This window comes from Pelobates fuscus, chromosome 3, assembly GCF_036172605.1.
Source record: "Pelobates fuscus isolate aPelFus1 chromosome 3, aPelFus1.pri, whole genome shotgun sequence".
Classification (NCBI taxonomy): Eukaryota; Metazoa; Chordata; class Amphibia; order Anura; family Pelobatidae; genus Pelobates; species Pelobates fuscus.
The window spans coordinates 283,391,666-283,535,844 of NC_086319.1; the positions used below are offsets into that span (position 1 = coordinate 283,391,666).

At 42.3% G+C, this 144,179-nt stretch overlaps 2 protein-coding genes across 8 annotated transcripts in view; both read right to left on the reverse strand.

Moving 5' to 3' along the window:
* The window catches only part of NFU1 (NFU1 iron-sulfur cluster scaffold), a 66,137-nt gene extending 56,530 nt beyond the window's left edge, over positions 1-9,607 (reverse strand). Inside the window, exons 1-2 of the mRNA XM_063445581.1 lie at positions 9,505-9,607; positions 8,441-8,553 (exon numbers count right to left, since the gene is read on the reverse strand). Coding sequence (XP_063301651.1) covers positions 8,441-8,553; positions 9,505-9,557 — 166 coding nt within the window. The 5' untranslated portion in view covers positions 9,558-9,607. The remainder of the gene's footprint in view (positions 1-8,440; positions 8,554-9,504) is intronic.
* A 5,998-nt stretch (positions 9,608-15,605) lies between these two features.
* Positions 15,606-117,485, reverse strand: AAK1 (AP2 associated kinase 1). 7 transcript variants are annotated; one of them, XM_063448651.1, is made up of 21 exons: positions 116,626-117,450; positions 91,504-91,622; positions 88,310-88,418; positions 86,855-86,997; positions 78,123-78,244; positions 77,450-77,531; positions 74,443-74,575; positions 74,111-74,214; positions 73,923-74,002; positions 73,277-73,431; positions 72,663-72,943; positions 71,830-72,000; positions 70,539-70,768; positions 68,789-68,946; positions 66,621-66,737; positions 64,942-65,040; positions 63,819-63,920; positions 59,486-59,587; positions 58,438-58,548; positions 31,395-31,499; positions 15,606-19,411 (listed from the first exon to the last, which is right to left on the reverse strand). In XM_063448651.1, the coding sequence occupies exons 1-21, from the start codon at positions 116,774-116,776 to the stop codon at positions 18,345-18,347; spliced, it is 3,741 nt and encodes a 1,246-aa protein (XP_063304721.1). In that variant the 5' UTR covers positions 116,777-117,450; the 3' UTR covers positions 15,606-18,344. The 7 variants fall into 7 exon arrangements, with proteins under 7 accessions (XP_063304721.1, XP_063304715.1, XP_063304716.1 ...); XM_063448649.1 differs by lacking the exon at positions 15,606-19,411 and adding an exon at positions 28,926-30,388; XM_063448645.1 differs by lacking the exons at positions 31,395-31,499; positions 58,438-58,548; positions 59,486-59,587 and adding an exon at positions 117,459-117,485 and having other exon boundaries at positions 116,626-116,876.
* Between the last annotated feature and the right edge of the window lie 26,694 nt (positions 117,486-144,179).

Here is a 144,179-nt window from a genome sequence, read left to right on the forward strand (position 1 = left end):
CTATCTTTAGTATATTACAGGATCCTCCAACCGTATACATGAACTTTAGGTGAGACGATGTTTGAAGATCATGGAGAATGTCAATTTTCAAACAATTTTCTGAGCCAAGATGCATATTTCTGACTGAAGGGATCCGGTCATATACTACTATAAGGTAGGCATGTGTTGCTTTTTCTAAAAAAAAAATTTACATTTACATAATTAAAAAGCTAACTTAGTTTAAAAGCTTAATGAAAGGATTATTATATAAAAACGTTATTTGGAGGAGACAGTTGTCCTTTGAGTTTACAGGTGGACAATAAATGTAATATTGTGGGGAGGTAGTCAAATATCTTCCTCAAGTGGGCATTAGGAATCAATAGTTTGAGTGTAACTTTCTATACACCTTATTTATGAAAAATGAGCTTGAACAACCGAATGGATACTCTGAGTTTTTCAAATTTAAGGTATTTATTCACTAAACCGAGAACTGACCAAAATATAAAAATTGGAAAATTCTCCCATTCAGCCGAGTTCCAAATTTTGTTTCAACAAAATTGTTAGCAAATGTATAGTTGAAGAAGGAAGTGCCACAATCAAATTAAATGTAATGCCAGATGTCTAATGACATCACAGCACATACACAAGGCATGTAAATATAATAAGGGGTCATTTCCACATAGCAGCTAGCTCTCTCCCTATGCATTTCAACAAATTCAGTTCTTCAAACATAAGTTTGCTTACAGTTCATTCAACTAGAATGTATCCCAATTGAAACCAGCTGCCTGGCACGGTCATCCCAATAGAGTAAAAAAGGGCCCCTATACAGCAGTCATATCCATACAATCCTTTCTAAATTAAAAAGTAAGCAACATTCTGTAATTATTCCACTAGATACCTCAGAGCACACTGGAATATGTCATATCCGTCATACTCTACTTCACTCAATACACAGAGCCCCACAATGATAAAGTCAATGGTTCTTAGCTATAACAATAGAGATGATGTATAAAAAAAAAAAAAAAAAGACTATATTGAGACATTTATTCTCGCAGAACAGTTGCAAACATGCAATAGAAGCAGAGCTCTATCACACTAGACCTAACCAGACATTGTGGTGGTAGATAAGGTGTGGTGCTACATGTGAAACAATGCCAGCTTGCCAACGTCAAGGCAGACCCCCTAGGTGGGTCCTAAGCTGATCTTTCACCTTGCTTCCTTGAGCTTCTGGCAAAGATATCTCTAATGAGACAGAGAGGGATATTTTTTTCTATACACCCCTATATACTTATTAACCCTTAATAGGGAACACTCGGGATGGGCGGCTGCATTGTAACAAAGCTGTGTGATACAAAAAGTGAATACAAATACATAAAGATAAGTCCTGTGCTCACTCCCATCACTCCTGGGCGGCAGCAACAACCACAGTACACATCATTCTGATCTGAGGAACTCTCTGACCTGTACAACCTATAAAAAAAATTACTGGGCCCCCACCTTAGCTGATAGCTTGTTTAATGTGCATGCACGAACTACAGGGCTCACAAATGCCTTTGGAGGGCCTCCGGAGGCTTAATTAAACCTATGTAGACCCTCAGGACTGCACAAGAGGATCCATGACTGGATGCTGGATGGAGGTGAATAGTGAGCTAGATGGCTACAAAGTTGCCAAAAGCACACGCCAAAAATACAAAAAAGATCAGAGCTTTCCTTAAATGCTTTAGATTTTTAAATGCCAACCCCCATTTCAGCACATAAAGGGTTTAAATCAATTAAACTCACTTTTATTCCAGTGATGGATCCCCCTCCTATTAGTGAGTAATCATCATTACTTATAACCTGTATCCAAAACACTTCTCATAGAAGCACTGTGAAAAATCCAACAATGTTTCTACAGAGAAACCCCTTTGAACTATAGTTCAAAGTGAATGAGGCAGGAAATCCTTCTGCCCATTTGCTTTATAAAACAGTATTTTTCTTCTTCATAAAATTAAATTTTATGGTGCAGAGCCTAGCAGTGAACCTGGATGGTTGCATGTTCTCTGTGCTCCGCACAACGCTACCCAATAAAGGCTGAAATTGGGGAGAAAGCTGCTTTATTAACTAGCTGAAAACAGCCCCCTGACTGCAGGATCAAATATGGTCCGTAAAAACTAAAAACCCAAGCCAGACAAGAGCCCACTGAGCCGAGATGTTGGCAACCTATTCTGGAGCTCACAAAGGCCGCATGGAACAATATGGCGCTTGTGGACGAGGGCTCTTCATAATCCTTGGATGACATGGCTATTGCCCCGATGGAAAGAGCCGCGCTCACCACGAAGCAGGGTCATGCCCCACTGGAAGCGGCGGCGGGCCCAACTTAAAGCGATGTTGGCTGAACTCCGTGCGAACATAGCGGGAGACTTAGCCCCCTTCAAGAAGGCCGTTGAAAGTATGACCAATAAAATGGCCAAACTCAAAACCACCCAGAGCGCTCATGACAGCCGGCTTACAGTGGTGGAGAAAGGCCTGGCTGCCCTGGATCAGCACCAACTAAAGATCGACCGCAGGATCGATGCCCTGGAAGATCAGAGGCGAAGATATAATTTGAAACTCAGGGGGGTGCCGGAAACGGTGGGACTGGCAGACTTACACCTCACTTTATCACTTTGCGGCCCACCTACCGCAGAAACACGCCAAGACCATGAAGCCAGACGGTACATTCCGCTCCCTAATCCACCCGGTGCATCGCCTTTCACCACTCCGAACCTCATCCTCCGATTCAGTTCCTTACAGGACAAGGCCCTCCTACAAGCCGCGGTGAGAGGAAAGTCACTGAATTACCTTTGAGGGTGCCTCACTACTTCTCTTTCCAGATCTTTCCAGGAACACTCCAGTGGCACCAGTCCCTGCGTCCACTGCTCCAACAGCTACGCACTAAAATGGTGCGATATCGATGGGGCTCTTCCCGCATGGTCCTAATTAAATTATTTTTTCTTCTTCAAAATTAACGAAAGTTACAATGTAACACTGATATCTGTCAGGAATCTCTGAATAACCCTTCACATGTATATATTTTTTTAAAAGAAGACAACCTAAGGTATTAAACTCTGGGTATTTTGACGCTTTTCATGGAACCATTTTACCACCAATCTATGCCAAATTTTAAAAAAATAATAATTTGTGATTTTTTGACACACATAGCAATTTAAGAATACATGTACTGAGAACCTTAAGGGTTACTGCCAAAAAACACCCCAATAAGTGTTCAGAAACATATCCTGAGTACAGTGATACCACCCATGTATAGGTGTGTTGGGTTCTCTGGGGCTAAAAGACCTTATTTGGAGGGTGCGCATTTCAGTTTTCCAACTTGGAATTTTCACAGCTGGTCAATATGCACTCGTGTCCTATTTGGAATGCAAATTATTCGAAAGGGGCCAATAAACTTAGGTGCAAACTTCATGCTAGGAACCCTGAGTTTAATATTGCGTGTGGAGGGCTATATCCTGTCATCCACCTGGTAACCAGGATTGGCAACACGCCTCTTATCAGCATGCATTTTGCAACGAGCAGCAGCTGTTTCCAAAGCCGTGTGGACCTTTGTCCAAGTCTCACGTATACATGTGAGATGGTCATCCAGAACGAGAATAGCAGTGTCAGAGAATACTGCAGGGAGGACAGTAGGATGACGACCGTTGTTAACAAAAAATGGACTATGTCCAGATGAGTCATGGGTTGCATTATGTCTGGCAAATTCGGACCATGGTAGCAAATCAGACGAGTTTTCTTGAGTGCCATTAATAAAACATCTCAAATATTGTTCCAATTGGTTGGCTCTCTCAGCCGCACCATTGGTTTGAGGATGGTATGAAGATGAAAATGATAATTCTATACCCAACTGTTTGTTACATGCTCTCCCACAGCTCTTGGGAAGAAGGTATCTTTTTGAGCGGAACAAAGTGTGCCATTTTAGAAAAGCGGTCAACAACCATTAGGATGTTATAGCCTTTAGAAATCGGGAGTTCAACAATTAAGTCCATAGACAAATGAGACCATGGAACACTGGGTATTGGAAGTGGTAGTTTATGGGGAACCTTAGAAACGGCACAAATAGTACATGGCTCCACATACTCTCTGATGTCCTTTCTTAGATATGGCCACCAAAATGATCTAAAGAAAACGGACACCATTTTATTAATGCCTGGATGTCCAGCCATCACATTGTCGTGGAACACTCTTAGTACCTCCTTTCTTTCCAGTTACGGAATAAACAACCTATGCTAGAGGTTTATCACTAGGTGCCTGAGTCTGCGCTGCCATTATAGCACAAAGAAGCAGAGAAGACAAGAAAAGAACTGTGGAGGCAATGATACATTCGGGTGGTATAATGGTAGAGGTCTCTTGACCCTAAATCAGAATAAGGGGGGGAACCTAATGTCCTCCCCCCTAGTCCCCACCCCTGAGCGGTGGGTGGGGGCCCTAAATCAGAATAAGGGGGGGGGGGCTATTGTCCTCCTCCGGCCCCTACCCCTGAGCGGTGGGTGGGGGCCCTAAACAAGAATAAGGGGGGGGGACGACCTAATTTCCTCCCCCCTGGCCCCCACCCCTGAATGGCGGGTGAGGGCCCTAAATTGGAATAAGGGGGGGGGACCTAATGTCCTCCCCCCCTGAGCGGTGGGTGGGGGCCCTACAGTAAAATAAGGGGGGGGGGACTAGTGCCCTACCCCCTGGCCCCCACCCCTCAGCGGCGGGTGGGAGCCCTAAATACTAATAAGGAGGGGGACCTAAGGTCCTCCCCCCTGGCCCCCACCCTTGAGCGGCGGGTGGGAGCCCTAAATACTAATAAGGAGGGGGACCTAAGGTCCTCCCCCCTGGCCCCCACCCTTGAGCGGCGGGTGGGGGCCCTAAAAAATGTCCCCTCCCCCCCCAGGTGACTAGGGGTCCCCAAACCCCCTCCCTCCCCCAACAAAAATTATCCCCCTACCTACCCCCCCTCACCCTAAAACTTACCATTCGATGTTTTCTTTCTTCTAAAATCTTATTTTTTCAGCCCCAAAAAAGGGCAAATAAAAATCCATAATAACCGACGCAATTATAAAAAAAATAAAAACGCAACTTCACCCATGGAGGGCTCCGCGCAGACTGAAAAAAGCCTTGCCCCACCCTGCAATTAGGCTCAGAGCACTCTGATTGGTGGGTTTAAGCCATCCAATCAGAGTGCTCTGACAGGTAAATGAAGAGACTGACAGGTAAGTCTCTACATTTACCTGTCACAGCACTCTGATTGGTTGGTTTGAAATCCACCAATCAGAGTGCTCTGTGTCATTTTACACAGCGTGGGAAAGTTCTTTGGAATTTTCCCACGCTGTGTAATTTGACTCATAACTCTCTGATTGGTTACTTTCAATCCACCAATCAGAGAGTTATGAGTCAAATTACACAGCGTGGGAAAATTCCAAAGAACTTTCCCACGCTGTGTAAAATGACACAGAGCACTCTGATTGGTGGATTTCAAACCAACCAATCAGAGTGCTGTGACAGGTAAATGTAGAGACTTACCTGTGAGTCTCTTCATTTACCTGTCAGAGCACTCTGATTGGATGGCTTAAACCCACCAATCAGAGTGCTCTGAGCCTAATTGCAGGGCGGGGCAAGGCTTTATATTAGGTTCCCCCCCCTTATTAGTATTTAGGGCCCCCACCCGCCGCTGAGGGGTGGGGGCCAGGGGGGAGGACACTAGGTCCCCCCCCTTATTCTTGTTTAGGGCCCCCACCCACCGCTCAGGGGTGGGGGCCAGGGGGGAGGACACTAGGTCCCCCCCTTATTACAATTTAGGGCCCCCACCCGCCGCTGAGGGGTGGGAGCCAGGGGGGAGGACACTAGGCCCAACCCCTTATTCTAGTTTAGGGCCCCCACCCATCCCTCAGGGTTGGGGGCCAGGGGGGAGGACATTAGGTCCCCCCCTTATTAGTTTTTAGGGCCCCCACCCGCCGCTCAGGGGTGGAGGCCAGGGGGGTGCACTATTTTTTTTTTCTTTTTAAACAGTGAGCAGTCACAGGCTGCTGTGCCTGTGGGGGTCTGGCTCTCTTGGCCAGCCCCCCTCCACTCTGCCTACTCTTCTTTCCCGCGCGCTCCTCTCTTTGTGGGAGGAAGTGATGCAGCGCCTAAGTCAATCAGGGTGATAAAACGTATCTTATCACATTAAGCTTTAAGAAGACCGTGAGTGCGGACCATCACTTGTAATTTTCGGTATGCCGATGACCTCGGTCTGGCACCCGGCGTTAATGACAACACCATAATTCAGCCTTCAAGTGCCATAAGGATCTCAGCCAATCCAATGCCTTCCCACAGAATCAATGCATCTGTATGGAGAACGTTCACCGCATCCATGCAGAGCTTGAAGATACTGGACATCAGAGCTGCACATTGTTCAGTACTGACCCAGGAGGAACCTCCAGTGGAAGCCCGAGTGACTGCCACTAGAGGTGTTCCTAGACAGTAATGTAAACACTGCTTTTCTCTGTAAGGCAATGTTTACATTAAAAAGCCTGCAAAGACAGACACTAAACACCAGAACAACTACATTAACCCGTGCTTTTTGGAGGGAAGGTGCCCGAGACAAAGAGGAACAAATGCTCCCTCAGAGCCAAAGCACACATTGCTCTAGAACAATTTGGGGCATAGGACCACGTGTGCGGCTGGTCAGAACTTTACCCTGGTGGCGTTTCCCATATACTGTATGGATCTGGATCTATATGAAACAACATGGGCGCTCAGATCAGGTCTGGGGATATAGTACATGTGGGGTTAGTGCATGTTTTTATTATGTTTTGGGGTATTTTTATGTTTGGCTCTCTGTAGCTGGGAGATACGGTAATTAACTTACTGGTATTTAACTAAATTATCTCCCAGACACCGAGATCTCTGGGAGGGGTTTGTATTGTGTTGTATGAAGATCCCCTGCTGGGGTCTGTGCATAAAAGGCAGAAATCAGTTGTACTCCCAGAACTGTGTGTCATCTAGTTACTGGGGAGGGAAAGGGTTATTCACTGCTGAGCATCTTGTTCAAGCTCGTGGAGGATTCAGCAGGGAAAGTCCTTGTAAGGACTATAGTCCCGAAGACTGTGTGTCGTCCAGTCCCGGGAAGGAAACAGAGCTATTTCTTTATCCTGTTCCAGGACAGAGAGGCTCCAGGAGGACCGAAGTCAAGCCACAGCGGCTGAGGCAGAAGAGTGTCAAATTTCCCCGGTTCCAGCTAGGAAGCAATCCTTGGTGGAGGTTCCCAGCCAGGGGGAAAAGGGAGCTCCGCTACCTTGTGTATGTAAGGAGGAGTGTATAAACTAATAATCTGAAGTATAAAAGTCAAAAACTGAAAAGATAATACACACATAGTTGCACACAGAGGAACCTGAAAGACACACACAAACACATTCTCTCTCTCATAAAAAATAATAATAATTTGTGAGTGTAAGTCCACCCAGCCTCCATACCTTTGGGAGAGCTGGAGAAGATCTTTCTGTGTGGTCCAGTGGGGCTCATTTCCCAGGGGTATAGTGTGGCTGCTGTCAAATTTGTGCTCTTCCAGCACTGTTCCCTCATGTGCTGTTTAGTGATGCCGGGGTTGAAGTGATATCATAACCTGACTTCTGGCATCACCGCAGTGTGCTTAACATCAGTGCTCCTTCGCTGCCCACCTTCATTCTACCCTCTGGACACAGCACATTCAGGCAGAGTTGGCACCTACTGTCCGTGCATGCAGGTACCTACTCTGCCTTGGCGCATGTACCCCTTGGGGTACACAAATGCACAGGTTGAGAACCTGTGCATTATACCATAGCTTTGTCACAATAAATCGTAAATCAATTATACACTTAACTACAGACTAATTCAAGAAATACATTTAACTACAGATCAGTCCCTCTCCCATTATTTACAAAAGTCCCTTACTGTGATTTAAGTTTCACTAGTAGGTGCACACATTTATTGGGAAAGAATAGTATTTTTACAGTTACATTTCAAGGTTATGGAGTATGAAATCATTTCCCCCCCCTTTAAGCAGAAAAGAAAAATAACTGCCTTTGCATCAATGGTACATATGCAATAGTGGCACCAAACTGCCTCAAATCCTGCCTAGACTGGCAGTGCCGGTATAATACCGACCAAGTACCAACCCTAATGGCACAAGGAAACTCCAGGCACTGTAACACTGATATAACATATTTATAGTGGGTTCCTATAACACTTCCTATTGCTAATAACCCTTACTGTATCCTAACTCACCCTAACCTTAGCAGCAGAGATATAATTATTTCACTCTCTCTGCATTATTTTAAAGACTAAAAAAACAATGCAAAGTGATCTGTAGTAATGCATGTTATTATGGGATAAATGTAATATCCAACATGAATTGTGTACCTAAATGACACTTTTAAAACCGAAACTAGTGCGAGGCAAACGATTGCATAGTTTACAAACTAACCTGGATTTTGAAAAATTTTGGGTGCCAGCTGAAGTTTCTTCTTTGCAGCAAACGGATAAAGTGTCTGTGTCACTGTGGAATATTTTTGTGTCCTCTGCAGATGACTGTAAAATCTTAAAAGCATAAAACAAAAACATTGTGGATCATATTAAAAAAAAATAAAAAAAATCACAGTAGAGAGTAAACAGAAAAGGGTCTATTAACTAAACCATAAACAGGTCAAAATATTTTATGGATATATTTATAGAGAACATCTGTATTTTGGCCTAGAGTTTGAGATTGACTTGTGAACTCACTGCTTGGTGAATAAGCCTCAATAAATATGCATAGTCTGTTATAGCTTCATGAGGTTCTAGCTACATTATAAAACAAAATATATTCTGAACATCTTAAAACTTTAGGAACCTGGTTATGTCTGCCAGGTGTGAGCTTGGTATATATTTTCAAGGATATACAGGGTGGCCCATTATTACTATTATTATTATCATCATCATTTATATAGCGCCAACAGATTCCGTAGCGCTTTACAATATTATGAGAGGGGGATTTAACTATAAATAGGACAATTACAAAGCCCATATGTCCCTACCCATCCAGCACACAGATAAACTGGTTACATAAGATATATGGATGGGTAGGGACTTATGGGCCACCTTGTAGTTTACATAAAAAACATTTTAGTTTAGTTTTTTTGGAAGGGGGAGGCGGCATTTCCCTGTTATATTAGTTCCAAGAGATGTCTTCAGCATGTGACCTCTTTATAACATACCACCTTGAATTGCCCTTCTTTACACATGTCCTAATCAGATCCTCCTCTAGAACAGACTGACCAGTTCTGGAACCCCACTGTTGTGAATACCATTTCCCATCAATAACAGGAACTAAAACAGCAGTCCACAGCAACATTAGAGCCCAGAGTGATGAAATACAGCACACTCACATGTTTGTATCTTGCTTTACCACGAACTTAAAGGTTTTAGTGGGTTAGGGTCTGGTTCCAATTACCAACGTCATGCGGTTTAATTAGCCAGCGCTTCATATCACAATAATAATTACAAACCCACCTTCCACCTATGCCAGCTACGCAGCCTAGCCACCTGCTCATGGGAGCCGCCATGACTGTTGTGGATTTGCGAGGACCCCGAAACGTCACTGGGAGAGGCTGTCCTCAGTCTGCCGGTCTTGACAGTAAAACTGAGGGAGGGCACTCTCTACCAGTCATTTAACTTTCAGAGCAATTGACTCTTCATTTCTAAACCACTAAACTCTCAGCCCTTTGTGTGTGTATGAATTAATTGAATATGTATAAGTTATTAGACTATAAGGTGTAGATATAATGCTAGAGAGGCTTACCAGACTTTTCATATATTACTGAAACAGAAATAATTATTCTTTAAACTGTACATTATTATAATTATTATTATTAGGTCAATATAGCTGAATTGGAATAATCCCCCAAGTCAGGTATATTTTAACAGGTATCTATCTGTCATGGGGCACACACTTTATTTAACCCCTTAAAGGGACACTTTAGGCACCCAGACCACTTCAAGTGAAATGGTCTGGGTGCAATGTCCCACGTCCCTTAACCCTGAGCATGTAATTATTGAAGTTTCTGGAAAAACTGCAGTAATTACCTCTCAGGGTTAACTCCACATCTAGTGGCTGTCTACTTATGGTCGCTTAAATGCGTCACCGGAATACCCATAGGAAAGCATTGATTAATGCACATTAGCATGAAGTGGTCATGGTGATAGGAGTTTGTATGTGCAGCGTTTCAGCTTTAAACACTGCACATCCAGAGATATAATCACTTTTGTGCTGAGGGCTAGTTATGCCTCTGGCACACTTGACGTGGTTCCGGGCTGCCTAAGGTCAATTATGTGCAAAAATGACATGTGTTGTCAGTGCACTGGCGATATATAATATATGTAGTCCCTTGTGGAACGTGCACCTGCAACATGCAGCTTTCTCTCCCCTCCCTCCGTAGATAAAATCGCTGTTAAAAAAGAAAATCACCTCTCTCCCCTCGTCAGCTCAGAGCACATGCAACAATATGTTTTAAAAAGGCACACCAGCCGGGGGGGGGGGGGTGTTAGAGTGACCCAGCAGGAGGGAAGCGCACAGCATTCCCTCCTACCAGTCACTCAGGGTAGCATGGCCGAGTGGAGTGCACCGTGGTACAGGAGCTTGTTTCCTATACCTGGCCGGACTGACAGAAAGAGCTCATGGAGAGAGTACTTCCTGTTAGTCTGGCCAGGTACAGGAAATTGTAGCCCCTGTACTGCGCTCCACTCCGCCACGCTACAAAAGAGGTAGGAAGCATACCAGGTTAGGGAGGGGAACGGGCCACTAAGGGAAGGAGAGAGAGAAACACTAAGGGACAGGGGGCACTAAAGGATAGGGAAGGGAAAAGGAAGATTAAGGGACAGGGGGAGAGGACCACTAAAAGAAATGGAAGGTAGGGGAGAGGAACACTAAAAGGGATTGGTGGGCACTATGAGATTGGTAAGGGGGGGAGGAACACTAAGGGACCGAGGAGGGAAGGATAAAGGAACACTAAGGGGGAGGGGAACCGCCAAAGAGAGGGAAGGGAGGGGAGAAGAACACTAAGGAGGGGGGGAGAAACACTAAGGGGGGTGGAGAGGCACTAAAAGACAGGTAAGGGGGGAGAGGAAAACTAAGGGACATGGAGGGGAGAGGAACACTAAGGGACAAAGAAGAGGACCACTAATGGACAGGAAGGGGAAAGAAGCGGACCACTAAGGGACAGGAAGGGAAGAGAGGAACACTATGGAAAAGGGAGGGGACCACTAAGGGACAGGAAGGGGAGAGGACCACTAAAGGACATGGAGGGGAGGGGAACACTGAAGGACGTGGAGGGGAGTGTGGCACACAGGGGGCTCCAATGGGGGGAAAGACACACAGAGGCTTTGGGGGGGGGGGGGGGAGAAAGACACACAGATGGGCCTGGGGATGAAAGAGACACACAGAAGGGCCTGCATTCTGTATTGAGATATATTGACAGCGATCTCTTAAAGCAAGCATGTCAAACTCGCGGGCAGCATGCGGCCCACAATGAATATCTTTGCGGCTGTCGTGGATAAATCAAACATATAAAAGGGTGATTTATCCACGACACGGCCCAGCGAGCCGCGAGTACATGTGTGTGTGTATGAGTGTATGCGCGTCTGTGAGTGTTTGTGTCTGTCAGTGAGTGTGTCAGTCAGTGTTGCGATTGCTGCGGCTGGACAGTGGAGGACCTGGAGGTGCACGGGGGCACACAACGCTACGTCACATTCTGATGTCGACGTGCTCCACCTTCACAGGGTTTTAAGGAATAGAGGGAGGATCCACTTTGGCACAGGGTGCGGACGGCGCAATCGGGGATATTCCAGAGGCCGGACTCCTGAGTTGCATACTGGCAGCGGCAATGTGAGTGGATTTTACTTGTTGGTGAATGTTGTTTTTTTTTTTTAAACAGGGGCAGGGGTTTAGTAGAGGAGCATGCTGGGGTTTAATATATGGGGGATGGACCGGGATTTAGAAGAGGGGGGGGCTGGGTTTTGTCAGTGTTCAGGCAAAGTTTGTTAATTGATGTTCCGGGATGAACCCGACCTAAACTGGGTGGATTAGCTTTCGTTGCATGTTTTTTTTTTTTGCGAATTTCTTGGCGTACGTGTTAATTAGCGAGATCAGCCTAAAACTACCTACATCTAGGGATCTTTCTCATCCTTTGGTAGGACCACGATGCTGGCCATCATCATCTCCTGGGACAAGGGCTCCCCCGCTATCGCTGCATTGAACAAGGTGACTAATCTGGACACTAGTACTTCGCCGAATGTCTTGTAATACGCTCCGTATAAGCCTCCGGGGCCTAGAGTCTTCTGACCCGGGAGGGCCACAATTGCATCAGACACTTCCTCCAGAGTGATATCACGGCTGAGTGACAATTTTTCGTGATCAGCAAGGGCGGGCAAAGACACCGACTGCAGAAGTTGCTGTAATTTACCCTCATAGTCTGCGTTCTCTGCTGTATGGGCAGGTGGGTGATTATATAATGAGCCGTAAAAACTTGTGAAGAGGGATGCTATCTCCCCTGGAGTGGTGACCAAACCCTTCTCTGGGTGCAGACCGTAATCGGTCTCGAGCGCAACCTGGGTCTCAATGTCCTGGCTAGGTAAGTGTCCATATGGTTAGCATTTTCAAAATAAAATTGGCCAATTTGCCAAGTCCACCTAGTCGGAGTTAAAAATCCTCTCAGAGATAGATGTATATCTGCATGGTCCGACCAAGAGCACCTCTTAAGAGGTAAATTTCATAGTTATGTTGGCATAGATAGGGAAACATGTTCATAACTAACACATGTAATAAAAAAAGAGCAAAAAGAAAGAAGTAAGGCAGGAAATTAAGTGAGAAGAGAGGGAAAAAGAAAAGGGAATGGGAAAAAGGAGAAGAAAAAATAGGAGATACTCGGAATCTTATGTAGATAGAGCTTTTTATTTCTGAGTCGGTCCTTTTTGTTAAGTATGCTGTACATAAGTAGATCTGGGCTCTGATAGAAAATGCTGTGTTATGGTCCCTACCCTTAATTAATTTTTTTTTATTTATTTTTTTTAAATAAAAAAACTTTTTTTTTTTTAGTTTTGTCTGTTTATGGTTTCTTTTAGGTTCTGTTTTTTTTCTTCTTTTTTTTGTGTAAACAACACTTTATGGTGTCATATGACACCTGACTTTTACATCTCCTGAAATGGCTCAAAGCATTTTCTTTAAGATGATATGATGTTCATGTAGAACAAGCATGTCAAACAAAGTGTGGCACGGGCCACATAAACAAGGTTTAAGTTTATGTGGGCCGCACGCATCTCCCTTGGGTCATATTCCGGCGCCTGGCTTCACTTCAGTCTGCGCTCCCGAGGGAGCAGTGATGAGCTCCCTCGCGGCCCTCCTCCCCGGCTGGGTAGATATTGGCAGAGTAGGCACCTGCAATATGGGGAAAGCAGGTGCCTACTCTGCTATAACACTCTGGCCGGGCCGCAAGGACGGTCCTTGTGGGCCGCATGCGGCACCGCAGCCCGCGAGTTTAACACATATTGTGCTGTAAATATAGGCTCACTTCAGGATTGTACTATTACAATGTAATATTAGCAAATTGCATTACCATATTGTGTAACGTACTGTTTTTTGTGTAAAAAACAAAAAAAGGAAAAAAATCAAATAAATATGATATATTGAGGAAAAAAAAAAGACGACAATTTTGCATGTGATTAAAAGTAGCCAGCAAGAAACTTTTTTTGAAAGCAAGATGAGTCCCCTGTGACACTGTCAGAGGTTGAGTTTCCCTGGAGAGGTTAATCTTTGTTGTGTGCGCTTCAAAGCAAACCCCCTGCACATACAGACTCCAGGCACCATCACCTCTACCAATCAGTGAAGTAACACTTTACATTTTTATATTTCAGATATGTACCCTAACATTGTAGCGCTATTAAAACTATTACAAAGTGTACGTAACTTAAAGGTCTCTCTATCGTCATTAATACAATATTTCTTCTTTCATATCTCCCTATTTCCTCTCACCCCCTTCCCATCCCTATCCTAATTATCACTATCATAACCCTATTAAACTCACTTATCTAATGTACCTTATGTTTATTTGTAGAGGGAGAGAGAGCCCTTTACTGTCCTCAACTATTTTGTTAAGTTTTATTATAAACCTGATTAACCTATATACCTTATTTATATAACCTTATTTCCAACACATTACATATCACATTCATCTTATCTATTTCCCAGTTCCATTCAATTTCTCTATTTGAGAGGCCCTTTATGGTGTTAAGAAAAATTCTAATTTATCTATCCAGTTGTCCCAATATTCTATTTGCGTGTAGCGGGTTTTTTACGATCACCAAAATGCCTCTTTCCATTTTTGCTTGCCAAATTACTTGTATTATGACTTCTCGTATAGATGGGGTTAGTACTTTTTTCCACTTCCGTGCTATCAGCAATTTAGCTGCTGTAATAATGATATGTAAAATGAACATTGAATCCTTTGTCTTCAGTTCTGACTTATTTAAATTTAATAGAATTATTCCTGGCTACAGTTTATTTCCTGTCATAAGGTTAATTAGTGTAATTATAGCTTTTCAGTAAATATATATGGGTTGGCAGTCAGGGACATTTTAGCTGCGAGGCAAACAAGGCCTTTGCAGCTAACTGACAAACCAGGCGGCGGTCGGCGCTGGCGAGGGAGCACTTTCCCCTGAGCGCTCTGCTCAGCTCCCTCGCACGCGGCAGAGTGATGCCGGGAGCCGGAATATGACATTATACAGCAGCCCCACTAGACCCCCCCCCCAGCATTCCCAAAGGTATGGAGGCTAGGGGGGATGAATTTAAAAAAAAAAGTGAGTGTGGTAATGTTAGTGTGTGAGTATGTCTGTTAGTGAGTGAGTATGTGTCTGTTAGTGAGTGTGTGTGTGTCTGTTAGTGAGTGTGTGTGTGTCTATTAGTGCGTGTTTGTGTCTGTTAGGGAGTGTGTGTTTCTGTTAGCTAGTGTACGCGTATCTGTCAGTGAATGTGTGTGTGAGTATTTAGAAGGCGGGAGGGGGGGAGGGTTGGGTGGGGGTGGCGCGGGGGGGGGGGACGCCTAAGTTTTGTCCTGCCTAGGGCAGCACAAAACCAGGATACAGTAACAATAGAGTTTACATTTATTTTTAGACACTTTTGATAGTAGGGTGGGAAGAACATGTTCATGTTCTGCATGGTATTATATATATATATATATATATATATATATTATATAAATACAATTATTCTGGTGGTGTGGTTTGTAATTCCATGTGATCTGCGATAGTCCAATGTAAAGAGGTATAAACAAACTCCTGGATATTTGAATTCAAAAGTTATAGGTCATAACTGTAAGCACTGATGTGAGAATTCCTTTATTAAACAGTTTAACCCCTAAGGACCAAACTTGTGGAATAAAAGGGAATCATGACATGTCACACGTCATGTGTCCTTAAGGGGTTAAATGAGAACCCGTTTTACCTTCTGCACATTTTATTGTTTGCTATTAGGTTCCTACACGTTACTGGATTGAGCAGTGTTAATCCACTGTTTATAATTTACTCAACTAAATTAATGCTAAAAGCATAAAAGAAGCAGAGACTTTAATTCAGTGACTGAAATTTTATTATGTTTTAACCAACATGTTTCTTCAAGTTCCTCTCAGATGGAAGAAGCAGCAGTCCACAACCTAAGGGCAAAATAAGAAGGTGCCACAGCTCCGAGTATATTGACAGGGCATTCCACAGTTTACCTCACCAAAACAGAGCAAAGCCACACTAGATTACAAATGTCCAATAAATAATAGGTTTGGAATTTACAGGATAGCAATGCCACACCAATAGTGATTCATTTGTCTTCTATTTTATAACACATTTAACTTATTCTTTGTTACACGATGAGGTGAAGCAGAACTGATTTTGATTTGATTAATGTTCAAATAATTTTTAACACCAAAAATATGCACAAAGTCTTGTTTTACAGGTTTGTTTTTGTTTCTGTCTTGTGAAACAGGCGGCTAATTTGGTCAGTATGATCCTACTCTACAGAACAATGTAACCAGCTGTTGAATGGCAACGCATCATCCAAGATGGGGGATGGCCAGGCTAATTTTTTTTTCTTTAAAGTAGAGGACTTAAGGGGTTTCTAAAATATATGTCACGTAATTATTTACTTGACTAAAGTGCAACGTCTTTTTGTATGTGCGTGTGTATACACACACACACACACACACACACATATAATCTACACGTATTATATACATATACACACACACCCCACTAATATATGCAGAACATTCTTTATAATTCATGAATTTAGAAAGGCAGATGGATATAAGTGGTCAACAAGTATTCTGGTGTCTGTTAATGGAACTGTCATTTAAATTCTCTGCTATGCGGGAACACTGTCCAGTACCAGATAGAGGATGAGGCTGACCACTCCTGTTATAAAGGACTTACACTCAATTTAAGTGTACTCAGATTGTTAATTCCACATAAGTGTCAGTTACATAACAGTGCAAGCCTGCCAATGTTGTATGCTTTAGAAGCTTTGTATGCCCTTTAGTTACCGATCCTCTTTACACTCGCTAAACTTACACAAGAAAGGAGTCACCTCCGATTATCACACGTTTTGTTGAAGGTGAGACTTATTGTTTAATAACTTTTTGTAGGAACTTGAAGAAACTGAACCAAATGATAATCTTAGTGGGTTAAAGTAAACTGAAAGAAATGAAAAGTGTCAAGTGATATGGTACACATTCAATTAGCTAATTGATTTTCAAAGTTCAAATCTATATAGTCAACAGCAAATTTTTGCCTAATAAATTTCTGGCTCTCCGTTTTAGCAGATAGTTAAAGAAAATGTGTCCTTTTATTTCATGCATACCTTCAGATCTACTATAAACCTAGGTAAACATACTCAGATAATATAGTTTTAGAAACTAATACCCATCAGAGAGTAGCAATAACTCTATGCTTACCCGGACTGTCCTTAAAAAATATATTCCCTCTCCCCATATTAGGGGTTATACGAAAGATATGATTCTGAAAAAGATGAAGTTGCAATAGTTCTCCATAAATAGAGAAATGCATCTATGTATATGCTTCTCTGGGACGTGTCCAAAATGATGATTTGTCCATGACATACAAGTAAGATTTGATGGCAGGAGATTGCTTTCGGCTTCAGCTGTAATTTACATTACACATACAGTATATGCATGCACATGCATGTTACACATTGATCTACATAAATAAAGTCTAAGAAGCTGCTACATTGTCACTCCTTTGTTCCAACTGAAACAGGTTTTATATTGTTGGGTGCTTTGAGTGTGTAGAAGAATGGAATCCACATTGTGCTACGCAGGACTTCATTTTTCAAGTTCTATTAATACATTAAAACGTTGGCTAGAGGGAAAAAAAAGCACATATACAATGAGAATGGCAATAAAATTCTAAGGCTGAGATGAAATTAATCGTCATCACATTTTCAGGATCTCCGGCATCCCATATTTAGATCTTAACTCACTAAGCAGTGAGAACTATATACCAAGTTGCAGAATTTAGGCTAAAATAGCTTAGCTGAAAAAATGTTTTTAAACTGAGCTATTTCCGACTCTATATTGGCAGTTTGCCACTGGGTTGTCAATTTACGTTAATCCGAAAATATTAGGACAAACTGTTCCATCTCTATATATAAGGCACCTCAAAATCTAAGACCCAACCGTAACACTTATTTTGATCCACAAATAAGAAAAGGAAATAGAATGGAAAAAAAAGTGATTTAAACACTGTTCTAGCAGGGCAATATAAGCGCTTAATATACTTAAAGGAGCAGACAACACAAAAAAGGAAAGAAACGAAAACAACCAACGATCCTATAGTGCTTCATCAAAAAAATGAGAAGATCTACTGACATCCCTGCTCTATCAACATGCCAGGTAAAAGCAGGAACAGGGTAATAATGGAATATTAATATTTACAAATCGAAGCTGCTTATTTTATGGAATACTTCTCAATTAAAAACAAAATGACTAACTCAAATCCTACAAAATCGATGACGCGAGGTAACAGGTTTCAGTTTTCCTTGCACTGAGTAAAGAAAATGAATAAAAAAAGTAAGCTTTCTCCTGATTGCTGCCGTTGCCAAGAGGACAGATAGAGAAAAATGAAAACTAATACAACTTTGGGTCTTCATTTGTAAACATTAATATTCATTGAAAGTAATATACAGGAAGTGTACTGCAACACTGGCTTCCAAATAAATTGACAGGTTGGGGACCATAGCCGGAGTGGATTCTATTTGTGAATGTTTAGAACTACAGCCATCATCACCACAATTAATTTTATGGATTCTGTCTGCCAGATTTTGAAGGGAAGGGTGCAGCATCAAAAGGATCAGAGCTGGAAGTTTCTGAAGTCCTGTAAGTCATAGAGGGTATGGGAACAGATCCAGCAACAGAGACTTTTGCAGCCTGAGACACTATTTTGTAAGCAGCAATGGGTTGAGCATCCATGTTTTGTCCATCTTGAGGACTGTAGTGTCGGGAATACTTAGACAATGACTGAGGACGAAAAGGTGTTGTGACAACAGCCCCAAACACGGTTTCCGGTGAAACATCAGATCCTGGGATCCTGTGATTTTCTGCACTGGGTGGGCACTTTAAAGCATTTGTAAACAGAGAGGACTCTGTTGTATCAGCCATTCTGCTGGAATGTGCGTAGAGGTTTCCAGTGGTATAAGAGGTCTTCATCGAAGGTGTGCCCACTGCAGAGTCTACGTTTCGGAATGTAGCATTACCTACTGATGCCACATCAAGGGCTACAAGGGATGGAACAGCATGTGGTGAAATGTTTGGAGTTGCTTCATCTATGCTTATCTTCCTAGAGAAAGGAGCTCTAAGAAAAACATCAGGCTCCTCATTCTGGCCCAATGTAGAGGCTGATTTAGCAACAAAAGGAGCTTTGGTAAAAATATCAGAGTCGTCTTGGGGTACCTTTGAACCTATGAAGGGTGTAGTGGCAAAGATATTTATATCTTGTGCAGACCCTTCTGCAGATCCCAAAGTCACCACTTTTGTTAAATTGTGCACTTGGGAGTTCAGGGTAGGAATTGTCTCTTGGGAAAAATTTCCAAATACTGCATTCTTGATTTTCTTTGAGCCGTCTTCTTCATCAGACTCCATTAACAGAGGTCGTGACCCGCTGCAGTCCAACAGATCTGATTCATGATCAGTGCCTTCTTCTTCACTGCTATGAATGGAACTGCTAATGGAGGGACCCTTTGGTGGAGTATCCGTCTTTAACTCTAGAATATGGGTACTATCAACAGTCACTGGATATCCTGCAGAACCGAGGATGTTCTGATGCACATCACTTCCAAGTGGAAACGTTTGAGGCTCTCGCTGAAGACCTATAACAATGCAAAAAATAACACCTTACATTCTTTGCAATATTACCTACACAGATATACAAAGTAAGACAGTGAAACACGTTACTATAGTAAGACCATTTAACCAATTATGTATAAGAAAATGTTGATTACATTAAATTATGGTCCTTACTTAATTATCCTAGCAGGAGAAATCTAGTCACTCTACAGTTCATGAGTCTTTCTTAAATATATCAACATATATACACACACATTATATATATATATATATATATATATATATATATATATATATATATATATATATATATACACACACACACACACACACACACACACATATATATGCACATACTAACACAGATACACACACATGCCTACATGTCCATACTAAATCCATAGTAGATTTACACATACAATAAACAGTTTATGCACGTATGTACAAATAACATGGCTTACCTTGGGGAAAATATTAGCAAGCTAGTGAAATTAGTGACATCAATAAAATGATTAAAGTCAAAGTAAAAAAAATAAAAGACTGGAGGTAAAAAAAAAATAAAAAAAAAAATATCACGTATTATTAAAAACAATTTCCAAGAGATAAGAAAGACCCTAACACGTATTGTTGGAGTCTTTTCAATTACATTTACAAAATTAAGCTAAATAATAAAATAAACTTGCAAATCTGTATTCAGTCCTAAATGTATTAAAGTGTGCATGTAAGCAATGTTAGATAATGATATACCACCTCTTTGACCTGCACAATGTATAGGTTAAAGATACTATAAGCACTCAAACAACTTTAGCTTAACCCCTTAAGGACCAAACTTCTGGAATAAAAGGGAATCATGACGTGTCACACACGTCGTGTGTCCTTAAGGGGTTAATGAAGCGGTTTTGGGGTGTAAACCATCCACCTGCACTCTCTCTGATCAATTATCTGCCATTTAGGAGTTATATCACTTTGTTTATACAGTCCCACCCACACCCCACTTGCACAGCCTTCCGAAACACTTCCTGAAAAGGAACCTAGATATTCAAAGTTTAATTTACAGAACATGAGGTAAAAACTTCTAAAGCAAGTTAACATGTGATTGAAAATAAAACTTTTTTTCATACAGGTTGTGGGAGTCACTGTCAGGGGAGGTGTGGCTAGGACTGCATAAACAGAAACAAAGGTGATTTAACTTCTAAATGGCAGAGAATCAAGCAGTGAAATTGTAGGGGCCTGACCTATACACCCAAACCGCTTTGTTAAGCTTAAGTTGTTTTGATGCCTATAGTATCCCTTTAAATCATATTTCCGGAGAAGAGGATAAAAAAATAAACACCCTCCTGGTACTGATAAATCCATATGTGTATTCAATTTTAGGATTATTAGAAGCTATGGCCCATTACAGCAGGATGCACATCGAATTAAATCAAGTATATTAATAGCAAATTTAATAGGGTCTCATTATGTCCACTAAAGCAGAGGTTCCTGGCCTATTTTGGACCAAGGCACACTTTAATAAGAGAAATATTTAAGGAACAACTATATTTTAATTTTTACCTTCGTTGGCATCTTCTAAATGTTGATGGATGCCTTAAGAGAGACAACCTTATTCATTTTAATTAAAGCAGATCTGTCACTTTTTGGGGACATTGCATATTTTGCAAACACCCCCAGAAGTGACATCTCCGGCGATGGTCTGGTGTCTGCGTAGTGTAGGGGAATACAGTTGTACTTACCTGAAACGGTCTCTAGACACCTTCTCTCTGTGCATCCATTTCACATCCTGAGGCTGCGTCAGTGATGTACTCTTGTGAACGCGTGAGAGTACATCACTGAAGTCTATAGAGGATCCTGCGTGACCACTTTATCTGATGGTATCTTTAAATTGGTTTGGAAATTAAGTGAAATTTCGACGCAGTCAGAATCAGTATTTCATCATTGCATCATCAATTTACACATTGCATCTGCTTCAATAAAAATTTGCCTTTGCATTGAACCTTTGAAGTGCCCAGACGGCTTTCAATTCCATACAAAATTGTATCATTATGAAATACTGAAATGTGACTGCTTTTTTAATTGCCAGATTGGATCCAAATTCCTAGGCTGAGACCAATTTTAAAAACAAAAACAATGAAACACATTTTTAGGGTTGCATTCAACCAATCACAGCCCTGAAGTCAGAGTGTCCATGGCACACATTTAGTGGCGTGTGGCATACCAGTTTACCATGGCAAACTGTTTGAAACAAACTGCACTATAGACCTAAGAGTTTCCAGCATGGATGGGTTGCATGCTTGCAAATATCTAATTTACTCACATAGGTAACAAAAGATAGCAATAAATCAAACAGGCATCAACATGTGTTCAAATGGCAAGCTTGATATTTTATTTTCAATTAGCGCTTATCTTACTTTTTTATTTTAAGGTCAATGTTCTACATCAGGAGTTTCCAATCCGTGGTACGCATACCCCCAGGAGAACAAGAACAAAAAATATAATTTGGAAATGGCCGCGGTAATAGCCACCGCAAATGTGAAGGTCCATCGGGTGGCCCATGCACTTAGTGCCACCTGGGGCCTGGACACGCGTTGGGGCGCTTTAATAGTGTGACCAGGTCCCTTTTAACCTGCACGGAGTGCCAGAGGAGGTGAGTAAGCTGGCTTTTTCCTCCCAGCTCAAATAGAATTTGCTGCACAGGACGGGGAGCTAAGAGAGGGAGGGAGAGGAGGAGCGAGACTCTAACACCCATCAGCCCCACCCATGGAAGCCATACTCCAGCACCTACAAGTTAAGAAACTAGAGGGTGGCTAGAATTGTGTGTGTGTATCTGCATGTGCGTCAGTGTGTGTGTGTGTGTGCGCGCGCAACTGTATGTGTGTCAGTGCTTGCATCTGTGTCTTTGCAACTTGTATCATTATGAAATGATTGCATCTGTGTCTGTGCAGCTGTGTGTCAGTGTTTGCACCTGAGTGTGTATTTGCATGTATGGAAGTGTGCGTCTTTACATCTGTATGTGTATCTGTATATGCGTCAGTGTGTGCATCTGCATGTGCATCAGTGTGTGTGTCAGTGTTTGCATCTGTGTCTGTATTTGCATGTATGGAAGTGTGCGTCTATACATCTGTGTGTGCGTCAGTGTGTATGTAGCTTGGATCTGTGTGCAACTGTATATGTGTCAGTGTTTGTATCTGTGTGACTATCATTGCTTGGATCTGTGTGTCTGTACATCTGTATGTGTGTCAGTGTCTGGATCGGTTTATCTGCATGTGTATCAGTATGTATGTGCATCTGCATGCATTTCAGTATTTGGATATGCACATCTGTATGTGTGCCAGTGTGTGTATCTGTATCTGTATCTGTGTCAATATGTGTATCTTTGTCTGTACATCTGTATTTGTATCTGTGTTTCTATACATCTGTATGTGTGTCAGTGTGTGTATCAGTGTGTATGTGCAACTGTTTGCATCAATGTATCTGCATGTGTGGCAATGTGTATATGTACATCTGTATGTCAGTATGTGTAGCTGTATGTCTGTATCTGTATCAACATGTATGTCAGTGTGTGTATCAATGTTTGCATCTCTGTATCTGCATTTGTGTCAGTATGTGCATCAGTGTGCCTGTGCAACTGCATGTGTGTCAGGGTTTGTGTGTCTGTATATCTACATGTGTCATTATGCGAGTGCGTATCTGCATGCGTGTCAGTGTGCGTATCTGTGTATCTGAATGTGTGTGTTTGTCATTGTATCTGTGTGAGTGTGTCATTGTATCTGTGTGTTTTTACAACTGTATGTGTCAGTTTTTGCACCCATGTGTCTGTATCTGCTTGTATTTGTATCTGCATGTGTGTCATTTTTTGTATCTGAGTGTCTGTGTATTCCATGTGTGGCAGTGTTTGAATTTGTACATCTGTATACGTGGCAGTTGATGCATCTTTATGTAAGCCTGTGTGTCTATCTGTATGTGTGTCAGTGTTTGTAGGTGTGTCTGTATCTGTATATGTGTCAGTGTTTGTATGTGTCAGATATGTAGCAGTGTGTTTGTACAACTGTATATATGTCAGTGTTTGAATCTGTGTATGTGTATGTGTGTCGGTGTTTGTATCTGCATGTATATCAGTGTTTGTATCTGTGCACCTGCATGTTTGTCAGTATGTGAATCCGTGTGTCTGTACATCTATATGTGTGTCAATGTGTGTGTGTGTGTGTGTGTGTATCTGCATGTTTGTCAGTGTTTGTAACTATCTTTGTGTGTGTTTTTGGATCTGTTTGTCTATGTATCCTCATGTGTCAGTGTGTGTATCTGTTTGAGTGCGTTATTGCTTGGATCTGTGTGTTTGTGCATCTTTGTGTGTCTGTATCAGTGTTTGTATCTGTGTATCTGAACATGTGTTAGTTTGTGTGTCTGTTTATCTGAATTTGTGTCGGTATGTCTATCTGCACAATGAGAAGCAGGGAGAGCCAGGGGCAGAAAATCAGGGAGTCTGGGGCAGAGAAAAGCATAAAAATTGTAATAAAAAAAACAGCAACAAACATTTCACAAATATGAGGGGTACAATTTATGGAAATGGGGTGCCATGGGGTACTAAAGTGTAAAAAGGTTGGGAATCACTGTTCTACATGTATTTACTGGGATTTCAGGGATAGCAACACCACCAACCTATCAATGTACATGTGTGTAATAAATGTTGCCTTGTCAGGGTATTTATATCGGCAGACATTTTGTGCTATGATAGAAATTATAAGTGTATATTGCCTGAGTCACTCTGAACAGAGCAGACTCCATTTTGTTATTTTCTAGCTAACAAAAGACACAAGATTTATTTCCCTTCTGTAAAACTAACCACTTTGCCAGAAGCTAAGGATTGCTTAGTATATACAAACCAAATTGATAAGAAATGAGAACGGGGGATGGACAAACTGTCTAAATGCTAATGGAATATAATCAATTCTAAACCCAGACATTTGTGACAGAGAAGATTAAATAATTTAATTTTACTTTCGATATTGTATAAGATCCCATTGTGAGTTATGGGTCATACTTAGTTTACGAACTGTCATATTAGAAATTAAAGGCAGGAATTGGAGACACACTGTCTGAAGAAAATTTAAAGAAACTCTTTGTACTGACAGAAAACTTAAGTTATAGATAACCATAAAGATAAGCTAAATGACGTCAAAATAGCCAACAGGGAAAGTTAACTCTTTCCTTGATAGGAATGTTTAGTGGGACGAGACTGCCCTCTATAGACCAAATACTTAAATTGCTATCTGGAAGGTAACTACACCTCCAGTTTTCTATTGGTCTATCACCTAGTGAATTTTCCCTTTAAATGTTAAGACAAAGGGAAGAAAGAGGAATGCAAAAAGAAGCAAAGAGGTGAGCAGTCGGGGGCAATGCAGAGAAATCAATGACAGATATCCACTCCAGGACACTCAGAATTTCTTACACACCATCACACATCCATTCAGTTCCTGAGACTACCTACTCATATGATGAGAAAATCTACCTAACTGGTAATTATACTGGTTTCATTTAATTAATCTAAATTAATTAAAATTTTCTGATAGCATGATATATGACTGGATAAATCACGATCAGATTTCGATATTTAGAAATCTTAGTTACTAAAGAATATATAATTAAGTATTCTATTCTGCAGATAGAAAGGATTATATATATTAATGTGACATATCACATGTTAGCATATCGTGATATTTATCCAGGTGTATTGATTTGCTCTAAAATAAGATAAAATATCTGTTTAGGCAAGTTACAATTCTGCTTATAGAACATGGTAGATTACCCTTATTGGATGGTTCCAGGAAATGACTAATGAGCTGGTTTAAATGTTATTTTATTTAAAATTACATGAGAATAGATCTTATATGTCCAAAAAGATCTAACCAGCATTGAAAGGGTTATTCTAACGGTTAGCCAAGTTTTATGGCCTTATGCTGCAAGCTCTGTGTGTGTAAGTTTCACTTTTGTTTCTCTGTGAAGTACTATCATAAATCATTGTCAACCATTGGGGAATGTATTGCCGTTGTATTACATACCATGTTATACTAAATATTAATTGATTATTATCACGCATGTTACATATTATTATTATTTAAATTGTCACAATAAATTTTATCTATTTTTATAAAAAAAATAATTGTGATTTTATTTATATGGAATACATTTCACTTACACAATAACGATCTTTGGGATCTGAGAATTGAAATAGTGGGCAATTCTCAACTGTTTACTATTATTAACCCATAAATATCCCCACAACCTATTCTTTTGTACTGTGGGTGTTTGTGAAACGCATTCTATTTGGTACTCAAGTAGCCATCAGTTACATCTTGGATGAACATCACTAAAAGTGCAGTTTGCAGATATCTACAGTAAAGAATTTAAAGCAATTGGTTAAGATTTTCCCCTCTGCTTGCCACTGAATCATTACCTTGAGAAAAATGAACTAGAGCTCACCCTAAGATGTGTATAAGACTAGAACAAAATGTATTAATGTAATCAACAAGGCAAATTGGCCTATCAGTCAAGGGAATGGTTAACCCCTTAAGGACCAAACTTCTGGAATAAAAGGGAATCATGACGTGTCACACATGTCATGTGTCCTTAAGGGGTTAAAGGGACACACCAGACTCCTAAAGTATTTTAGCTTGCTGAAAAGCTTTGTGTGAAGAGTGTATCCTTTTTTTAATTTTAGAAATAGGACAGATTTCAATAGAAATTTTCACTTTTATAAAGTATACTTGTTTCACCTCCTGGCTTCTCAAGCAGAAAACAGGTTATGTTACTTCCTAGTTGGTTAGCTCAGTGAAGCTAAACTCCAGAGGCAGCAATTGCCCATGGCACCTGCCTTGCTAAGACGTCTCATTGAACTGCAATTTTCGAAGTCTGTGATTGGAAAGCCATAGAACATGTAGGCGGGGTTAGAAGGGGAGAGCTTGCAAAGGCAGCAGACGAGATATGCAGTTTTTTTCTAGCTGTTTTTAGATATAACTCCAATGAAAAAATGTATTATGAATTTTTATTCGGGGTGTATCTACAAAACAGTGATTTTGATTTATTTTGTAATTGGGCAGTGGAGTGTCTCTTTAAGCTACACATTTCAAATCAAAGTTCATTATCTCAGAAGCTTTGAAAATCGAGTGTGTTATGATCTGAACCTTGCACCGTTACTACTTCAGACAGCTGAAGGAGTTTGTTGCTTACAGAGACCATTTAACCAAAGAATGTGCTTTTTTCAGCAAAAAACAAAACAAAACAACTGTTGGAAGTTAGAATTATTCCCTATGGTGCCATCTATTGGCACATGGGGGCAAAACCAACAGGATTAGTGCATTATATGGAGTTAATGTCTCTACTTCTAAGTCCTAGTTGATTACACATGGCTCAACGAGGCTGCTGTTCGTAGACTCTTTGACTCAGCAGACCATGACTTTCTTGTGGACTAAGGGCACCACCTCCTCTTCAGTCTACAAAATCCACAGTTTCCTTCACTTTTGTTTTTCCTCCACTCTATTTTCCTTTCTAGAATCCCATTTGTTGTTTCATAAAGTGTGCTAAAATGTATGCATAGGACATCAACTAATCTAATTACGCCTCTTGATCATGTAATGTTTAAATGTCCACTAAATACTGTGATGCCTTTCCATAACCGTGTATGGATTGAAAAAAGTACTTTCAATATATTAAACTCCATAATCACAGTGTATTATAGTGGTTATGCTAAAGGGACTCACTGGGAACTGTCCATCTGTTTTTTTGTCAAACTGTTTTAACTCACCCCTCTTACCCACCCCGTCCAAAAAAAATAATAAAAAAAAAATAAACCCAGAACAGATGATTGCCCAGTCCCCAAAGCCTCATGTATTCAAAATATTTTTGTCCATTTTCCATTTGAGATTTTTTATTACTTAAAGACAAAGATAACATAAATAACAAAAAAATTAAATAAATATATATACATATATATATATATATATATATATATATATATATATATATATATATATATATAAATAAATCAAATTTGCCAATAAAAAATAAAATGCATGCTAGAAATTGAACAGAAATGGGGCCAAAATGGTAAATGGGTATCCGGCCAAGTTGAATCAATGTTAACCCTTCTGGCAATGTTTTACATACACTCCCAGTTATCAGATTTAGTTCACACAAGCTACTCACCCAAACAGATTGTTATATGGTGGTTTATGATTTTGTTTTAACTACAAACTGGGTTTAGGTTCAAATCATAATTTAATACAATATTCTGGACTTCACAAATTAAATTCTGTAAAAAATTTTAACAGTCTATGTCTGTAAAGTTTTGTGAAGTCACTTGCAGATGTGAAACAAAAATGCCACTATTGACACAAGTACACCAGTACAACATCATGTGGGATCAAAGTGAAATCTGAGTTCAGAAACCATTCTTTAAAATCCTTTAATTCACAGAAATAGATTCTACTATACAATTGGGAAATGTGCAGGATTCATATGCCAGTCATTTTTACATTATCATTATTTTATTTTTTTAATTATTCTGAAAACCTAAAGACAAACTGCAATAATTCTGTACTGGAGAAGGCAAATGGACTAAAATAACAGAAATATATTTATATATTTATATATACACAAGTCAAAGATCTACCAATCACTTCACTAAAGTTTGTTGTTTTTTTCTACAGCAATGATAAATGCTCTCAAGAAGAGAACAAGTTATTTGATACGATATAGAAGAAAGCAAGATTTGTGTATTGGACACAGGTAGAAACCAGGTGTATACAGGAGGTTCTTCGAACACTCAAAACCGAGAGTCCTATTTACAGACGTAAACTCCATCACATTGAAAAGGGGTAACCATTAAACATACAGATAAATTCCACCCTAACAATTTGTACACCTTGTGAATGATGTGCACAGTATACACATATATTTCAAACGCTCCCACTAACTGCTGTACAGACATAGAATATGCTTTTCTTGCAGGAGACATACACGCACCAATACAGCTTTAAACACCAATTTAAGTTTAAAAAATATATATAACAAAAGATAAAATAAAATAATAATACATAAACCAAAGGAAATAAAATACATAGTAGGGGCAGATAGGTTTCCCCATGTAAAGAAAAACAGTCAGAGGTATATGCGATTATTGGATATCAAATATACATAGTGCCAATTCTGCAGTTATTAGCACTCAGTCAGCAAAATACTGCAAGTGAATTTTATAGATTTTGCTTTACTCTTTGCAGAGCCAGTATTTTCTTCTAGAATTTCCATTTTATTTACGGTAATTTAAATCTAAGAAACACTTATAAGTGAGGATTAGTATAGCATTGCACCCAACTCTTTTTCTATATTTAAATGCCGTTTTCTAGAAGATCTTCATTGAATTCAAGGTTAAACTGATTGCACAAACGTGCTGTAGAATATACGGATATATTGATGACATTTTTGTGCTATTTTACTTTTCATTATATTTCATTCTCTAGGGCCAAAAAAAATTAGGATGGCTTAAACAGGCATTATATGTATATCTCAAAAAGGAAGATATGTGATACATTACATTTCTTTTACAGACATATGCTTTAGTTACAAATAACCAACATTGATGATATAATGGGTACCCTGTCGGCTCATCTGTGTCTCTGTACATTTAGTCATTAATACAAACCCCGCATTCACACACCTTATAAATCTGTATTTATTTTATTTTGACCCTGCTCTAACCATATCATTCCATACATTCATAGTAAGGTCATGTAACCTTTAATGTTCTATGATTTATTTCTAAATCAGCTTCAAGCTAGTATACGCTTCACATCCCGAAATCAGGAGAACTTTACAGCAGCAAACATTAACTCTTTCTTTAAACACAACAAAGGGACCACATTGTCCTCATAACTTACATTGGAATTTCTGACACATATGCAAGATGCAGTGGACATCTGTCTAGTAACATTGCAGACACACAGCAACTGTACTATGCTACAAGAAAAAAAAGAAAAGAAAAAAGGAAATAGTCCTTCAAGTACAAAATCCAAAGTCTAAGCAGTTAACTTGAAGCACCTCATGGGAATATTGTACCTACTAATTAAGGTTTCTGCCGGATATTGTAATGACTGATCCAAAACCTTTTGATTTTGGTAGTCATTCCAAGCCACAATGGCAGCTGCTATGTGATTACGGCACCACGACTGGCTCTGTTCTGGATTTTTACATCACAATAATCAAGGAGAGAATATAATTTTACAGCAAAATCTGCATCGCTTTTTATAACAGGCCACTCAGAGTTGTAAAATAACTTTCTACAGATTGATATTTTTTCCAAAAATGTTCAAACTTCCAGAATTAACGGGGAAAAGGGGTTTCCCTTGAATTTACTTGACGGAAGTTTGCCTCTGGGACGCCCCACCTCTTGCAAAATAGGTTGGTTTTAAATAAATGAGCTGCTGCTAAGTTATCTTGTTGTTACAATTCAGAATACTCTCAATTTCCATTGTTGATCTATGTTTAACATTCGACTTTGTAAGACAGAGTAACGATTTCATTGAAAAATAGCAAAGAGCATCAATATATCCTCATCTGGAGCAGAAAGGGATTCCTTTCTCACCTACCACCTTCTACCTCTTGCTCAGTCCTCCTCATATAGGTGTCTATTTCTTAAGATGGAAGCAGGTTGTACAAGACAAGAAAGGCGCAAAGATATGTATTCAGAGTCAGCCACAGGCTCCTTAATAGATCCACACTATACTGATGTACACAGAAGGATCAAATAAAAAATTAAGAGATGTACATATATATATCTATCTATATATATATATATATATGCAGGGTATTTTTTCCTCTGGAGAGAGAGGAGGATTTTGCTAGCGCTTGTGCAGTTTACAAGTCTATGAGCTGATCCACCAGTAGAAGAGACCTGGTCATGTTTGGTAGGCTGGACTCAGAGTTCCCACTGTTGTTATTAGGGTGAGGACCTAGAGAGCAGGGGGAGAGACAGTGGTTCAGTATATTGGTGAGAACAGAGACAGGGACAAAATCAGAAGAATAAGGAAATATTGAGCAACAGGATCAGCAATAAAATGCAAATAAACATCTATTGTGTGCTACAGATGAAAGTGGAGTTACAGGTTGCAATTTGCAGGCACACTCAGCCACATAAAAGTTAGAATAAATAAATCAACTGCAGGCCTTAAACAGCTACAAAATGTTCATATGGTTAAAGAAGCAGAATTTTGAGATTGCTTTCTAAAGTAAATTATTGGAGGGGGGTTCAGCATACTCTATATTTTTATTAGTATCCCATAAATGGCAGTGTAAAAATCTTGTCACAAGTCGACTCCTACCTCGCAATCACTTCTTAGACAAAGGTCTATCTCTAGATTGTAAACTTGTTTAAGCTGGGTCCTCATGAACCTATTGCTTTGTAACATTTTGTAATAGTCTTATATATTGTTACATTTTCCCCTTTATAATATTGTAAAGCGCTGCAGAATATGTTGATGCTATTTACATGCCAATAATAATAATATTAATAATAATAATGTCGACTGCATTTCAACAACTAATAGACAGGGTAGAGCAGGGGAAGCCTCTTACAGGAGTTTTTCTCCTTTACAGCACAGCAACTACAAAACGTGCTGTAGTTGCAGTGACTATACTACGGTACTAGCTGAAGTGTCAAATACAGATCCTATGGCAATCAAGCTTGTGCATCAGCTACATGTGGAAGGATCTCGCCGGTGGGGTAAAGCATTCCCAAGCCGGGATTATTGCTTGGAGGCAAACGGAAAAAGGAAGGAAGCTAGAAGTAGGTGTCACACACAAATCGCAGATCATGTTGGTGCCGGAAGAAAAGTAAGTACTGCTTTTCATTTTTAGAAACTTATAGCCTTTCAGGGTTTTTAGAAAGGGGACACCAAGTATCGTAAATTGACTATCCACCCCTCAAACATCATTTATCACTTTCCTTCTCCAGCTTACCTTGGGAGTTTTTGGATACCAAAACCGGAATAGGATCAAATTCATCATCAGCCCTTTTTTCTGTTTCGTCCGGCATATCAAAGCCCGTTAGGAAGTTAGTATCATCTGCAGCATGCGTAGGAGATAAAGAGAGAGAGAGAAGCAGCGAGCTCAGACAGCGGAAGAGAGACGCTTGTTAAAATGTCTACGTACAAGCAAAGCAAGGAAGAGAAGCAATGGGGCATTGCTGCCTTTTGGCCGTGTCAATCAGCACTGAACTAGTTCAAAGGAAACATGCTATATGATAAAAAGCATGTTGTAGGGTTAGATGATCAACTATTATATTATTCAAACAAAGACCTCTGAATGCTAGAGTGGCATAGCTTAAGGTTGGGGCAGGCAGTCTAAGGCTCTACAGATGTTGGTGAAGCATAAGAATATGCTGAAGCATGTAAGCCTTGTGACTGTCTACCCCAGGCTTAGAAAAAAAAGCAAGTTTGGAGATAACAGACTGCACAATGGATGAAAATGGGTTTTGGTTGGGGAAAAGAATACAATGAGAACTGTGAAATTTCAATCAACACTAACCCAAACCAAATCATCATCCACTCTCAACCATTCAGGGGGCAGAATAAACTCTTTGCACAAGCAAAAGCATGCAGGTTCCGATTTAAACAATTAAACGGATATCAAAGACATTTTGTCTTACTTTGTTTACATCAATATGTTTATCTAAGTTTGCACCTAGACCAAATAATATAGACTTAAGGTTGGCCAACTTATTGGATTCCTTAGACTTGTCTCACCAAACATCTGGTCCTCCAGACTTCTTGGTCTTTGACTCCTCAATTCAGTAACAAAGACTTGTTTGCAAATTAAATACATAATGGTACATTTTATCACAAACTTTGTTTTACCTAGAACATGGCAAAACATTAAAGGGTTACTACAAGCACCATGACCACTTTATTGAAGTTGTCATGATGGATCAAGACTTTATGTGCAGAGTTTCAGTTAAATGCTACCCACAGAAATGAACACCCATCTTAAAAAAAAATAAAAAATAAACATCTCTTGACCCGTCCTCCCCTTCTAACTATCGTCCCATATCCCTGCTCCCTTTTTCCTCAAGGCTTCTGTAAAGACTTGTCTTTACCCGTCTGGCTTGTTTCCTCAATTTCCCCTCTCTCCTTTACCCTCTTCAGTCTGGCTTCCGCCCCCTCCACTCTGAGACTGCTCTTATTAAAGTCACTAATGATCTAAGCACAGCTAAAGCCAAAGGGCACTGCTCCATCCTAAAGCTTCTTGACCACTCTGCTGCCTTTGACACTGTTGACCATGTTCTCCTTCTCAAAACTCTTTAATCACTCTGTCTCTGTAACACTGTCCTCTCTTGGTTTTCCTCCTATCTTTTCAAACGCTCATTCAGTGTCTCCTTTTCTAATGATATCTCCTCCCTTTGTCCTTTTTCTGTTGGAAAACCCCAAGGCTCTGTACTTGGTCCTCTTCTTTTTTTCTTTTTCTACTGCCTCTCTTGCCAAACTTATTACCTCATTTGGATTCCAATACCACCTGTACACTGACAACCAGATATACCTCTCCTCCCCAGACGTTCTGCGTGTCACTGCTTACCTTTCTTCCATCTCTGATTGGATGTCCTCTGGCTTTTTAAAACTCAAGCTCTCTAAAACCAAACTTCTTGTCCTTCTTCCTACTAATTATGATCCTCCTCTTTCACTCTCCCTTCAAGCTGGTGGTACCCACATCAGCCCATCCTTGCAAGCGTGCCGTCTTGGCGCTATATTAGATTCTGGCCCACCTTTAAGCCTCATATCCAGTTTGTTACCAAATCCTGTAGATTCCATCTTAAAAACATAGCCTGCACCCGCCCCTTTCTTAGCAAGATGCTACTAAGGAGTTTGTCCATTCTCTAGTAATCTCTTGCATGGATTATTTTAACGCTCTCCTAATAGGTCTTCCCAGAAGTCGTATTTCCCTGCTACAGTCTGTAATAAATGCTGTAGCTAGACATTTTCCTCTCATGTTGCTCCTCTCACACCTCTCTCCTCTGTCAGTCCTTACACGGACTTCCTGTATCCTATAGGAGTCAATTCAAGGTACTAATCCATACCTATAAAGCACTGAACAATTTTAGCCCCTCCTATATCTCTTCATTGATCCGCAGGTATGCCCCTTCTTAGTGTCTCCATTCTGCCCATGACTTTTTCCTGTCAGCTCCTCACACACATATGGCTAACTCACGCTTGCAGGACTTCTCGCGGGTGGCTCCTTTCCTTTGGAATAGCCTGCCTACCACTATCAGACTCTCCTTTAGTCTTCAGTCATTTAAGAAGTGCCTCAAAAACATCTCTTTAGGAAAGCTTATGGCCTCCCAGAGTAACCTCTACCTCACATACCTTTCCCTTGCTCTCTCCTAAAGGGCAGCACTCTACTCTCTCCTCCAGCTCTGCTTCACTCCCACCTTATTTGATTGCTACCTCCTGTCCTGTTGTGTTTCATACCCCACCTCCTATAGACTGTATGCTCGTTTGAGCAGGGCCTTCTTCAACCTATTGTCCCTGTAAGTTTTTGTAATTGTCCTATTTATTGTTAAATCTCCCCCTTTGATACTATTGTAAAGTGCTACGGAATATGCTGGCGCTATATAAATACCTATAATAATAATAATAATAATAATTAACATTTTTGTTTTTGAAATAAATGACACTAATTGAAACCTTGTCTTTGGCTGCTGTACAATTTTATACTTCTTTAAATCATTCAACACTCCCATAAAATCTTACGGAGGTGTCGAAAATTTGTTTTCAGTCAAAAGCTGCAGATCCTGGGATAAACATTACAGATCAAGAAAAAATTAGTCAACTCAATATTAGCTAGGCTCTTCCACATAGGAATTGAAACTACAGAAGCACAGCACATCCTAAAAATAATAATTCCAAGCTTCATAACCACTACAGCGTGCCAAGAGTGCCCTGGCGCCATCCCAATGTAAATGGTCAAATGGTTTGACAACTTACCCCGGGTCTGCTGGGCACCTGTCCTCCATGAGAGCCAGAAGCTCTCCGCACAGAGTTAAACCTGGCACTGTAGGGCTTATCCCATTGGCTGAGATCAGTTAACACTCAAAGACAATGAGCTAGATTTAACATAGGGCTGTTGAAAGATGAGTGCTTGAGCTTCCAGCTCTCATTGGGAAGACCAATAGTCACCTTCAAACTATTGTTTAATATAACAGGATTATTATTATTTTTTATTTTTTTTAATGACACATTAAAAAAAAAATTGTGAAAAAAAAAAAAACCTTATTGCTACCTTTAGTGTATGGCATGATCCTTCAGCCATATACACACACCTTGCAAGTTAAAGGATGGCAAACAGGAACCCATACATTGGACTACAATTACCACAACATTATATAATTAAGATTATATAAAGTTAGGAAAACAAGAAATCAAAACTTCACAGAAAGCAACACTTCATTGAAACCTGCAGACTTGTCTGCAATATTATTTTGCAATCTATTCCAGCACATTTTGTTTTATTCATATAATTTCTAAAAGATTGTGTTTGGTTTTTTTTTTTTTTGACCAACATGTATTTTCAGGTATGTTTTTTTTTTTTATAGTGGGTTCACATTCAGTGAAATCAGGTGAAGTTGTGAGATGGTGGGGCACCACACTCCTGCACCAGAGCTTAACTCCTCCCTTTACAGTACAGACATACTTGTACAATACATAGAGTTGAGCACAATACGAAGATGCTCTTACACTAAAACAGTTATCTGTAAAATACATAGAGCTGACTACAATACAGAGATAACCATACCACAAACAGACGAGAAACAAAATAAAGATACAATACACAGAACTGGACAGAATCCAAAAGATACCTATACACAGAGTTGGGTAGACTACAGAGACACCCATGCAACAGGTATAGCTGTTAATAAGGAGATACACATAACTATATTACACAGCCAGGATCACTGTGATGGATTACACAGAGGTGTAATACAGAGATCCTCACACAGTGCATTTCTCTAAAATGCTTTAGCCCTCTATCTTCCTAGACCTCTCGTAGGCTCTCCCTTACATGGTCTCATCTTTAATAGTGCTCCTGCTATGTTAATTTTAATTTTCTATTAAATATTGCTGCACAGTGTGCACATGGTTAAAGCATCAAGATGCTGATACAGACCCCATAGACTCCTTATTACCTTTGCAGCTGGCAATACAATTCATCTGCAGAGGTACTACAGCCACAATGAAGCCAAGAAGTAGCTGACATGGTTAAAGGAATCAACAATCATTACAGATTAATTAAAACGTATTGAAGTCAGAACCAGATCAGAGTCACAGCTCCAATGAAGCTTCACATTTCAGCTCGCCACAGCATGAGTGTCTCAGCCGTAGAGTGACTGAGCACTTTAAAAGAACACAAACATGTATTCCTGACCCTAGAGTGTTAAAACCACCATCTAGCCCCCTTGCCTCCCTAAATATAGTAAAAACTTGTATTCAAGTCTGCAGTTGCTGGCTTTGGCCCTGTCTGCTGACATCATTAAAAGGGGTGGTCTGAGTCAATCACAATGCTTCCCCATAGGATTGGTTGAGACTGTCAAGGAGGCAGATCAGGGGCAGAGCCAGCACAAGTCAAACATAGCCCTGGCTAATCAGCATCTCCTCATAGAGATTGAATCAATGCATCTCTATGAAGAAAGTTCAGTGTCTGCACGCAGAGGGTGGAGACACTAATGGCAGTGCTGCTTAATGTGCAGCACTGCCCCAGGAAGCACCTCTAGAAGCCATCTAAGGAGTGGCCAGTGGAGTTATCACTAGGCTACAATGTAAACACTGCATTATCTCTGAAAAGATAGTGTTTACAGCAAAAAGCCTGAAGGGAATGATTCTACTCACCAGAACAAATGCAATAAGCTGTACGTGTTCTGGTGACAATAGTGTCCCTTTAACCCCTTAGTGACCAGACCATGTATTTAAATTGTCTTACCGCTAAGGACGAGGGCTGTTTTTACATTTCTGCGGTGTTTGTGTTTAGCGTTTATTTCCCTTACTCATTTACTGTACCCACACATAATACATACCAATTTTCTCGCCATTAAATGTTTTTTTCTAACAATACCATTATTTTCATATCATATAATTTACTATTAAAAAAATAAGGGGGCGGAGCTTGACGGTTGAACCAAACGGACGCAGGGTAGATGGGCTCCGTGGTTGCCCAGCGCAAATTAGTGCTTTTCTGGAACCCAAACACAGATAAAAATACCCCAGCGACCCATAACCGCAATGGGGAGGAAAAGAAAAAAGCAAAAGTCGGACCGACCCAAACCGGGGGGCCAGCATACGAGACTTATTCCACCAGGCGCAAGGTGCATACGGCCCCAAAATGGCCGCCGGCCTTGAGGACTTTTCTGACTCCTCAGAGGATTTCTTCCCCGAGGAGGCCATTGGAAGCTTAACTCCAACGAGACCCCAACAGCCGGCATCGAGCCCAGGAGACACAGGCCCGGTAACAGTGACACTGTTAAAAACCCTTCTGGGAGTCTTGCAGAAGATCCTCCAGGCAGATGTCGCACAGCTACGGGCAGACCCTCACAGGCCTGGTGAGTCGCATCGACGTGGTAGAGGCAACCTCCACGCAACAAATGCAAGAAATCACAGAGCTCAGGAAGGAAATCCAGGAACTCACACAGCAACAGGCCAGGACCGAGCAACGCTTTGCGGCAATGGAGGATATACGGCGCCGCAATAATTTGAAGATCCGCGGAGTCACAGAGGATATCCCGGAGGAGGAGATCCCACATCTCCTAAGGCGGCTAACAGGAGCTTTACTGGCACCCAAACAAGCCAGAAACCTCAGCTACGAAGCAGCCTTTCGGATCCCCAAACCCCGGAAGCGGCCCCCCCGAGACCTCGTGGTAAAGTTCAAAAGCTTGGCCGACAAGACGGCGGTCCTCGCGGCCCTGAAAGGGTCTGCCACCTACAACTTCGAATCCATGACCCTGTCCTTCTACACAGACCTGTCGGCGGCACTTTGCAGTGGCGCAGGTCCTTGCAACCTTTCACCACACTGCTTAGAGACCACCATATCAACTATCGCTGGCGCGCACATTACAGATACAGCACGACAACCAGGTCCACTCCATCTCGGACCTCTGAGAAGCAACTGCCTTGCTGCGCCAACTCGGGTTACCGCTGGAGGGGTTGCGGCCCTGAACCACCTGTAGATAAACCAAGATGGGACCCACCGAAAACCGTTCCATTCATCCCACGGGGAACAGGGAAAAAGGCGTACGCGGCTGCCGAACACCCGTACCGAGACATTCTAGCTCAAAGAAGGACATTACACGAGCTGAAGTTTGAAGCCAAGTTAAAATTTTTCTTTTTTCACTTTTTTTTTTTACCCACTTGACCCACCTGGGTACAAACATAGCCCCATATATCGAGACTCTTGGCCCATGACTTGCAGATCGAATTTCACTCTGCACCCACCTAAAGCGGACAACACACTGCCAGCAAAAGTTCTTCTGTTTAATGTTTTTTTTTTCTATGTATTTCTAAGACTCGTTATTCTCTACCTGAATATTATTACTGAACCTTGCAATTTCAAACACAACGAACCAGGCCCAACTAATATAACATTAGTTACATTAGTCACAAACCCTGGCCAAAATGAGCGTTTATATTTGTTTTTTTGCACACATAAACTGACATTTTACCGATGATATCAATATAATACGTTTTACTGCTCTAAAACACTCATATTTGTGTAGAGTAATGTCTCACGAGCAGTGGCGGCTCTAGACTTGGCGAGGCCTTAGGCGAAATTCATACATGAGGCCCCCACTAACACCATTATTGGAAAAAAATTGCAGTTGACTTGTGTGTGTGTATATAAGAAGCTGTAGATATATTGAAAGGAAGCTTGCAGTACTGGATATAGAGAACTAGTCTTTGTATACATAGTTGCATTGTGCATTTACCTGTGTGTACCTGAGAGTGTGTGTCTGGCAGTGAGTATCTTTGTATATGTATGTATGTTTCCCTGAGCATGTGTATGTTTGTGTACTGGCCTTTGGCATTAAGTTCATGGCGACGCTATGTTTTATGACAGTGTGTACTGTGTAGAATGATTGCCTTTAGGGGGTGACAGGGTGAGTAAAGGAGTAACTGTGGCAGGGTGAGTGTAAAAGAGCACGAGGGTGCCAGAGTGCGCAGAGTGGTGCCCGTGTGTTTAGAGGGAGCGATAGTGTGTATGGAGGTAGGTGACAGTGTGTATGGAGAGAGGTGACAGAGTGTGTGGGAAAATGACATAGGGGGTGACAGGTGTGGTGGCAGGGTGAGAGGGGGTGGTAGGGTGAGTGACAGGGTCAGATGTGGGGTGAGAGGGGGTGACAGTGTGAGGTGGGGTGACAGTGTGTGGGGAGTGACAGGGTAAGTTGACAGAGTAAGGTGGGTGACATAGTGTGGGGGGTCACAGGGTGGGTGACAGAGTAAGAGGTGGGGTGACAGGTGAGGTGGCAGAGTGAGAGGGGGTGACAGGTGAGGTGGCAGGGTGAGAGGGGTGACAGGTGAGGTGGCAGGGTGAGAGGGGTGACAGGTGGGGTGGCAGGGTAAGTGACAGGGTCAAATGTGGGGTGAGAGGGGAGGCGGGGTGAGAGGGGAGGCAGGGTGAGGGGGTGACAGGTGGGGTGGCAGGGTGAGAGGGGGTAACAGGGTGAGAGGGGGCGACAGTATTAGGGGGTGACAGGTGGGGTGGCAGGGTGAGATGTGGGGTGAGAGGGGAGGAAGGGTGAGGGGGTGGCAGGGTGAGAGGGGGTGATGTGGGGTGAGAGGGGAGGAAGGGTGAGGGGGTGGCAGGGTGAGAGGGGGTGACATGGTTTGAGGGGGTGACAGTATGAGGGGAGTGCCAGGGTGGGTGACAGAGTGGGGGTCACAGGGTGGGTGACAGAGTAAGAGGTGGGGTGAGAGGGGGTGACAGGTGGGGTGGCAGGGTGAGAGGTGGGGTGAGAGGGGGGTGACAGGGACTGACAGGTGGGGTGGCAGAGTGAGAGGGGGTGACAGGTGAGGTGGCAGAGTGAGAGGGGGTGACAGGTGAGGTGGCAGAGTGAGAGGGGGTGACAGGTGAGGTGGCAGAGTGAGAGGGGGTGACAGGTGAGGTGGCAGAGTGAGAGGGGGTGACAGGTGAGGTGGCAGAGTGAGAGGGGGTGACAGGTGAGGTGGCAGAGTGAGAGGGGGTGACAGGTGAGGTGGCAGAGTGAGAGGGGGTGACAGGTGAGGTGGCAGAGTGAGAGGGGGTGACAGGTGAGGTGGCAGGGTGAGAGGGGGTGGCAGGGTGAGTGACAGGGTCAGATGTGGGTTGAGAGGGGAGGCAGGGTGAGGGGGGTGACAGGTGGGGTGGCAGGGTGAGAGGGGGTAACAGGGTGAGAGGGAGCGACAGTAATAGGGGGTGACTGGTGGGGTGGCAGGGTGACAGGTGGGGTGGCAGGGTGACAGGTGGGGTGGCAGGGTGAGTGACAGGGTCAGATGTGGGGTGAGAGGGGAGGAAGGGTGAGGGGTGGCAGGGTCAGATGTGGGGTGAGAGGGGAGGCAGGTGACAGGTGGGGTGGCAGGGTGAGAGGGGGTAACAGGGTGAGAGGGGGCGACAGTAATAGGGGGTGACTGGTGGGGTGGCAGGGTGACAGGTGGGGTGGCAGGGTGAGTGACAGGGTCAGATGTGGGGTGAGAGGGGAGGAAGGGTGAGGGGGTGGCAGGGTGAGAGGGGGTGACAGTATGAGGGGGGTGACAGTGTGGGGGGGTGACAGTGTGGGGGTCACAGGGTGGGTGACAGAGTAAGAGGTGGGGTGACAGGGTTACAGGGTGAGAGGTGGGGTGAGGGGGTGACAGGGTGAGAGGTGGGGTGGCAGGGTGAGAGGGGGTGACAGGTGGGGTGGCAGGGACTGACAGGTGGGGTGGCAGCGTGAGAGGGGGGTGACAGGGTGAAAGGGGGTGACAGGTGGGGTGGCAGGGTGAGATGGGGGTGACAGGTGGCGTGGCAGGGTGACGGGGTGACAGGTGGGGTAGCAGTGTGAGAGAGGGGTGACAGGGTGAAGTGGCAGGGTGAGGGGGGTGACAGGGTGAGGTGGCAGGGTGAGGGGGTGACAGGTGGGGTGGCAGGGTGAGGGGGTGGCGATTAGTGGGGTGGCGGGGTGAGGGGGGGCGACAGGGTGAGATGGGGTGAGGGGGGCGACAGGGTGAGATGGGGTGAGGGGGGGCGACAGGGTGAGATGGGGTGAGGGGGGGCGACAGGGTGAGATGGGGTGGGGGTGTGACAGGGTGAGATGGGGTGGGGGGTGACAGGGTGAGATGGGGTGGGGGGTGACAGGGTGAGATGGGGTGGGGGTGTGACAGGGTGAGATGGGGTGGGGGGTGACAGGGTGAGATGGGGTTGGGGGTGACAGGGTGAGATGGGGTGGGGGTGTGACAGGGTGAGATGGGGTGGGGGGGTGACATGTGGGATGACAGGGTGAGATGGGGTGAGGGGGGCGACAGGGTGAGATGGGGTGACAGGGTGAGATGGGGTGGGGGTGTGACAGGGTGAGATGGGGTGAGGGGTGACAGGGTGAGATGGGGTTGGGGGTGACAGGGTGAGATGGGGTGGGGGGTGACAGGGTGAGATGGGGTGGGGGGTGACAGGGTGAGATGGGGTGGGGGGTGACAGGGTGAGATGGGGTTGGGGGTGACAGGGTGAGATAGGGTGGGGGGTGACAGGGTGAGATGGGGTGGGGGGTGACAGGGTGAGATGGGGTTGGGGGGTGACAGGGTGAGATGGGGTGGGGGGTGACAGGGTGAGATGGGGTGGGGGGTGACAGGGTGAGATGGGGTTGGGGGTGACAGGGTGAGATGGGGTGTGGGGTGACAGGGTGAGATGGGGTGGGGGTGACAGGGTGAGATGGGGTGGGGGTGACAGGGTGAGATGGGGTTGGGGGTGACAGGGTGAGATGGGGTGGGGGTGTGACAGGGTGAGCTGGGGTGGGGGGGTGACATGTGGGATGACAGGGTGAGGGGGGGTCAATCTGTCCCTGGTGGTCCAGTGTCCTGGATGGCTCCCTGGTGGTCCAGTGGGCTTTCCGGTCTGCAGCTCCGCCGGATGCAGAGCTGCAGACCACATGGGGAAAGTCTCGCGATCTCCATTCAGAGCGTTGCCGTGGTAACCCGCGGCAACGTTCTGATTGGCTGGAGATCGCGAGACCTCAGTCTGCAGCTCACACCCGGCGGAGCTGCAGACTGAGGCAGGCTCTCTCCCCAGGCGGCCTGACAGGAGGGGCCTCGCACCCGGCGGCACCATGAGCAAGCCGCCGGGCCCCCTCCTGTGTCGGGTCCTCGGTCATAGACCGAGAACCCGACCTGTCAGTCTGCCCTCAGGCGATTTAGGCGGCCGCGAAGCCCCTGACTGCGCGAGGCCTTAGGCGGTCGCCTAAATCGCCTAATTAGAGAGCCGCCTCTGCTCACGAGTACAACAGTACCCCTCAAGTACAGGTTTTATGGTGATTGAGAACGTTATAGGGTCAAACATAAGATTTGCCAATTTCTGTAAATTGCTGTTTGCCAGATAGGACTTTCCCCTTTTCTATGTTTGCACATTGAAATTTGCCAGATTGGTTTGCTGGGCCTATGTTGCCTTTGAGACAGTATGGCAGTCCAGAAATTAAAATTAACCCCATGACATACCATTTGAAAAAGTTTGCAACCCAGGGTATTTAAAATGGGGTATGTCCAGTCTTTTGTAGTAGCCATTTAGCCACAAATGCTTGCCAAAGTTAGTGTTCATATTTGTTTTTTGCATTTTTTTTTCTTTTTTAAACAAAAACAGCACTTTTACTGGTGATTTCATTGTCGTGATAAGTTTTACGGTTTAAAACACTTATATTTGTGTTCAGTAAAGTCTCCCGAGTATAACAATACCGCCCATGTACAAGTTTTATGGTGTTTTGGAAAATTACAGGGTCAATATAGTGCTTGCCCAATTCAGTTTGCAGAATGGTTTGCTGGGTCTATGTTGCCTTTTGAGACCATATGGTAGCCCAGGAATGTGAATCAACCTCGTCATGGCATACCATTTTCAAATGTAGACAACCCAGGGTATTCAAAATGGGGTATGTCTTGTCTTTTGTAGCAGCCACTTCGTCACAAACGCTGGCGAAAGTTAGCGTTTTTATTAGGGTTTTTTTTTTTTTTTAACAAAAACTGCACTTTAACTGGTGATACGATCGTTGTGATAAGTTTTAGTTTTTAAAACACTCATATTTGTGTTCAGCGAAGTCTCCAGAGTATAACAATACCCCCTATGTAAAGGTTTTATGGTGTTTTGGATTGTTACGAGGTTATATATAGGGCTCACTAATTAAATTCTCTGGACTGTCTACCTGGGTTATCAGGCAGGTCCCCCAAATTATATTTAATACAATCAAATAATTATGTAGTTAATATTTAAATATATATGTAGAATGTGTGTGTGTATATTATATATATATATATATATATATATATATATATATATATATATATACACACATACACACACACACACACACTTACACACATACTTTTGTTTCCAGACTTTCTGTGGCTGTCCAATCACATACTTCCCAATGCAGCTCAATGAGAAGTCTTTGCAAGGCCTCTTATGTTTAGCTCCACTGATCAGGAAATAAGAGGACCGGTCGTCTGATTGACAGCCAGGAGGGGCGTTTAATAAAGTTATATTATAGACATGACAATTTCTGTTGAAATATTCAGTTTTTGTAGCATAAAAAAAATAAAGAGGACAAAAAGTGCTTTAGAGGTCTGCAGTGTCTCTTTAACCCCTTAAGGACACATGACATGTGTGACATGTCATGATTCCCTTTTATTCCAGAAGTTTGGTCCTTAAGGGTTTAACGACCAAACACCACACTGATACACTCTGGACTGCGGTGCAGTCATCTATTCAAACAAATGAAGACTGCTCAATTGATTAATACGTATGGCCAAGTACCCTACACAAAATGTGATCCTGAATCAGCTTGTGAATTCATCATACTAGATATTTTTATTATTAAAATGCTATCCAAAAAAATAGAGATCCCCTCCCAAACCCATAATTCACTTTTATGTCTTGTATATTTTTAGAATTGTAGTTTTCTATCAATATTTTGAAAATGATGTAATTTTACTGCAGGGTAATTTTACATTTAATCATCACATAAAATGTTATTTACTTTTAATTTGGATATTTTGTTTTATTTAAAAATTATATGTATTTTTTTTATTTTTATGGCATACTGGGGAGTTGCAACTTTGTTAATAAATTATAAGCGAGAAATTGTATTGCTCTATCACCTACTTGCTCCTGCTTACTATTTGCCTAGTTAGTATATCTATTTGTTGCATTGGCATGCCTCACAACTCCACAGTCTACCAAAAATGTGTAAAAGCAAAGTCATTTATCAAACTTAATGTTGATCTGGAAAAGGTATTATGAACTATAACCCAGTTTTCTGGAGGACCGATTAGCTCTCCAGATCTTCAAACATCTGTTAAAAACCTGGTCTGAGCCTCAAATTTGTTTTTGCAGGGGATTAGAGACACCTAGTGTAAAAGTGCAGTTTTGCAAATTTCCATGAGTCCACTCGTCCATGAAGAGAAGGAGATCTAGTTGATCTACTTTATAAGTCCATCTATTATTATTTATTTATTATTGCCATTTATATAGCGCCAACAGATTCCGTAGCGCTTTACAATATTATGAGAGGGGGATTTAACTATAAATAGGACAATTACAAATAAACTTACAGGAACAATAGGTTGAAGAGGACCCTGCTCAAACGAGCTTACATTCTATAGGAGGTGGGGTGTAAAACACATTAGGACAGGAATTTACAATCAAATAAGGTGGGCTGCCCTTTAGGAGAGGGCAAGAGACAGGTATGTGAGGTAAGGGTTAGTCTTGGAGGCCATAAGCTTTCCTAAAGAGATGGGTTTTAAGGCACTTCTTAAAAGATGCAAGACTAGGGGAGAGTCTGATGGCGGTAGGCAGGCTATTCCATAGGAAGGGAGCCGCCCGCGAGAAGTCCTGCAAGCGCGAGTTGGCCGTACGAGTGCGGACAACGGACAGGAGGTGGTCATGGGCAGAACGGAGAGACCGAGAAGGGACATACCTATGGATCTGTGAGGAGATATAAGAGGGGCTAGAGTTGTTCAGTGCTTTATAGGTGTGAGTTAGTACCTTGAATTGACTCCTATAGCATACAGGAAGCCAATGTAAGGACTGGCTGAGGGGTGAGGTGTGAGAGAAACGACTAGAGAGGAAAATCAATCTAGCAGCAGCATTCATTACGGTGTAAAGGGGGCAGTACGGCTATTGGGGAGACCAATCAGGAGAGGGTTACAATAATCCATGCGGGAAATTACTAGAGCATGGACAAGCTCCTTGGTAGTATCTGGTGCAAGAAAGGGGCGGATGCGGGCTATGTTTTTAAGATGGAATCTACAGGATTTGGCAACATGCTGGATGTGAGGCTCAAAGGTGAGACCAGAGTCAAGTATGACGCCAAGACAGCGCGCTTGCAAGGATGGACTGATGTTGGTACCACAAACTTGGAGGGAGAGCGAAAGAGGAGGATCAGTATTAGGAGGAGGAAAGACAAGGAGCTTAGTTTTTGAGAGATTGAGTTTCAGAAAGCGGGAGGACATCCAGTCAGAGATGGAAGAAAGGCAAGCAGTGACACGTTGCAGGACGGCAGGGGAGAGGTCCGGGGAGGAGAGATATAGCTGGGTGTCATCAGCGTACAGGTGGTAGTGAAATCCAAAAGAGGTAATAAGTTTGCCAAGAGAGGCTGTCTGTGCTGACAGGCAGTCTCCCTGCCAGTGTAAAATCAAAAAAAAATTAAAGTTATAGTGAATAAAAAAAAAATATTATTATATATGTGTATATATATATATATGATATATAGACATATATTATACCTATATAATATGTCTATATATCATATATATAATGTCATGCTAAGTTTATTTTTATATTAATATGTACATATATTAATATAAAAATACACGTATTCTTAAATTACACACACATATATATATAATATATATAATAACTATATATATTGTATATATATATTATTATAAAATACAAATAATAAGTAAATTAAATTAAAAAAATAAAAATTTTAAAAAAAATTATATATCTATACGAAATTTTATTCTAACTGTATTTTGATATTAATATATATATATTTATATCAAAATACACTTAGAATGAAATTGTATATATATCTATGTATATATAAATAAATAAAAAGAATACGAACTATTCATATGTCCATATACAAAATTACATAAATAATTATATAAATATACATGTAGACTTCAAATATATAAATATGCATATATATTTAAATTCTACGTGCGTATTTATGTAATATTTTTACATAATTAAGTAATTTTATTAATTGCAATTTGAGGGACCTGCCTGCCAACCCACGCCGAAATTGCAGAGAATTTAATTTGCTAGCACTGTATTTTACCCTGTAACGTTCTACGACACCCTAAAACCTGTACATGGGGGGTACTGTTTTACTCGGGAGACTTTGCTGAACACAAATATTAGTGATTCAAAACAGTAAAACATATCACAGCGATGATATTGTCAGTGAAAGTGACTTTTTTGCATTTTTCACACACAAACAGCACTTTTACTGATGATATAATTGTTGTGATACATTTTCCAGTTTTGAAACACTAATATTTGTGTTCAGCAAAGTCTCCTGAGTATAAAAGTACCTCCCATGTACAGGTTTTATAGCGTTTTTGAAAGTTACAGGGTCAAATATATGGGTCAAATATTTTTACATTGAAAATGGCCAGGTTGGTTACGTTGCCTTTGAGAGCGTATGGTAGCCCAGGAATGAGAATTACCCCCATGATGGCATACCATTTGCAAAAGAAGACAACCCAAGGTATTGCAAATGGGGTATGTCCAGTCTTTTTTAGTAACCACTTAGTCACAAACACTGGCCAAAATTAGCGTTCAATTTAGTTTTTTACTTTTTTCACACACAAACAAATATGAACGCTAACTTTGGCCAGTGTTTGCGACTAAGTGGCTACTAAAAAAGTCTGGACATACCCCATATTGAATACCCTGGGTTGTCTGCTTTAAAAAAAATATGTACATGTGGGGTGTTATTCAGCGATTTATGACAGATAATAGTGTTACAATGTCACTATTGATACATTTTAAAAATGTATGTTTTGAAACCGCAATATCCTACTTGTACTTATAGCCCTATAACATGCAAAAAAATAGCAAAAAGCATGTAAACACTGGGTATTTTTAAACTCAGCACAAAATTTTGAATCTATTTAGCATTTTTTTTCATTCGCTTTTGTAGATGAGTAAAAGATTTTTCACATAAAAGTCAAAAAACATGTATTTTTTTCAATTTTTCATCATATTTTTTCATTTTTTAAAAATTAAATTACATGAGATTATATAAATAATGGTATGTAAAGAAAGCCCCTTTTGTCCTGAAAAAAACAATATATAATTTGTATGGGAACAGTAAATGAGAGAGCGGAAAATTACAGCTAAACACAAACACCACAAAAGTGTAAAAAGATGCCTGGTCGCAAATGTACAACATCGCAAAAACAGTCCGGTCCTTAAGGGGTTAAACATCTACAGCTGAAAATGGGATAGCCAGGATTTGTATCTTAATTTTTCTTAATTTATTTTTTCAATGCATTTTTTTCTGTGTATTTCCTATCCGTCTTCCGAATGCATTTAAAAGCAGGCTCAAGGGGGCGTGTCCTGACACCCATGGAGAACGGTCGCATGTAGCACTAGCTCCGCCGTCAAAAGGCCCACATAACCACAATTGTGACCCATACCATCCGAAAATACCATCATGTCCCAGGCAAAAAGCAAGAGAGCCACCGAGAAGCAAGAAAAGGCGAACTTCTTCACCTCCAAAGCACACCAGGGGAAAACTATCCAGCCCCTGGAACATAGCCAAGATGGCGCAGAGGAGGAAGAAGAGCAGGCCCGCGGGTCGCCACATCCTGAGCCCCAGCTCACTAAAGACCTGCTACAAGGCATGCTGGATACCATGTCCCACAAAATCCTTACCACCCTACAAACGTCCATCGGAGACCTCAGGAAAGACCTCCAAGATTTGGGCGCGAGAACCTCCGCTATGGAGGATAAAATGGCGGACCATGCCGAAGCCCACAACACCCTGACACACGCGGTGGATGATCTCGCTGCACGCATGGAATCATACGAAAATAAGCTTGCCGACATGGAAGACAGAGCCAGGCGTAACAACCTGAGGCTCCGGGGCGTGAAAGAAACGGTTGGGGCGACGGACCTTCCAACCTATATAGCGGAACTGCTCAGAAGTCTGGCCCCTGACTTACCTTCCGATGTCCTGCTGATGGACCGAGCCCACAGAACAGCACGGCCGAGGTTCTTACCACCGGACAGCCCCAGGGACATACTGGTGCGTATGCACTATTTTCATGCAAAGGAAATCATACTAAGGGGCAGCAGAGCAAACAGAGCCCTGCCGGATAAATTTCACGGCATCCAGATATTTGCGGACATCTCCCCAGCAACGCTGAAACGCCGGAGGGACTACCAAGACATCACAGCGCAACTCCGAGAACAACACATCGCCTACCGGTGGGGATTCCCTGTTAAACTGCTGGTACATCGTGGGGGGAAAAACTTCACCATCTCCACACCAGAAGAGGGCAGTAACCTGTTGAGAGAATGGGGCATAACAGTTCCCACCACGCACAAAAGACCACCGGAGATGCGGAGACTGTCCCCAGAGTGGAGGAAAAACAAGCGGTAACCCATACACACATAAAGGGACAATTGCACAGCCATCCTAGGTTCCCCCACACCTGCCCCACACCCCTCCTACCTTACACTCTAGAAGCCCCTATACCTGGGCTCACATGTTGCTCTTCCTCATTAAAATAAAAAAAAAAAATAAAAAAAAAAAAAAAAATTATAATAAATAAATAAATAAAATAAAAAGATATATAAATAAAAGTAAAGGAAATACCAACACAGTCACGGAGACTGGAATATACTCTGTAAGAATTCGCAACAGACTGCATATTTCATCACTGTATATTGGCCATAGGGCACTTCCCCCACCCACCACCCCCCTTCCTCCCCCCTCCTCATTTGCACTAACTATGTTCACTAAGGGTCACATAACTATGTTCACTAAGCTTATCCAAAATGGGCCGGCGCGGCGGAGCGCCTGTCTCCTGTTGAAGCCATAAGCTTCATCCCCCACGGCACTGCTGCGCAGAGCCAAGCCATCATATTGGCACTAGTACTGTTTCAGTTAAGTTTATATTGTTATTATTGTTTTAATTGTGACTATGCTCTCATTGACAACCAAATACTGCAAAATGTATATAAGCCACAATGTTATGTTTATTACCGTTGTTTATTGTTTGTGGGCTATGTGGGTAGCCCCTTAGCAGCGGATGTTCACACACGAGCTGACCACACACATCACAACGCTACTTACCCATCTGGGATATATGCCACACTGCGAGTACCATCTGAACAACCTGAGGGGACCCCGCTGCCTAGCTGGACTGAGCTGGGATGGGCAGCGGACCCCACCATAGATAAGCCACACATAACATTACCATACATTCTGAAAGATGACCCCCCATGAGATTTTGCTCTCTGAATGTAAAAGGACTTAATGTCCCTCACAAACGACATGCACTTGCTAAGGAGCTGAAGTCTCAGGGAGCGGATGTAGCGTGTCTGCAAGAAACGCACTTCCGCACAGGCGACCACCCGAAGATACTGACAACCACATATCCACACCAATTCCACGCCACTTCCCCGACAAAATCGAAAGGCGCCACCGTACTGTTTAGTGCAGCAGTATCCTTTTCACTGGTCACACAAGACATTGACTCCAACGGACGGTATGTTATAATCGTAGGCCACATTAATGACGTCCTGTACACAATTGTAAATCTGTATGCACCCAACACAAACCAACGGAACTTTCTGCACAAGATACTGCACAAAGTGTCAGCAATACAGCAGGGAATAACAATCATCTGTGGGGATTTCAACCACGTCTTGAACCCCCAGATGGATACCACTCTCTCACCCCATAGCGCTAGATATCACACCCTATAACGACAAAGCAAGGCGATACAAAAGCTCCTCATGCTACATCACTATTATGATGCATGGAGGCTGACACATACCACAGAAAAATCCTACACCTTCTTTTCACCGGTACATAACTCCTACTCCAGGATAGATGGGTTCCTCTTGCAGGGTAACTTCCTCAACCAAATTATTAAGTGTGACATAGGAGACATCACATGGTCTGACCATGCACCCCTCACCCTAGATCTTAAAGACCTCTACGATTTTAAACACCGTAGTCCGTGGCGCTTAAACACGTCCCTATTACAAAACACACAATTCAAAACAGAATTAGACACGGCCCTTCAGCACTACTTCGAGGACAACAACACCCCAGATATTTCCCCCAGCACCCGATGGGTCGCACATAAGCCGGTGATCAGAGGACTGCTCATTAGGAGGGCGTCCTACTTGAAAAAACAATCGCAAACCCAACTGCGAATATGGCAGCAAGAGCTGTGCCACCTAAACACACAAAACCAACTCACACCCAGCACTGAGCTGAGAGACAAGATCGTGTCCCTCACCAGGAAGGTTCAACAACATGCACTGGAACGTACAAACTTTTACCTTACAAAATTAAAAGCCACAAATTACACGCAAGGTAATAAGGCAAGCAAGCTCTTGGCCACCAGGCTCAGGGACCAACAAGTCAAACAAAAAATAGCATACCTCCTCAAACCAAACGGGGAAAAATGTATGATGCCTCGGGAAATCAGCAATGAGTTCGCCAGGTATTATGCAGACCTATACAACCTCAACAAAGACACTAACACCCATCAACCGCTGACAGACAGCATCAACACCTATCTAGACACAATCCACCTACCCCGACTATCGCTAGCCCAACAAACTACTCTGTCCAACCCCATCACAGATAAAGAGGTGGAAGAGGCTATTAGAGCTCTACCAACAGGGAAATCACCTGGCCCGGACGGCTTCGACAATTTTTATTACAAAACATTCCAAACAACACTAACACCACACCTAGTTCAAGCTTTCACAGAAGCAGTCAACTCCGAATCACTTGGAAGGGAGATATTAGCTGCCCACATTGTCACATTACCAAAACCGGGAAAAACCCCCACACATCCCCAAAACTTTAGACCGATTTCGCTCTTAAACACAGACGCAAAGCTGTTCGCCAAAATATACGCGAGGAGGATGAGTGACATCCTCCCCCACATCATACACAATGATCAGGTGGGATTTGTAGCTGGCAGACAGGGCACAGACAACACACGCAAAGTCCTAGATCTCCTGCACAGCTTAAGACGGGACGATCGGGGCGGCCTGATACTCTCCCTTGACGCAGAAAAGGCCTTTGACCGTTTGCATTGGACCTTTCTGGAGAGGGTACTCTCTAAGTTCGGCTTCCCGACAGAATTTACATCAGTGGTCAGGGCCCTATATAGTTCGCCCTCAGCACAAGTACTAAACGCGGGCTTCGTGTCCGACCCGTTTACCATCTCCAATGGGACGCGCCAGGGATGTCCACTATCTCCCTTGCTATACGTTGTGGCGCTGGAACCACTAGTAACCAGAATTAGGAATAACTCAGATATTCACGGGGTCCGCGTTGGGAATAAAGAATACAAAGCCAATTTATTTGCTGATGATATCTTATTGACTTTGACCCAACCCCAGACATCACTACCGAACCTCCTAGAAGAGGTGGCCACATATGGAAAACAGTCCTACTATAAACTTAACGCGACTAAAACCCAAGCGTTAGGAGTGGGTATACCCAGAGACATCTTGACAACACTACAGACTGCATATACGTTAGATTGGAGGACAGATAATGTTACCTTCCTAGGACTCACTATCACCAAAAACCCTGATGCACTGTTCCACAGCAATTATGGAACACTAGCTGAAAAATTGTCGGCCACATTAAAATCATGGGAGGGGAAGTTCCTCTCCTGGCTGGGCAGAATAGCGGCCATTAAAATGACCCTCCTACCTAAGCTCCAATATTTACTGCGGACCTTACAAATAGCGCTTCCCAAATCTTATATTGACACCCTACAGAGGATGTTTACCAAATTTATCTGGGGACACCGCAAAATTAGAGTAGCATCATCAACCCTACACAAACACATAGATAGGGGGGGACTGGGCATGCCAAACATACGACTCTACTACAAAGCAGCTTTGCTTGCTACAATGATCACCTCACACGCGACAGAAAACCAACCACAATGGGTAGACATTGAGTCCACCTGGACTGCCAAGATCCCGTTAAATCGCCTCTTCTGGGTGCCACGGCGATTGAGACCGGAGTTGCCAGAGAAGCTGCCCCCCACGGACCTCTTACTTAAAATATGGGACGCACACAGGGGAACTCTATGCTCTCGAAAACACTGGTCCCTGGCTGCCCCCCTGCACAGCATGCATATAGCCAACCCCTCATTCGACCATCGCCAGTGGATGTCGGGGGGATGCACATACGTGAGACACCTATACGTAAACAATCAACTAGCGCAATTCCCCGACCTACAGAGCACATTTCAATTACCCTCCAGACTAATATTCTCCTACCTCCAGGTGAAATCCATGTTAACCGACACTGACATGGACACCTCAGCACAACAGCTGACTCAATTTGAGCTAGCCTGCCTTTCTCACCGCACCCCCCGAAAAATACTTGCAATGACCTACAACCTACTAAATAACCAGGGGGGAGACACCGTAGACACACATGTACACGAGTGGCAGATGGACATAGGCTGCACCTTCGACAAGACTGCCTGGAAACAGGCATTTACAGCACATAGAGGCAGGTCCAATTGTGCCTCACACCTGGAGCTCATGCGGAAACTGCAATACCGTTGGTACATGGTTCCGACCAGGCTAGCGCGGATATACCCGGGAACCACTGATCAGTGCTGGAGGTGCCAAAAAGATAGGGGCTCTATGTACCACATATGGTGGTCATGCACTAAAATCAAAACATACTGGAAGATGGTGGGAGAGGTACTCTCAGAAGCACTGCACCAACATATATCGCTCACACCTGAATTGTGCCTACTTTTTATGACATTAAATACATACACCAAACCAAACTCTATACTGCTCTTCCACATATTGATCGCAGCCAACACGCTTATTGCTAGAGCGTGGAAATCAACAGAGACGCCTCTGCAGCATCTCTTGATCAAACAGGTTTCAACAAACCTGGACTATGAAACAATGACCATGCTCCAATCACGGGCACGGCCAGTCCACGCTGAGGCCAGAGCACAATGGAACACCTATGTTACACCACGCACAGGTGACAAAAAAGCTACACTACCTGCCTAAATCCCAGGTACAGGGAAGAGAGGTGGGAACCTGGGGGGAGGCGAACGCACGCAAGACTGGATCACGTTTACACCTGTAACATCACACCGACACACGAGTCTTCAGGCCTACAAAATCAGGTGCTCGCACGCACAAAAAGATCCCACAAGGCAACCCACAATGCATATAGTTAATATGTTAATCTGTTTGTTCACATACCCAACGCCAATCAGTTCAAATGACTGATGCACACATGAGCCAGAGTACAGGAACAGACAATGTGCCAAGGATACCATATACTCCATAAGTTGCATAGATGTTAAAGAATTTGTAACCTATTGTATACCTGAGGCATAACACCAAATGTATTGAATACTGTACAAAAGACTGTATGAAATGCAATTGTACGATCCGATGGAAATATGACCACTGTGAACTAATTCTTGAAAACCAATAAAAATTGTCAAATTGGAAAAAAAAAGCAGGCTCAAGTGTTTTCATACAATACTGGTAATGAGCAAAATAACATTTCCAGATGTATTTTTTTTTTTACATTACGCAGGTGCATGTGTAATTGCAATCAAAGCAATGTACACTAGTGACAAGAAACACTATCAAATCAAACTATATGAACCTATGATATGAATCATATAGGTCCTGATGGGTTACTCCAACCATGACCATTTCAGTGATCTGTAGGTGTATGCAAGAGTTTCGGCTTGAGTTATTTCTATTTGTGTGCTGGCGGACAGTTGCACTCCCAGACAGGTGACTTGGGCAGCCTGGAACTCTGGAACAGCGCACAGGTGACAGATGTAACCATCTTCTCCTTTGCAAGCATTATCTTGTCCATAGCTTGTATAAGCTTCTTTTTCTTCTTTAACTAAAATACCTTGCAGACTGCGTTCTGAGACGGCAAAATGGTCTAATCCCAGGTTTCTCAATGAGAATTGGCTTATTACACTTATAGACAAAAAGGGTCTCCCTGCTCTTCCACGGGGTTGGAGTAACCATTCAAAAAGGATTATCAGGGTTCACTGACAAAACTACCAAGATTTTTTAATATAATAGTTTTTTGTTTTTGTAAATCTGTGATTGCTTTATCACAGTGTTATCAAACACATATACCCATTTTCATTAAATAAGACTGCAGTTCAACTGTGATTTGGTGACTTGAAAACCTTGTAGAATATTCTTCGAAAAAACCACTAACTTTAAAGACTGCTTGGTATCACCAGAGGCAGTACATGGAGATCACTCAGATCTACCAAGGCAATTTTGCTCTGCTTCAGAACACTTATCCACATGGCTGTACCTCTTCTCTCTGGAGAAGTAGATGGCTTACTAGAGCTCAACTAAGCCTTTCTAAACATATGGGCGACTTAAGCTTGCCATGCTTTCAAAACGATAGGTACAGGCTGTATATTTCAAACGTGTAACACAGTCACACCGTCTACAAACAAACGCAGCACGGAAAATATTATGGCAGGTAGTGACATACACTCTTTAAGCTTTTTAATACCGGTTTTCCCATAGATTCAGTTTATACCCTCTTGTTTTGTTCAAAATATGGTAATCTACACAGACCAAGAACTTACAGTTTCTACTTGCCCAGGGCCATTAATTAACACTGGCACAAAACCCAGAACGACTTTTTAGCTTTTTAACTTTTTAGCTTTTTAAGGCAGCACACAGGCAAAGGTGAACAAGTCACATTAGGAGATATACATATCTGCAATTATTTAGACATGAGATTGGAGGACCTTGCTGCTTCGCGCATCAGGACTACTCTACACATTTAGAGTTCCAAACTGGACACAAATATAAGGCATTGGCTCAAAAACATCACATGTAATAACAGTTACCCCTTTTTGAAACACTGCAAAATGAATGAGAGCCTTGGTAGATGCCAATCCTGCCTTCATCAGATGCTGCTATATAACCAGTGGCAATTTTGGTGGCAATTTAGTTTTTTTATTTAGTTTTAGTCATAGTCTTGTGTCTCTTTGTGTCCTCTAAGCCCCTGTAGGGGTCTCTCTCCCAAGCCCTGGTCTGTCTCTTTTGACTCTTCCACAGACCCTCTATGCGGTGTTCATTTTGGCAGCAAATTTCAATTTAGTTTTAGTCATAGTTTTTGACTAAAAAGCCATTTTAGTCATCTGAATTATTTTAGTTTTAGTCTAGTTTTAGTTGACTAAATCTACAAAAAAAATCAATTAGAGGATACCAATTATAAACTCAAACAGCCTACAATTTAGAAATGTTAGGCTTCGGTATAATGTTTGTGTCCGATTGCCCTCTTTTTGTGTTTACAATTTAGATATGCTACTAATGGGAGCAATTAAACCGATAAAAAAATAATTAAAACCATCTCCAATTGGCTAATCACTACTTTGGGATATGTTTTTTTTTTTTTTTTTTAAAGATGTCATGTGAATTTAAGTCAAATGATGACTAGAGGTTGCTGTAATTCAGAGTTCGATCACTGTAATGCTGGCTTATCATTTAGTCTAATAAACTAAGTTAAATTCCAGACTTAATGGAAGGAGAGAGCACTGTATAAGTTAAGAGCACAACAGAAAATAGCATTGCCCTGCAGCAAAAGTATAAGCGCCAAAACAAGTTTAGCTTAATGGAGTAGTTTTGGTGTATAGAGATATATGTCCCTGCAGTTTCACTGCTCAATTTAGTGCCATTTAGAAGTGAATTCACTTTGTTTAGGCAGCCACAGACATGCCCTTCCCTGCATGTGGCTTATAGAGTCTCCCTATACACTTCCTGTAAACAGAGATCTAATTTTCAAAACGTAATTTATTGCACTGTGTGTAATAAACCGTGCAGGCGTTTCCAGTGTTTGATTAAAGTTCAATTGACATAGCAGTGGATAAAAACTTGTAAAGTAAACACACTGCATTGTCAGACATGATTCAAAATTATCCATTTTTAATGTTCGCTGTGAGTCAAAGCCAGGGGAGGAATGGCTAAGGCGACATAAATGTGAATAAAAAGTGACAAACTTCTAAATAGCAGATAGTTGAGCAGTGAAATGGCAGATGCATGAGCTACACATTAAAATTGCTTCACTATGTGAAAGTTGTTTTGATGCTTAAAATATCCCTTTAATTCTACTTTCATCGCCAATTACACACCCCATAATGAAAGCTTTCTGCATCAAAATATAAGTAAAACACAATAAGATAATATCTGCCACTGTACAGATCTGATTTGATGATATATAGATTACACTTATCAGAAGATAGGAAAAAAAAAAAAAAAAAAACACCAATAAGTCTGTCAGTCAATACTTTGTGCTAACCTCAGTGCAAGCAAATGTACAGTTTACTTTTATTTTCATTTTATACCAACTGATAGCATGAAGAGGTAAACTATAATTGGTACTGATATGGCTCATGTGCCTGCGAACATAAACATGGCACATGGTATCAGTGTCAGAAGGCAATGCACGCTCTCTGCCCACTCCAAAGCAAGAAATGTCACAGAATATAAAAACCCCCACAAAAAAAAAACATAAAAAACCTTTATCCAACAATTTTGGTACAATGTAAAGATTTGATTAGTCCCTCCCCCCCATCCCCCCACTACTTTAAATATTTTTATTGCTTTTAGAATGTCAATAGTGGTTGTCCTTCAATACATTTTCTCAACTAATCTTACGATCTCCCACATAAAATAAGTCATGAATAAAAGCCCTAACTTCAAGTCAATATTTAGCAAGATGAAGAAAGCCTTTTCAAGAATGGAAAAGTTCTACATATTGTAGGTGTTCACAGCAATAACAAATTATGATCCAGAATAAAATGAAGATAGCCCACACAGTGGGACAATAGAACTATAGCAGAACCTGCATATAAGAAAATGGAAACGTGATATTTTTTTCTGAATTAAGAGATTGGATACATCGGTCTCCGATTGATATAGAATTAAATGCAACTATGTTATACACATAACGGATATGAACACTGTTACAGACGAAATAAACATGTTTCTTTCTATTTTTTGTTATGCATCTCCTGCAATCCTCCACCTCTGGCAGCATCATAGTGGGACCATTAAACAGCCTGGAAAAAGAGTTCCAGGGTGGTTTATACCAATTTTGTGCATATTGAACGTCTGACATCAGTGCACATAGCATGCTAGCGACAGGCATCCAATGGCAGCATTACTCCCTCCTCCGTGTTGCCCATATCCTCCCCTAAGCTCAGCCTCACTGTACAGCTAAGGGGAGTGAGGTCAGCAGAGGAGGATCGGTCTGATTGAAGGATTTGGTCTCAGTGCTGAAACATAGGTAAATTTATGCTTTTCCTTTTAAGGTTGGAAAGGGGGGACCAAGATAGAAAGGTAACCAAATCAGGGTGTTATTTTTTTTTGGTTGGACAACCTTTATTCTTTAAGCAATTCACAAAAGTGATTTTAATTTTGCAAAGATGTAACCCAGTGGGCCACTGCTTCAAAAATGACACATTTGACACATCTAAAATTATTGTAAAAATGTCAGTGCATATCCTCGGCCCAACAAGCTTTACAACTTACTCCATGGAAGAAAAAAAAAAAAAAAAGATCGAGCTCACATGGAGTCACACATCTGACAATGCTTAGATTACTGCTACCAACTGTAATGGGTGCTAACCTAATTTAAAGTAAAATGCAATGGTTCTCTTAGAAAATAGTCCATCATACTTTTGTGCACATATCGACATGCTCTTTGTGTTTTTTATTCTTTAAAATTTTTCTGGGATGGAATTGCACACCCGGCGGCATGTGTAGCGGGAAGATCGACGTTTCTGACAAATACCGATAGACTGTAAGCTCGTTTGAGCAGGGTCCTCTTCAACCCATCGTTCCTGTAAGTTTTCTTGTAATTGTCCTATTTATAGTTAAGTGCCCCCTCTCATAATTTTTATGGTTTCCTGGGCATTACTACTGCCGCATGATGAAGGACAGGACATAAAATGCAAATGTTTCAGGACGGAAATCAATTAAAAAAAATGTTAATCTCAAATGAACTAGTGATTACCCAACTGTAGCATGTAAATCCTACAGAGTGAGGGGCAACGCTTTGAATTAAGAGCCTGACGTGTCTAAATAGCATAGGCACTTTGACCACCTTGAAGCATAGTTAAGAGAGCCTCTATATTGATTCTAGAATGTTAAAATGGGACACATTTTGAGTGGGTTGGAAAGGAATTATAGAGACACCTAGACAGAAAAAATGAGAGATACTTTAGTGCAAACTGTATCTATCTATTTTCAATGCAAATTATGAGTGATGATTCCCAGTCATGCTCGGCCAAAGATGTGGGGAGGTAGCATTGATGCCACAGTATTACACAGTATTTTCACTTTCATAGCAAAATTGATTAGAGATAAATGGGGAATGGCCCAAATGTAAAGCAGGGTTTGCCTTCATAGACAGAGAGATGAGCAAATGGATGAATAGTGTGTGAATCAGTTTGGGCTATTCACATATATGCCACAAATAAGCCTTTACCTGCAGAAGCTGGAGCAGAGAGAGATACAGGTGCAAATTCATCGAGAAGGTCTGCCCCAGGGTTAGAAAGAAGGGAGTAGTCAAGAAGAGAATCTTCCCCAGTAAGAGAGTCTGGGTTTCCAATGTGCAGCATTAAAGAGATGGCAAAGTGTTACTTACTATACATGAGAGCTTGGAAAAGAATATAACAAGCGTCGGCTCAGACTTAAAACCTTACAAACCAGAAGACATTTAAAAAGCCAAGAGCAAAGAAAAGCACATATTTTATTTAGTAAACTACTTTTTTTCCCCCCCCTTTTTTTTTTTTTTTTTTAAAACTACCACATAAACCTTTACGTATAGTACACAGATTGAATCTTTGCAATAATAGATATTTTGCATTGATAACAAGAACGTATAAAGCTGTTCAGTATAGAAGAACTCAAATATATGGGAAGATATAAGAAAAAAAACAGATGCAGTAATAGTACAGGGATTGGCAGTATGGCCATTTATAGTTAGAGCAGGTCTAGGGCACACATGTTTGTGGGCAAATACTGCCCTCTTTTACATTGTTCATGCGGGTCTGGTTTTCCAGAGTCCAGTTGTGGGCTGGGCACATGCCAGTAAATCTCAAAGAGCAATGAAATACTGGGTTTTTATACACAATCTTCAAACAACCCAGAAATGTTCACAATATGTCATGCAGGGAACATTAGGCTGAGAAAAGCATAATACGAGTTTTTGATATATTGGAATGCTTGCTTTTGACCAATCCAGCTTTCGCATAATATTCCAACTACTGAATCTTGATAAAAATGGAAACCAAAATAGGCCACATTTCCAATAAATGAAACCAACATGAATAATACAATAAAAAAAAAAAAAAATTAAAAAAAACAACAGCAGCATCCAAAACATTGTTGCTCCAGTTCTGTATGAATACAATGCATTGGAAAACATTTTTTTTTTTAAAAATTAAACATTCCAGGACTTGAATAGAAGCCAGTTCAGTTTACTGCACAAGATACAACAAATATAGGATTTGTAAATTCTACACTCCACCAACCTGTGCGGTTTGAAGCGATGGAGTCTGCCTGTGAAGACAGACGCTGAGGCATCGGAGGTTCAAGCCCAGGGATTAGGCTTTCAACCGCTATCTCTGCCTTTCCTTGTAGGATGAATACAGCAATCAAGCAGCATGCACAAGATAAGAGAGAAAGGATAGGAAAGAAGAAGGGCATCACCAGGTTATTACAGACCTCATCACACAGCAGGGTTAGGATTCCACACGGATACCATGATTAGAATTATAATCTTCGTAGTAAATATTTTAATATTAGATTGCTGATTAAGGGACATCTTTGTGGGTTTAAAAAAAAAAAGGTAGGGGTTCACCTCACATTTATGAATTCTATGTATAAATGACAAACCCATAAATATTTAGGTTTCACAGGAAAAAGCACATGATTCTATAGAAACATCAGGCACTAGTTCAATCACACATTTCTTTTTCTTTGTGCTTTTGCTTTTTAAACTAGACTAATCTCTTGCAATTTGCACTCCATTCCAAGCAAAACTGACTTGAAGAGACTACATAACATTTTGAGATTACTAAACACAAACAGAAGAATTTGTTAAGAACCAAAGTATGTATAGAATCGAAACAGATGCTGGTGCAAAAGGAAAATGTAAAAGAGGAATATTTTGAAAAGGAAATTAAAAAGAAAACCAAAACATTTTTTTTCTTATCCAATCAGGTATAATATGAAAAAAGTGAAGTAAGGTGATTTTTCCACTGGCTTCAGCGCTACAGTGCTCAGTACACAGGTGCCATTATGGCAGCCATGGGCTCATTTCATCAACCCTGTCGCAGACTATCTTCCAGGCCCTGCTGTGGCGTCCACCAGACGCTCCATTTGCTGGTCCCACGGCGCACCCCCATGTGTCCTGCAGTGGATCTTTCAGGTGAAGCACCCAGGAAGGCTCTACGTAAAGCATACCTCACCCTCTGCCTCCAGAACCCCTATGATTGGCGTACCTTTGGTCGCCCGAGATGGCGTATCTCAACCATGCAAGAGAGCCTTCCAGGCAGAACGGGTGGTGCGATGGAAATGTGCGAGCACACAAAAAGAGAGCGACAAAGACTCAGAATTCAGGTCTAGTGAGGAGGCTGGTGAGGAGTCAGAGAGACTCAGAGGGATTCCTGAGTTGGGCCGTGCCCTCTTTTCCTACGCTCAGGCGGAGATGTCCGGAGGCAATCTTGGGGCTGCTCCTCCCGTGGATGCGGAGACTGCCCTCATGCATCCGTTGGGTGAGCCCTTGTTCGACCCGGATGAGTTGCACCATCCAAGGGCGTCCGAGTGGCTTCCAGCCGACCATGTGGCCCGATATCTAGAGAACTGGGTATGGCACCCACTCAGCAAGGCGGCCAGGAATAAATTAAGGGCAGAGTGTCCCAGGCCTGTTGTGCCTAACAAAGTGTGTGACACCCCAGAGGTAGACCCTAAGATGACCCAGTTTCTGGCTAAATTGGTTTAGAACCCATGCAAAGTGCTGGACTCGGCACTTAAATCGTGCCAAGACAAACATCTTGATGTGTTTAGCACCCTGGCAAAATAATTTGACTTGGCCAAGGACGCCAGAGCTAAGAACCTAATGGTGGACCTGGAGGAACTCCGTGGTTGGTTCCAGAGAGCGATTTGCATCGCCAGGAGTGTTAATGCCTCCCTGTCGATGTAACGGCTTAAAGCCATTCTGTTCAAGAATAGAGCCCAAGTTGGCCAATCTTGCCCTCACTTAGGCAAGCAATAGACATGATGCGTATGATATACACATGGATAATCACTAATCATGGCTCAGGAGCACTCCATTCTTACGCAACATCTGCGATGAACTGTAACTGCTCGTCCGACTGGGGTTCATCCCCGTGGATTCCGAGGAGGAATCGTTGAGCCTTCCATCCTCCAAGATTCGGACGATCCGCAAGGAACTATGCAGGGCACTTTTCCGTCCAAAGATCACCCAGCGTCATTTTGCACGGATCATCGGACTGCTGGCCTCGTCTATCCAGGCAGTGGTCCCGGCTACTCTTCATTACAGGGCACTCCAGCGATTAAATATAGCTCACCTGCGAGAGGACGCGTCTTGTGCGGATCTGGTGACCCTGAATGTGGAAACGAGCAACGAGCTGCTCGTTTAACCATCCAGGGTCACCAGATCCGCGCAAGATGGGCCCTCTCGCAGGCCAACAGTCCGATGATCCGTGCAAAATGATGCAGGGTGATCCTCGGACGGAGAAGTCTCCTGCGTAGTTCCTTGCGGATCTTCCGAATCTTGGAGGATTGAAGGCTCAGAATCCACGTGGAAACCTAGAAATTCAATGCGTCTGGATGGGGTCAGGCAGGACTTATCCCAGTTAACGATGAACCCCAGTCGGACGAGCAGTTACAGTCCATCGCAGATGTTGCGTAAGGATGGAGCGCTCCTGAATGGCAAAACGAGCGACGAGCTGCAGTATTGGATTTTAAATCTGTCTGCGTGGAATAGCAGGGCGATCTTTGGCCCGCAACCGGAGTTCATCATAGACTGACGCTAGTCCATTATGTTCTGATGAAAGTTCTAATATGAACTGAAACGTTGACCTTCTGTAGGATCTTCATATTAATAAAGAAAACCTTGAGTGCTGGATACCTATATCTTTGTGGGACACTGGACACACACACACACACACTATAGAAAGAGAAGATTGAAAGACCAATATAGACATATCAGAAAACAGCATAGATTTACAGATTAAATAGATAGTAGCACAGATACAGCAGACTTGATATATACACAATATAAAAGATAGGTAGATTCTATTCTATTATTCTTATAAATAACTTGAGATAAATAGGATAAACAGATCAACAACGATCAATACTTAAGGGAAGTCAACAGATCAGCATATATAAAAGATAGGATATACAAAGTGATAAGACATATATAATAGATATGATACATATGATATACACAATAAACACTACAGACACAATACACATGACATATATGATAGATCAATATATCAGACATGGATCGATAGATGCACTATAACTCCCATAATAAATATTTGATGTTACAGTCCAGGGTATCTTAGATGTATGGGGTTATATACGGGCATGATTACTGGCACAGCTCCAGAGTCCAGACACTATTAGCTCACTATCTGGTAATCTGTTACCTCTTCTTTCTTCCCCATCTAGATCACCCAGCCAGTACCAATGCAGGATGGCATGAGGATAAGAGTTCGGAAAGCTGGGCAAACAAAGTGACTCAAAGGTCAGAATAGCTGAACTGGAAACATTTTATGAGTCAGCTGTGGTTCCAGTTCGGCTACCATGGCCTAAAATGTTAAATTCACTTTGAATTCTCACTTTGGTAAATAACCCTGTGAGTGTTCAGAACGTGTTAACTAAGTGTATAAGGAGGTGTGTATGTAACTGTGCCCCAGTGTAAGTTTTTTTTTTGTTGCTTTTTATGGAGTATGTAAAATAAATTAAAGAAGATCAGAGTGTGGGCAATGAAAGAAAGTTAGTGAGTGTGTAAGATAATGAGCAAGATAACACAGCATGTGCACTGGCAATTCAACGAGAATTTCAGATTCCCAGGCAGAAACAGGGATATTTTTTTCCCCAATTCAACATTTTGGACTACAAACTAAAATTCACATTGACTTCCCAACAGTTCACATTTTAGTGAATTACCATGCTAGTGTCAGAGGCAGAGAAAGTAAAATAACAGAAATATCAGATCTGATGTCGTCAGTAGTTGAAATGCAAATAAGTCGACTACTGTGGAGTAACTTATGACAAAAGCCTAGCCCAGGTATAGGCAACCTTCAACCCTCCAGATGTTGTGGACTACATCTCCCCCTAATGCTTTTCCAGCATTATGGGAGATATCAGCGCATTATGGGGATGTCCGAAACAGGCTTAGGCATTAGGTATAATTGAGATGCTGCTTGATATACAGGGTTACACATCGAAATATTTCAGCTGCTACCAAAGTAGTTGGCAAGAACTGGCAGGTATTCACAGTAATTAATAACAAACAAAGCCATTATTTGCAGAGCCATGTATGCCTTAAATAAAAACATTAAAATAAATATCGAAGGGAAGAAAAGCTTGGCTCTCAGTACATACAGGTAACTGTGATTACATGGTTTAGAGGCAGACTAATAAAAAAACAGCTGTACAGAGTGGCAGAACTGGCCTCATTTCACTAAGCACAGAGCTCTGGAAATAAAAGCGATTTGTAAACGTAATTATTTCTTTTTTAAACAGCTTTCTCATCAGCTAAAAAGAACTCATGTTTCTTTAGCAAGCACAGCATTAGCATTACCCCCTCCCCAAAATGTTTACCATTCAAAGCTTCAGAAGTGCTGCCAAAGGGATCAGCCAGTTGCACTAGGTGAGGGAGCAGGAGTTGGGGCTCCGGTGATTTGAGACCCTCAATCAATTTCTCTGGGTCAAGCAGAATTAAAAGAAAAAGAAAAGAAAAAAACGAACAAAAATAAAAATAAAAAGCATTTGGTGAGGAGTGAGCAAAGCTTAGGAGAGGGTGGCAGGCATATCAAAGAAGTCAGACAATAAAATCAAGGAATTCTCATTCTAAGCATTGAAAGATCACTAATCAGATGCCTATGCACATCAACAGACAGGAAGGAACCATGTTTTTGAGTTGTATACTATTAACTGAAGAATTCCTAAACAAAGCAGATGGGAGAGGACATTAAAACACAACTATGAGCACTGTCCTAAACCAGGGCATGGTATCTGTGATATAAGTACAACCCCCATCATCCTAACCCACTCACTGATTTGTCACAATTTGCAAGGTGCCCTTCTCAACGCAAGAGGTGAATTTACAGTGTTTGCTAAACACTTCATAGACAGAAGCCTTTAAAAAGCCTAGGTATATACCAGTAAGAATATTTATATAAAGAAAAAAAAATTACAAACCAAATTCAATATATTCAATTAATTCATAATGACAGCCAATTGACTTTTACTCTTCTGAACCAATGTATCATTTACACTACAGTATCTTAAACTGCTCTCCATGCAATACCATTATTGAAATAAATCTCCTGTCACCTCCAAGACAAGCAGTGTTTGGGCTGTACACGATTAGCGGCTCCTGTTAGCGGTGGTTTCACGGTCATTGTTGACACTGTTAAGCAGAGCTTCTCTGCTTCATAGCTTTCCTCAACCAAACACTGGAGACTGGAGATCCAATGCACTAACCTTTCCAATCTTTAATTACAGTTTTCTCAGAGGAGTCAAAAAATGCATTTTTATAAAAAAAAAAAAAATTTGTAAATAAATAATACCACAGCTACAATATTTCAAGTTAGTTTTTTTTTTTCTTCTTTAAAAGACAAAAATGCTTTTGAAAACAGAAGCCTGCAAACTAAGGTAGAATCATACATAGAAACAAAATAGAAAAACTGATAAGAGGACCTATTGCACTCTGTGTTTTTACCTGGCGTTTCTGACAGAGCGAGAGGTAAAAAGGGATCAGCCAATTTCTGCAGCGGAGGGCTGGGATCTTGTACTTGTGCGTCTGCAGGTTTTTCTGCAGCTGGGGCGGTGGAGGAGGAAGAAAAAAGAAAGGAAACACCAAAAGGAGGGAAGAAGTAAGAAACTGAAGACACAGCGTAGAAAACAGGAAAGTTTTACTTACAAGAAAGACCCAGATTTTTACACAGAGCCTACTGTACAATTAGTTATTGCTGCTGGTTACCCTGGCAATGAGTGGGTTGAATGCCATATTGGACATAAACTAAATAATCTATCTGATCAATGCAAATGGATTTTTTTGTTAAGCAAACCCTGATCAAATAGAGTAACAGCAGTGTTGACTGAAAGACCTAAAGGAAAACAATAATCAAAAACTGAACACTGAAACCCAAGTTTTAAAGGAAAACTATAGGTCGGAAACACAAACATGTTTTCCTGACCCTGTAGTGTTATAAACACTATATAGCCCTTCTGGGCCACCTAAATATAGTAAAACCTTACGGGTCTGCTGGTGCTGGGTCTGCCCCTGATCTGCCACCTTGGCTGACATTATCAAAAGGGATGATCTCAGCCAATAACAATGCCCTCCTACAGGAAAGCATTCGATTGGGTGAGATTGTCAATTCTGAAGATTTGGGCTGGGGCAGAGCCAAACACCACCCTAGCCAATAAGCTGTAGTTGTTCTGGTGTTCACTTTAAAGTATTATCTATAATGCACAAATATAATAGGAAAAAATGAAAATAGAAAAAAATATATATATATTATATATAAATTCCAAGATCTTGACTCTGCTGAAAGAGGCTGCATACAGCTTCATACAGACCACACTCAAAATACAGAGGCTCCAATAATTAGAAGCTTTTCATTCTAGTCTACGGTGTCTGCTTTTATCCAGTATACCTCTGCATTACAGGAATTTATGAGATACACAAACAGAAACGTTTCCGCTAACACAGGAGCTCTTTCAAGCTTGAAAAAAGCTCCTGTATGAGCCAAAATGTTGGCATTTTATTATTTTTTTTGCTGCTATGCACAAACCCTCCCCCTCGCCCCTCCCCCCCCCCCCCCCCAAAAAAAAAACCCCACTACATTATTTTGAGTGCTGGAATACACTTTTTCTGTTTGGAAGTTACTACTGGTGTGGCGACACCGAAGGTCTATACAGCACCCAACTTTAGTAAGTGCTCATCCATTGTATTATTGTGACCAGACTAACTCTTTATGATTACCAAATATATTTTTAAAATAGGCATGATCAAATGGGTACACAATGATAAACTATGTTTTACTACGTTTAACACTACAACACTCTTAAAACATTTCCTAATCACATATCAAAGTGCGGGGTGTGCTTTACAGAGTTCGGGTCACTGGCTCACCACCTCTTTAGAATGTAAAAGGGCATAAGTTTGAAGTTCGAAGCAGGGAGGATCTTTTCAAACACATGCCATAAATCAGGAGTTGAAACGGCTGAACTTTTTATGCTTCATTTTTCCTCACTATTCTTTTTTTTCCTTCACACCTGCACTAGTATATTTGATGGGTTGAAAGATTATCAGGACATTATAGTAGACAACGATTGGTAGACAAGTAAACACAAAGTGATGCTTGTGAATGTGTGTGATGGGTGTGAAATCACCTGGTGCACTGGAAAACAGGGATGGTCCGAAAACATCAGCCTGAGACACAGCAGGAGGAGCCGGAAACCCAGACAGGAGATTCTCTGCTGAGCTGCTTAGCGGTTCCTGTGGTTTACCTGTAGGGGTACATAGGTCTACTGTGGACAACATCTTATAAATGCATTAGAGCCTGTCATATATATATTTCATAGTCTATGCTCTACCATTAGTATTTGAATTATTTTGTAACGTTTCTACTATTACAGAAGTCTATATTTCATATTTCATTAGCAGAGTTTTTTTAACACTCTAGTTCCCTACAGCATTTTAACTTTGCTGAAATGTGAGGTAACGGACTGTGCCCTCTTTCGTATTGTATAAAAGAGCCAATTTCATAAGAAATCTGCATTTTCCTGAAGCTCCGAGCTGTCCGATAGCCAGGACGGTGTTCTTCTTTATTCACTTTGAACACTTAATTCTGGCACTGGAGGTATCCTTTAATTTTGAATATGCTCTGGCTTGCAGAACGTTTGATAACAGCAGTACTCACCAAGATGGTCTTGCCATGCACAAGTGAACCAACAGGCTGCATGCTCTGTATGTGCACAACACAATCATCTTGACAAGCAGTGCAACCAGGCATCACCTGTACCTCTTGCTGCCTGGCCTATAATGGGCCTGTAGTGGACTGCCACAGTGAACGGAAGATCAGGCAAGCTAGTAAAATGAATTCACAGAATTGCAAGATTAACTGCCATACTACAAACTGGTTACTGCTGCTACGGAAAAGTGTATGAAAATCACTCATAAATTAGCATAACTTGCAGAACATGTTCTATTCAATAAATTATATTGCTTTACATTACATTGTAAGAAAGGGCCAAGAAGCCATTTTGCCCTTTGATAGAAAACTACTGCGATTTTATGTTCAGAATGATTAAGGGTGAATTAATTCAAAAAATTCCTAAAATGGGAATCTTTTATAAAGTATCAATAAATTAACTTTCGCTTTGACACAGCTAAAAACACAAACAATTACACACACTGATAGCTGCACACTCACAAACATGCACACACACAATCTGTGATAGTCACACATACTGACATTAGTCAGCAGGGAGGTGACAGATAGCAATCATGCACAGAGGGGAGGTGTCTCATGTATTTGCAATTAAAGAGCCATCAATAACTAGAGCAACACTGTGCACTTGACCGCATAATGCAGAGGGTTGCACACTGTGACAAGGTACAGTAAGTTATAGGGAGGAATGGAGACTAATGAGCAGCACATTCAAGGAGAGCTAGCTATACACACATACATACTTGACAGGTGATGAACACACAAAAACCGTGACACCAGCTCTACACAGACTCCCCTAGAGACTGGCACACACACAGGAACATGGACACCTACTACATGCAGACAGACTAATGAAGGCCATTGTGGAACCTGAAGTTTCATTACATTTGTCACCTAGCCTAAATTGGCTAACATTTACCCTACTGTCTGGTCACTGATCATGTCAATCCCAGATTTAGACATAGTAAGATAGGATACAACATTTTAAATGAGGACATTGCTATAAAAAAAGAAATAGTACTTTATTTAATGTATTATAAAATTGTAGATATTACATCTGTACCCTTTGAAGTCTTGAGCTTTTAAACTTGAACTGGAAGTGACTTCTAATGATAATACAGACAACGAGCACTCTTAGAATACTGGAACTCTGCAATTAGCAATGCATTAACACCGAACATGTAGGTGTATGGGGTACTTGAAATGCTGCACATTTACGTCAAGGTTCCAGGAGTAATGGACTGTAGAAAGTGACCCAGAAAGGGTCGGTTTTGAGTTTAAGTCAATAAAGCAGCGTTTAATTTATTCAGTATGTCTTCATATAACAAAGAAATTCATACTCAGAATGGAGGCAATGTTCAAAAGCTACATGATTTTAGGCCCTGAATATCAGAATTTGGAATCAAGGTTATCCCTCTAACATTTTTTTTTATTGGTGCAAGACCCTTATGTCTGCAGGACCCAGTGTGTGTTTTCACTGTTGGAACACTGAAAATGGAGCATTCCATCCTAAGCCCCAAGGTACAACATAGCTAATAATTTAAGCAATTAGATGGAGAGGAAATAGCTAATATTTTAGGAGATGAGATCGAGTGAAAACCGTCTTACTTTCTCCCAGCTTGGCAAAGTCTTTGTTCAGAAGTTCCTCAGCAGTGAGTTTAGAGAAGTTATCATCATCAAAGGGATTCCAACCAGGTGGCTCTGCAGGTATGTGGACATTCTGCTGGGAGGTTCGTGGTGAACCTGATGGGGTAGTGGTGGCCGACCTGACAGTTGAATGAAAATACAAAAACAATATTAATCCCCTCTAACACAGAAAAAAACAAAACAACAGCATAGGAAAACAGACAAAGATAATTAATGTTAACAAAGAGATGCTAATTAGCTGCCATATAAATAATGTTTGCATTGGCCCTGGGGGTTTGATATGCAAATCTGCTCAATTACATGATCATACCTATGTTACAAAGTAAAGCAACCTCTCTGCACACATTTATTTATTTTTTAACAGGTGACACTATTTCCATGCTCATAGCATTAAATATTACATTGTACAGACTTCGAAATCTCATGTGTCATAGTTGTAACAATATAATGACATAAGAGCACAGCTCTAATTGTGAACAGGGACTGGGGGGGCATCTTTGCCTAGCTGAGCATGATGGGAGTTACAGTGCACAGCACCTTGAGTTTCATAAACCATTAATGCCTTTTAACCCCAACATTGACGCTTAAAAAGACACAGTTATGATGCTGCACTGTAACACAGTGACATCACAGCATTGCTTAACTGACAATCAACACTCCAGAACAGTTATAGCAATCACCTCCCCCTCCGCCCGCCTTTCCCCCCCCCCCTTCCCCCCCACCCCCCCGAAAAAAAAGTATCTGCTAGTATGTGTTTGATTGCGAATGCTGATATACAATTATTCTTGCAGCAGGACAACCTCTGAACACAGTTCTGATCCAGCTCTGGACTTGTACATGCGGACAAACAGGCAGCCTGCTTTGGCTTCGCAAGGCTCGTCAGTACTGAAAATGGTTTCTGGGGTGTCACCAGTAACATCTAATTGGCCTGCCCTGTTGGAAATCCTCACCTCAAAATGTGTTCAATCTATTTTACTAGGAAATAGACTTTTCTATTGGATCAGGTAACATCACAAATTAAGATGGATTTTTTTTTTCTACGTTCTACAAGACACATGCATTAGTAAAACCACCAAATTACTTTTCTTATAATGGATGTCCAATCCAGAACAGTTTTAAAATGTTAGATTATAACTGATTAAGGCACAAGTTGGATTAGGGAAGTTCTATTCATTATAATATTTTTGTGTTAATTTCCAATCTATCACTATGTTTAGAAGGTCTTTGAGGAGACACGCAAGATTGTTTATTACCATGAATAAACAATTCATGTTATTATCTATTTAGAACAGGTCATAATTATAAAGTCATGCAGAACAGCACCACCCAGAGCAATGATCATAAATGTTTTGGACTAAGGCACAAAAGAGAAACATTTCCAAGCTCTGCCCATTTTTAAACTATTTTAAACCTTCATTAGTAGTTGGTGAATGTTGCATTTACGTATGGCCTTTTAGAGAATCACGTTGGCTATAGATAAACAGATTGCTTAGTTTTAATCATTTGCTCAACGGGATGCACAATTTTAATGTCAGCATTTATTTAAAAATACATACTTAGAGTCTGCATTTAACTTCTTACAGATCTGAAGTCAATGTATTCATGGCACATTTTAATGTTGCTTACGGCACAGTGGTTGAAAGCCACCATAAGCCATGACGCTTGTTTACAGACACATGGCTGCGTTTCCATCAATATACTTTGTACATACTTGGACTTGTTGAGGTTTGCTTCAGCAGCGGCTGCCTGTAGCAGTTGAGTAGATTTGCTAGCGGGTACGCCAAATACAGCACTGTGTGTAACATCACTCAGAATCCTCCTATGCCCACCACGTTGGGTCTTGGGTGATGATGGAGGAGTAAGGGAGCCTAGCTTCTGCCCAGTTGCAGATTGAGTGAGTACTGGCTGGGGCATTTGTGGTGCTCTCATTGGAGCTTGAATCTGAAATAAATGGATGGAGTTAGTCCTCCCTATGTTGTACTTTAAAAGATGCATATTCGCCGCACTGCTTCCCCATTCGAGAGGCTACCAGCTGCCCCCCCTCCCTTTTTTTGCTACTGCCGGTCTCCCTTACATGGCTTGCCAACGACGACCCGGAACCCTTCTCATTCTGTCTGTTTCTTATCTGTAATTTTTCTTCTCTACCACTCTACTGCTTTTCAATCTCCTCCCATCTATTATGGGACCCTTCGGTATTTTTCTCGCTGTCACGTCACTTCAAGCTGGATAACGCATCCAAAGAAAGAGGAGTAAAAACCCTCATGGGGCGGATCTAAAACAGGGGATACGCTAAATGAAACCACTAGCACTGCTGACTATTTCTTGCACAATATTGCTTTGCACTGGCTGGCTGGACAGCGCTGACAGCTACTGATTTATACAACCCATTTACTGTATAAATGCATATAATTGTAATAATGCAAACCACTTTCGATGTCTCGTGCCAAATACTCACCGAGTACTGAAATACATAATATACTCAGTGCAAAGCTGTTATGTTAACCTGTATATCGACTATATCCAAAACCCTACTACATATACAACTTCCAACTTTCATGTCACTGATAAACTTAATGTATTATCGGACGACTCTGCCACAGAGCGCAAAAATTAAAAATTTTTAAAAAATGTAAAGAAAAAAAAAAAATAGACAAGATGCATATTCCACCCTCTGGAAATTTACAATTATAAGGGAAATACATAATTTTTAATGTTCTAAATTTCCTTGAATTACTGTGGGGCCATGACCCTTTATTGAGAGCCACACATCATCTAAATCATGAATAATCTACTTGCATTCTTTACTTGGTTATGCCGAGAGTGGGTGGTTAAAAAACTGCTATGTTCTGCCCCTTTATTGTATATTTTTGATACTACTTCTAGTGAATGTGTGTTCCATATATCATTAACAACCTCAGTAATGCAGTATTTGTAACTCTCCTTCCCTGCCCTAAACATTTACCGCTTCTTAGGTAGCATATATTGATTAATGAAGGACTTACCATTTGTTCTGGGGGAGCTGATGGCTGAACAGCAGTCGGTAGAGCTTGAGGCTGGTTCGGTAAAGGTTTTTGTACCACCGACTTCTGCTGCATGGCAGCCTGCTGAGCTAGAAGCTGCTGTTGTTGCAAGTAGTATGCTTGAAGCATCTGCTGTTGCTGCATTGCCTGCATCTTTGGAACAGAAATATCCAGATCAGCATACACACAAATATATACACACAAGCAAGGAAGGTGGACACAGAAACCAGACCAGAAACAAGAATATGTACGCGACAAGCATACTTAGGCTGTTTAAATATTAGTATGACTGCAGAGCAGGAGTGATGAAATGCAGAAACACAAATGCTATTGGACTACATCCTGCATACCCTTTTATCAATCACAAAGACAACTACAGGTTAAGTGTAATTAATTAAACCCAGAGGGGTCTGCTTTTTAGACCATACTGTATTACAAGAGATAATTTACACACACACACATATATATAACATTCACAAAATATACACTATCCCAACACACTATTCCAAGTACAGTAGATCATGGATTGGGGGACAGAGCTGGCGGACAGTTTTGTCAGATATTTAGAAAGATCCACCTTTTGAAATGAAGATTGATTACATGGGAACAAGGCAGAGTACGCAGTAATGCTGCTGGATAATACGTTGCTGGATAATCAATTGTCTTTGGTAATGCAGTCACACGGTCACTGAACAGAACAACCATATGAATATTAAAATAAGTCCTGCAATCTATGTACAAACATGAACAATATAGAGTATAGCTATAAAGATAGTAAACACACACACAGACAGACACACACACACTGTGGTTACCTGTTGAGCCTGCAGAATCTGCTGCTGTTGGAATAAGGCAGCTGCCTGCTGCTGCTGTAGAAGTTGCTGTTTCAGATAGAGTTGCTGTTGTTGCAGTGGTACTGGCTGTGCAGGTACTGGTGTTGGTGTTTGCAGTGGCGCTGGCTGTGGAGCGGTAGTTACTGGTATGGTAACCTGCGGCGCGGGTTGTGCCACCTTAGCCTGCAGTTGGGGTTGGGCCACTGGTTTTACAGCCGGCAGCACAGGTGAAGGTGCAGGAGCCTGAACACTGGCAGCTACACCTATGATAAAAAGGGAGGTGATACAATTAAATAGAGAGTGAAGCGGATCCCAAAACTATACGGTTTACCATTTGGGTAATAATAATATTAAAATATGAAAGGGCCACAATGTTAAACATGAGTGAGTCTGTACGCAGGAAAGTGTGACCCCCATTGCGCTTTAGAAAGCTTTGCACATATTAAAAGAACAAAAGCTACGTCTAGTGACACGTGCACTCAAAATATATGAGGTTTGAGGGTTTCAATAGATACTATTAATAAATACAAATATTTCTTCAGTGGGACTTTGGAAATTATTTAGAAGGCGGCGTGATAAAGTTGTCCATTCATTACCTGAGCTAGGAACAACTGGTTGCACAGTTGGTCTTTTACGTGGTGTAAGGGCCGGCTGCATAGGAAGCATGCCTGGATTTGGTTGCGTCTGTCCAGCTTTGGGCCTTTGCCGTGGAGCTATGGAAGTTTCCATTGTTGGAATAGGGTCTGTTAGCCTGAAAAGCAGAGGGATCCAATTGCTGCATTGTAAATTAATGATAACAACCTAAAGTGAGAGACTTGCCGATTATTAATAGATTCAACACCAGCAAGCAAAATGTCACTTGTGGGAAGCTTAGAACGCTGACAAATAGAACACTAATTAACATTAACTTGGTCATCTAAAAAGTACGCTTGCTTGAAATTAAGCTCTAAACATTAAATCAGTCACTATATATAAATAATAATACTAAGGAAAAAAATCCTCAAACCCAAAATGTACTCAGACTGGTGCTTGCAGGATTAATGCAAATCGCTAGGATACTACATAAGAAGAATGATTTGTCACAGCAGAGCTATCTCAGGATGTCAGAGGAGATCACTTAATTTAAAATTAAAGAAGTAAACGAAGTAGAACTATCACTGTCAGACTTTATAGACAACACAAATCTGGGAACTCTCATGCTAAAGAATGGCATTAATTTCATCCACAGCGCACAGAACTCACCTAGCCTTGGGAGTAGTTTTCTTGGCAGCAGCTTCTCCAGCTTTAACTGGCTCTGGGAGCTTTGCAGGGATCACAGAGTCCTACAGGAATAGCACATAAAAGGGTAGTGTTCATTCACAGATAACTGTGCACTGTGAGATATGAGCAACAGAAATGTGTCCCACCGGAACCATAATATGAGTACTTACGAGCACATTCTGGACTGGGCATTCCTTTTTCACTAGCTTGAATGCAAAATAGGATACTTGATATATATCTGGCCTCTTATCAGGATCTGGCTCAAGCATATACCCTGATTGGAACAAATAAACAAGCACAATATGTATATATGTTCCTGTCACAGAGATATCTATACTGAATCTCTAACTACCTAAAAAAACAAAAACAAAAAAAAAACAGATCTATCGAGAAAGAGGAGAAAAAAAATTCAGCAAGAGAGATCGCAAAAGGAAGGGTTTTACCATAACTAGCCTTAAAACATATTAAGTAATGATTTATGCAGACACGCTATGAAACTTACGGATTAGGCAGTGCATGTCCTGAGAATAACGAGAATTGTCCGGGATGGTGAAATTGCCATCGCAGATTGAAACCTGACTCTCGCCAAATGGCAGTGTGAAGAAGCAGAGCTTGTAAAGTAGGCAGCCCAGCGCCTTCAGAATAGGGAAGAAATGCAGAACATCTAGGTCATGTAGCGTTCTTATGCAGGAACACTCAGAAAAAAAAAAGTCTTAGATACAAAATGAATACATAGATATGGTCTGTATGAAAACATATAAAGTCTAGTAAAACAATTCTTTATTTTTTAAACCCGATGTCATGCTCTGATATGAAAAGGTGAGCAACGGTGTCATAGTACAAAGACAAGTCATGTACTTAAAGTGATTTCTTGTATAAAATGTAACATTTCAAATGTATCTTTTTCCAAAAAAACAATAGAAACATAGAAACATAGAAACATAGAATGTGACGGCAGATAAGAACCATTCGGCCCATCTAGTCTGCCCAGTTTTCTAAATACTTTCATTAGTCCTTGGGCTTATCTTATAGTTAGGATAGCCTTATGCCTATCCCACGCATGCTTAAACTCCTTTACTGTGTTAACCTCTACCACTTCAGCAGGAAGGCTATTCCATGCATCCACTACCCTCTCAGTAAAGTAATACTTCCTGATATTATTTTTAAACCGTTGTCCCTCTAATTTAAGACTATGTCCTCTTGTTGTGGTAGTTTTTCTTCTTTTAAATATAGTCTCCTCCTTTACTGTGTTGATTCCCTTTATGTATTTAAATGTTTCTATCATATCCCCCCTGTCTCGTCTTTCCTCCAAGCTATACATGTTAAGATCCTTTAACCTTTCCTGGTAAGTTTTATCCTGCAATCCATGAACCAGTTTAGTAGCCCTTCTTTGAACTCTCTCTAAGGTATCAATATCCTTTTGAATATAGGGTCTCCAGTACTGTGTACAGTACTCCAAGTGAGGTCTCACCAGTGTTCTGTACAATGGCATGAGCACTTCCCTCTTTCTACTGCTAATACCTCTCCCTATACAACCAAGCATTCTGCTAGCATTTCCTGCTGCTCTATTACATTGTCTGCCTACCTTTAAGTCATCAGAAATAATCACCCCTAAATCCCTTTCCTCAGATGTTGAGGTTAGGACTCTATCAAATATTCTGTACTCTGCCCTTGGGTTTTTACGTCCAAGATGCATTATCTTGCACTTATCCACATTAAATGTCAGTTGCCACAACTCTGACCATTTTTCTAGTTTACCTAAATCATTTTCCATTTGGCTTATCCCTCCTGGAACATCAACCCTGTTACATATCTTAGTATCATCCGCAAAAAGACACACCTTACCATCAAGACCTTCTGCAATATCACTAATAAAAATATTAAAGAGAATGGGTCCAAGTACAGATCCCTGAGGTACCCCACTGGTGACAAGCCCAAGCTTCGAATATACTCCATTGACTACAACCCTCTGTTGCCTGTCACTCAGCCACTGCCTTACCCATTCAACAATATTGGAATCCAAACTCAAAGATTGTAGTTTATTGATAAGCCTTCTATGTGCAACAGTGTCAAAAGCCTTACTGAAATCTAGGTAAGCAATGTCTACTGCACCACCCTGATCTATAATTTTAGTTACCCAATCAAAAAAATCAATAAGATTAGTTTGGCATGATCTCCCTGAAGTAAACCCATGTTGTCTCTGATCTTGAAATCCATGTGTTTTTAGATGTTCAACAATCCTATCCTTTCACATGGTTTCCATCACTTTCCCCACTACTGAAGTAAGGCTTACTGGCCTATAGTTGCCCGACTCCTCCCTATTACCTTTCTTGTGAATGGGCACAACATTCGCTAACTTCCAATCTTCTGGGACTACTCCTGTTATCAATGATTGGTTAAATAAATCTGTTAATGGTTTTGCTAGTACACCACTAAGCTCTTTTAATAGCTTTGGGTGTATTCCATCAGGTCCCATTGACTTATTTGTCTTTACTTTTGACAGTTGAAATAGAACCTCTTCCTCTGTAAACCCACGTGTAATAAATGACTCATTTATCCTTTTTCTTAACTGAGGTTCCTTTCCTTCATTTTCATCTGTAAATACCGAACAAAAATATTCATTGAGGCAGTCAGCTAGACCTTTATCCTCATCTACATACCTTCCTTCTTTTGTTTTTAATCTGACTAATCCTTGTTTTACTTTTCTTTTCTCATTTATATATCTAAAAAAAGTTTTGTCCCCCTTTTTTACTGACTGTGCTATTTTCTCTTCTGTGTGTGATTTGGAAGCTCTTATAACTTGTTTAGCCTCTTTCTGCCTAATCTTATAGGTCATTCTGTCTTCCTCACTCTGGGTTTTTTTATAATTACTAAATGCTAACTTTTTGTTTTTTACTATTTTGGCCACATCTGCGGAGTACCACAGTGGTTTCTTGAATTTTTTGCTTTTACTGACAAGCCTAATGCAATTTTCTGTTGCCTTCAGTAGTGCAACTTTTAAATAATCCCATTTCTTTTGGACTCCATTTAAATTGCTCCAGTCTGATAATGACTCCTTTACACATATTCTAATTTTAGAAAAGTCTGTTTTTCTAAAGTCTAAAACTTTTGTTTTTGTGTGGTGTGACTCAGTCACTGTTCTTATATTAAACCACACTGACTGATGATCACTGGATCCTAAACTTTCACCTACAGTAATATCTGATACCAAATCTCCATTTGTTAACACTAAATCTAGTATGGCCTCTTTACGAGTTGGCTCCTCAACGACTTGTTTTAGAGACAATCCCAGTAGGGAGTTTAGAATATGTGTGCTCCTGGCACAAGTAGCTATTTTTGTTTTCCAATTCACATCAGGAAGATTAAAGTCACCCATGATGATAACTTCCCCCTTCATTGTCATTTTAGCTATTTCTTCAACTAGTGAATTATTAAATTATTATTAAAGCAAACAAACAAAAAAAAAAAAAAAAAAACCATGAAGGACAGGGAACACAAACAAAACAAACCCATATATCGGCTTTAGCAGTGATTGTTTTTCCACTATACAAATTAACCATTTCAGGAGCACGATAGGAGAGGGTTGTATATCTGAAAAACAAGGAACAATTTGAATGTGTTACTGTGTGCATGTCATGATTTATACAATCAAACACTCACCCAGTGCTGCAGATGTGTACATTTTAAAATTAAAATTTTAAAGCATGATTTGATAGGCAGACCGACGGATACATCAAAATATGTCAGTATTCATAATCATACTACACAATGTAAGGACCTACCCATATATACTGTATCAACGAATATATGTTCTATCCTACTGAAACATCCTACTGTGACTTTATGCTATAGAGGTTCATTCATCGGATGTGTTCTATTAAACCAGTCATGGCTATGCATCGGTACTCAAGCGAAAACCATGATGAAAAAAATTACTGATAATCTAGCTTGCCGGTGGAAGGAATACATGTTATTAAAGGGGCACTCCAAGCACTATAACTACTGTCATCACAAGCCATCTTGCAAGGATTCCATATACAATGCTGCCATAGTCCACAGGTAGAGGACAAAAAAAGTCTTCATTGCTAGTTTTATTCAGTCAGATGAGAGCCTTTCTTTCTATGAGAATACACTGACTTTATAAAAACTGATGCTTGGCTTCCCTCTTCAGCTTAGCCTTACTTTTTAATCTCCTCCTCAACTGTTGTGACCCCCTCGCTCTGAGGGTTCTGGCATTTATTTGTTGCACTTCCAAAATCACACAGGACATAGTGACCACGGTCATGTAGCAGGATATTCTCAACCTATAAACAGACATGTAACAAAACAAATTGATTAGTAATACTCTTAAATATACTTGAAGCATCAACTGATATTACAGCAGAAAATATGCGCCATTGAAGATTCACAAGGATCTGTCTTGCAACTTCTTCTGTATGATTTGCGATTATGTAATACCATAAAATGACAAATGACATATTGCTCGGGTTAATGTTTCTTTTTCTCTTTCTTTCTTTGTATCTTTCTTTTTTTTTTTTTTTTTTTAATCTTCACACTATCACTAAAACGGAATTCAGATTCCCAGCTAGACTGGGTTTCATGTAAGCAAAATCGTCTTTCGGGATCAACCAATTCACCCAACGGTTCAATCATAGTTGGTGTCTTGCATGGTTGCATTGGTAGGGCCTCACCTGTCACGGCCATTCTATCTTATGCCTTTTCACACTCTGCCACATTGTTCAGTTGCCCTCTGCCCCAAAACCTAGGTAGTGCCTTTCAAAGCTTGGAATCTGGCTGGGACTCCATAGTCACCCAACTAGTTAATTGTTCACCTCTTGGTATTAGTCAACCAGTCAGTTCGTACTGCGACTGGGGGAGGGAAGGTCCTAGTTACAGTAATTAAAGGGACACTGTATGCATTGGGACTGCTTAAAAACATTAAACTGGTTTTAGTGTATGGAGTCTCCTGGTATCATAATTTCATTCAGCATTAACCCCTTAAGGACCAAACTTCTGGAATAAAAGGGAATCATGACATGTCACACATGTCATGTGTCCTTAAGGGTTTAAACAGTTTTTAAGTTTTAACGCTAAACGAGAGTCCCCAGCAGTCTATCCCATCAGTGCTGCTTTGGTTAATAAGGAAGTATTAGTCTGAGCAGCAATGGGTAGCCGTAATTTGCATAAGACAATCAGCTGACTGCTTTTAGCCTATCAGAACTCCAACTAAAGGTATGAATGGGTAGGACTTCGAGGAAGATTGTAATCTCTGCCTTAGACAAACCTCCAGAAGGGGCCAGAGACACTTATTTACTGTTAAACTGATTTTATGCAGTTTAACACTGATTAGAGGAGTAATACCAGTGGACTTCAGGCACTATAAGCAATTCAAAGAGATGAAGTGGTTATAGTGACTATAATATCCCTTTAAGTCAATTCCCTTCTCTCTTAGCATGTCTTCTTCAGGTCAAGGTGACAATCTCTCCCTCCCTAGCATCCCAGTCAGAACTGGTATGCCAATCAGATATACGCCTGCAAGTCCAAGCTCTATCAGGTCCTAGACATTCCCAAATATCACCGCAGAGCTACAGAGACGAAACATCCCATTCTCGGCTACAGCCATGAAATTATACTACCTAATAAAATCACAATCAGATGAACCAAGACCTGGTACAAGTGGGGAAGGGAGTAGTTCTAGCAGTTTGGCAAAGATGCACACTATTCTATCAACCATAACAACTTCAATCAACTCTATAAATAACAGACTTGAAAAGTTTTACCCGAACGTTGGTTTCGGCACACCCCAACTGACTTACATTATCCTCTCTACTAATTCGTTTTTTTTGTCCCAACCACAGAGATATATATATATATATATATATATATATATATATATATATATATATATATATATATATATATCATTAAAGTTAAAAAGTATTCCAAAACAATGATCTAACAGACTCCTCTCCAGAATTTTCCTTAAAGTCAGCCTGGAAATGGTTGTGTGCTTGGACTATGGTAGAGGACACGTCAATATAGGGAGAGTAGAGCAGACATGGGGCTTCAAGCACACGTCACCTTTAATCCTCTGGCCATAGGGTTGGATCAAACAGAAGCATGACTTGAAGTATACATTATCATCACAGTATCTGCTTGTCGATGTAGTTCGTTTTTCACAGATTTACCTTTCTCTTCCCTATTACTGTGGTTGAGTGCGTTTATATGGCAGATGTGATTGCAGAAAATTAACTTGCCGTTTTACTCTCCAGAAATTCAATTTAAGATAATTGTAAGCAGTTTGCAAGCTACTTATCTAGCATTTAACAACCTGTAACATGTTTTCTTGTAGTGTCAAGTAGCTTTTGTACGGACTAAGTGACACTGATTGCTAGGATATATAATTTACGAACAAAAGTCAGCAGTCCTGTTCTTAACCTGGCTGTGCGTGTTCATGTGATAGGCAGGTTGCAGTTCACTGGGAAAATGTATGTAGAAAAGGAGCAAGGCAAAAGGCTAAATAGCCTGGCAAAAAATATAGAAGAAATAAACTTTCAGGGTTATTTACTAGAGTGAGAATTCAAAGTGAATTTTAAATTTAAGGCCAAAGTAGCCAAACTAGATGTATGGCTGCCTCAGAGAACATTTTTACTTCAGCTGTTTTCACCTTAAATTTGAAATGTAATTTCACTTCAAATTCTCACTTTAGCAAATGGCAGTGTCTGTGATGCTACTATACCACCTAAAGGAAAGCTGTAGTAATTTTGTTTTTGTCACATAAACAGACTAATACACATTGACACGGAGTCCCTCAAACGCTTGTTCTATATCTGAGGGGTGCCTTCATTTAATTATCTTTGACAGGCACTAAACTGACTTCAGTATCACACAGAGCTGTGGTTGAAGTAGCTCAGTGCTGTCCAATATACATTTGGGGAACATTTTCAAATACCCATACTACCATCATCCTCACCCAAAGGAAAGTCCTGTCATATACTTATGTTTATAATAAGTCACTGAACTTATTTCAAAGGGACAGACTAAGCGTCATACGCACTACAGCACACTGTAATGTTTAAAGGGCAAAGGACTTGGTTTCCATCCCTTCTTGTGGTTGGGTAAGACCATGGTTGTTCTGACACCTAAATTAGAACCCTCCACCTGCAATGCATGTATTGCCAAAGTGGACTTCCGCATTAACCCATGTGTTAGCCCTGTGCTCTATTATTGCTATCTAAACTCGGACTAGCCCATTTAGAATTCCACCTCTTCATAGCTGAGCAGCAGCAGAGGGGTTTATGTGCCAGGATAGCTCATGTTTCTGTCTTTTGTAAAACAGTTTGACACTGAGCAATAGGAGGTCAACAAAAGACTTGCTGAATCACAACCACTGCAATGAACTGTAGTGTTTATGGTGTTTAAAGCCCACTGAATGGGGTAGGGATGAGCCTTTCAGTACTCATTGATTGGTGAGATGTCATTTTTTTGGTTTGCTTTTTTAAATAACAAATTCAACTTACAAATGATTACAAATTGTCAAGTAATGTTTGCAATTGAAAAGTTTACTTGTAACTGGGACAGTATTAATATCAGTTTGAAGATATTACTTTGCTAAGTGTTCGTAAAAAACATTTCTGTTTCTGAGAATCGATCAGGTTTAATTTTTTTTGCATAAACCATGCCTCAAGTGGCTGTAATACTAACAGTCACTAGAATTGCACTCTCATTCAAGGCCTTTTATTTTAAGGTCTTGATATACATTAAAGAGAAGTATTTAATTCAATGCTTCCATCGTAGAAGCACTGGTTTGGAAATGCTACTGCGGAGCAGGCATCCTACATCTCCAGGACTTCTACAGGAGAAACACTGGATTGGACAAGAGGTCATCAGTACTGATGACTTCATTGGGAGCAGAGTAGCTGCACTGAGGAGAATGCTCTGAAGCTGAATTAAACCTATTTGTTTTAAAGAATTTAATTAAAGAGGGAGAGCACTAACATCCAAAATAAAAATATTTATTTATTTTAATATTAGAAAGCGCATTTAGGTTTATATTATAATCATAAACCCATGGTTACGGTAGTCACAAAAGTGAGTATTTAAAGTGAATTATTAATTAAAGTAAAAATAGCCAAACTGAAAACATGATCTAAATCAGAATTCAAATTTAAGGCCAGAGTAGTCACTTTGAATTCCCGACAAGTTTCACTTTAATAAATAATCCTTCGGTTATATCATAAATGCATAATTTTTTCTTCAATTGTGTTTGAATCAAATGTTTTCATTTGTACATGTATGTACACATATACTTGCATAGTCCATACGTGGCAAATATACAGTTCATGGAGATCAAATAATAAAGCTTTTAACAACCTATCCTGAATATTCATCATTATGATAATTTTCAGAGCACCAATGCCATGGTTGTACAGTAAGGAGTTATATGCATTTGTGACATATTGAAAGAGACAGAAACAGATGGTGCGAGGGCCATGCTCACTAGGGCTTATTTAAATTTTACATAGATTAGCGCATACACCTAACAAAAGCTATGGGAGTTTTATGGCCCCAAGCAACCAATATCCAAAATCTTTTATCCTTCGCATTCCCTGTACCAACACTACAGGGTACAAACAGGTTTCCGTCTATTTAAAATACGGTATATAAGCGCAGTCATCAAATAAAAGTGCTTTAAACTGCACCTATTTATCTGTATTGAAATATGGAATAAAACCAGCTTACTTGTATTTTTTTTTATTTTTTTTATTTTTATAAGCAGGCTTTTTGTACCAACATATCCCAGCCAAATGAAAAGGATTAGACAGGATTTATAAAGTCAGCGGAACAGTGTCATTCAGAATATTGTCATTATAGAGATGCTCCCACTTAAAGGAAAATACTTTTAAACAGGCATCTGAAATAAGTGCATCTTGCAATATCATAGCGGAGCTGTAAATTCAGATAACTGTCTGACAGAGCGGCATGGAAATTAGTGTAAGATAAAGATTTATTTTCGAATGTCTATCAGCATGGGGAATCTTATAGCAGTCGTTTTATCCTCCATGGGCACTGCTAATTAGACTACTGTTTACGTATATTAGATGATGTGTCATGCACCTTTATAATTACACAGCACTTGGATAACGACGTCTACAGATATTCAAGCTGGCAGATATGTGCAGGTATGTAACAAACACACACAGACAGACAGACCCACAGTGAGGATAACGCGCCACAATTCTCAAAGACAGGCGGACAAATATTAAAACTTCTCAACATAAAGACTGCATTAGACTTAAAATAGATCTGTGATTTTTTTCCATGCAGAACAGTTTATAAATAGTTGCAATGGGGCACAGGTATTGCTACTGTACTCTAGCACATTGGTTTATTAAAGAAACAATGACTAAGAGGATAAAGCACTGACGGTCAGCTTTACTTTGAGTATATTTACAACCCTACATAGGGAACCATACAGAAATCACCACATTTTTGTATATAGTCTTTCCATCATTAGGAACTTACAGGGATTGGACTGCTAAGTGTTCGGCTCTTTCTTAGCCAGGCAAATTGCTGAATATTTGGTTCTATTCAAAGACATGGGGTCAGTGCCAGTCTGGTGTAACCCTTGACAAGGTCTTCTGCAAGTCGCCTTGCCATTCCCATTCTCTACAGCAACTTTTGGAGGCCAAATATTGCATATTAGCAGTCAGCTAAATGGAAGTTGGAAGGCTTTGAAAGACATGCTGCAATAATTTATTATGCTCAGATACAGACAGTTGTTTGGCCAATAGGTTCCTCAAAGACAGATACCCATTCATTCAGCCCTTGGGCTATTTTTATAAAAAAATATATATACCGTATATATATATTTCAGTATTATCTCAAAATATTGTTACCATATTTATGTAAAGGATGAAGGAAAAAAATAAAATGGTGTAAAATGATGTCAATATTTCAGGTATTTCTGAACAGCACACATACATACAGGTGTTTTATCCAACACTTGCTAGCTAGCTGCCATGTATCCATGGGTTCAAATACACATTGTGACGATTTTTCCTGGTAGGGTAAATACATTTTATAGATTCAATTATGGGAAAAAAATATTAACCTTTAGGAAAGCATATCTCTTACATCCTGATTGTTGCACAATATAGATGCCTAGTAATATCCTTAAATAAAATGTACTAAATAGACAGTATTTTAGAATCACACTAATCATGTCCTATAATTAACAAACAATTTTAAGCTCAAGTTATTTTAAGTAAATAAGTGATTTGTACATAGTCAATAAAAATGAACGAACCAATGATGATTAAACGACTAGGGGCGATAAGAACAATGCATATGAACTTATATGAAACATACTCCTGAGGCAGAGAATGATGTAAAGGTATATACTAGAAGGGGAAGAAATGTATCTGTAACCACAAGGATCTTTGTGCAGTTATCCTCTGTTTAGCACATCATGGAAATGAATCCCATTAATAAAAATGAGACTTCATCACGTCTCGAAGCTACAGGATTACAAATCTCTCTGTGACTAAAAGTGATAAATTCCTGTGTGCTAGCAGGAGAAGATTTACATAAGAACTGAACAGCTAGCTTAGTGATGTCTTAATGCACGGTGCCAGTTAATGGTGCTACGGATTGCATCCTCTCTGAAGGATGCACCATATGAAGAGGGCTTGCAACAACAACTAAAAGAAATAGTATAGCATTAGGTACACAAACCTACTGCTATAGTGTTCTCCTGTGCCTTTAGCTTAGGGGCCCCCTTCAATTTAAACAAAAGATCCAGTCCCTGCACATGCTCGGTCCGCCTCCCGCAACGTCAAGCAGGCTCTTATTTTGTTCTAATCCAATGCTCCTTACAAAGAAGCATTGGGGAAGAAAACTGCATGCGTGCCCCGTGCTATGCTCCTCCGAAGAAACTGCAGTTAGCTAGGAGAACAGAGTTTGACTCACTTCTAACAGTGCAAGCGCCTTTAGCGGCAGTCATGAAGACAGTCACTAGAAGTGTATTGAACCCTGCAATGTAAACAATGGTGTACTACTAAACTCAAGGCTTTACCTTGCAGGTTTAAAACGAAAGGAGCACTGCACTCAGACCACTTCATTGTGATAAAGTGGTTGGGTGCCTTTAGTGGTCCTTTAAACAACACATACTAGATTAATGCTAATAATATGCTTTTTTTATAAAGCTGAATATTCAGAGCCTTCAGTGCATGGATGGTATGTTATTCCATAAAGTCTCTTGATCTCACACACTGTCCTGAACGGGAATGAGATTGGCCTATGTACATCCCTCGGCAGGCATGGAAAGCATGATGTCCATGAAGGAGACATATGTTGCATACTGCAACTCCCATCTACTTCACAGGGCAAGCACTGGAGGAAGTGGGTAGACAGAAGAGGGAACCTGTTGGGTCTAGAGCTCCTACCTACATCAGGCTATCTGTGCCTTTTTGTCAGAGTGCACTACACATATTCATCCATACACATACAATGTGTAAATTTAATCACATACATAAGGCTCCTGCATGCACTAGCAGGCTATTAACAGATTACCATATAAGAAATAAAAAAATAGACAGACTGTGCAATAAAGACAGTTTAAATATTAGATCTCTCTTTACAGGAAATGTGTAGAGAGACAGCAAGGGAGCTGTGACGAAGGTCGCATAAACAAAGTCATTTAACTCCTAAATGGCAAAGAATTGTGCAGTTAGTCTGCAGGGGCGTGATCTATACACCAAAACGGTTTCATTAAAAGTCCAGGTTTTGTCAGTATCCCTAGTGGTACAGATAGGAAATTCTTAAATCCAGGACTGTGGTTATCCACAGTTATTAACAACTGTCCTTTAATTTGCCTGCAATATTGTTTTTAACAGATTAAGTCATTTTTAGTGATAGTATCAATTTAAGAACAGCAAATAAAATACACACAAGTACGGATTCACAATTTTCATGAATTCTTATTGTTTATAAGTGAGCATCTGCTGCTACTTTGGTACAATGACTTGGAGGTGTGCATTTGTGACTCTCTGGAATCCCAACTTAACTCAAACAGTCCTGTGAATCCAGTTCCTATCAGATTAAGATGTTATCTACATTTATAACTCAATATTTGTAAAGTATTTACAAGACTGCAAAATGGACATTGGGAAGTATGAACATTTGACAAAAATAAGTGGTTAATAATAAAATGGCAGCTTTCTCTAAATTAAAAACTAAATCCGTATAAGAAAATGGGCACAAATCTCATGGGTACCACATCTGTTGAAGAAAAAAAGGCCCCCGTGGCTGTCAAATTTACGGAGAGCACCTATAGCTGAGCGCTCTCTATAGGCAACTTTTAATATGTATGAGGACCCATACATGTGTCTACTGCACATTGTAAATTGTCGATCTTGACAGATCTTCCCAAGTCCTTTAAAACAAAAAATGGAGTAATATGATACATTCTCTAAAATACTCTATAGCAAACTGTAATCTGGAGAGAGGACATGTCAGAATTACATTCAAGATATCCATACAGAAGTACAGATACAAGTCTGTAGCACTTGGAGAGGGGGATTAATGAATTAATCCAACACAGATGTGACCCTCTAATCCCCCAGACAGATGACAGGGTTTAGAAATGGTAAATCAAGGAAATTAAGGCAGCAAAAAATGACTGCTGGTAAAAAGGTTTGAGAAAACAAAACAGCAATACTTGCAGTCAGAGCACATCAGGGAAACAGACAGAGAGAAGCAAAACTAGAATATAAGGAGGGTATGCGCTAGCCTATGACCAGAATATGCTTTAATAGTCCAGACCATAGAGAAATAAAAAAAGAAAACAACACATTAGTATCAACCAGGGAATGATTAATGGAGGCCAGTGCATAAAATCCACCTGAGCGTACCTTGAGATCCCGGTGTATTATCGGAGTCTTGCACTGGTGAAGACGGGCCACTGCCTCGCATGTGTCACAGAAGATCTGAAGAACTTCATTTTCTGTGAATCCTGTCTGCAGTCGTTGATTCATCAAGTTCACAACTTGTCCTCCTACAGATAGAGAAAGAAAGTCCCAATTTCATACATGGCTTATTGGATCACTGGGAAAAAATAAATGTGGCCTCAGCAATACCAATGCATAACATGTTATATATTATGTCAAAATCATGAGTTACACAGGGACAGTCCATGCACAGAGAAGGCCAGTTACATAATTGAGGCGATTAGGTTTAGAAAAAGAAAGTGGAGCTTTTTAAAACATGCCCACATAGCAAATGTCAGATCTCAAACAGAGGGGTGACTGCTGGCAGATTAAATACATATTGATAAAGTATCATGGTTGCTTTGCTGACATACACCTACAAGGGTAATGCGTGGTAGACATCGGCTTCAAGAGGGGGGGACTGACCATGGCTAAAGCCCTGAGTAGGCCCCTGAAAAACCCTTGGCCTAAAAATCACTAGTTATTTTTAGCTCTGCGTCCCAGGCCCTAGGCTGCTCTGGGACTATATGTACAGTGCACCCTGTGCAGATATGTGGCTCACTGAAGCTCCAGCACTCCTTAATCATGTCAACTTCAGTGATTGCATGGTGGGAACTCTTGGGAGAGTAAGTAACTGTGTGTCTATAGGAGTGTTTAAGAGCGTTGGGGAGAGGCAGGAGTGGGAGGTGGGGAGCGGTAAGTAGGGTAACTCAATTATTTATGGGCTCAAAAGCCAGTTGTTTTTTGTAGCCCTAGCTATGTCCCTAGTTTTATATTGGATACTAAAACAAGATAACATATCAATCAGAGGATTGTGGTAAAAAAAAAAGCTTTATTGCTGTATTCCTTCAACTATGAGTAATAGTAAAATGTAGACATTGCTTGTAAACCTCCACAAAATGTCAAACGAACATCTCCATGACATCCATAGTAAGTGCTTGGTCAATCTTTTTCTGTGCACGAGGGCCCACCAGATAATTAAGAGTGAGTGCGATGACTCTGTGGTAGACACAGATTAGTTGGGAAATGCAATATTAACTTTTGTGAAAACAAAATTCTGTATTATGTTTGATCAAGCAAACTCAGAACCCAACTTCTACACAGGTTATGAAAAAGAAAGACAGACAAACACCAGATTGATGAACTCTACTTCAACCGAGAAACAAGGGAGAATGATGTTTCTGTTATTGACCGTGCCACCAAATAAAAAAAGACAACTGAATCCTTGCAAATATTTAAGGAATGCAGAAAGAGGACGCAAATGTTGATTTAGGTGTTTTTTCAAAATACAATTAAACTGGTTGTATATGCAGATACTCAAATGGTCATGCAGGTCATTGAATATTGTCAATAACTGATAATGAAAATCCAAGGCCTCACCTCGACAGAAATCCATCAGGATTAGAACCTCCCAAACATCTCCGCTGCTCACAGAATTAATACTGGAATCTATGTATCCAACGATGTTCTTGTGTCCAGAGAGATCCCTCTACAGAAAGAGAGTAAAACAAAAAAAAGAGGATTCACCAGTTGTAAAAGGAAAACCATTAACAAAAACAACATTAAACAGTGCCGCAGCAGACCATGGAACGAGAGGACGGCATCGTAATGATTTAAGCATAATTAAATAACAACAACATTAAAGGGATACTATAAGTGCCAGGAATAGAAACCTGTATACCTGGCACTATAGCCACTCTGCCTCCCCCCTCCCTCGCACCCACCACTGACGTGAATAATGGGTTAAAAACCCTTTACCTACTTGCCTTAGCCGCCGCCTGCTTTGACGTCCCACGACAAGCAGGCTCTAATGCGTATGCGTGGCACATGCCGCTTGCGCATTAGAATCAATGCTTTCCTATGGGTAAAAAAAATCTGACACTGGATGTCCTCATGCAGAGCGTGAGGATGTCCGGTGTCAGTTACCGAACCTTTTAGGATCCAGGTAGCGCCTCCAGAGGCTGTCTGGGAGAGAGCCTCTGGAGGCAGACTTAGTGCAGCAATGTAAATAATGCAGTTTCTCTGTTTAACATTGCAGCACTAAGTGCAATAGGGGCAGTGCACCCACACCACTCTAAATAGCTGGGGTCTGGGGGCCTATAGTGTACCTTTAAGGTTAAGATATTTCCCAAGTAGTAATTTATTACACAGAGCAACACCAGCGCTGTATAAACCCTTAATATTCCACAGAATGCCTAAGCCCACATGAAGTGAAATGGTTAATGCACACAATCCAGTCTATACCACTCACCAAAATATCTGAAAGGGAGAAAAATAAAGTAAAGAATTTTCAGTAAAAAAATAAGAAAGTAGCATTTTGGGAGAAACACCACCTAACCCCTGTAGCACAGATGCTTGACCTCTCAGAACAATGCCTTCCTTATCCTTGGCAACACACTTCAGTTAAAGATAGGATTACCATATCCACCCCACCCTGATCCATATCACTCGTACATACGAAGCAGCAACACGTGAAAAGTGCTGTTCGCCAATATGTAGAATTCCAATGCTGCATGAAGGTGGTCAGTTTATTATATCAGAGGAATCTGTTACAGTACTACAGGGCAGCTTTTTCAGTGTACTGTCCATCAAAATGTAGCTGCAATCCCTGTGGAACTGGCAACCTTAGTTGAAGGCCAGTTAATGGATATTACATCTGAACAAGCCACTAGCCTCAAAACTCAAGGACTATAGATACCAATAGTACAAATGGGTATTATCACTATCATAACAAATGGTGACCATTTATGTACTTGCCAATGTATCAAGGGTAACTGTGCTTCATTGTGTGTATTTGTAGGGGGTTTCACACCTATGTATCTTGACATTCTTTGTCTTGCCCTCACCACTGATCTAAGAAGCTATTAGAAATGATCCTGTTGGCTGATGCTTACGGAGGGCTAAATTTTCTTTGTGGGACGTATTATGTTGTGTTTTGTTTCAATCCTTTTTACTTTTCTCCCAGTTTCCTTCACTAGTACACACTGGAATACAAATACACAGTTTAATTGATTTGGCCCAATTAATTTAAAACTGATTTTTTTTTATTCTTTATTTTTGATGTGCAAATGATAACAAGTCTCAGGCATAGAGAAACATGTCAGCAGGAGTTTGTAATACAGGCATAGTTTTGAGCATGAAATTTAACATGTAATAAATGCTGCACATTTTTTTGAGGAGAAAGGAACAAAACAAAAAATATAGTACCAAGCAAAATTTACAGCTATTAAAGGACCACTATAGTGCCAGGAAAACACTTGTTTTCCTGGCACTATAGTGCCCTGAGGGTGCCCTCACCCTCAGGGTCCCCCTCCCGCCGGGCTGCATGGAGAGGAAGGGGTTAAACTTACCTCTTTCTCCAGCGCCAGGCGGGGAGCTCTCCTCCTCCTCTCCGGCTGAATGCGCATGCGCGGCAGTGAGAGCCACTAGAGGCTGGATTAACCCAAATATAAACATAGCAGTTTCTGTGAAACTGCTATGTTTATAGAAAAAAGGGTTAACCCTAGATGGACCAGGCACCCAGACCACTTCATTAAGCTGAAGTGGTCTGGGTGCCTATAGTGGTCCTGTAACACAATATTGCCACCACTGGGGCCCCATAGTAATACTGGGAGAAGAAAGGTGAGTAAAGGCTTGGAATCCAGCACTGCATGAAAGAAGAAAAGTATGTCCCCTGGACACCATTCAGCTTATGCCTGTCAGTGGCAGGATACAGTCCCACAGAATTATTGTGCAATGGGCCACACATGGCAGGAGCAGGTGGTGAAGTGAGAGACAGAAAACATGAAGCCATGACTGGTTTATGTGCCATCTGGTTTCAGCCCCCTTGGATAACTCAGATTGTGGGGGGTGATTGCTCCGCTTTAGTGTAGAGCTGCGTTTAGCCTTTTTCTTCCATTGCAGATGCGGTCTTCGCCACTTGAGGTGGGCCGCTATAAGGGAAACTCGACGATTCTGGGAGCCTCTGGGTACCTTCGCAGGTGTGGTAGGCAGTGGGGCTTGTTACGCAGTAAGGAGGTACTTATGTCGTAGTTGAGCACAAAACTGGTGAAAGAGGGTGTCCAGGTTAGACCACGCTTGCTGGTGCGCCTGGTAACACGCTGCATCCACCATTTTAACTGCGCTGCCCTTGTAGGAGCCATGCTTCACGGTATTGTTTTCTCGCGGAGCATAGGCGCTCCCTGGGTGAGGACCAGGATAACCCCCGCTGGTCCATAAGGGGGTAACGGGGCAGCATCGTCTTAGTGTTTGAGTCGGCACGCGTTGGGCCTGGAGATTGGCCGCCTCTCCCTAACACAGCACCCGCCAGGCCCTGCTCTCTCTCGGCAGAAAGACCTGCGGCTGTGTAGTGCTCGTGACCGCTGGATGCAACCCCAAGTCGATCAAACATTGTAGGACATTGTAGAGTTTCAAACTGCTCAAGGTAGGGTTTGAAGAACCTTGGTGGCTGGACTAAATCTGGTTATGCTGGAGGAGCTCGTAGAAAACACGTCCAACCACGCCATGGCTGCCAGGCCCCGCCCCCCGACCCAGTTTTTATTTGCTCATTACACTAGGAGGACCCAATCTCTTACCATGATTTGAATCTCTCTCTTGCAAACTTGTAGGTCTTGCTCATTATTCACATACATGCGTTTTAGTGCTCGGCGCATCCCATTGCTGGTTCGAACCAGGAAAACAAGGGCAAATCCTCCTGTGGAAGACATATAGCAAGTTAAAATATTATCAAAATGATTAATTATATACGGTCATCACATGTATTAAATATCCAAAGATGCAAACATTTTAACTCTGATCATTAATGCCTGAAAGGTTTTCAGTATTGTAATTGTGGTAAACAAATGCAAACATCTAGGTACTAGTCCCCTTTAACCAGCTCCTTTTCCTGTTAGTTAGATAACTGCTGAACAAAAATACCTGACTATAGAAAACATACAATGTCTTTGATTAGGACACCTAGAATCAGCTGATTAGGTTTTACATCATTTTTTTTTACTATGTGGGTTTACTGCAATCTCCACTCAAGCAATTATGGAATCACTTACTGGAAGACCTGGGTGTCTTTTTCATGAATCAACTTCTGTTTACTGAAAACAGTATCTTGTCACATTTATCGGAGACACCCACCTTACATGATACATAATAGCCAGGAGTAAAAAGCATTGCAGTTCTGCACCCACTGAGCTCCTGTCAGTTCCCATAATCCTTTTACAGTCATCCAGGTTTCCAGTGTTTAATCAATAAGTCCAGCTGTGGTGGACTACTTTGTCATGACTCTCAACCAGCCAATGACAAATCAAATACGTATTACTCATCCTAAATTAGTGGACACGGTGTTGGCATTTAGAGGATATCAGACTTTAACTACCAAAAACCATGATTAAATTCACTGACTGGACAATGTAAAACATTGTGACTTTGTTCTCTTTGGATGGCAACATATGAGGAGTGTTTACATGCCCACCATTGCTCTAGGTGCATGTATGTATAGGAGTTAGGCACTCCAAGTTTCTGCAGGTTTTGCAAGGAGGTCTTTAAAGGATGAGAATATTTTCCTCCTACCTGGGCACTGATTCTATTATTAATAGGATGCAGGAAGCAGTCAGGACGGTTTATAAAAATAACTTAGAAAGGCGAGAGAAGATAAAGAGGCAAAAACTGTTCATAATCATTTGTGCAGCTGCAATAGACCTCCTTTTATATTGACTTTTAACAGAACCACAAATGCAAATAAGATAAAAAAAATTAAAAAGACAAAAATGTAATGACTTTTGTTCTAGGGACAGACCTGTTATAGGTTCCGCCGATTATTAGAGCAGATATTCAGCATATTAATGATAATCTGTACTGGCTTTGTAATTTAATGTTCTTACCGATAACTTACTCACTTGTCCCAGTTACTACATGTATCTGGAAACTCCAGCCTCCAGCCAACGAAGAGCCATTTAGTGACCTCACGTCACCGCTTTCTGTGAGTCAAGTGGAGCTAAAGCTGGCGGCATGGAGATGAAACAGTAATAAACTGGGCTGGCTGACAGTGATAGGAGTATGATTGCTACCACAATCACACTCCTATCAGTAACAGCATGTACTGGCTGTCAAAGAGTGACAGAAGTGTAATTGCTGTCAGCATGTTCAATTAATGCAAAATTTGTGTAGAAATTGTGTTGCTTTTTTTAAACTTTAAATGTACAGAATATCGGCACCAGATATTGGCAATCAGCCCAAAAGGTGACAGATAATCGGTATCGGCTCAGGAAAAATGATATTGTTTGATCCCTACTGTGTTCGTACTTGACAACTCACTTGCAAGGTTTTAACAGTCTATGTGAAGGAGTTTAGCATTGCGTCATTCCACAGCATGTAACCTATGTCTTTAGATCCTATGTCAGCACATTATGCAGGCCAAAAGTGACACAGCATGAGTAACAACAAATTCCAGTTTATCAGCAAACCTACAATTACCGTACATTCATTCACTCTGTACAGAAAGAGGACGTCAACAGAGGTGAGCCTGTATAAACAGCAGCAAAACAACCTGTTTCCTTGCCTAAGTGAAACTATACTTATGAATGTCACATAGGAGACACATACAACAGGGCAGCATCACTGGAATCTCAGCATGTCGAACAAGGTCGTTGTTAGGCTTCAGGACCACCAGGAGCTTAAGTCCAAAACAAATCTTGATGACATGTGATGCCGTATCCCTACCTCTCTAGGATATGTTGCTTGCCACCTATGGACAGTGTGCTGCTTATGCTCCTTGAGTTCTTAATGAAAGTATAGCCAGGAACAAGTAGCTGCAGGTATTCAATGTGCCCCTGCCATGCTACCTAACTAATAGCAGAGGTAGAAATTGATGAGATCTCTCAACCAAAAATCTATTGACAATAATAAATGTCAGTCACAGGGTTTTGTGCCGATTTCCCCAATTTCCTGAGGACAATGGACAGCAGTAAGGTGAAAAAACAAGCTATAAGTAAGGGGATAAAAAGACAAGTAAATAAATGTCATGTATAAAATATAACAGCACAGTATATCATGAAGAACGTTACCCTGATACATGTACTAACAATATATAAATATATTTAAATTATAGTGTCCGGTAATTGCAGAGGAGGTGGTAGAGTAGGGTTAGTGTCATCAAAATAGAGAACAGATGTGTAGCAGCTAAATGGAGACTAATTAGCATTAAGGCTTAACACACTGCTATTTTAGATTTATTATAACATGTCTAGTTTGGATTTTAACATTATAGGGACAAATACCATGCTCTACTATTTTGGATGCATTAGGTGCCAATAATCTGATCTTAAAACTTGTCAGTTTTTTTGTTTTTGAACACAGACTCCATGTGAGTTGATGCAACATCCAACACTACAGCTTTCTCCCATAGTCCTACATCCTCATTTGGGGTGAGGTGCAGGTGGTAGAGCACACCTGTATGCCACAAAATAGACTAGAGCATGGTCGAACATCACTTGCATGCAACAAGCAAAACTTGGCACCCGACAAGTATGTTTAATGGGACGCTCCGGACTCCTAAAGCACTTGATCTTACGGAGATGGTTGATATGTAAAGAGTGTGTCTTTTTGTCCTTCCTTTTCATTTTACAAAAAGTACAGATTTCAATAGAATTTGACACTATTATGAATTTACCTGGTTACACTCCGTGGCTTTCAAGAAGACAACAGACAATGTTACATCCTGGTTTGGTTAGCTCAGTGGAGCTAAACTCAAGAGGCAGCAATCGCCTAATGCACCTGCCTTGCAAAGACTTCTCATTGAGAAGTCTGTTATTGGATATAAACAGAAAGTCTGGACGGGGTTAGAAAGGGAGGGGTTTACAAAGGCAGCAAGCAAGAGATCGACAGATTGTGCATGCTGTTTTTATATATACTCCCAATGAAAAAAAAAATACATGCATGTTTTTATGTGGGGTATAACTACTAAAAGTGGGTTTTGCTGTGTGTTTTTTTTTTTAACACATGTATTTGGGCAGTGGAATGCCCCTTCAAATAAAAAAAAAAAAATTTAATTTCTAAACGAATTTCATTGCCATTATCAGCAAACTGGCATTGCCAATGCTTGAATTTTAAAGTGTGACACAGACCCAAGTGAAGGCAGTAGTAGCATGCCAGCACCCTCCCAAACGTCTTTGAACCAAGACACACTTCAATAAAAGAACAATTGCCAAGGCACACCTACTTTTTTTTTTTTTTTTTAAATCTTTTAACCTTCATCAAAAGCTTATAAATTGCACCAGCATTAGACACCTTATTAAATATATATGCATACTTCTATACTAATCAGCTTATTAATTTTAGTGGTCAATTTTAAATACTGACATTTATTACAAAACACATTTTAAGGACTGCATTCAATCTATCACAGCCTTAAAGTCAACATGTTCATGGCATACTTTGTCTTGAGGTACACTGCTCTATATATAGCACATTCTACATAAACAGCAGAAAAATATGTTTGGAATCTAATTTTTCCTAAAATCTCCAAAAAGCTATTTGGTAGGCTGCAGCCATCACTAGATTATAGATGGTGGGATGTGGATTTTATATAGTTTGTAAATTACACAGATAAACATCTTCACACCCTGATTGAACACATATTAATAGGTAATATGGCCAACATTTATTATTTTTAACACAATTAAATTAATGATTTAGGAAAATGCTTTCAGGGTGTCCGTTATCTCATCAGAAAGCCAAAGTCTATATAATATAAGGCGTGCCGAGACGTTGACTGCCAAGGGAGGACAGAAAAGACCTCCAGCGCCAGCTAGGAAGTATAGAAATGGAGTGATATCATGTAACTCCGTTCCGACGCATGCACACTGCCAACGTAGCCAGAATGCCGACATCACAACAAGATAAGACCTACATGAGCATGCGTCCTAAGCATGGCAAATCAGTGAAGAACAAAGACGGAGTGCAGGTGGAGGCATGCCGAGGCATTGGTTGACAAGGAATAGCAGAAAAGATCTCCCCCAGGAGGTACCTCTGCTCTCCTCCCATAGCAACCACAGCGCATGCGCTGCAGTTGATATGGAAACTCCTTATCCAGCACTTCTAGTGTTGGCTAAGGAGTATAGGTGTGGAGTGACGCGGCTAATGCGTCCCAAGCAGGGCAAATCAAGTAAGACTGCAGGCAGAGCGGAAGACGACAAGGAGGTGGATGTTACAAAAAGAGTAACACCCATGAAGCAGTGCTAGAATGGAGGTAAAGTGAGTCAATCTTGATATTTCACACTGAATACATCTTATGACACTGAATATATCTTTATGATATAAGGTGCATCAGCCCTGGATTGGGTGCCACTGATAGGCTGAGGGTTTCAGCTGACCCTTTCAGCCTATCAGTAGTTCCCCATTCACAAAATGGAGTGAAAAACATACGTATGTTTTTCTCTCTATTTTGTGAATGAGACCCACTTGCACGATAACAACTTCATACCAATAAAGCAGTTATGGTGCCCGAAGTGGTCCTTTAAATTTAGAAAGCATCATAAACACATACATTAGACTATGAACATTATAAATTATAAAATTATAAAATATATGCCAATTTTAAAGAGTTACTCTGAGCATCAAGGCCTCTACAATCCCGTTGTAGTGGTTATGATGTCAGGAGTATCCAGATGCCGTTCCCTGAGAATGGAGCAAACTGTTTGGCAAATGTTTACCTTGTACCTGGGTTCTGCAGGGTGATAAGGCTCCTCTTATGTTGGTTTAATGAGCGCAGCGTGTGCATTTGGCCATACCCCTACGAAAGCATCGATTCAATGCTTTCCTATGGGCTATTTCAAGATACTGCACGTCCTCATGCTAAACCTGAGGATGTCCAGCAATAAATAAACATTATAGGGTCAGGAACACAAATGTGTATTCCTGACCCTGAAGTGTTAAAACGACCATCTAACCCCCTCCTCCCTCCCCCCAGTCTTCCTTCATATAGTAAAATCTTACTTTTATTCAAGTCTGCTGCTGGCTCTGCAACGGACATGCCTGACATCATCAGAAGTGATTCTGTGAGCCAATAACAATGCTTTCCCATAGACTTTCAAAGAGGCAGATCAGGGGCAAAGCCAGCACAAACCACACACAGCCCTGGGCAAATCAGCAGCTCCTCATAGAGATCCATTGAATCAATGCATCTCTTTAAGGAAAGTTCAGTGTCTGCATGCATAGGGTAGAGACACTGAATGGCAGTGCTGCTTACTCTGCAGCACTGCCCAAGGAAGCACATCTAGTAGCCAGCTGAGGAGTGGCCAGTGGAGTTATCACAAGGCTGTAATGTAAACACTGCATTTTCTCGGAAAAGACAGTGTTTACTGCAAAATGCCTGCAGGGGATGATTCTACTGACCAGAACAAATACAATAAGCTGTAGTAGTTCTGGTGACTATAGTGTCCCTTTAAGTGTCAAGTACCTGTCTGGGGTCAGGGTCACTACACCCAGACCACTTCAATGAGGTGGTGTGGGTGCCTATAATGTCCCTTTGAAGTGACACTGCATGCTAGAACTGATCAATTCTTGTTTAATGCACTTTCATTTAAAAGCATATGTAATATAATAAACTTACGGTAGTTAACATGTCCCAGACAAGGAGGCGATCAGCCAATCAGGATGTTCTACAGTAGTGCTGACATTATCCCATGAATTCATGTGCAGTTGAAGTAATATTATTAGCTTATACTTACAAAAGCAAATGGCTGAACTTCGACTCACAGAAATCTTTGCTGTGCTATATGATAATGTCAATATCTGGAGAAATACAGCACTGATGTCTAGGGAAGATCCTGTGAAATTGGCGGTCTTACAATTTCAATGAAATTTCAAAGCAGTCAATCTGAGGTTTTAATAAAGATTTTAGCTTCACGAAATGCTCATAAATACCTTTTTTGGTGTCAGAGCAAATTTTGTAAAAAGTATTAACCTCAGGTTGGTGCCTGTAGTGTTCCATTAATACTACTATGGAAATGGTAACAAGCAATGAAAAAAAAAAAGGAAAAAAAAGAGCTTAAATTATTTTAGCTTCACATTGTAGCAATGTACAGAAATAAATTAAAATCATCTTCACATCTTATATCTAAAGGTGTGAGTGTGGTGCAGGTTGATACAAAGCATTGTATTGTAACACGGCTGGTGTATTGCAAGTGTGTTTTAAACCAAAATATATTTTAATTCACATATTTTAGGAATATGGCTACCATGACATTGGTCAAATATTGTGCTCTATCTCAAAGGACATTTTATATTAACATTAGGCAAGTGTATACTTATCTCTATGCAGCCTGCAGGGTGGAGATAACACGCCTTTATTACATTTTTCTTTGATATATAATCCCTAATATGTATTTGCCTTTATACACAGAATGTAGTGTTAGAGCTCTAATTATTTTATATTATTGTTAATTTTATTATTTATATAGCACCAGCAAATTCCGTAGCGCTGTACAATGGGACGTTTGTCTTGCCTTCCACAGCTTCTTTTAAAATTAAATAAAAATGTGTGTGTGGGTGAGCTTTAAATCAGGCAATTCCAATTGTGTAAACATTTGCCTATACAAGGATAATTCAGGATATATTGGTTCCCAACTAATGGCACCCCAGTAGGCCAGGGTTTGTCATTATTGCTGAAGGTATAGAACCGGAAGGTAGCTAAATCCTGTATTTCTGGTATAATCAATATCAAGTTCACCCAAATTGCCTGAGAGCACTGAGGGCTAGTTAACCTAAAGTGTAAAATCTACATTTGCTTTGTTGTCAAAGAGGATGTGGCCTCCAGGTACTGGGGAAAGATTCATATTTTGTCAAAACACTTCTAACTATTTGACATTAAACAAAAGGGAAAATGTGCAGAGACTCCAAGCAACATAACCACTTCTCCAGCCGCAGTGATATTAGAGAGTTCCTTTAAAGTAAAATGATCACAACATCCCCTATAGCAGTAAATATTATATTTCTATTCTTTAACCCTGTCATTCTCTGAGGTCCGTAGGCGATCCTGCCTCTGTGAATATCGATTCCTTGGGGATGCCACCTCAAACAAGTCAATTCACTTCCATAACTGTATCAAAATGTTCAAGTCAACTTTTCAGTTGGAAGGAAACAGGAAATGGTTCTCTGAACTCTCTAATTATGCCCTATGCACAGCACATTTAGCAGGAACATTTGTTATTTCATGCATTAAAAAAAACAAGAGGGGGCAGAGCCTAACAGCCGTGCTGACCGGTCGCACATCGTGTGAGCTACGATCAGAAAATCTTTAAAACAGTCTTAACTACCACTTTGAGCCCTGAATCTTATTAGTGAACATACTCTGTGAACGGGAGACATCCGATACAGGGGTAATCGTCCTTTTCCTAAGACCAAGAGCGACAGCTTTTACTGGACGTGGACCTGGGCCTACAAGCGGCATGACAAGCTGGCTCGAGGGAGGCAGCCGACCCCTCAGCCTCTTGCTACTCAATACCCAGAGGACATCCCCATCACACTTTGCCCCCACACCCCCGCCGGTGAGGGATATCCCGGAACCTCTGCTCAGTGTTACACTGGCTACCACTAAGCACCCTCTCACCCGTAACCAAGATGGGGGTCGCCACAAGAGGACCTGCACCACGAGACAAGCACTGCGCTCTCACGGAGAAACCGGATGCCTTATTTGCTGACTTCTACACCAAAGTCGAATGTCGCCTGCGTACTCTCGAGGCAGACCCGCCGACACAACCCCTACATCGAACAACAACAACCTGTGACTTCTGGGCCACGCTCTGACGCAGCATTAAGGTGCAGAAATGGAAGCGGGCACCCGGAAAGGATTTCAGCACCGAAGGCCCGTTCCTGCTGTGGACCATCTTCCTATGCCACGGCCTAAACCAGGACAGTTCCCTACTCACAGCTCACTACTTCAGAAGGTCACCACTCCTCTTATGAAGCAACCTGATAGAGAGCCTCGAGACATATTCCTTGTCGTAATCCACAAAGGGGCTTGTGGGCACGTTGATCTGGGTTATGTAGGGGAGCAGATGTCTGGGACCTGAGTCTTTCATATTGCCGGGGTAGTATCCGTCATTCGACAGGTGTAGGCTGAGCCCCCAGCTCATGTATTGCCATCGGCATCACAGCTCAGAACTCAGCCTTCCTATAGGCAATAGGCTTACTATAAATTCTACCACTTTCCTTTGTCTTTATTGTTTTCTGCCTCCTCATGTCTAACAGGGATATCGCTATACAATTATTATTTTTTTTATATGCTTAACTCCATCTAATTACCATGCAGTATTATCTGACACTCAATACAGTCACAAGGAGGCCTGTAGAGTATACATTCTTTACTCCCGTTCCTATAGGGCCTCTTATTACCTGTTAGCTAACCTAACGTAACATTTCTTGTGCAGACTCACCCTTTGGTCTCACTGCTGATACCACAATCAGACTTACCCAAGTGAACAAATATATGTCCAAGTTATGTACTTCCTTATAAAACACTCACAATGTACGGAATTAGTTTGCGAACATTAATATTTCTTTAACAAGAATAGTGATGTTATATATTTGGCATGACCATTATGTGTTTTGAGAAGCCTGCTGATGCTGTTGTGGCATAACAAGTGTGTTGTAACTTTATGCACTGGAACACTATCGTCACCAGAACAACTACAGATTATTGAATTTGTTCTGGTGAGTAGAATCATTCCCTTCAGGCTTTTAGCTGTAAACAGTCTTTTCAGAGAAAATGCAGTGTTAACATTACAGCCTAGTGATAACTTCACTGGCCACTGCTCAGATGGCTGTTAGAGATCCTTCCTGGGTCATGGCTGCCTAAAATGCATTCAAACATTCATTGTCTCCTCCCTCTGCATGCAGACACTGAACTTTCCTCATATAGATTCATTGATTCAATTCATCTCTATGAGGAGATGCTGATTGGCCAGGGCTGTGTTTGAATCATGCCCCTGATCTGCCAGTCTCAGCCAAGCACTGTGATTGGATCAGGCTACCACTTCTGATGATGTCAGCAGACTGCTTGTTTTTCTTAGGCAAACAGCACGCAGAGTTAAAGCTTCGGGCGTGAATACAGTAAGATGTTGCTATATTTATGGAGGCATGAGGGGCCCAGGGGGGCTAGATGGTGGTTTTAACACTATAGGGTCAGGAATACATGTTTGTGTTCCTGACTCTATAGTTATCCTTTAAGAATGACAAAATAAACAAATAAACAACAGCAACAATAGAACATAAGAGACAGTTGATAGGATAAACAGGCTTTTTATTTTATTTTATTTTTTAACATGCTATATGATGGTGCATAAACTGCACGCCTGATGATAAATCCACTTTAAAATGTGCTAAAGTGCAGAGTTTGAGTTACTACACAAGGAATTAGGGATTCTCTACAGGAGGCAGCAAGCACATTTAGATGGCTGGATTGCTTTTACTGCACTGCTGCTATAAATATGAGTCAACTTAGAATAATATGTATATTTTTCTAAGCTTGTCAGGAAATGGCTGAACAAACAGCCTGGACTGACTCCACAGTAAGCCTTTCGTTTCAAGCTGCATTTCTGATGTTTAAACAGACAGAAGATAGGAAGAGCCACACCCAAAGATGTCATAATCAGAAAATAATGGATTCTCAGGGCAAGTGCCTACTATAAGCAAACTACAATTTCAACGCAATTCTGTCATAAAAGCTTTTCTAATAACACAAACTAAGGTTGTATAACTTTTAAGTAGTTACTCCAACGAAAAACCAATGTTCTCATAAAACTTCTCTTTTTTTTTTTTTTTTTGCAGTATCCCCTTCTGCGCTGGTCCACCCTAACACCAAACAATGTGAATAATTAAAAAAATAAATAAAACATATCACGTACTTTTCCCTTGCCGAGGCAAAGTTCTCTCTCAGCTCGATCCTCCCTGGCTGACGTCAATACCATTTGCCAGAGGAGAAGGGATATCCAAGAGGACAGATTGAGGGAATGACAGAGGTGGTATGGATGAGGGTGTGCTGCCACTGGCTGTCTGGAGCCAGTATGAAGCCCATGGAGCTGCAAAGCTAAGTGGAATAAGCCCTGACAGAGTTGGGAGGTAGGCATACGGAGAATGAGGATTTTAAGTGGAGGATTATTAAGAGCGGGCGGGGCTTAAGGAGTCTATATAAATAGCAAAACATTTTAGGTAATAAGCCATTTTAAATTAAAATTCTCAACTTCTTGTGCCTGTCCCACCCTTCAGATTTAATTTGCGGTTAGGTGGAGTATGTTGGATTTATTTCTCCTGTTCGGTCACAGCGGCAGGGGATGGATAGGATAATTGGGGGGTAGGTAGGCTTGGTAGATGGGATAGTAAAGTTCAGGAGGAATACTTATGTTTGTTTTTGGTTTGGTAGGTTTGAGCTTGTCGGTAGCTCAGAACCTGAGGATATAGCGGTATCTTGGTATGTCCCGGTCATGGTCCTCCCCGTGCCATCCAGAAGGCTAGGCGTGGCCACCCCACAGGTGCCTTACAGGGGAATTAATCCTGGGTCCTTGTGTATCCTAAGCCTGCTCTTCTGTCTCTGAGCCACTTCTGAACTTACGGTTATAGCCCTGTTTACCTGGCCTTGTCTGCAGCACTAGGGGGCTGGACTTCTCCTTTGATTACTATCTGTCTCTTTTAGTCCACCTGTGGCATCTTGCAAATTGGCTGCACGTTATCCAGCTATAGAACACTGCCTCTCGCCTGAGGGCAGTGTCAGTTCATTGTATCCTGTAGCTTAAGACTGATTTGGCTTGTGACCCTTGCTTCTGGATCTTCGTTATTGCCTGTTCGCTACCTGCCCTGACCTTGCCTGACGCCTCTCCTGGATTTGCCCTAGTCTGTTACCTCGTACCCGGTTACTGTTCCTGCCTAAACACCGTGCACAGATTCACTGCCCAGGTATCTTCTTACCTGGTTACTGTTGGTTGTGTTTATCTGCAAGGGTGAGCAAACATCTCTGCACTTCGGACTCCACCCAAGTTAAGACCGTGACAGTCCCCACAGTTGGAAATGTATGCCCTTGTTGTCTGTCATAAGTGTATGTTATTTATATTAATGCTTGTGCAGGAATACCCCATCACTTGGTTGGGTAACTTTTGTTTCTTTTCTGTTCGTTTGCTTGTTCGAACCCACCTAGTTTGGTTCCCGAATGAGGACCACACCAACATTTCATTAGAACGTTGAATACTAAGTATTCAGTGCGAAACCACAACGAAAACCATTACTAAAATGCTCTGGTGGATGGCCGCCATTTTGTGTAACCGAACGCACGTGGTCGACATAATGGATGGTGGCCATCTTGACTCCTGAATGCAGGCAGCGGTACCTGGTCGTCGAGTGCCTGGAACTTATTTCAGCTAGGCACTCCTGCAAACACTGGTGAAGATGAAACCGCTGCTTGTTCAAGTTCCCGACCACCTATACGAACAGCGCTCGGGAGATATAAACCACCGACTGGGGAGAGCAAATCGACATTTAAAAGCGTTCAGATATTGTATATGGTTTTGTTATAAACACCCTCGAACTGAGAACGGTCATTGCCACGATTTTTCTGGTACTATTTGGGCTTCTACCTCATGGTCGGCCGGTCAAAACTGTACCTGGATGGCAATTCCAAACCACCGGTCAGGGCTATCAGGGGATGTGACTCTCAAGGAGTTTCCATGGAAAAAATTTCATATTTTTCTGTACCTGGGAGATAATGGAGTTGTAAGTTTCCTGCCTTAATTATTTCTCAGGCACAGGGAGGTGTTTATTGTATGTATAAATTGAGAATGCTTGCCTGCCATAAACATATCTACTCCCAGCATTCAGTCTCAACTAATGTTTGGGGGGAAAGGCTATACCAGCGATATTAACTCTCATGGTCGATAGAACTACTTTATTTGGGAAAGGGAACCCTTGGCGGCGATATACTGGTGATCTGCCACAATGTTCTATAGTTGCATTGATGTATTACTGTTATTTATGGTTGGGTCATTGTCTGTGGGTATACTTATGTAAAATGGTTGCTGGGATGATGACATACTAAGTGTTTGTTTGAAAATGGCCTATTTAAGTAAATTTGTATTAATCTTAATTAAAGCTGAAGAGAAACTGCTATGTTTACACTGAGGGTTAATCCAGCCTCCAGGGCCTCTAGTGGCTGTCTCATTGACAGCCGCTAGAGGCACTTGCGTGCTTCTCACGGTGAAAATTACAGTGAGAAGACGCCAGCGTCCGTAGGAGAGCATTGTAAATGCTTTCCTATGCGACCGGATGAATGCGCGCGCAGCTCCTGCCGCGCATGCGCATTCAGCCGATGACGTCGCAAGGAAGGAGGAGAGGAGGAGGAAAGCTCCCCGCCCGGCGCTGGAGAAAGGTAAGATTTTAACCCCTTCCTCTCTCCAGTGCCCGGCGGGAGTGGGACCCTGAGGATGGGGGCACCCTCAGGGCACTATAGTGCCAGGAAAACGAGTATGTTTTCCTGGCACTATAGTGGTCCTTTAACGTTTTGTACTGACCATTTTTTAGTGGGTCTGCATGCCGCTGCAAGAGGATGCCTCTCACACCTGAAAGCAACGCTTACCCCATAAATCAAATGGTTGACAGGAGCCGGATGTGGAGCTACACCCTAGTAAGACATGTAAAATTCAAAACTTGACTTCCCGGGAAAAATTTATTTGTTGGGAGGAAGATGTTATATAAAAAAAAAAACACAACTAAAAAATAAAAATGTGAGAATATAAAAAGATTTTTTTTAATTTTCATTTCTTACAATTGAAAACCCACTTCTTCAGGAAAGCATATCCATTAAACTGTTAAAGGCTTTCCCTACCCGCACCCAGATTCCTCTCCTGCAACTGTCAAAAATGTCACTCTACCCTACTCCCTCTAGCATGTAAGCTCATTGAGCAGGGCTCTAAACCCCTCTGTTCCTGTGCGTCCAACTTGTCTTGTTACAATTACGTGTCACTTAGTTCACCCATTGTACAGCGCTACAGAATTTGTTGGTGCTTAATAAATAATAAAAAAATCTAACAAACAAAACTGTATATTCAATGTACACACACACAAGCACAGATGCAATTTCTTCTTCAAAATTTGCTGTAGTGCATATTTCCACATTGGGAAAAGAAATTCAGAGAAATAATGCTTCCTCACTTTCCAAAGCAATATAGAGCACTGTTTTAAGTACAACTCCTTAACCCCTTAAGGACACATGACATGTGTGACATGTCATGATTCCCTTTTATTCCAGAAGTTTGGTCCTTAAGAGGTTAAACCAAAGTGTAATCTGAACGGTTAGAGTTTTTCCAAAAAGTGATCAGAAATTAAAAACAACAATAAAAAACATGGCCTACTACTCCTACTCTAAGCTACCTAGATCCTGAAGGAAAGAACATCTCAGAATATATTAACCCATAACTAGAACCTCTCCTTCCCTTAGCACCAAACAAGCAGTCCGAGCCTCATTTCTAAGAGGAATGTCAGAGAAGCAGTAACACTAGTCATTATCTTTTTATTTTGGGTTGACTAGTTGGTAGAGTGGTTACAGGTGTACAAAGTTATATAATGTCCAGCTCATTCCAGCTTTATACAGGTCAGTATGATTAAATTCCCATATTCTAATTGGCAGCATGTTGGCTTTCACAATCTATGGACTACTTTCTTTTCTTTCTTTCTTTGTTTTATTACCATTAAAGTTTTATATCTTCCGTTCATTTGAATACTGCCATAACTAGAAATGAAACATGCCAGCCTTGCAAACCACTCCAGTAAATGCAATTATAAATGTTTATTGCTAGATTTGGATGCCAAATATTTCCACAAAAAGACATTGACATTTATGAAAGCAGGTTTTGTCACACAGCACCCACCTTAAAAATAAAAGAGCATACATAAAGATAAAATCTTTATTAAAATGCTCATAAAGACTGAGTTGGAATTTCACTGAAATTCCAACACAGTCAAAAAACATAGTACGGACAACTTTGTCTTGTGTATTTTTCTTGCGCATGATAAAAAGGCGGAGCTACCGATGTCAAGCTGTCTGCTGTCATTGGTGAAAGCTGAGTGGAAAAAAGATTTGTCTATGCACGCTCCAAGGGTAAGTAGAGAGCACGTTTTACTGCACCCTGTGCCCACCACACTGGAAGCGGCAAGGTCACTAGATGCAAAGACCCCAGAAGGTGACAGAGCCACTTTAAAATAAAGCAGTGTATGACACACAAGTGAAATTCACATAGGTCAAAATGCTGGGCTATTAATGCCTTGCATGTTTGTGACTTCATAGTGATTTTAAAGGGACACTGTAGGCAACCAAACCACTTTAGCTAACTGAAGTGGTCTGGGTGCTGTGTTATTTTTGCACCTAGTGCTGCAATGTAAACCATTGCAGTTCCATAGAAACTGCAATGTTTACATTGCAGCTCTAAGTCTGCCCTCCGTGGCTAGATGGCTTCTGGAATCGAAACGGACCTTTGATCCGTTATCTGACGCTGAACGTCCACATGCTCTGCATGAGGACCTCCAGAGTCAGATTTTCCCCAAAAGAAAGCCTTGAATAATGCTTTCCTCTGGGGAAATCTTATTACGAGCATGGCCGATGCCGTGCATGCGCATTAGGTCTCCCCTGCCGCCGGCTGACGTCGGCGGGGAGGAGCGTGGGCAGAGCCTGACCCAGCACTGAGGGACATCGGCGCTGGATTCAGGCAAGAGACCGAAGGGGTTTTAACCCCTTCAGCCGCACGGGAGGCTACTTAGAAACATATCGTATGATCCCTTTAAATGCAGTGGCAATGAATTGGCAAAATTTTCTTATCCATATCCTGGTCCTGAGAAACAAACTATGTGACACAGATATGCTGCAAGTGATGCACAAGTGTGACTTTTTTGCTACAACGTTAATGGTAAAATGCATTAAAGCAAAACTTAAGAGTTACAAATAAAATTAATTTCATAATTATGTAATAGTGTTGTAAATGCTCTTGCAAATAAAGAGGTTAAATAAATTAATCCAAAAATAAAAATCTCTCTACCACAGCTTTACTCCACCCATAAGAGATCAATGTTTTACATTCGAAAGCATAGGAAACAAACTATTGGTCTATGAGAAGCCTCACATCAACTTTTACAGAGGGTTTTGAAGCGTGTGAGTAAGAGGACCCAAAGCCCCGAATCCTCTTCAGCCATTTGGATTTTATGACCAAAGAGTTGCAAACCTGAGGTCCCTGGGTTAACCTGTCCCAGAGTTCTGAGCCCATCATTGCAAAGAAGTTCTAAAACAAGTTATGCAGCAAACCTGTTACCTGGGGTGAGTCAATACAGAAAGCATAGTAGAAGAGGTAAAGTCTTACGCTGTACCCCCTACCCTCTAGAATACATGAAAACAGTGTGGATTTCTACATTACAGTTTATGGTTCAGGCATCACAAACACATTTGTTCAGTTATCGTGGATATGTCAACATATTAAAGGAACACTATAGGGTCAGAAACACTGCATATTTTCCTGACCCTATAGAGGTTAACCCACCATTTAGGTGGTTTCCCCCCCTTGGCCCCTGTAACGGAGCTCAGTGTACTCCGACCGAGTACCCTCCGTTGATGGATGCTCCTAGCGCTTACAGAGGACTCCAAGCACTGCAGACGACACCACAACCACTGCACGCTCCACAACCGCCGTAGCTTAACTGGAGCCGCGCCGTCTTCCTTCCACCCTGGATCGGCTTCTGTCCTCCAGGACCGTGTGGGGAAGACCTCTCCTCCAGGAGAGCGTATCCGGAACAAGCTCTTAAAAGAGCTAAGTGATTAAGCTCAGGGGAATATGCAGAGCATAGCAATCCCCAGTGTGATACAGCAATTCCCTCCAATAACGAGACAAGGCTACGTTTTGAAGGGTCAAGAAGAACTGAGGACTGGGACACCCAGCCTGCTTTTTATTACAAAAAGGTACACACAGGACACTCCCAGGGGGAGGATGAAATTAACCAATCACATACATGGTACCACCCCCACGTCTCCTCCCCTCAGATAAACATATAACATAATTATAGCATACAGTAAAAATACAGTTTTCACACATACACTGTAACTTGAAAACTATACATTCAATCTCCATAAAAATATTTGAACTCAGCACACTTCAAACATAAACACTTCCAAAAATCAGCCAAATCCCCCCAGTGGATCAAAAGTTAGCTGGAGGTCCCTTTATGACCGACCGCAAGCACAATTTCCTGCCCAAAACAGTTCCATAGATTTAGGCTGTGTGGCCGGTCAATTTCATGCGAAAAAACAACCATTTTGAACGGGACTTAGTCTCTGGAGCTGAAAAACGAAGTGTAGGAGAAGGTAAGGGTCAGCGGTGTTCGGTAAAATGTGTAGCCGATTTCAGTTCCACAGAATCTTTAGCATACACCGCTGACCGCATTCGAATGAACAAAGATGGCCGCCGCCACGTGCAATTAACCTGCAGTAACCTCACAGCCTGGGAGGTAAATTGCCTGCACACTTTAACTTCTGGGTGGTCCGCCGGTGTGGTACCGTATATACTAGAGTATAAGCCGAGTTTTTCAGCACATTTTTTGTGCTGAAAAACCGGAACTCGGCTTATACTCGAGTCAGAGTCTGTATTATGGCAATTTGCATTGCCATAATACAGACTGAGGGAGAGGGGGCTGGCAGAGATCTTACTTACCCGTCCTGCAGCTCCTGTCAGCTCCCTCCTCCTCCGCCGGTCCGTTCAGCACCTCGGTCAGCTCCCAGTGTAAGTCTCGCGAGAGCCGCGGCTCTCGCGAGATTTACAGTGTGAGCTGACAGAAGAGCTGAACGGACCGGCGGAGGAGGAGAGAGCTGACAGGAGCTGCAGGACGGGTAAGTAAGATCTCTGCCAGCCCCCTCTCCCCTCCCCCCCCCCCCCTCTGAACTGCCAATGCTGGACCACTAGGGAAGGAGCCCCCCTCCCTGCCATGTATCAAGCAGGGAGGGGGGACAAAAAAATAATAATAATTAAATAAAAAATAATAAGGAAAAAATATATTAAAATAATACAAAATAATAATAAATAAAATAATAAAATTGCCCACCCCCCACCACTGCAACACACACACACACACACACACACTGCATTCATACACACACACTGCACACATACACACACACTGCACTCATACACACACACTGCACTCATACACACACACTGCACTCATACACACACACTGCACTCATACACACACACTGCACTCATACACACACACTGCACTCATACACACACACTGCAGTCATACACACACACTGCAGTCATACACACACACTGCACTCATACACACACACTGCACTCATACACACACACTGCACTCATACACACACACTGCACTCATACACACACACTGCACTCATACACACACTGCACTCATACACACACTGCATTCATACACACACACACACACACGCTGCACACATACACACGCTGCACTCATACACACACGCTGCACTCATACACACACGCTGCACTCATACACACACGCTGCACTCATACACACACGCTGCACTCATACACACACGCTGCACTCATACACACACGCTGCACTCATACACACACGCTGCACTCAAACACACACGCTGCACTCATACACACACGCTGCACTCATACACACACGCTGCACTCATACACACACGCTGCATTCATTATACACACACTGCATTCATTATACACACACTGCATTCATTATACACACACTGTAAATAAATATTCAATTAATATATTTTTTTTAGGATCTAATTTTATTTAGAAATTTACCAGTAGCTGCTGCATTTCCCACCCTAGTCTTATACTCGGGTCAATAAGTTTTCCCAGTTTTTTGGGGTAAAATTAGGGGCCTCGGCTTATATTCGGGTCGGCTTATACTCGAGTATATACGGTACTTGGTTCAGTAAGCCCTATTTACTGAACCAAGTGGGAGAGAGCCAGGGGCAAGTAATTTTACAGGTCTGGGGACATAGTCTTAAAGGGGTATTGTTCAGCAAAGTCACAATATGTCCCCAGACAGTTCTTAAAGGGCCATACACACCCAATAAAAGTGAATAAGTTTTCAGGGGCACAATCTTCCAGGGGCCATAGTCATGAGGAAGGAGGCTGGCAAATAGGCTTCTCCACAATCCAGGGAAGCAGGGCAATTTTCCATTTAAAGGGCCAGTTACAAATAGCGATTTGTAACAGCCCCCATATAAAAGTATATTAAAACTCACCTAATTTCAAGCGCTGCGCGGGTCTGCCGGCGCTGGCTCCGTCCCCTTTGTGACATCAACAAAATGGCCATTTTTTTTAGCTAATCCAATGCTTTCCCATCGGGAAAGCATTGGATTAGCTAAAATCAGCACGGGGCTGGGCAAAATGCCATTTTGGCCAATCAGGACCTCCTCATAGAGATGCGTCAAATCAATGCATCTCTATGAGGAAAATTCAGCATCTCCATGCAGAGCGTGGGGACGCTGAATGTCAGTGCTGCTTTTTAGGCAGCACTGACCCAGGAAGCACCTCCAGTGACCATATGGAGGTGTCCCTAGAGGCAATGTAAACACTGCTTTTTCTCTGGAAAAAAAAAATATGCAGTGTTTGCACGAAAAAAGCCTGAAGGGAACGATTATAAGCTGTAGTTGTTCTAGTGACTATAGTGTCCCTTTAATTCAAATCCCGGGAAGGACAGTTCCCCATTAATTTAAACGTCTACATACTGTAGCACTTACAACAATAAACTTGCAAATGATTTAAAATAAATAAATAAAAAGATAAAAGATCCACTTTTCCCATTTAATTTCATCTATTCACCGAGCACTCTTGCAAATTCACACACCAATAAAAGAGCCTGGTTTCCTAGATCATATACAAAACAAACTATTGACAAACATAAATTAGTAATGCAATAGAGTTCCAAAAAGTGAGACGAGTTTATAGTGCTTTAATCTCCTGCAGGCAGAGCTCAGCAGTGTATATTCCCAGTTTAGATATCGCAGCACTTGTGATGCGATAGCTAGGCCCAAATCCATCACTACTAATATTGCCATGGAAACCATAAAGGTTACACCATGCGAACATAAAACAGGCCTAGAGTGATGGGTATATCTTTAAAACCGGAGGAATAGAGAGATACATTACTTCATTATATACAATAGTATCAATATAGCTAGTTAAAAGAGATCTATAAAAAAAAAAAAATACTGCTCCATTATTAGTTGTACCTTGATTCACCTTGTCTTGTATATTATTTTGTATGTCAATTACTTGCTCTATAATTAAAAAACAATGCAGAAAATATTGTTTATATATAAATGCTAATAATACATTAGCAACACTATGCCATCAGCTGCCAAAAATGATGACATGGATGCCTACCTTGAAAGTACTAAAAATGCTTCAGGCATACCTTAAACCAAAGTAAAAAAAAAAAAAAAAAAAAAAAGGATTTTGTTTTCAGCACCTTTTGTAATGCATAGAAAAAAGCCTCTAATGTAGTCACAACCCTTTGTAGGGCAGCTCTGTAACTGATTAGCCTGGAGAGAATGTGAAAGAGCCATTATAGAGCAGTGATGCCTGTTTACTGCAGCCTTGACCTACTCTGCTTGATGAAGTAAGAGTATGCCTGGCCTTCATGCATGGAGGAATTTTTTAAAGTTAGAATTCACCCATATCCCGGGTCATTAAACCTGTGCGGGGTACCGTTTACTAGCAAATAAAAACTACCTTTTTATATAGATAGGCGCATATACATCTCCTTTTATGTCCACCTATGGCTGTTTCCTCCATGTTTACTAAAGATGCATTTAAAGGGTTTCCCAGCCCTTTTAAGTGTAAAATAGCGTAATGCCCTATTGACATTATTCCCTCAAAATAAACGCCATTTTGAATGTAGTTTAAATTACCTTAACCCAGTGCCAGGCAAACTCCGAACACTGCACGACGCACCCCTGTCAGCTGAACCAAGGTTCAATCAAAAGGCTCCTTATAGAGAAGCTTATAATTTGAGGATTTAACAGAAGACGGGATATTACAACAAATTGCAGAGGGGATGGGGAGGAATTTAATCAGTGTTAAAGTGTCGAGCTCTGCCTATAAAGGAGAAACTGTGACATCTGATAGTGTGCTGATGACACTTTTTTTTTTTTAAATGCACAGAATTGACATTAGGCAGCCCAGATCAGACTTCTTGGTGCAACTTGCACACAATTAAAAAATATATCTGAATGTGCAGTGTTTCAAGCTGAAACACTGCACATCAGACTCCTATCACCGTGACCACTTCATAACGCAGAAGTAGTGATTGGTGGATGGATTAACCCTCTAAGAATGTCTAACCAAAAAAAAAAAAAAAGAAGAAAAACTTTTGGGCATTATTTGCATATCTAAGTGGACACAGAGTTTCCAGCTTGACATGCAGATGAGCACAGACAGGTATTGTGTTTCAGACCTCATTCTGCTTTTCTGCAAGGTGCCCTTAGCAATGGACACTTTTTAACCTCTTAAGGACACATGACATGTCATGATTCCCTTTTATTCCAGAAGTTTGGTCTTTAACCCCTTAAGGACCAAACTTCTGGAATAAAAGGGAATCATGACATGTCACGTGTCCTTAAGGGGTTAAACACCACTTTTTTCCCTCTTCACAGCATGGGTTATGATTCAGAAGATCCAGTGACCAGATTGAACCTTGTGGGTCTAGTCAGCATGGCTTCAATCCTGGTCTGAAAGATAAGGTTTATCTGAGAGCATATAAAATAGGTAGGTGAGTGTGTTAGTCAGAGTATCAAACAAACAACTATAGCAGCCATTACTTGAAAAACCTCCCTGCCTGTTAATATTTATGAATTGAGGTTAGTGATGCCATGTCAATGCAGTACCACCCCTGTACCTATTCAGAGTAACACCCTTTGTTTGGGAATCCCTCTTACTACTATCAGAATGCTGTCCTGAACCTACATTTATTTTATACTTATTAAATCGGTTTGTTCCATAGGCAGATCACTGTATTAAAAGGGTCTATGTGGGAAAACATGGGGCACTGTGACTCTGCTGTATTCCAGGAGCCGATCATTGGAATGAGACAGGAAAAGCCGGATGTCCCATGGGCATTTAATAATGAAGCTTTGTAGACCAGCTCTAGCCAGAGAAAACTGCTGAGCCAGCAATTCACGAAACGGTAAAAGAGAAGGAGAGAGGGTAGAATTAAAAGGGAGAGGGATGGAGAGAGACACAGAATACGTGAAAGCTGAGAAGTGTTGATAAATTGAAGACTCGTTTAATAAGGAGAGTGAGCAATAAAGAAAAAAAAAATTCAAGAGATGGAGGAATAAAATTATGTGGAAGGAAAAAGTGGAAAATAACAGTGTCTGTAAAGGGAGCAGGGTGTGCGTGAAAAGGCACACACTGCTCCTATTTACTCTAAAGCATTTTCCTCCTTGTTAAAAGGATTATGATCTCCATTCACTTCAAGGAGGCCTGACACATCACTGCTTTAGCCGTTCATTAACCTATTAATGTGCTAGCTTTGAATAGGCCCTCCTAATTACCAACCAACCCCAAAAAAATGTTAACATTTTTTAAAAAGGAATAGATTTACAGAGGGATTTCAAAACAAAATCAGGGTTTGCAGAAACAGTGGGCCATCAATATAAATTTGCATTCCTCACCCTCAGCCCCTTTTTCCTTTTATAAAGGCAGTTGATAGTAAAGATAAACATCCTTATGTCCTTTTCAAGCATACAGAATGAAAGGACTATGCAGAGAGCCACATTCAGTGTAGGCCTGCAAGTATTGCATACTAAAGATCAGAATTTGATTTCAAACAAGGACGTCTCAGTCCCCCGAAGCTTACACTCGCTGCGCCCATACGTGTGGTTAAGAATAGAAATTATTGGACTTAAAGGCAGTTTGTAGATCTGCCAGTGTTTAATATGAAGTCATTGCTTGCCATGATGATGACTCATTCATACATATATAAAAATTTACTGGGCCCAGAGAAGACACAAATATATTTCTATCTACCATGATTCAGGTTAACAGAATGCTCACAAAAACAGGGAGAGATTGCCCAAGTGAAGGTAAAACGCTTGGGCAACCGTACTTCACACTGCTTGAGGGAAATGTATATTACAGGGAGGCTTTGGCAAACATGCTACCCTGCATGATGCATAGCAAACCATCTCTATTTATAGAGGCAAACTGTACCATCAGTAAAATATCTTGGCTTTTTTGATTTTACCCACTTCATGAAAGGAGACTTTACAGGATTCTCATGGGACTTGCCTAACCCTTTGTCACATAGGGTTACAGGGTCAGGAAAATTGTGGAGTGCATTGAAATTAGAAAGGGTTAAATTAAACTTTGGGCTGAACGGACAAGTCAGATGGCAGAAACTATAATAATCATAATCATGAAAAAAACTAGAGACATTTTCTAAATCTGTGATCCAGTTCAGGAGAGAACGGAACACAAAGATAGGAGTTTAATAGATACAAGCCTTAAAGGAAAACTCTAGACACCCCCCAACTACTTGAAGTTTTCAAAGTATTGGTTACTGAAATAGTTACATATGCTGAAAAGAGACGTGTCCATCAAGTTCAGCCTTCCTCACTAGTTAACCCAGGACCCAGTTTGTTAAATTTGTTAAAAAAAAAAAAAAAACATTTAGAGTATATGCATTTAAAAAAAAAACAAAAAAAAAAAAACCTAGAGGCAGTGTTTATAGCTCCAACTCAAGAAAGCCAAGAATTACACTTGTCAGCTTGCATACCAACTTATACCAGTTCTGACATAGAGGAACTGGCAGGCAGTGATCACTTGCTAGTCCATAGAGTGCTCTGGCCTCTAATGATGCTAATTGATGCTGTGTGAGGCAGTGGGCTTCCAGCACCAATCATCAGATAGCCAAACAATGCCTAGAAGTCCCTCATCCCAGCGTGCTATGCTTGCGGAAAGCCGAGAGGTGTGCCTTATGGGTTGTTTTGGCTTCGGTGTTCTGCTTTAAAGCCCTATTTTGTCAGTTTAACAAATCTGTCAAATGAAAAGATGCAGGAAAATGGTCCTTGCATAATAACCACTTCCATAAATGGAAGAGTGCATAGACTTTGCTTATACAACTTGTGATTGCAACTTTAAATACCCATTAAAGACCCTTCATACACAATATTCGATCCAGCAAATATCAGCTATGCCTAAAATAGTCATAGTGAAAGGAAGTAGACTTGGTCAATAACAAAAGGGGCAAATTTGGATTTTAAGAGTAATATACTGCTTTATGACAAGAAATGCTTTATGACAAGAATTGTGACTGGTGGATGAAAGACATTATTCTAGGAAAAATGGTTCTGAAAAATGTCTATGAGAGATTTAGGAGTTCCTCCACAAAATAAAAATAAATTAAAAAAAATAAAAACTTTGCTTCTCAAGTATGGCACAGACAAAACTATGTAGGCAATAAACAAATCTATATCTTGTTTTGTGTTTTTCAATAATAGAGTTATTGCGGAGTTATCTTCAAAACCCAGATCTTTTGTGAACTCAATTTCCCATGATGCTTGACTGTTACAATGGCCATTAGCCATTGCTTGGTTATGGACTCCACGAGTGACAATCCAGCCATCATAACAGAAGAACCGATCTTTCCAATACAGTAAATACTAGAAGCAAGTACTACATAGTTCACATAGGTTGCTATTAAGCCCCTTTCAAATATTTAGAACAGGCACTCTAACCAATCCCCACATAGACTATCTTCAGCAGACTTAGAACTGGATTGCTAATAGTACATTTTATTTAGCCATAATGGAATAAAAACTGCATCCATTTTTCCCCATCATTTCCCAATAATGTCTATTTTCATGAATAACCCTGTCAATAACCACAAATCATGGTCTGCACTCTTCTTTATTGACCAACTACACAAAATATCGTATTACAAGAAGATTTAGGTCTCCAGCAGGCCCAAATTGGGCAAAGCATTGCACTAGTTCGAGGGCATGTGTTTCTTTTGCACAGGTGTCACAATTAAAAGTATTGTACAAATGGATTCCTTGTGTTGGTAGTTTCCACAATTTTGGAATATTGTTTTGTATTCTCTCTCAATCTGGACTCCAATGTATTTACTGCAAACACAAGGAGTACTTTGCACAACAAAATGATGGCCCTATGTAGGAAATCCTAATGTTGTTGGTCTATGACCCCCATAATTCTCTGCCAGGCATAGGGTTGAGAAGAATTATGGGAGGTCTAAGTCAATAACCTGGAACAGACCTGCTTAGACAGTTAGGGACGGTATTTTTTTCCCATGACCTCTGTACTTTCATGGGTTATAAAGACCAGGAAAATAACTGCAATATTACGTATGTGTGAATATTTTAATACATGTCTACTAAAGACAGTGTGAATGAATATTAACAAGTACACGGTTGCAACATTTACCCGTGATAACACATACCTGCTATAAACAGCAATATAATTTAACCCATTGGTGCTTTCGCAAACATTTATCTAGAATAAAAGGTTAACCCATTAAATACTATTAAGAAATATGTATACCTCCCCATCAACCTATCACATCTCTACTTTGTAAAATTGCCCCATATATAATACCTTGACATGGTTTCAACTGGAAAAATATGCACTGCAAATATAAAATTTTACCTTCAGCCAAAACTTCATCCACTGTCACTTGGTGTCGCCCAATACTAAAGACTCGTCCAATGTAACCGGTCCCTAAGCCACTGGATGACCCACCACCGACTCCAGATCCTGCTCCTCCAAGTTCACGCCGGGAGTCAAAAAACTTCTTCATGGTATTGACCCCCAAAAGTCTTCAACAAGCAAAATGATGCCTCCCACAAGATCAGATGAATGATTTCATTCAACAGCTATCACGCCCTAAATATAATGTTCTAAACAAAAATGGCAGAAAAAAAGAAAGAAAGAAAAAATCTCCACTTAAACTGCAGCAGGGGTTAACAAACACATACATATATTAAAACGGTGACAGTCCTGCATACACTAATTATGCCGGGTTAGCATAACCAACCCTATACCAGAGATGGAGTCAGGGTAGAAATTGAAATATCCCATTAAATGCTACATAAATGGAAGCCAAGCATGCTCTCCAAAACATGCATCACAGGCAGTCACTCAGCACATCAACCTTGCAGGAGATTGAGATGCTTTGAAGCAATTAGATCCATGAAGTATTAAATTGAATATTGTGTATGGGAACAGCACAGCAGCTGATATCTGGGTCTTAACCAGGAAATGATCCTTAACAGGAAATGACTTAGATTTTCAAAAATCCTGCCCCTCTCCTCCCCTATACATTCTGCTGATCAGCAATAAGGTGGGCAAAAACATAAAGCGAGCCCTCTAAGGATGCCCCCTTCCTGTGCAAATCCCCGGCTCCAACACATCAATGATTGTAAAGGCTGGATCTCTAACGATAGCCATGGAGGGAGGGGAGGCAGAGATAGAACACTTACAGCCGCTCTGATGTGCCACGCCTCGCGTTGCATGCTGGGAGTTGTAGTCTTTTGGGAGCCATAGTTTATGAGGCTTGACGAACACATAAACTACAACTCCCATGGGGCCTCAGTTAGAAGCTTAGCCATCTGCCTTGTCCTTCTGTAGCTACAATGTTTTAGTGTGTGCAATTATCCGAGTCCCATGTAGATGACCTACATAATATTTGTGTTGGAGCAGGGACCTTTCCCGTTTGCAGATGTTGGTATATGTGTTAAAAGCACTCAGCCATCTATCACCCGGTGTAACATCCAGAAGCCCTTGCTGCCAGTGACAGTAACCTATTACTTCATTGAATGAAATTCGGATGTTAGAATGTTGATATTAAATAAATAAGCTGCATAATGCAGGGGTTTATTCACTAAACGGGCAATTGTGTAGAACTCAAATGAGAATTGTGAGTTTGAAAAAAAAACAAGAAAAAAAAACTATTTAGAAATATTTTTTATCATGAATTCTGAACTAAAAAAAAATATATATTTTCTGTCAGTTCAAAACAGTTACTAGTTTTGTGTATTTGTACAAAACCAAAAATGTACAAAGTGTATGTGCTGACATGGCCACTCTAAGCACCATTATTATTATTTATAAAGCACCAACAAGTTTGCAGCGCTGTAAAATAGGGGGATTAACAAAGAAGTATTTGCAACAAGACAAGTTGGACATACAGGTACACAGGGTGTTGAGGACCATGCTCATGGTCTTACATTCTTCTGGGCAGTGGGGTAAATTATATTCCATGTATGGGAAAAGTAAGTTGCTAGAAGAGTTTACTGAATTTTTTTTATAACACTGTACCAGGAGAGGAGGCAAGGTGGGATAATAAGGTGTTGGGAAGGAAAGCCGCTGTGAAGAACACTTGTGAACAAAACACACTTACATTCTATGCAGGGGAACACAACAATCATAGGCTTCTCATTGAGAAGCATGTGTTCAGTCCGCGTACATGCGCAGGTGGTCTACACTTTCCTATGCTTCTCAATGAGCTGTAGTATAGCACATGGTGAAGGGAGGAAGGCAGGGACATGCTAGCATAGTGTTTCTGTCACTTCTTTTAGCTCTGTGGAGTTAGTGGAGACTGACGAAAACATCCCTGACTGTCCGATTGATTGTTTCTGCCCCTAAATATAAAATGTAAGATTTTAGTGAAACTGGCACTTTAAGTTCACGAACTATAAGAAATGGCAGATTTAGCTTTTCAATCCTACATGTTCCTGTTTGGTAGATGTATAGGAACGTGTAAAGAAAAATCTATGGCAGAGTATGTATGTAGACTACGTAAGGTATAGCTATAATACCAAAAAGAGCAGGTAAAATCTAAAACTGCATGACTCCAAAGTTCCCCTCCATCACTATTGATATAATGAGTGACAAAGAGACTTTCAGAGAGAGAAAACCCTTTCAGTAACCTGCAAGACCAATTTAAGAGGAGGTGTGGGAGTGATGTGGGATTATTAAAAAATCCTTATTGTACTTGTATTGAATTATTGTACTAACTCCATTTTAACTTTATACTGTGATGATCCTCCATTTTGTCCTCTTAACCTGACTTCTTCAATCCTCCATTTTGTCCTCATAACCTGACTTCTTCAATCCTCCATTTTGTCCTCATGACTTAACTTGTTCATTTTAAAACTACATTACGTGACTGAACTTCTCAACCCAATTAGTACAGTAGACAAAGACTGTGTTTTCCTGCAAGGACAAATACCAGGAGGTGCTGGTTACTCCTTAAGACTTGCTGGCTACTCCTTAGAATTTGTAAGATAGTATAGTTTGAAGGCCACAGAACACAGTAGTAATGAAATGTTCTATTCATAAGAGACCTTGCACCTGGACATAAAGCCTGATATAATTGACCGTGTAAAATGACGCTTAGGACCCCCTTATCCCCACCCGTGTCCAGAATAATCCCACCTCTGGTGGGTGGACACGGGACTAACCTCTTAATTTTTGAACCAATAGGTAAGACACTAACACCGACACTTAACAATTAATCCAATTGATGATGTTTATTTGCTGATATTCTAATAATCAATGATGACGCAAAATGCCTCTTAAAAGGGCCTGCGCGCCCGCTTTTTCTTCACTTGCCAATAAACTTTCTCGAAGTTATTTTAACCTGAACCTTGCGTGTCAGACTTAATTACTTCAGCGTATATACGCAATTTAATTTCATTGATTTGGACAGGAACAGATAGACATTTGAACATTTTGGTTTACTTTCAAAAAGTACCATAACAACTTGGCGCCCAACGTGGGGCATCGGGCTATGTCCGGCCGGTGAGCCGTCCTAAGGAAGACAAGGGTGGATGGAGGAATCCGGGGGGAAGGAAAGGAGACTGATCACCTCCAGGTACACGGTAGAGACTTCTGCAGAGCCACCGGTATGTTCCGGCCCCTTTGATTGACCCGTCCACGTGTCTGTGACTGCTTCCCGGGAGGACATCAAAGATAGGTAATATCTTGCCCGGTGCCTCGTTACTCACTTGTTTACCTGCATTTTAGTCTATCTGTTGCCTGGGTGTGTTTGAATTGTTTGCCTGTTTCCCCATTTTGAGATAAAGGGGGGGGTGGACCTGCAGGGGATTTGCCTGGGGTTCTGTCTTGCTTGTTTTCCCCTTTTTGGGATAAAGGGGGGTGGACCTGAGGGGACTTGCCTGGGTCTTCAGTGTGTCTGTCTATCTGTTTGTATTTTACCTCTTTTGGGATAAAGGGGGGGTTGACCTGTGGATGTGTTCCTGGGGGTCTTCTGTTGCCTGTTTACTTCTTTTAGGAGCCTCGTGGCTGTGGCTGTATGGAAAAAGAAGTTTGTGGAACTGTGGGATCTGTGTAGAATCATAGTTTCCTGTGATCCAATTTTGTGTCACTTTGATAGCCTAGCTAGCTTCACTGTGCGCTTTCGGACCATCCAGCTCTAGTTGAGTTGGGGACGTCCTGACCCGGACCACCCAGCTCTAGTTGAGTTGGGGACGTCCTGACCCGGACCATCCAGCTCTAGTTGAGTTGGGGACGTCCTGACCCGGACCATCCAGCTCTAGTTGAGTTGGGGACGTCCTGACCCGGACCATCCAGCTCTAGTTGAGTTGGGGACGTCCTGACCCGGACCATCCAGCTCTAGTTGAGTTGGGGACGTCCTGACCCGGACCCTTCGGCTCTAGTTGAGTTGAAGGTCCACTGATTATTTAATTGTGGTAGTGGGACTTGAGGAAGTCATTCTCCGAGTGGGGACACTACGAGGTTGAGGGAGGTGACTTTGGAGTAAGCACATGTAAAAGGAAAGGGATTATTGTTGATTTCATTTGAACTGTGATGCATGCACTGTATTTCAATTGTATTGTTGTCTTGTTTGTCTAATTAGGAGTCTCATGAACTCCTGTGTCTGTCTCTAAGGATTTTCCTTGCCTTTCATCTTTTCTATACTTCCTATATTATTATACTATCCACTCCCATTCCTCTTAAAAGAGAAGTGATTGGTCACACACTTCTCACCTCGCTCCAATCCGTGTCTACCACCCCGGGTAGGCGGATTCAGTGACTAGTCTACGTTTTGGGAAGACGCACCTGAGAAAGTCCCACGGTTCTCGGGTGGCAGTCGAGCATTGTAGACGTTCTTGTTCAGTTTTCCCTCTCTCTCTCTATATCTAGGACGCTGGTATAGGGGTAAAGGGATTATGGGGCAGGATTTAAGCAAGCCCAGTAAGGGCTGGTTAGCATGTGATTTGGTAGAAAACAGAGAGGGTGAGGAGATGGTTAAAGGTGTTGAAAAGATTGCAAAAGTATGTAAAATTACTGTGCCAACGGGTGGAAGATTACAACCAGAAAGTTGGCGTAAGTTACTGGCAGAAATGAAAGGCAAGCTTACAGATAATGGTTTATTAAAGACTGCTGAAGCATGGTACAGAGTAGCGAAGGCTATTCAGTTAGAAGGTTGGGTTGAGGAAGAGATAAATCACAAAGGTGTGAAATTGTTTGTGTACCATCAGAATTGTGTTGCTGGGGTCTACCCTCAGCCAGCGCCCCAAAGTGGCGCCCAGGGGACGTCTATCCCCAAGGTTCAGTCAGCAGTAGGTGATAGCCAGCTGACTATGTTCCCCACTCCCAATCCTCCTAACACCCATCCCGCCACCTCCCCTGTCTGCCCGGTCCTGAATTCTGATGGATCTTTCTTTTCCCCCTCCCCGTCCCTAACATTCCCATCATCCTCATCCATCCCTACGCTACCTGCTGTACCTCTCCCTAACATTTCATCTGCCATTCCTTCCCTACGCTCTCTCTCCGTTAATGATCCCCTCCCCTCTTCATCCGCCCAGCTAACCACCTCTTCCACCCTTGCCCCGGCTCCTCCCTCTACACCCACCCCTACCAATCCCTCTCCGTCCCCTCCCATCTCCACCCCAGTCCAATACCCCACCTCCTTCCCCTCCCCAGCCTGGCCCTACCCCTTCCCATATCCCATGACCCTGCCCTATCCCGGATATCCACTACCCCTTCCCCAAGCCACTCCCCAGGTTCCGGTCATGCCCAGTCCGGCACAGTCTGCCCCGGATGTGCCCTCATCCAATATGGCCGCCACTTCTTCCCTTAATCCTAATGCAGTACCTTTTCCGGCCACCAATATGGCGGCCCCCAGTACAGCCCTGATGCCGGTAATTCCCGGTGACTACCTATCTGGTTATGATCCGCTAGCCACCCCTGCATCTGGGACCCCCTCTCATCCCCCGGTCCTGTCACCTTACTCGGGCCCTGCCCGTAAAAGAGCTCAGATCATAGAATTAGATGAGGGAGAAGAGGATAGGTTATCCCAGGATTCGTTGGAGGCTGCAGGAGCCGCTGCAGGAGCCTCAACTCATCGTTCTATCGATGACCCCTTTGGACACAAGGGTCGGGGAGAACGGGCCCCTCCTAAATATGTTGCTTTTAACCCCACTCAAGCTAGTGCATTAATGAAATCGCTCCCCGACCCAGAAAAACAGCCTATGCCTTTTTACCGAGGGATAGTTCAAATTCAAAAGACCTATTCCGCCGCATGGCGTGATTTGCTGAGCATTTGTGCTATTAAAGCAGGGGATGCATACTGGCCGAGCATGGCCCGTCACCTCAGTACAGATCTGCTTTCCAGTGATGTTGATTACCCCTCCGGGGTAACCTTTTGCACCCAATTAAGAGAATGGGCTAAAGACAAACTTGCAGATCAGGCTGCTGGCCTCACTGATGTTATTCAAGATAAAGGAGAATCAGTAGAAAGGTTCCATGCAAGACTGTATCAAATGTTCACAGATTTAGGATTTGATCTTACTGACAAAATTCATTCACAAATGCTGTCAGGTGCGTTTGTCCAAGGTGTTAAAGACTCTATACGTAAGGGAATCATTGCTGCACGCCCTGAATATAAGGTTGTTCCCTTGGATACCCTGCTTTTAGTTGCTAGAGGTTTGGAATCTGTTCAGACCCCAAGGAGACCCAATCCAGCTCCCCTCATGGTGGCCCGCGCTACCCCCATCACCTCTAGCACCAAGGGAGTCAAGTTAGAGGATGTAATTTGTTTTAATTGTGGGGCTCAGGGACACTACAGAAGTGATTGTCCGGAACCTAAAAGGGAACCAGGGGCACCCAAAAAGTTCTCCAAGCCTGCCCCAGGCCCCAAGACCGTGAAAAAGGTTCCAATTGTTGAAGAACCAGATGATTAGGAAACTGGCAAGCCTGTGTCTGTAACCCCTGTAAAGGCAGTGTCTACAGGGGATAAAGGGGGGCCACTTGCCACAGTGACTTTGCCCATTGAAGGCCACCCTACCACATTCCTTGTTGACACAGGTGCAGCCCGTAGTGTTCTGCGAGAACAAGACCTGCCAGACCCATCTTTCCTGTCAAATATCGATGTCTCTTGTGTTGGAGTGGATGGCCAGCCGAGACATAGCCCTTTAACAACTCCACTACGAGTCGGTTCTAGCCTGCTCGCTCGCTTTGTGGTATCCTCCACATGCCCAATTAACCTGTTAGGTGCTGATGTCCTCTCACGCCTGCAAGCATCCATCACCTTCACCCCAGACGGGCAAGTAGAAATGTTCACACCTCTATCTGTATCAGACACCTCAGCCCTGTGCTCCTTGCCTCTGATGCTGCATTTAGAAAAGCCCCGTGAGGAAGCAGCAGAATTAAGGTCCAATTTCCCAGAGGAATTAAAAACACAGGTGCCCGCCAAGTTATGGTCCTCAGGCCCAGAGGACATAGGTCACCTAAATGTTCCCCCTGTGGTGGTAAAGCTTATTCCAGGAGCTAAGTTACCAAGAAAACCACAATATCCATTAAAACCAGCCCAGTCTGCTGCCATTTCTGTCCACATCAAGGCACTCTTGGAGAAGGGTGCCCTGGTGAAATGTAAATCTGAATGCAACACCCCGTTATTTCCTGTGAAAAAGAAAACTCCAAAGGGTGAGCCAGAGAAGTACCGGATGGTTCAGGATCTCCGTGCTGTTAATGAAGCTACCGTCCTGGACACCCCTCTTGTACCAAATCCCCATACTCTGCTCTCTGGAGTCCCACCAACTGCAAAATTCTTCACAGTTATTGACCTGGCCAATGCCTTTTTCAGTGTCCCACTGGACCCATCCTGTCAATACCTGTTTGCTTTCACTCATGAGATGCAACAGTATACCTGGACTGTCATGCCCCAAGGGGCACAAAATTCTCCAAGTCAATTTGCAAAGGCCATGGGTACCATCCTTGACCCATGGCAAGCTGAGCACCCAGAAGTTGTCCTGCTTCAGTATGTGGATGATCTACTGCTGTGTGGAGATGATATTCCCACTACTGAAAGGTGTTCAATTAGTCTTCTTTCCTATTTGGCAGAACAGGGATGCAAAGCGTCACTCATCAAGCTACAATTCTGTCAATCTTCAGTGATCTTCCTTGGACATTGCCTATCTCAAGGTACCAGACATCTTACTCGGGACCGGGTAAAAGCTGTTCTGGACATTCCACCTCCAAGGACTTCAAAGTCTCTTCATGCCTTCCTAGGCCTCATTTCCTACTGCAGAGCATGGATCCCAGAAGCCTCTCTGCTTATGCAACCTCTCTATGATGCTCTTAAGTCCGACCCGTTCTGTCTGACCAATGAAGCTCTGGACAATTTCGATGCTTTAAAACGTGCCATTGCTTCTGCTCCTGCCTTGGGCCTACCTGACTACTCCAAACCCTTCAAATTATTTGTCTCTGAAAGACAAGGCCACGCAACAGGAGTTCTCACCCAAACGAATGACTTAAGAGGCCGCCAGAGGCCTATTGGATATTTCTCATGTCAACTAGACATTGTGGCCAGAGGGACTCCTTCCTGTCTCAGGGCTGTTTTTGCCGCAAGAGAGCTCATAGAAAGAACCTCGGACCTGGTCCTTGGCCACCCTCTGGTTGTTTTGGCCCCTCATGACATTTCTGCTATTATCAACCAAGTCCAGCTCAAGCACGTGTCTCCAGCCAGACACCTGCGCCTACAGTGTCATCTTCTTTTGCCTGACAACATTTCCATCCAAAGATGTCAAGTGCTTAATCCGTCCACTCTTCTTCCACTCCCTGAGGGGGGTATCTATTATGGATTTATCACAGATGAAACCTACATTTATCTGCTCTGTGGATGTATCAAGAAAGTCATGCATCCACATTTGACATTTTATGAAGATGAGACACCTCTTTGTGAAGGCCCGGATTACGCCTTCTGTACCATGTGGTACAAGCCAAACATTACTCCCGAACCTTGCTATGAAGATGAGCTTTACCACTGGACCGATGTAAAGCTCACTGCACAAGACTTCTATTGTGACTCTGAAGGTAATAGCATGGTCTTGGTCCAGCTACCTCAACAACTCAACTACCTCTACCGCCATTGGGATACCGCTATCCCACATATTCCTGTTACCAAGTTGAAGACAAGGTCATGGAATGATCTTGGGCCCATGGCAAAACTATGGGCCACCATGAATGAAGAACAGCTACAGGAAAATGGTATTGCCAAATACCCAACAACTGACCTTCTAGAAGCATGGCCACGCCATTTCCTGGAAAAGGAATTTCAAGACCTGGTCATAAAGAATGATTATGACCCAGAAACACCTCATGACTGTTTTGAACAGATGAAAATGGAAACAGTGCACTTACCAACTGTGCATGAGAATCCATTACCAGATCCGGATTTTACCCTGTTTGTGGACGGATCAAGATATGCCGATGAAGGAGGAACATATCACACAGGATATGCCGTAACCACAACAGACGAAGTCATCAAATCATCATCCTTACCGCCAGCAATGTCTGCGCAAGAAGCTGAATTACAGGCTCTGACTTCAGCATGCAAAATTTCCGAAGGAAAACGTGCCAACATCTATACAGATTCAAGATATGCTTTGGGTGTGGCACATGACTTCGGCCTAATCTGGAAGACAAGAGGATTTCTTACCACCGCCGGTACACCAGTCAAACACAGCACTGCAATCAAGGAGCTAATGGATGCCCTCCTACTTCCCGAAGAAGTGGCCGTTTTGAAAGTCAAGGCCCATGGGAAATTGGATACAGATGAAGCAAAAGGCAACCATCTAGCTGATCAGGCTGCTAAGCTAGCGGCCAGGGATCTACAGGAAGTGGATGAAGAAGTGTCCGGACAAGAAGAAGAAGAAGTTCCTATTTTTGCTCTGCAAACTCTTCCTACTGATTTGCGAATTTTACAAGAACAGCAAGCTGCAGTCACTCCTGAAGAAATCCAGAAATGGAAAAAGAAAGGAGCTGTCCAAAAGGACGGAATATATTACAACAACTTCAAATTTTGCCTTCCCAGAAATTTGTATCCAGCAGTTGTCCAATGGGCACATGGGCCTGCACACCTGTCAAAAGAATTGATGACCGCCCTCATACAGAAGTATTATGAAGCACCTGGAATCACAACATTGATCAATAGCTTCTGCAAGGCCTGTGTCATTTGTGCAAAATGCAATCCAGGAAGACCAATTAAGGTGCCTGCGAAACACCTGGCAAAGCCCATGTACCCCTTCCAGCGAATTCAAATTGATCACATCCAAATGCCCAAGAGTGGGCCCCATGAATATGCACTAGTAATAGTGGACATGTTCTCAGGCTGGCCAGAAGCCTACCCAGTGGCCAATATCACTGCAAAAACAACCGCAAAGCGCCTACTTACAGATATTGTATGTAGATTCGGACTCCCAGAAGTCATTGAGAGTGATCAAGGTCCAGCCTTTACAGCAACTGTGACTAAAGAAATTTGGACTGCCCTAGGGGTGACTCTAGCCTTCCATACCCCTTACCACCCACAAAGTAGTGGTAAAGTGGAGCGCATGAATGGCACTCTAAAAACCAGAATGTTAAAAATGTCACAAGAAACAAAGATGCCCTGGCCAGAAAGCCTACCAATAGCTTTATTTAGTGTTAGGCACACACCTAGAGGGAAGCATTCACTGTCCCCATATGAGGTTCTATTTGGGACAGCACCCAGACTAGGTTGTTATTATCCGCAGCAGTTGCAACTTCAATCCGATGTTTTAGTAGACTATGTAACTGAACTTGCAAGTGTCCTAAACAAAATACATGCCCAAGTTTTCTCTTCAATTCCAGATCCCGAATTGGATACAGGTTCCCATAGCCTACTTCCCGGAGATTGGGTCCTGGTCAAGAAGTTTGTGCGGAAAAATACCCTGGAACCAAGATTTGACGGTCCATTCCAAGTTCTCCTGATTACCGCAACCTCCGTCAAATTGGCCGGTATGCCAAATTGGATCCACGCTTCCCACTGCAAGAAATCTCCTGCCCCAGAGGAAGCGAATATCGCACAAACATGTATCTCTGGTACATCTTCTCCTTAATTAGCCTCATGGAGGCCCAGCAAGTAGCCATTACCAAAGACATTAGTGGGTACACCTTCTGGTATAATTCATCGTGCACCCAGGTGGCTACTTATACCTTTGACTATTGTGATATTGTAGAATGCCCATTTCCCACACCACAAATCCAGAGCATCTATAGAGATATCCCTCATTCGAAAGACCCATATGTTTGTGTAGTTGACAAACAATGGGGGCACAATTGTGATCATTGGGGGGCGGCGGGATGGAATGCCGGGCCTGCCTGGGGTTACAAACCAAAAAGTGCCGTATCTAAAGTAGATGATCATGGTAGATCCCTCCTCCAGAGGATGACTTTGAGAAAGCCTGGGGGGAGTACACCAATGAAATTAATTCTTAACATTGAGCATCCAAGCCCAACAGATGCAGACCAGTATGTGATGGGAATGTATTGGAAAAAGGGTTCCTATAAAAAGTTAGGGCATTTCTACCTTAAAGATATGTGCAACTCTTCTGAGTGGCAAGGGGCCACCCATATGGTCCCTAACCCATTAAAACCTCATATCCAGACCTTTCAAGACATGATGGCCATTGCTAACCCCACTTTTGAAGATACCATGGCCGCTGAAACAGGTTTTAATGATGTAAATCTATGGTTAGAATGGATGAAATATAATGCCAATAAGCATAATAGAACTGCATGTTATGTGTGTGGCGGTGCCCGGCCTCACCTGGGTACCGTGCCTTTAATCCTACCAGTAGATATAGAAGAATGTGTTTTAAGCCTTTTTGCCTATCACTATAATTTTAACAGGTCCATATGTATTGCATGGACAAAGGAGTATCCTCTCCTAACCCAGGATGTCAAACCCCCAGATGGTATTACAATATATAAAGGTAATTACACTTGCTATGCCATGAACGATGGGATTGGTAAATTTGTGGGTAACTTTCCCGAAGGATATTGTGCTACATATCGAACTGTTCCTGTACGTTTACTGCAGCATCACACTAGGTCATTAGGAGATATTTACTGGTTGTGTGGGGATTTACAGTTAAGATCCAGAATGGATACAGAGTGGTGGGGGGAGTGTACTTTGACTAAGGCCATTATGCCTATACACATTATCTCTGACACACACCTCAACACCCATGGGCCCAGCCACACTAAGGTTAAACGTGAAGCCCCAGTAAAAGGAAGTTTTGACCCTCACATTTACATTGATGCCATTGGGGTGCCTAGGGGGGTACCCAATGAGTTTAAAGCAAGAGATGAGGTTGCTGCAGGATTTGAATCAATTTTTACCATAGTTACCGCAAACAAGAATTTAAACTGGATAAATTATATTTATTACAACCAACAGCGTTTTGTTAATTACACCAGAGACGCCCTCCAGGGGTTGGCCGAACAGCTGCAGGCCACATCCCAAATGACTTTCCAGAATAGAATGGCCCTAGATATGATCTTAGCCGAGAAAGGAGGGGTTTGTAAAATTTTGCCCGACACCATGACATGTTGTACATATATCCCAGAAAACACAGGCCCTAATGGTAAAGTTACATTAGCCATAGAAAAATTAAATGACCTGTCTGAAGAGTTAAAAAGGAATTCTGGGATAAAAGATCCCTGGGAAAGATGGTTTGGTTGGATGACAGGATGGCAAAAGGCTTTAATGCAGATTGGTATGGCTATACTAATTTTTCTTTTTATTTTTGCTCTTCTCTTTTGTTGTGTCCTCCCATGTCTGAGAAAATCCCTCATGAAGACTGTTGACCAAACGGCACCCACTTTCACCCATCTCGAAGTTGATGACCAAGACTTCCAAGACGTCAACTCACCCTGTCTGCCGCTGCAAACAATCCCTTTCGTTGATAAAGTGCAGGAATTCTAGGAAGGGACTAGCTTAGGGACAGCATCTGTCAGTGAATGGTAAAGGCCCCGTGCGGAGAAGTGGTGGGTTAGCTGCCATGGGATACCCATGGGTGTGAAGTGTTCGAGAGCCATACTGATGGATGAGTTAGCCTATTAGGGTCAGCTCTAGGGACAGACTTGCACTTTGCATTAACACCTAGCTAGCGGCCACGGGGTTTCTGTGCCTTTGGGTTAACACGTCTTCTGATACTAACATAATAAAGTTTTTATCTCTTAGAATCTAACATTTCATAGGGGGGACTGATGTGGGATTATTAAAAAATCCTTATTGTACTTGTATTGAATTATTGTACTAACTCCATTTTAACTTTATACTGTGATGATCCTCCATTTTGTCCTCTTAACCTGACTTCTTCAATCCTCCATTTTGTCCTCATAACCTGACTTCTTCAATCCTCCATTTTGTCCTCATGACTTAACTTGTTCATTTTAAAACTACATTACGTGACTGAACTTCTCAACCCAATTAGTACAGTAGACAAAGACTGTGTTTTCCTGCAAGGACAAATACCAGGAGGTGCTGGTTACTCCTTAAGACTTGCTGGCTACTCCTTAGAATTTGTAAGATAGTATAGTTTGAAGGCCACAGAACACAGTAGTAATGAAATGTTCTATTCATAAGAGACCTTGCACCTGGACATAAAGCCTGATATAATTGACCGTGTAAAATGACGCTTAGGACCCCCTTATCCCCACCCGTGTCCAGAATAATCCCACCTCTGGTGGGTGGACACGGGACTAACCTCTTAATTTTTGAACCAATAGGTAAGACACTAACACCGACACTTAACAATTAATCCAATTGATGATGTTTATTTGCTGATATTCTAATAATCAATGATGACGCAAAATGCCTCTTAAAAGGGCCTGCGCGCCCGCTTTTTCTTCACTTGCCAATAAACTTTCTCGAAGTTATTTTAACCTGAACCTTGCGTGTCAGACTTAATTACTTCAGCGTATATACGCAATTTAATTTCATTGATTTGGACAGGAACAGATAGACATTTGAACATTTTGGTTTACTTTCAAAAAGTACCATAACAGGAGGTATTGCTAGGTAGGGTATAGCATTACATCTTTCTTCTTTGCTATATGTCTGTGACTTGACCCTTAATGGAACACTGTAGGCACCATAACCACATCAACCAACTGAAGTGGTTAAGGTGCCTGGAATCTGTGTACTCCATAAAATGTTTGCTCAACATTTAATAGATATGATAAGTCCCCAGCAACACGGAAGTAAACCCAGGGCCGGTGCTAGGATTTTTGACTACACAGGCGAAGATGCATTTTGATGCCCCCCTCCCCCGCACCCAAAAAAATCCAATGCATCTTCACCTCTGTGTCTCGTAGCCCCCCTTTTGAATTTTACCCCCATTAGTGTTGCATATCCACTCTCTTACCCCTCTGGTCCCTTTGTGCCTGCACCCCCCTTTAGTGTGTCTCATACAACCCATCTTATGTATTTCTTCCCCGTCAGCCCCTTTCTTCCCCCCAGTCCTTTTCTATCTCTCTTTTTCTCCCATATAGACATAGACATAGATACAGGCAAAAATACATACATGCACAAATACACAAACATACAGACACATAGCCATACAAGCACACAGACATAATTATTCAGGCACACAGTCACAAAGATATACAGACACACAGTCATAAAAGGCACACAATCAAACAAACACAGTCATAAATTTACACATACAGGTACATTGTCGTACAAACACAAACATACATTCATACAGACACAGGCACACACAAAAATACAGACACAGACAAAGAAACAGAGATTGGCATATAGAGAAATACATACACAGTGATACAGAGACATACATACGCAGACAGTCATAAAGAGACACACGGACAAGGCATACAGAGACATACATACACAGACAAACAAAGAACCCTGCACACTGATACCGTGTAAATGCTCCGGCCATCCACAGTGAGAGATGCTCCGTGTCAGGCAGTCATCGCTGGATCCACCGGTAAAGTCTTCAAAAGGAATAAACGCAGGCAATACTCCAATAGTAAGGATGGTATATTTATTGATAGGTGAACCACCCTATAGAAAGTGTGACGTTTCAGCTCAGCAGAGCCTTAATCATGCAATAATGCTCTGCTGAGCCAAAACGTTGCACTTTCTTTGGGGTGGTTCACCTATCAATAAATATACCATTATTACTATTATAGTGTTGCCTGCGTTTATTCCTTTTGAATACATATACAGATCGTCATACAGAGACATACAGACTGTATGACGGTCTGTGTATGTACACAGGATGGCTAAAAGATAGATCCCCATCTGTCGTGCAACTTCAACAATGCTTTGAAAGCTGGGGCTCTACCGATTCCCCATGCTTGCAGGATTGTATTTAGCACGGTGCAGTATTTGTGTGTTTGACTGTAAGCATGTGTTTGTATAGAGTATGTTTGTGTGAATGTAGGGGTGAGTTTGTATGTAGTGTTTGCGTTTGAATGCAAGCATGCATTTACGTGTAGTGTTGGGTTTTTGAATGCAGGTGTTTATATAGAATTTTGGTGTCTGATACAGACGTGTGTTTGTATGTAGTGTTGACATTTGAATGCAGGGGTGTGTTTGTATGTAGTGTTGAAGTTTGCATGCAGGTGGTTATTTGTATGTAGTGTTGGTGTTTGAATGTTGAGATGTATGCACATATACACATACACTGCCACACACGCACACACACTGATACACATACACGAAGATACACACACTGACACATATGCAGATACACAAACTGATACACATTCAGATAGACAGACACACATATACAGATACATACAGACACCCTGACAGACACCCTGACAGACATACAGACACCCTGACAGACATACAGACACACTGACAGACATACACACACAAGACACTGACAGACAGAAACACACACAGACACACTGACAGACAGATATATACACACACAGACACACTGACAGACATACAGGCACACTGACAGACATACACACACACACACACACACAAAGACACACTAACAGACAGACATACACAGACACACTGACAGACATACACACACGGACACTGACAGACAGAAACACACAAGACACTGACAGACAGACAGATATATACACACACAGACACACTGACAGACAGAAACACACACAGACACACTGACAGACATACAGGCACACTGCCAGACATACAAACACACACACACACAAAGACACACTAACAGACAGATATATACACACACAGACACACTGACAGACATACAGGCACACTGACAGACATACACACACACACACAAAGACACACTAACAGACAGACATACACAGACACACTGACAGACATATAGACACACACAGACACACTGACAGACATACACACATGGACACTGACAGACAGAAACACACAAGACACTGACAGACAGAAACACACAGACACACTGACAGACATACAGGCACACTGCCAGACATACACACACACACACAAAGACACACTAACAGACAGACATACACACACACACACATGCTGATCAAAAAATACACTTTTCTAGCCAAAGACAGGAGGGTGGCTTACCTGGGGACTGCTGGCTCAGGTAGTTGGGAGTTGGAGCTAGTCCTGCCCAGCCCCCCTCCTATCTGCAGTCTTCTTGGGAGGAAGTCCTCCCATGCTCACATGAAGGTGGCCAGCGGTAGCACCGCCCCTGCTGGGCGCGCTGTGTGCTACAGAGGGAGCAGGGATATGACGTGTTCATATCCCCGCCCCCTCCACACAGTCCGCGGCAGGAAGGAAAACTGGTCTGTGGGGATGCTGCTGCCGCTCAGCCACGCTACAAAAAGTGACCGGCAGGAGAGGGGAGCTGTGCGCTTCCCTCCTGCCGGTCACCCCGACATTTGCGCCCCCCGGGCCGGTGCGCCCTAAGGCGGCCGCCTGTGCCGCCTTATGGACGCGCCGGCCCTGAGTAAACCGCCTTATTCGTCTAATATTAGATATATAACATACCTTCCAACATTTCAAGTGGAGAAACAGGGACACTTTAATTTAGAGGTGTAATTGTGGGTGTGGTCAGGGGTGTGCTAAGATTTTTGGTTGAATAAATAATTCAGAGCAAGAACATTGTATCTTATGTACACAGACTGAATTATAGACACATTTATTGTAGTAAAAAGACACATTACTGTGAGTATTATTGCTGTGTAGATCTGTTATACAATTAAACATGCCATCAATATGGATCTCCTAGAAAAGAGGGAGAATAGGAAAGAAAAGATGAAAGTAGGGATTGTCCCTCCTAAATAGGGGGTTTGGGAGGTATATATAATTATAGGGCTGTCGTATAAGGACTGACCTGCTTGACTATTTACAAGGGCACAAAGAGGTCAAGATGTCCTTTGGGTATCATCCTATATTATCAATAGCAATGGTGTTTTAAATTGTAATTTTATGTCAAGACACGGAGGCTCATATTGCTTAACCCTTTCTTTACTGTCCACCAATAGCAGCAAAGAATACAAACAGTAAGAAAAAAATGGTAACCATAGTGATAGACCACTCGCATACCAAGTCCCAGTATAATAGTCAGCACCTCCCAACACACTTCCTCTTTCTTTGCTGCTACCAAACAAGATAAGTACATGACTAATTTCTTCCATATTATCATTGCCTTATTGTTATGTATACTATTTATTTGCATTATTGATGTTACTCTCATTATTGCTCTTTTGCTACATGTACCATTTATTTGCTTTTTTGCTTGTAGTTTCATTATTTACTTATTGATTTTCCATATGTTTTATGTTTCCATGTTTTATCCTATTGTGGATTTTTATATTGTGTTATTCTTTGAGCCCAGGGTTCCAGACCTCTTTAGGGTATTATTATCAATGTCTCTATAACTTGAGCATCCCCCGTTGCTCTTATCTTTTTTCTCTGTTTGCCTTTTCTTTCTCAGGCTGTCTGTGACTCCATTGCTCCTTCTTCCTGTCTGACGGTCTGGGCCCTGTTGAGCTCCCTATCTCTACCCTCTAATAAGGTATAGCTAGTCTGGGTGATTAACTCCTGCTAGCTTGTTCTCTCCCTGTCATTTTCGGTTTAGCTTTCAGCTCCCTGCAGCAAATATTACTATTTTAAATTTGGTGTCATTGGGATATCTCACAGCAATTTTATTATGCCCAAGTCCAAAGTGCCTGCCACTCCCCTTCCCCCTGGGGAAATGGATATACCCCATGCTTTGGTTAACCCCTCTGCCAGCTCTGGCCCCCCTTCCTCCGCAGGTGACCCTATGTCAGTAACTGACGATGCCTAATCCTTAGCTCTACAGCGCTCTGTTACGAATGCCATTATGGCTGCCATGGGCTCCATGTCCTCGGCTCTTTCCCAGACTTTTTCACAGGCCTTACTGGCACGCCCTTTGGCCGCAGAAGGCTCGGCCACGCCGACGCGCTTACCGCGTTCTGCTTTAAGCCCTACAGGGGATGTTCCAAGAAAGGCTACGGCCAAATCCAGGCACTTAAGTCCCTCTGCCTCCAGAAACAATACGACTGGTGTGACTATATCCACCCATGACAGCGTGCCTATGTCACGCAAGAGAGCCTTTCCGCACCAGGCAGAACGGGCGCGGCAATGGAAATGTGCTAGAGCACAAAACGAGATGGACTCCGACTCAGAAATCGGGTCTTGTGAGGAGACTGATGCTGAGTCCGTATGTGACTCCAATGACGACATTGGCGGACAGGACACTGACCCCTCTGCCCCGCTCTATCGGGCTGCTAATGAGTGGCTCGCGCAGCGACTCCCCCCGTTACAGTGGGTTCCACCTTCATGGATCCGTCTGGGGAACCTATGTTTGACCCGGATGCTCTCCATCACCCGAGGTCGGCAGAATGGCTCCCAGCGGACCATGTGGCTAAGTACCTAAAGAACTGGGTACGGCGTTAACAAGGGAGAATGTCTAGGCAGCTCAGGGCAGAATGTCCTAGACCCCTGATTACCAGTAAAGTCTGTGAGACCCCTATTGTTGACCCCAAAATGTCCCAATTTCTTTAGGGATTGGATTCCGCTTTAAAATCATGCCAGGACAAACACCTGGACATTTGGTCCTTAAATTATTTGACCTGGCTGAACTAGCCAGAGCCGAAAACAGGCAGGTTGACCCAGAAGAACTCCGTGGCTGGGTGCAGAGGGCGATCTGCATAGCAGGCAGTGTGAACACCTCCCTGTCTATTGAGCGGCGTAAAGCCATTCTCTTTTAAATTGAGCCCAAATTGACTAACCTCGCTCTCACTGAGGCGGGCAAAGACGCCTAGGGCCTGTTTTTTGGAGAATCCATTATAAAGGATCTGGGGTGCTTTGTGGGTGCTTTTACAGCCCTGGACAAGGCTCAATCCTCTATGAGTAGGGTATTTCAGGGACGGGTCTCTACTAGGGCCGGCAGATTCAGGGGCCGTCTGTCCAGCTGGTCTAATTACCACGCCCGTGGATTGGGACAAGGCTTCTACAACCAGAGACCATCCTACCAGGAGACGAGACAACAGTCCCCTTTCTTCCCCTCTCATGGGAGGCCATGGCGCTCCAGAGGCTTCAGAGGGAACCCCGGTTCCAGACGCCCTTACGGTAAGCTTACATTTACCTCATGTTTTTTCCAATATCTGTGTAGGGGGCAGACTCTGTCATTTTTTCCAAGCCTGGTTAGACATAACCTCAGATGCCTGGGTTCTGACCACAGTGAGGGGGTTTCACATAGAGTTGGTCGACACCCCGGGACAGACCGCGCCCTAATAGACGAGGAGCTATCGGCTCTCCACACGAAGAGGGCGATAGAACGGGCCCCAATGTCCCCCACAGGGGTTCTCAGCAACATCTTCCTAGTAGAAAAGAAAGGCGGGCAGATGCGCCCAGCTATCAACGTCCGGGCCCTGAACACTCTAGTGCGCTACCGCCACTTCAAGATGGAGTGCATTCATCTCCTGTGGGACTTACTCCTTCGGGGAAACTCGATGGCAAAATTAGACCTCAAGGACGCATACTTGATGGTCCCAGTGACCGAGGCATCCAGGGACTTACTACGCTTCCTCTGGAAAGGCGACACTTGGCGCTTCACATGCCTCCCTTTCGGGCTCTCGTCAGCTCCGTGGTGCTTCACCAAATTGATGCGCCCTGCCATGGCTTGGTTGCGCAGTCGAGGAGTAAGACTGATAGTCTATTTGGACGACATCCTCATGGCACAGGACCACTCGGTCCTCCTGAAACACCTACAGGGGACGATGGATCTTCTATCTCGCCTGGGTTTCCTCCTCAATTGGGAAAAATCCTGCCTGACCCCTTCCCGACGCATGAAGTTCCTCGGGTTCACAGTAGACTCAAAAGCGGAATCTCTCAGCCTCCCTCCAGCCAAAATACGCTCCATCTGCAAAGAACTACGCCCCCAGCTTTTGCTGCATCATCTGGCACGGATCATCGGCCTACTGGCCTCCTCAATCTAGGCGGTGTTTACAGCCCCACTCCATTATCGTGCCCTCCAGCGTCTGAAGAACGCACATCTTCGCAACGGGGCATCATATGCAGACATGGTTACCCTGGATTCGGAAAACCCGAGACGAGCTGACCTGGTGGATCCACAACCTATCCGCTTGGAATGGCAAGGCCATCTTTGGTTCCCAACCGGAATTCACGGTGGATTCAGATGCAAGTCTCCACGGTTGGGGTTCCCACTGCAACGGTGTGACTACCGGGGGACGCTGGTCGGAGGATGAATCCCGTCTCCACATCAATACCATGGAGCTCCTGGCCAGCTCCTTTGCGATCCGGAGCTTCGCGAACAGGATCGCCAGTGCATGCATCCGACTGCGCATGGACAATATCTCAGCAGTTCACTATGTCAATCACATGGGCGGCACGCATTCAGCTATTCTGGCCCGCTTGGCAAAGGACTTCTGGGCCTATTGTTTGGCCAGGAATCTGATCATCCAGGCGGAATACCTTCCCGGTCTCCACAACACCCATGCATATTGGAGCTCACGCTATCTGTCAGACAGCAGCGATTGGATGTAGAGGTGTTCTCCGCTATCTCGTCTCTCTGGGGACCTTTTGCCATCGACCTCTTCGCTTCCTGGCTCAACGCCCAACTACCTCGGTTCTACAGCTGGCACCCAGCCGCGGAGGCAGTGTATGCCTTCCTACAAGACTGGACCGGCTCACCCCTTTACGCCTTCCCGCCATTTGCCATGATTGCTCGGGTTCTACTCCAAGTACGACAGCAGATGGCCGACTTGGTCCTACTGACCCCATTCTGGAGGACCCAGTCGTGGTTCCCACAGCTCCTGGAACTGGCAATAGATGTACCCAGACTTCTGCCATCCTGCCATAATCTTCTGGTGGGCCCATTGGGCCAATGACACCCCCTCCTACTGGACGGGTCGTTGCTGCTACTCGCATGGAGGATTTCCGGATGCAACTCGACACCTCCTGGCTGACGCATGGGCCCCCAGCACTAGACGATCATATGGGACCGCTTGGACTGTCTGGTGCCTGGCTTGGGACTTGGATCCCGTTTCGGCACCTGTGACAGCGATACTCCTATTCCTCACTTCGTTATTCGAGGCTGGTCGGGTGTATCGCACAACTAACCTGTATAGATCAGCCGTCTCTTCGGCTCACCAGGGTTTCGACGGCTGTCCTGCGGGCCAACACCCCTTGGTGTGCCGCTTACTTCGGGGTTCACGCCCCCCCAAGACCTTGGTATTCGGCTACATGGGACGTTTCCTGCGTCTTGTCACTGTTTACTTCCTGACCTCCTAATGCTGACCTCACCCTGCGACAACTGTCGGCCAAATTGGTTTCCCTGTTCTGCCTCATTTCGTGCAAACGGGTCTCGGATGTACGGGCCCTGCACTACGATGCTAAGTCCTTCACTCCGAATGGAGTGACATTTAACATCTCCAGACGCGCCGGCCCTGAGTAAACCGCCTTATTCGTCTAATATTAGATATATAACATACCTTCCAACATTTCAAGTGGAGAAACAGGGACACTTTAATTTAGAGGTGTAATTGTGGGTGTGGTCAGGGGTGTGCTAAGATTTTTGGTTGAATAAATAATTCAGAGCAAGAACATTGTATCTTATGTACACAGACTGAATTATAGACACATTTATTGTAGTAAAAAGACACATTACTGTGAGTATTATTGCTGTGTAGATCTGTTATACAATTAAACATGCCATCAATATGGATCTCCTAGAAAAGAGGGAGAATAGGAAAGAAAAGATGAAAGTAGGGATTGTCCCTCCTAAATAGGGGGTTTGGGAGGTATATATAATTATAGGGCTGTCGTATAAGGACTGACCTGCTTGACTATTTACAAGGGCACAAAGAGGTCAAGATGTCCTTTGGGTATCATCCTATATTATCAATAGCAATGGTGTTTTAAATTGTAATTTTATGTCAAGACACGGAGGCTCATATTGCTTAACCCTTTCTTTACTGTCCACCAATAGCAGCAAAGAATACAAACAGTAAGAAAAAAATGGTAACCATAGTGATAGACCACTCGCATACCAAGTCCCAGTATAATAGTCAGCACCTCCCAACACACTTCCTCTTTCTTTGCTGCTACCAAACAAGATAAGTACATGACTAATTTCTTCCATATTATCATTGCCTTATTGTTATGTATACTATTTATTTGCATTATTGATGTTACTCTCATTATTGCTCTTTTGCTACATGTACCATTTATTTGCTTTTTTGCTTGTAGTTTCATTATTTACTTATTGATTTTCCATATGTTTTATGTTTCCATGTTTTATCCTATTGTGGATTTTTATATTGTGTTATTCTTTGAGCCCAGGGTTCCAGACCTCTTTAGGGTATTATTATCAATGTCTCTATAACTTGAGCATCCCCCGTTGCTCTTATCTTTTTTCTCTGTTTGCCTTTTCTTTCTCAGGCTGTCTGTGACTCCATTGCTCCTTCTTCCTGTCTGACGGTCTGGGCCCTGTTGAGCTCCCTATCTCTACCCTCTAATAAGGTATAGCTAGTCTGGGTGATTAACTCCTGCTAGCTTGTTCTCTCCCTGTCATTTTCGGTTTAGCTTTCAGCTCCCTGCAGCAAATATTACTATTTTAAATTTGGTGTCATTGGGATATCTCACAGCAATTTTATTATGCCCAAGTCCAAAGTGCCTGCCACTCCCCTTCCCCCTGGGGAAATGGATATACCCCATGCTTTGGTTAACCCCTCTGCCAGCTCTGGCCCCCCTTCCTCCGCAGGTGACCCTATGTCAGTAACTGACGATGCCTAATCCTTAGCTCTACAGCGCTCTGTTACGAATGCCATTATGGCTGCCATGGGCTCCATGTCCTCGGCTCTTTCCCAGACTTTTTCACAGGCCTTACTGGCACGCCCTTTGGCCGCAGAAGGCTCGGCCACGCCGACGCGCTTACCGCGTTCTGCTTTAAGCCCTACAGGGGATGTTCCAAGAAAGGCTACGGCCAAATCCAGGCACTTAAGTCCCTCTGCCTCCAGAAACAATACGACTGGTGTGACTATATCCACCCATGACAGCGTGCCTATGTCACGCAAGAGAGCCTTTCCGCACCAGGCAGAACGGGCGCGGCAATGGAAATGTGCTAGAGCACAAAACGAGATGGACTCCGACTCAGAAATCGGGTCTTGTGAGGAGACTGATGCTGAGTCCGTATGTGACTCCAATGACGACATTGGCGGACAGGACACTGACCCCTCTGCCCCGCTCTATCGGGCTGCTAATGAGTGGCTCGCGCAGCGACTCCCCCCGTTACAGTGGGTTCCACCTTCATGGATCCGTCTGGGGAACCTATGTTTGACCCGGATGCTCTCCATCACCCGAGGTCGGCAGAATGGCTCCCAGCGGACCATGTGGCTAAGTACCTAAAGAACTGGGTACGGCGTTAACAAGGGAGAATGTCTAGGCAGCTCAGGGCAGAATGTCCTAGACCCCTGATTACCAGTAAAGTCTGTGAGACCCCTATTGTTGACCCCAAAATGTCCCAATTTCTTTAGGGATTGGATTCCGCTTTAAAATCATGCCAGGACAAACACCTGGACATTTGGTCCTTAAATTATTTGACCTGGCTGAACTAGCCAGAGCCGAAAACAGGCAGGTTGACCCAGAAGAACTCCGTGGCTGGGTGCAGAGGGCGATCTGCATAGCAGGCAGTGTGAACACCTCCCTGTCTATTGAGCGACGTAAAGCCATTCTCTTTTAAATTGAGCCCAAATTGACTAACCTCGCTCTCACTGAGGCGGGCAAAGACGCCTAGGGCCTGTTTTTTGGAGAATCCATTATAAAGGATCTGGGGTGCTTTGTGGGTGCTTTTACAGCCCTGGACAAGGCTCAATCCTCTATGAGTAGGGTATTTCAGGGACGGGTCTCTACTAGGGCCGGCAGATTCAGGGGCCGTCTGTCCAGCTGGTCTAATTACCACGCCCGTGGATTGGGACAAGGCTTCTACAACCAGAGACCATCCTACCAGGAGACGAGACAACAGTCCCCTTTCTTCCCCTCTCATGGGAGGCCATGGCGCTCCAGAGGCTTCAGAGGGAACCCCGGTTCCAGACGCCCTTACGGTAAGCTTACATTTACCTCATGTTTTTTCCAATATCTGTGTAGGGGGCAGACTCTGTCATTTTTTCCAAGCCTGGTTAGACATAACCTCAGATGCCTGGGTTCTGACCACAGTGAGGGGGTTTCACATAGAGTTGGTCGACACCCCGGGACAGACCGCGCCCTAATAGACGAGGAGCTATCGGCTCTCCACACGAAGAGGGCGATAGAACGGGCCCCAATGTCCCCCACAGGGGTTCTCAGCAACATCTTCCTAGTAGAAAAGAAAGGCGGGCAGATGCGCCCAGCTATCAACGTCCGGGCCCTGAACACTCTAGTGCGCTACCGCCACTTCAAGATGGAGTGCATTCATCTCCTGTGGGACTTACTCCTTCGGGGAAACTCGATGGCAAAATTAGACCTCAAGGACGCATACTTGATGGTCCCAGTGACCGAGGCATCCAGGGACTTACTACGCTTCCTCTGGAAAGGCGACACTTGGCGCTTCACATGCCTCCCTTTCGGGCTCTCGTCAGCTCCGTGGTGCTTCACCAAATTGATGCGCCCTGCCATGGCTTGGTTGCGCAGTCGAGGAGTAAGACTGATAGTCTATTTGGACGACATCCTCATGGCACAGGACAACTCGGTCCTCCTGAAACACCTACAGGGGACGATGGATCTTCTATCTCGGCTGGGTTTCCTCCTCAATTGGGAAAAATCCTGCCTGACCCCTTCCCGACGCATGAAGTTCCTCGGGTTCACAGTAGACTCAAAAGCGGAATCTCTCAGCCTCCCTCCAGCCAAAATACGCTCCATCTGCAAAGAACTACGCCCCCAGCTTTTGCTGCATCATCTGGCACGGATCATCGGCCTACTGGCCTCCTCAATCTAGGCGGTGTTTACAGCCCCACTCCATTATCGTGCCCTCCAGCGTCTGAAGAACGCACATCTTCGCAACGGGGCATCATATGCAGACATGGTTACCCTGGATTCGGAAAACCCGAGACGAGCTGACCTGGTGGATCCACAACCTATCCGCTTGGAATGGCAAGGCCATCTTTGGTTCCCAACCGGAATTCACGGTGGATTCAGATGCAAGTCTCCACGGTTGGGGTTCCCACTGCAACGGTGTGACTACCGGGGGACGCTGGTCGGAGGATGAATCCCGTCTCCACATCAATACCATGGAGCTCCTGGCCAGCTCCTTTGCGATCCGGAGCTTCGCGAACAGGATCGCCAGTGCATGCATCCGACTGCGCATGGACAATATCTCAGCAGTTCACTATGTCAATCACATGGGCGGCACGCATTCAGCTATTCTGGCCCGCTTGGCAAAGGACTTCTGGGCCTATTGTTTGGCCAGGAATCTGATCATCCAGGCGGAATACCTTCCCAGTCTCCACAACACCCATGCATATTGGAGCTCACGCTATCTGTCAGACAGCAGCGATTGGATGTAGAGGTGTTCTCCGCTATCTCGTCTCTCTGGGGACCTTTTGCCATCGACCTCTTCGCTTCCTGGCTCAACGCCCAACTACCTCGGTTCTACAGCTGGCACCCAGCCGCGGAGGCAGTGTATGCCTTCCTACAAGACTGGACCGGCTCACCCCTTTACGCCTTCCCGCCATTTGCCATGATTGCTCGGGTTCTACTCCAAGTACGACAGCAGATGGCCGACTTGGTCCTACTGACCCCATTCTGGAGGACCCAGTCGTGGTTCCCACAGCTCCTGGAACTGGCAATAGATGTACCCAGACTTCTGCCATCCTGCCATAATCTTCTGGTGGGCCCATTGGGCCAATGACACCCCCTCCTACTGGACGGGTCGTTGCTGCTACTCGCATGGAGGATTTCCGGATGCAACTCGACACCTCCTGGCTGACGCATGGGCCCCCAGCACTAGACGATCATATGGGACCGCTTGGACTGTCTGGTGCCTGGCTTGGGACTTGGATCCCGTTTCGGCACCTGTGACAGCGATACTCCTATTCCTCACTTCGTTATTCGAGGCTGGTCGGGTGTATCGCACAACTAACCTGTATAGATCAGCCGTCTCTTCGGCTCACCAGGGTTTCGACGGCTGTCCTGCGGGCCAACACCCCTTGGTGTGCCGCTTACTTCGGGGTTCATGCCCCCCCAAGACCTTGGTATTCGGCTACATGGGACGTTTCCTGCGTCTTGTCACTGTTTACTTCCTGACCTCCTAATGCTGACCTCACCCTGCGACAACTGTCGGCCAAATTGGTTTCCCTGTTCTGCCTCATTTCATGCAAACGGGTCTCGGATGTACGGGCCCTGCACTACGATGCTAAGTCCTTCACTCCGAATGGAGTGACATTTAACATCTCCAGACGCACTAAGACGGCTATATGTTCGGTCTCATCTCCGAGTTTTCCAACTCCCCCGGCGCTATGTCCTGCGACCTGTTTGAGGGAGTATGAACTTCGGAAGAGTGCCCATCGTTCAGCCGCGTCCCCTCAGCTCTTTCGTTCGATTCTTCAAGCCTTCGCCCCGGTGTCCAGCACTACCTTGGCTCGTTGGGTGAAATGGGTGATGTCACTGGCCGGTGTGGATACATCAATCTTTAGCGCTCACTCTGCACGAGGGGCATCAGCCACGTCTATGGTGTCTTCGGGAGCACGCCTGGAAGACCTGATGAGGATGGCGAACTGGTCCCGCGAATCCACCTTCAGAGAATTTTACTTTCAGCCTTCAACACGTTTTCTCTTCGGTTATTGATCAGCTTTAAACTTGCAATATGAGACATAAAATTACATGATTTTGCTATTTCATGATGAAAAGTCATGATTTTATGAAAGACACGGAGGCGAGTATTGTACCACCCTATTATTTTTCTATCATTGTGTTTCCCCCCCCCCTGTTGTATTATATCTCAGGTTGGTAAGTATTGCAGTTCAACATGGTATTGCCTTTTTATGTGCATCCGTACTGTTAATGTTATGTTGGCCTGGTGGTGGTTCTCTTGTCTGACATTAGGGGCACTATGTGGTTTCAGTATATCAATATATTATGGCTTGGCATGAGCAATTGGTTTTAGTACCGATTTAACAGTTGGGCTCCTGTTTTCTATGTTTTCACAGGTTGATTCTGCGCTGTTGGTGCTGTATAAAGATCCTTACTTCTTCCCAAGACTTCACCACGTTGGCTGGAGATCTATGAATGGTGCTGTGACGGACTCCCTGTTGTTGACGCTTAGTCATTTGTTGATGGTTTAGTCCCAGTTCACAGATGGTTCCTGATAAGTATCCGGCTGGATTTCGGGATGGTTTGGTCTGCTGAGTTCTGGACTGTTCATCAGTTCCTGTTTGCTGGTTTGGTG

Bases quoted from the DNA above. Each gene is read 5' to 3' on its own strand.
- AAK1 (XM_063448651.1), bottom strand. From the start codon at position 116,776: ATGAAGAAGTTTTTTGACTCCCGGCGTGAACTTGGAGGAGCAGGATCT. The intron at 63,921-64,941 runs GTAAAAACACAG...TGCTTGACCCAG, and splicing joins CGCTCTGTCAGAAACGCCAG to AGAAATTGATTGAGGGTCTC. The intron at 59,588-63,818 runs GTAAACATTTTG...TCATCCTACAAG, and splicing joins CACTTCTGAAGCTTTGAATG to GAAAGGCAGAGATAGCGGTT.